This window comes from Canis lupus, chromosome 25, assembly GCF_048164855.1.
Source record: "Canis lupus baileyi chromosome 25, mCanLup2.hap1, whole genome shotgun sequence".
NCBI classification, from domain to species: domain Eukaryota; kingdom Metazoa; phylum Chordata; class Mammalia; order Carnivora; family Canidae; genus Canis; species Canis lupus.
Window position 1 is genome coordinate 26474234 of NC_132862.1, and position 144179 is coordinate 26618412.

The 144179-nt window shown below is 42.0% G+C and overlaps 2 protein-coding genes, 1 long non-coding RNA gene and 2 pseudogenes across 9 annotated transcripts; 4 read left to right on the forward strand and 1 right to left on the reverse strand.

The window, feature by feature from the left end:
- The first annotated feature begins 9083 nt into the window (after positions 1–9083).
- LOC140617396 (cationic amino acid transporter 3 pseudogene) lies at positions 9084–78163 on the forward strand (annotated as a pseudogene).
- Positions 9094–36419, forward strand: LOC140617397 (cationic amino acid transporter 3 pseudogene; annotated as a pseudogene).
- LOC140617400 (cationic amino acid transporter 3-like) lies at positions 9096–23625 on the forward strand. Its single transcript, XM_072798756.1, has 4 exons — positions 9096–9185; positions 9761–9808; positions 21448–22415; positions 22733–23625. Exons 3-4 carry the CDS (start codon positions 21453–21455, stop codon positions 22742–22744), a joined length of 975 nt encoding a protein of 324 aa, XP_072654857.1. The 5' UTR covers positions 9096–9185; positions 9761–9808; positions 21448–21452; the 3' UTR covers positions 22745–23625.
- Positions 78164–110536: 32373 nt separating the features above from the next.
- Positions 110537–128672, forward strand: LOC140617401 (uncharacterized). The gene is made up of 3 exons (XR_012017633.1): positions 110537–112548; positions 122462–122545; positions 127427–128672. It is a non-coding gene; the product is annotated as an uncharacterized lncRNA (long non-coding RNA).
- PYROXD1 (pyridine nucleotide-disulphide oxidoreductase domain 1) lies at positions 111397–139071 on the reverse strand. Of its 7 annotated transcripts, none has more exons than XM_072798751.1 (13): positions 138890–139065; positions 134334–134394; positions 134148–134228; positions 128463–128582; positions 125706–125834; positions 122902–122975; positions 119904–120064; positions 117888–117988; positions 116737–116872; positions 115733–115845; positions 114851–114973; positions 112999–113136; positions 111397–112109 (listed from the first exon to the last, which is right to left on the reverse strand). In XM_072798751.1, exons 2-13 carry the CDS (start codon positions 134361–134363, stop codon positions 111864–111866), a joined length of 1452 nt encoding a protein of 483 aa, XP_072654852.1. In that variant the 5' UTR covers positions 134364–134394; positions 138890–139065; the 3' UTR covers positions 111397–111863. The 7 variants fall into 7 exon arrangements, with proteins under 7 accessions (XP_072654852.1, XP_072654856.1, XP_072654853.1 ...); XM_072798755.1 differs by having other exon boundaries at positions 134354–134428; XM_072798752.1 differs by having other exon boundaries at positions 115733–115842; positions 138890–139023.
- Between the last annotated feature and the right edge of the window lie 5108 nt (positions 139072–144179).

Consider the following 144179-nt stretch of genomic DNA (forward strand, 5'->3'; position numbering starts at 1 on the left):
AAGGCAGCAGGTGTAGTGACATTCCTGGAGAACATGGGTCTAATACCAACCAGGCATCATGAGTCTAGGCTTCTGTGCATTTGCCCCAGTGCTCAGCCCATCAGCCTCAGCAGGAAGATGGATAGGCAGGAGCCAGGAGGCAGGAGACAGACAGATGCTGACAGGAACCCCTTATCTCTAGCTCTGGAAGCCCCTCCCCCACCAGGCTGCCCTGGGCCTCCCCTTCTAGTGCTCAGGGCTCATTAGGAACTGCCTGTCTTTGGGGAGACACCCAGGGGGCCAGGGTGCATTGGGTGGACAGGGGGAAGTGGAGGTGGGAGGGACCCCAGATAAATGGGGGAGGAGGAGGGATTGGATGCCTGGGATTTGAGCTGGGGTCCCCTGATCACTGAGGTGCTGGGCAGTCTTGGCAGGAACACTATCCTGGGGGCAGATACTGAGGTGGTGGGGTAAGAGAGTGGGGGTGGGGTGGGAAGGGATACTGAAAGGGATTGAGTCCCACTGATTTAGGTGCTTGTCTTGGGAGACCTGGTAAAATAGGAGCCAATGACTTTACTGAGAGCTTCCTGTGTGCAAGGAAGGGTTACAGGTGCCATAAGGGGATAAAAGAGGGACATACATTTTTTGTTCCCCTTAACTGTGTTTGAAGATGCGTACACTTATTCTCTGGACTCATTGCACCATGTGTGCCTGTCTGAGGGTTGCAAGGAGTCACTGGGCAATACTTGCCCAGGATCCAGAGGCTATGATCCCAGGCTTTCTGTTCTGCACACCCCTCCATCCTTTGGCATAGCACCTCCAGTGTGCCTCCTACTTTTCCTCCCTCCTCTTCTCACAGAATGTTCCAGACACATAGATACCTGTGAAAGGGAACCACAAATACCCTCTTAGAATTTCCAGTGGACCTCAGTTAACAGACTGAATGGGGCCAAGCCTGAGGGCCTGACTGGCCAGCATAGCAAGCAGGAAGGACCCGTATATGGAGACCTGAACAGTATTTGGTGAGGATCAGAGGCTGCAGTCCCAGCCTATGGGGCGTTCTAATGGGACAACATTTTGGATGGGAGAGCACAGAAACATCCACACAAAGGGCTGCTTGCCTGCTCTCCTTTGTGCCCTCCATGCCTGACCACACACCGAACCACAGGGCAGTGCTGGGAGGCAGAGAAGGGAAGAGACAGACACAGTGATAGGGACGGAAAGACCCAGTAAATTCGACCCCAGATCAACAGAGTGGAGCAAGAAGACAGAGCCAGTACATTAGAGCACCCTGGAGAGTCTATGAGATGCAGAAAAAGTCACCAGAGACAAACATCAGGCAGTGGAAAAGAGAGACAGAGAGACAGAGACAGAAGAGAGGAAAAGAGGAGCCTACAGAGGGCAGAGCAAGAGATCCAAGACAGACACAGAGACACACCCAGAGGCCAGAGATAGCAGAGACACAGACTCAGAGACACAGTTGGACTCAGGCTCAGGTGGTGACCTGCCACTTGCTTCCCAGTGGCGGTGTCACCTGTCCCTGCAGGAGCCTGGCTCCTGCGGCCTCCTCTGTGGGGATGGCCCTCACAGCCTGCAGGGCTGCCCTGAGCATCCTCACCAGGGGCCCTGTGTGTCCTTCGGGGCGGATCTCCTGCCCTTGGGGAGCTTGCAGTCCCCTCCCTGCCTACTGATATGCAGTCACCTGGTGACACTCACCCAGCACAGACCACAAGTGCAAACGGCTAGGGTGAATTCAGAATCAGGGCCAGTTAGTTCATCAAGGAAGCCTGCCTGGAGGAGGGGAGTCATGAGTGAGAGGAGAAGGAGGAACCCAGCAGGGCAGAGAATGGAGGAGAAGAGGAGGAGAACCTCTCTCTGTGCTTCTGAAGCAGGAAGAGCAAACCCTCACCAGGCAGGAGACAGCTGGGCTGGCCTGGAGTAAACAGCTGGATTGGGGACCCGGCATGAAGGGGACAGGGGCGGGGGGCAGATGTTCACAGTCAGGCAGGGTGTCCGAGGTTGCTAGGGTTGGGAGTGAGGCCCACGGAGGGAGCCCTGGGATGTGCCGGGCTGTGATGCGCACGTGCACAGGTGTCTGCAGAGGTGTGTGCCCCAGTTAGTGTGTCTTCTGTGCATGTGTGTATTGGGGGGAGGGGGAGAGGTCACATTCAGGTGACTTTGTGTCAAGTGACTCTGTGCCCCAGGCTCCTGCCTTCCATCCGTGTGGGTGATGGCACGTTGGACTGTCTGAGCACCTTTGTTCATTTGTGTGTCTCCATGTGGTCATGTGTGAACAGTGTCTTGGTCTTCGGGTATTTTATTTGGCTGCATGTGGTGGAGGGCTGCGTGCATCTGTGGGCCATAGACACACACCTAGTCCTGCAGGCACAGGCTGCTCCTAGGAGCAGGTTCATTTACACACACACACACACACACACACACACACACACTCACACACACTACAGCACCCACAGGCCTGCCCCACACAGAAGGACACACATTCACTGGCTCATGACTTCCGTCATCCCCCCGCTTCCGAGCCCTGGGGCCCTGCCTTCCATCAGCTCCAAAAGCTGCCAGCGTTTGGGATGATGTGTTGGGGCACACACCCTGACCTCAGAGCCAATCACCAAATAATAGCTCCTTTTGCGTTGGCAGGTGTGTGCGTGTGTGTATGTGTGTGTGTCCCCTCCTTCGATCCTTCTCCAGTCCTGCCACCTCACCCCCTTCTCTCATTCCTCGTGGCTGCTCTCACACTCCCCCTCTGAACACTGCCCCTATCCCTGGGTCCCTCCATGTGCCTCAGTCCCTCATCTCCTCCACGGTCGCTCCCTCCCTCCTGCTTCTATCCTTTCCCCTGGAATTTATCTTTCCTCCCCCTTCCCCCTCTAGGCTCCTGTCCTGACACCCTAGACTCTGAAGCCTGGTTCCTCCCCATTACTGCCCTTCTGTTCTACCCACACACACCTTGGCCTCCCCCTGCAGGTCCTCCTGCCCTCCTGTGCTCTCTGCTGTTCCTACTGTGCCTGCTGCCACCCAGTCTCCCCCCAAGCCTTCCCTGTATTTCTGCTCCTCTTCTTGCTCATATCCTTCCTTTATCCACTGGGGTGCAGGTGTGCACCCTGGGCTTTGCCCCACCCCTTACATGGGGGCTCTCCTGCCCCCCAGAGCTCCAATGTCACCTGTGTCTCCCTGCCCTCCCTGTCCTGAAGCTGCAGGCATGGCCTCTGGTTCACAGATCTGCCCAGACTTCCCTGGTGGGGATGGAGGTGGGGAAGCAGGAGGCCTGGGGCTGAGTTTGATCCCTGCCCTGTTCTTCCTGGTGTAGCCTCCTCACCTGGACTCACTCACCTGGAATAGGTGGGGAAAACCTGTCAAGGCCGCAGGAAATCCTTCCAGGGGCTGTAGGGGCTGTAGTGAGCATCAGCCCTGTGGTGGGCATGCCACAGGCTAGCACACAGTGTGAGCTCAGTAAACGTGAGCTCTTAGTATCTGCCCTTCCTCACTCTGCTCCCCTGACCCTTAGCCTGGTGTCAAAAAAATGTTTAGAAGAGAGAAGAGTGAGAATAACAGACTGTATGAGCAAAAAGCAACTACCAGGAATTCAGCCTAGGGAAGGCTGTAAGCTCTGAACACAGGAAATGCCTGCAAGTGTAGAGAAGGGAGGAAGAGGACTGAACCACAGGACACAGGAAACCATGTGAATGAGCAGGTCACACACAGGGAGGAAGGAGGCATGCCCACGGTCCACCCTGCATCCATCCTGTGATCATCACACTGGCCCCCTGTCCCTGCGCTCATGGGCCTGTGTGTGCTGGGAGCTGCCCTGGTCTGGGGTCCAGCTCCCCCAGCCCTCTCCCTTCCACACAGGACCTGGATTCCTGTAGCCTCAGACCCACATCCTCCCTCCCCTCGCTGCGTGGCAGGTGCAAACACACACACACACACACACACACACACACACACACACACACCAGAGGTGTCCTGGGATTTCTAAGATTTCTAAAGGAAAGCACTACCCCCTGGAGATGGATTCTCTCCAGATGCTGCTGCCCTGATAGTGATCCTCACAGGGCAGGGGAGGCTCAGAATCCTGCCCCTGATTGGCTTTGTCTCTCACTTCCCTCCTTTCTCCTGGGAACAGAAGCAGTGAGTCCCACACTCTACCCTCTCTATGTGCTGGGCACCCAGGGGACACCCAGAGGGAGGATCAGGGGCCCTGCCCTGGGGGAGCTTCCTGCCAGCTGGGAAGAGGAAGCTGACAGCCAGGGCAGAGAGACACAGGGCTCAGCAAGTGTGTGTGAGAAGAGTGGGTCAAGGGCAAGTAGACCAGGACCCATGACTCAGATGATGGGAGCCTGGCAATGAGCAAAGGAGGGAAGATGGAGGAAGATAGCGAAGTCTAGAAAGTGTCCAAGGAGACAAGGAGGATGATGCTCAGTTAGTAGCAAGGGGCAGGAACATGGAGAAGAGGGGGTCAGAGAAGTCAGAGCTCTCGGGAAGTGCATGGCCTTGGGGGAGGGAGTATGCGAGTGTGTGTGTGTGTGTGTGTGTGTATTGAAGGGTCAGGTATTCCCCACCGGTTCCAGGTGAGTGAGTTCAGGTGAGATGTGTGTGAGGGAGGCAGAGGGACAGAGGAAGGTCTGCTGGATGCAGGGCCACAGTGGAACCTGTGCCAGGGCTATAGCTCCATGGTGACCGGGGGCTGGGCAGGCAGGTCTCGGGAAGGGAGTCTGACTTCTGGCCTTGATCTGTCCTCCTGGGGTGTGAGGATGGTGAGCCTGGACCCCACAGGCTGGGGAGCCATGGTTGGGGGGACACAGTGGCTGGGGTTTGGACAGGTGGGGAAGAGGCCCTTGAGGTCAGGAGACAGAAAAATGGAGAGGGAGCTAGGGGTGGGGTGGGGAGGGGTCATGGGAAGCCTGAAGGCTCTGAGAACCTTCTCCTGGCTCTCCCCTCCACCCACCCCTTCTGTGGATGGAGTTCTGTGTTTGAAGTTCAAAGACCTTCCATAAATGATGTGGTTCAGCCTCTCCTGTGCAGAGGGTAAGATATTCCTGCCCCACTTCCCAGCTGAGGCCTCAACCTGCAAAGCTCTCCTGGGCAGCACATGCTGAGAAGGGCCCCAGGAGGCAGGTCTTTTGCCCTCTAGGGACTCCCTTGCCCCTTCTACACCTGGCCCCAAACCTGGCTGCTTCCCAGGGCAGAGCCTGCCGGAGGAGGCCCCACATGCAGTCTTATGATTCTCTGCTCTGTCCTCACCTGCTCTATGACTTGAGGTGAGTTAATTAACCTCTCTGTGACTCAGTTTTATTATCTATAAAATAGCATAGTACTAGTGCATGCTTCTATAGCCTGTTGTTAAGGATAAAATGAAATTTATGCAAAACAACTGTAAGTTTTTAAAGATTTTAGGTTCTGGTTCAGTGTGTTTCCTAAAGATATGTGTCCAAGGCAGACTGGGAGGGTAAAGGGTTCAACTTGTAGAAGAAATGTATTTACCCAGCTCCTGACTTTAATTTCATGCAAGCCCTGGACATTCTGAATTTTACTATACTTATAAGTGCCCATGGAGGTGGGGTAGACCTGGAGAGCTTTGCTCCCTGGTCTTTCTCTGCAGGACTTCTCTGGAAGGTTCCCTCTGCACCCTCCCTCCTGCTGCTACAGAGACTCCCTGGGCTCCAACTATAACCACACAGCTGGCCTCTGGGACCTTCACATGTGGCTGACAGAGCCGGGGGTGAGGAGAACAATTCTCCTTTAGGTTGCTTGGGTTAATGTTCTCAGGGTCTCCCCTGGCCCTGAGAGGAGCTGAGGGAGCTGGTCTCTGCAGAGCCCCGAGAAAGCCTAGGTAAGAGGCGGGGGCCAGCTTGCCGTGCTGTCTTAGATCTTCACACACTTGGCTGGTGGCTTCATCCCTGGTCCCTTGAAACCGAGATTCAAACCTGGCCTGTACACTGACCTCAAGGTCTCTATTTTCTGCCTCGGTTTCTCCTTAAGTGGGTTTCATATGTGTATTTGTGGGAGCCCTTAGTGAGGAGCTGCTTGAAGGCATTGATCCTGACTGCTCAGAATGAGTCCATACTGCTGACCCCAAAGTAACGAACAGTCACTGCCATGTCATTTTGCTCACACAGTTCATGGTGCTTCCTTAGCTCTCAATGCAGACACGGTCCCAGGCCTTCATCTCCCCCCTCTCCTCCATGGGATTCCTAACCAGGCTGTCCCAGCACCTTCTCTAGAAGTGGTCAGCATCACTTGCCTGCCTGCCTCAATTTCTCCTAGCCCTCTCAGCTATCTGGGCCCATCCAGCAACAGCAGGTCCTGAGAGGGGCCCGAGCTCAGCAGGAGCCAGGTGAGAGGGCAGAGGCTCCTGGAGCCACTCTGCAGCCCCCTCCCTGGCCTGGCTCCCCCTCCTGCTGCACACCTGCCTCCTTCTCTCTCCCTGTCTGCTCCCCAATGTCCTCCCTGCAGCCCTGGCTTCTTCCTTCCATCTTGGCCTCCTTCACCTTCAGCATTGTCTGGCAGTTTTGTCTGTCTATTGGTCTAAACATGTTGTGGTCTGAGATTTCCCAGGACTGGGTCTGCCCTCAGCTTCTCCCTCTGGCTGTCCCCCTGCCTGTGTCCCTCCCTCAGGGTCAGAGGGTCTCCCTTCCTCTCACATCTGTGTGAGTCTCACCCTGGGAGCCTGTCAGTGTCTCCCCCTGCATGTCCTGCTGTCTCCTGTGCTGTCTCCCCACCCCTCGTCCCTCTGTGCCTTCCTCTCCAGCACTTTCTGCTTCTCTCACCTCTGTCTCTCTCAGCCTCTTCCCCTGTCTCTGGCTCACAGCCCCACCTCCTCCCTCCTTTCCTCCTCCCACCCTCCAAGATTCAGATACTTTAGGAGAAATCATCAAGATGGGCCATAATCCACTGAGAGGGATACTTGACGGGATGAGCGCTGGGTGTTATTCTGTATGTTGGTAAATTGAACACCAATAAAAATTATTTTATTAAAAAAAAAGATGGGCCATAATCAACAGGTTCCCCCATGTTGTACCCCCTGAGGGACTTATGGCCCCACTTTTGCATCTTCTGTATTAGCCCCCGCCCTGGGCCAATTATTTACCTTGTAACTATCTAAGGCCCTGGTCTGTCCCCCAGCCTCCCACCCTCTTCACAGCAGGCAGTGAGTAGCATGGGGAAAAAGCAGAAAGGATTGCTCTATGGACCAGATGCAAGATACACAGACCTTCCCCTGCACCTGCCCTTCTTTCGCTCAAGCAGAGTCACATCTGGGACTATCCAGCTTGAGGCAGGGAAGACAGCCTAAGACCCTGGGAACAGGCACAGATCACACACCCAGCTGCCCCTCCCCTACTGTCCTGTCATCACAGCCCTCCTGCCAATCCTGCCAGGCTCCTTCGCCTCTGGGAATCCTGGCTCTGTGGTCTGGGCTGGGTCACTTACCCCCTCCCCAGCACAGTGCCCACCCGGAACACAGAAGGTGCTCAGTCAGTGCCTCTGGCCCCTGCCTCCTGGAGATGTGTTAGGGTGGGGGCAGTGGGATCTGTAGGTTTCCTCAGGTGGAGGTTCTTCCTGAGATCTGAGATCTGGGGAACTTCTTTCTGCTCCAAGTTCAATGCTATCTCTTTGTATAGTTAGTATCGATTCTGTATCTTTAGGGATCTGCTGCTACTCTTCTCTCCCCGCCCTCTACCTCCACTTCCACCCCAGATTTATGGCACTTAATTAGGGTCTAATGGAATCTCAGCACTATCAAGTAGAGGCAGTGGTGCCCCCTTTCCTTAAGACACAAGGCTTCTTAAGTCCATCACTTGCACACTCAGCCCTGGGTCTCTGAGTAGGTCCCACCTTCTCTATCTCTGAGGAGTCTTTTCTCTGTTTGCAGATTAACATTCTGGGAAGGAGGAGGCACCTTTCTTTGGTCACTCTTTCAGCATCTTGGAAGACATACACTTTAAATGTTTAGAGCAGGAAGCTCTGTAGTCAGGGATTATAACTTTACTTCCTCCACACAATGCTCAACACACAATCAATTAGAATATGCTATGAACACTGAGTGGAACCTGTGTGACTGTCTCAGGACATCCCTCATGGTGAAGCCTAAGACAGTTTCCTTTTTGTTTTATTCCTAGAATGATAGGAAAAAATGGTGACGGTGCTGGGTTACATGTAAGTGGTAGAGAAACCATAGGAGATTCTGGGAGAGGCAGCAAGAGGATGTTGTGCTCTCTCCTTGTTTAAAGAACTCTTGAGGGGCACCTAGGTGACTTAGTCAGTTAAATGTCAGACTCATGATTTTTGCTCAGGTCATGATCTCAGGGTTATAAAATTGAGCCCCTTATTGGGCTCTGTGCTGAGGATGGGGCCTGCTTGAGATTCTCTCTCTCCCCCTCTCCCCTTCTCCCGGCTCATACTTTTCCCTTGAGGGAAAGAAGGAAAGAAAGAAGAAAGAGAGAGAGAAAGAGAGAAAGGAAAGAAAGAAAGAAAGAAAGAAAGAAAGAAAGAAAGAAAGAAGAAAGAAAGAAAGAAGAAAGAAAGAAAGAAAGAAGAAAGAAAGAAAGAAAGAAAGAAAGAAAGAAAGAAAGAAAGAAAGAAAGAAAGAAAGAAAGAAAGAAAGAAAGAAAGAAAGAAAGAGGAGGGAGGGAGGGAGGGAGGAAGGAAAAGGAAAGAGGAAGGGAGGGAGGGAGGGAAAAAGGAAGGAAGAAAGAAACTCTTGACCGGGCTCTTCAGGAGATCTGGGACTGACCTCCAAATAATCACAGGCTGGGCTCCACCTGGCCCCCCACAATCTCCTCTAGCCAACCAGGACCTCTTCCAAACCCAGGACCCTGGAGAGCTTGTTTACTTATAAATTCACATCTTGCTGCCAACAAAGTCTCCAACAAAGTCCCATTTAAGCTCTCAGTCAACCGCCTCACCTACACAAGGCCCCGCTAGTCTTCCATTGCCCACCTCTAGCCTTCCTTCAGGATTTTGGCTAAGCCACCTCCTTCACACTTTCCCACTGTTCCCAAAGCCTTGGCCTCCCTTGAAGCCACGCCTCCCAGAGGCTCCACCTCCCCGAGTGCCCCTCCTGCTGCTGCCTTCTGCTAAGCTCCTCTCAAGTCCTGACAGCTTGGCCAAGTCTTTCCCTGTCCCCGGGTTTGGCTGGCACTTTATTCTCAGGTCTCTCTCCTCTGAGGCAAAAATGAAGCCCATCGGTAAGTAATTTCTTCTGTTTATAGAGTTGGAAAAAAAACTGAGACAGAGCCAGAGAGGAAGAAGGCTGGGCTTGGAGTGTCACTGGCTTAATTAATGAATTAATTAATTAATTAATGAAGCCAATGTCTTGTGGGGGATTGAACAGAGGGTATCTCATGGCACCAGAGCTATACTTTGGATCAGGGGGTGTAGACGAGACGCCTTGTGAGTTTAGGAAGGGAGGTAGGTTTGCTAGAATCTGAAGGATTGGGAGGCTTACACTCTGTTCTTCTCCAGACCAAAAAGGGTCTCAGCTCTGATGAGCAAAATCTGAGTTAGGGAAGATTATTCCTTGGCGCTTCCCCACCATCTTCCCACCTGTTTGCCCTGCCTTCCTTCCCAGCTTTTCCTTTCTGACCTGGTGCACAGCTTGCTTTCTTCGTCTCTGTCTCTCCCACAGGGCCCAGCACACCATGTGCTTACACATGTTCTTTGAATGAATGAAGAGTCTTCCACCTGGCTCTGCTGCATCCTTCATGTTTTGCCCCACTTTCTCACTGAAGAGTCTGAAAATCTCTGTATCATATTTTCTTAGGGAGGACATTGGTGTGGACTTTGATGAACAGCGGTCAAGTGTAATAAGGTAGGCCCCTATCACCAGGCAGGATTTAAGGGGCTTCTCCCTCTAGGCTCAAGGAGACAGATATCTATTTTTACAGCTGCTGAAAGTATCTCCTTACCTTTCTTATCTAATTGAAAAAAGTTGTGGTGGGGATGGATTATGGGCCAAGTCAAGCTGTAGGAGGAAAGATTACCAAATTCCCCTGGGGTGTGGCTGCCTAGTGGTCTTTAAAATACTAGGTCTTCAAGAGGGAGTTTGCTGTTATCAGAAAACTTGTTTACAACTCTAATTTTAAAGGCTTTTAGAGGGATGCCTAAGTGGCTCAGTGGTTGAGCTCCTGCCTCAGGCTCAGTGTGTGATCCTAGTCCTAGGATTGAGTCCCACATCGGGCTCCCTGCATGGCGCCTGCATCTCCCTCTGCCTGTGTCTCTGCCTCTCTCTCTGTGTGTCTCTCACTCTCTCACAAATAAATAGACAAAATATTTTAAAAATAATAATAAAGGCCTTTATAATCTTAAACTGTTCTCCTCCCTTCCCACCACCGTGTACACTGTGGGCAGTACTCCAACACCAGAAGCCCAGACAACACTTATCCACATACGACACCTTTTTTATTGAATATATGTGGCAAATGTTCATCTCTAGGTTATCTTTCTCTTGCCCTGTAGCGGTCTTTGGCCAACTTCTCTCCATTATCAATTGATATGTGCTTCCAAAAGGCAAGTTCACTTTTAACCTTAGTTTATGTGAAATCACGTGGACAGGCCAATTTCTGTCACCACATATATCCAAAATTGATAACTATGGTTTTTGGATTATATTCTTTTGGTTTATTCTCATTCTTTTTTTTTCTTTTATCATCACAGAAATTACAAAGCAGAGTGGGGAGTAGAAAGAACAAATCTAAAAGCAGAAGCAGCAGCTTAGGCTTTTCTCATTTGCCAGGCTATCTGGTTTTGGTGTGAAAGAAATGTTAAAAATTTCCAGAAGTGAATTCTGATTGAAACTAAACATGTCAACCTGTCAAATCATGAATGAGGAACACTTCATTTATCTTTGTCTTCTCTGCAGTTATCCCAGAGGGACTAAGAATAGCCACCTTGTTCACAACCACTTGAGTATGATACTAGATAATATAGAGTCTATACAGCCTCTAGAGAAAGTCTGATTGTTTACCCAAATAATAGTGTAATGATACTAGTGTAGTGTTTGCATGTTCCATATGTATTGTGGGGAGGGAGCAAAATGTTTTCTTCTACGTCTACATAGATTTTTGCCTGCGTTTGGATGGATGGATTTGGCCTACATACAGTTGATCTGGTCTATGTTTGTCTGCATCTAAATGCATTTTAGTGACTTGAAATTCAACCTCTGCCAGACTGGGATGGGACTTGAGAGGTGTAGTACTGGGGGTGATAGGGTAGGTAGAGGAGTTGGAGGAGGTGGCTGTGTTCTCTCTTTCTAATGAGAAGACAGTTTGGGGGCTACCATGCCTTCAAGTCCAAGTCTTGGTTGCACTTCATAAAAAGACTTACAATTGCTAGATTCTCATGGATCTTTCCCCAATCTAATATTCTACCCTAACCTGTCTTTGGGTCCTTAATTTCACTAAGTTCCAGAAATATGCCCTTTATCTCCATGGCAGCTCTTGATTATCCAGAGTAATGGTGGGAATAACCAAGATAGTGAACAATACTAAAGTGACTTTCTTTTAAATTTTAAGTGATCTAGCCCTGCCTAGAGGTAATCTAGAAATAAATCTAAACAGCTGCAGTGAAAGCAGTCTGTCATGTCACTCCCCCATGGAGGCTGTATGCCATCTCTTCTTTGGCATTTAGAGAGGGAGGTAAATGCAAGAATGAAGCTTGTTCAGCCCTTAGTGTGTTGTTAGACACACCAGGCATCTACCGAGAGCTCTGCAAAACTTGTCTCCATGCCTTGTTTTCAAACTCTGGAGGAGGTCTCTATTTAGTGTGAGAACTCAATATGTTGTTCACAGAACATGAAATTTAGTAGGCAACATGTGAAACTCTCAGTATTTCTAAGGTTTCTAACACATCCAGAGTAACAGCCAAAGTCCTCACAGTGACTCTTAGACCCTACATGAAGGATCTGGCTTCCTGCTTTCTCTCTGACCTCTTCCTTTGAACTTCCCCCTCACTCACTGTGTCCTGGCCCCACAGGTCTCCAAGTTATTCCTCAAAAATAGCCAAATACTGTTTCACACCCAATAGGATGGCTGCAATTGAAAAACAGAGGATAATGAATGTTGGTGAGGATGTGGAGAAATTGGGACAATTGTGCATTGATGGTGGGAATGTAAAACAAGGCAGCCACTGTGGAAAACTATATGGTGATATCTTAAAAAATTATATATAGCTACCATATGATCCAGCAATCCCACTTCTGGGTATATATTCCAAGGCATTAAAAGCAGGGTCTACAAAAGATATTTGTATATCCATGTTCATAACAACATTAGTCACAACAGCTAATAGGTGAAACAACCAGCATGGTCATCAGTGTATGGATGGATCAACAAGATATGGGATATATACACAATGGAATATTATTCAGCCTTGAAGAGGAAAGACATTCTAACACATCCTACAACTTGATGAACCTTGAAGACATTATACTAAGTGAAATAAGCTGGTCACAAAAGGAAACTATTATGATTCCACTTACATGAGGTACTTAAGTAGTCAAATTCATAGGGACAGGAAGTAGAATGGGGTTGCCAGGGGCTGCAAGGAGGGAAAAATGAGGAGCTACTATTTAATGGGTATAGTTTCAGCTGAGGAAGATGAACAAGTTCTGGAGATGGATGCTGGTGATGGCTGCATAACAATGTGAAGGTGAGGCCTTCTTGGACCACCCATTTTATTATACTTTTATTTTATTTTATCTTATTTTATTATTTTAAAGATTTTGTTTATTCTTGAGAGACACAGAGAGGAAGGCAGAGACATAGGTAGAAGGAGGCTCCTTGTAAGGAACCTGATGTGGGACTTGATCCCCAGACCCCAGGATCACGGCCTGAGTGGAAGGCAGATGCTCAACCACAGCCACCCAGGCATCCCGTGGATCACCCATTTTAAAATCACAACACCGCTCAGCACATCCTCACCTTTTTTGCTTTCCTTTTCTCTGCAGCATTGATTCCAAATCCAACATAATGTAGATTTTCGTTAAATATTTGTTAGTTTTTGCTTCCCACTGTAGGAATGTAAGCAACTTGAGTGGAGGGATGGATATTTGTTTTCATTTGCTTTACCCATAATGCTTAATATTTGGAGACCAAATGAAGAATGCTGGAGGGGAGGTGGGTGAGAGGATGGGGTAACTGGGTGAAGGGCATTAAGAAGGACATGGGATATAATGAGCACTGGGTGTTATAAGCAACTGATGAATAATTGAACTCTACATCTGAAACTAATGATACACTACATGTTAATTAATTGAATTAAAAAATATTTTGGGGAGCAGTATATTTCTTGAATGAATAAATGAATGACCATGATTGAAAACAGCTTCTAGAGAAGGAACAAAGAGAAAGAGAAATTGGGAAGATTCCATTCTTCATTTGGTTTTGTTAACTAATTTCTTCTATCCTTGGATATGAGATTCGACCCAGTATTCAGGTGGCCTTTGCTCCGTTTACCTTTTCATATGTATTCTGACCTGTTTCCACTTTGGAAGTGTTGGTGTACACATGCACCACACTTACTATTATTTTAAGCTGTTGCCCTGAACACAAAACCCCTACTGTTGTACTCCTGACCGCCCCCAACCAGAGTTGCAGGGCTGATTGAATTAGGACTTCAGAAGTTCTGAAGAAGCAAAGCTTAACTAAAAACTTTATACTTGTATGCTTGGGAGCCACTAGTTTGATTGGGTCTAGAGTTTTCATTGTCTGGAAATTTTAAGAAGGACAAAAGAATTTATATAATTTGAAATCATGAAAGAGCTGTGTGTGGATACAAAGGGATTGCTGTAATCTCTAGAGATGTTGCATTTAAGGTTCACCTTGAGAACTTAAAATAGCTTTTAACAGCTTCATTAGCCTTTCTTTCATATCTATAGCAAACTGCTAGCAAAGCAACCAGCATCCAAACTATCTTTGAAACAATTCAGGAGGAGCAACAAGGCCGACTTCCTGATTGGCAGGAGTGTTAACACCCAACTACAGGAACCAATGGAACTTATTGCCTTGGAAAAATATTTTGAAAAGAAAAGGTCCAAAATGAGGGTACCCTTCTCCAGATAGAGGAATGAACACAATGACCACCAGTGCCAAGGAGAGTAGGTTGAGCTGGCTGGGAAAGCAAGACTATCTGCAATTTAGTGGGTGGATTTTTGGATTTGACAGAAGATCTTCTGGTAGACTTGGTTTGGAACTTTGTTTTAGAGTTTGGAAGGATCTCAGGGAAACAGAGGCAAGAGAGGGAGAAAAGTGGTGCCACAAGCATCAGGGAATTCATACAAGCTGGCTACATGTCCCCAGGCCCCCTCTGTATTTCTTTTAGCACCTCGCCTAAGTAGCACCTCCTTTGGAAGAGACTGTTTCCTAATTAACCTGATATTCATAGACCTAGGGTCCACATTGGGAAATGTTTTAAGGAAACAGTCTTAAAATAAATGATAGGGCATGTTCTAATCTCCTGTTTTTATCTGGGATTGGCCCTTTCTTTCTTCCAAAGGAAAAAAAAAAAAACTAGGAATCTCAAGATATAGAAGTCATTCAATACATCTATATATTCATTTTCTCTGTCCTAAATGCCACTTATGGTTGCTTGGTACAATTATGAGCCTATCTCTGTCCTGAGTAGTGAGGGTTAGTGTGGAAGTATGGAAATCAGAAGGAGGGGGTACATGAAGTCTGGTCCTGCTCTCTGGAAGCTTTTAGATTATGAAAGAATTTAAATGATAAACACAGGACACCAGCAGACAGAAAGGGAAAATTATTTCAGCTTAACACCAGGAAGACTTATAAGTCCAGAAAGGTAGGGGAAGAAGGTTAGAGACAGGGATCAGTCAGAAAGGCTTAGGAAAGTCTTCCTAGATCATGTGAAAAGGTTGTAGAATAGGATTGAGAAAAAGCTAGAGGGTCAAGACTGGACAGAAAGGAGTAAGGAGAGCGTCCCTGGCAGGGCAGGTAACTTATCCAGGCCACAGACTCATCCCAGGAAGGGTGAATCAGGATGTGAGAAGCTGAGTTAGGAAGGAGGTGATGGGCCTGAAGGCAGGGGGAGTTTTGGGGGCAGGGCTCTGATAGCTGGGTCAGAGATCTGGACTGAAGGGAAACCGTTGGAAGAATCACATATTACTGCACAGAAAGAGGGCATTTCTGAACATGGTGTTTGAGGATGATGTTTCTCTGTATGGTTACAAGCTGATTTTGGGATAGCCTCTGTCAGGATTCCCAATTATGTATTAGGTCTCTCTTCTTTAAGTTTGCTTGTTCATTGTTTGTTCTGCTTGCTTCTGTTGGAGTCATAAAATATGATTATTTAATCCAAAGATATTTAGTTCTTTAAGTTGCTTCTCTGGTATCTTCACACTTTGTGGGCTCATTGTCCCACATCTTCAGTAAAAGTGGGAAAAGCTCAGGACCACCCTGAAAGCAACAGAGGAAATAGAAATTATCAAGCATTACCCATCTCTGACCCTGCCATTCATATGGTCCTCCTCTGAGATTCCTGCTTGGGGTCCATGGATAGAGTTCAGAAGAGTGAATGACATTTTCTTTGGTTGGTCACCTCAGAGGGGCCTGTGATTCAATAAATGTGAAGAACCACTGGTGTGTCTTTGTTGGGAGGTAGGTGGCTGTGGACAGTTTCCCAAAGAGAGAAACATGGTACAAGCATCCTTAGTGCCAACATTAGGAGACTCCAAGGACAGTTGAAGGAGCTGGAGGAGAAAGAGGAATTGGGAAAAGGGAAATGGGTTCAGAGGGATCTAGTAGGGGGATGCCCCGTCTTCCCTGTAATTCACCCTCTTTCTAGCACATATTCTTTCTTTGTATTCTCCATGTTCTGGTGGTCACAGGATTCCGGTTCCCCTTCTATTTAAATCTACTGAATGTCTGCCATTTATCAGGCCCTTTACCAGGTCCTCTCACAACATTATCTCCTGCAATTCCTGTGTGGAACCTGCCATGCACAGAGTGGGGTCAGTCCCTCTCCCAGTCATGGTGTGTTAGCATCATCACTTCCTGTCAGACCCATTTCAATGCATTTTATTTTCCCCTTTCATCCTTTTTTTTTTTTTTAAGATTTTCTTTATTTATTCATGAGAGACAGAAAGAAGGCAGAGACATAGGCTGAGAGAGAAGCAGCTCCCCACAGGGAGCCCGATGTGAGACTCAATCCTGGAACCCCAGGATCACACCCTGAACCGAAGGCAGACACTCAACCACTGAGCCACCCAGGCGTCCCTCATCCTTATTTTTATTCTCATTTCCCCTCCTCCCTGGAGGTGCTTGCTTTAGTGTATTTAACAAATGCTCCTCCAGTCCATGCTCTACATATGTATTTAGATAAATTAATCAACAAATACAGTGCTGACTCCGTCAGGTACAGATGTAAGTGCAGAGAATACAACCGGGAGAAAAACAGTTTTAAAAATCTGGCTTTTGGGGATCCCTGGGTGGCGCAGCGGTTTAGCGCCTGCCTTTGGCCCAGGGCGCGATCCTGGAGACCCGGGATCGAATCCCATGTCGGGCTCCCGGTGCATGGGGCCTGCTTCTCCCTCTGCCTGTCTCTCTCTCTCTCTCGCTCTATCATAAATAAATAAATAAAAATTAAAAAAAATCTGGCTTTCACGGAGCTTACATTCTATTGGAGTGAGACAAAGTGAGCAAATAAGTAAAACATGTAGTGATCAGTACTACAGAAAAGAGGTCTGTTGTGGATGCTTAGGAGGGGACTGCAGTTGTATGTGGGGTAATTTAGGAAGGCTGTGCTACAAACGTGCTATTTCACCAAAGGTAGTGAAGGAAGCTGCCATGTGGATATCTGGGCTAGAATTAGTGCTGTTACAGGGGACAGCCAGTACCAAGGCCCTGAGGTAGGATCTGGACTGGTATATTAGAAGGTCTAAAAGCTTAGAAGACCAGTGGCTACAGAGAGATGAGTGGGAAGAGAAAGAAAAGGTTGAGAGGTAGCTGAGTCAGTGACTAATACTGTAGAACTCTGTAAGCTATTGCAAATGAAAACTTTGGCTTCTACTCTGACTAAAAAAGGAAACTAGAGGAAGGTTTCCATGAGAGAAATGATGTGACCTTTTTAACAGATGCATGTGGATGCTTGACAAATACATAGCATTTTTTGGATATTTTTAAATTGTATATAAATGGCATTTTATGTATACCTCACCTGCTTTTACTTTTGCTCCCTAATGTTGTTTCTGAGATATACCCAAGTTGGTATCTGTAAATCTGTTGTATTATTTCTGACTGCTGTGTCATATTTTATTGTGCACACAGCACATTTTACTTATGTATTTCTCTAGGAACAGACATTGGCACAATCCCCACTTCCTGTCACAAACAGTCCTGTGATGAACGTGTTCACATGGGCTCCTTATGGACTCAGAAAATTGTTTCCTAGGGGTGTACACCTGGCACCCTGTGGGGTGGGAAGGTATGTGCATTCTTAATTCCAATGGGATTGTGCTTCAAGATGGTGACCCAGCGATACTCCCCCCAGCAGTACATGATGGTTTGTGTCTTCTCACTGAATTCTCATGCTGACCCAGTGAGGGAGGTCAGGTGAGGGCCCTTGTGGCTAAGGAGACTGAGGCTTAGAGAGAGTGAGGAAATTCCCCAAGTTCATGTGGTCACACAGAAGAGCCAGGGCTCACATGCAGCATTTCTGACATAGTATTCACTGTTCTTAACACTGTAGTACCCAGCACTGCTTTTCCCAGAAATAAGATGAGGCATCCATAGGCCAATTTATCATCATCATCATCATCATCATCATCATCATTATCATTGAACTTGACCTTATATTTTTCAGTTTTTGGTCTAATTCAGTGAGCCTAGGACCTCCCACATGTTTAGCACCAGCATGGATGAGGATGTCTAATTAGAGACTTAGAATCCTTAGAGTTTCAAGACAAATTATACAGAAAATGAGGGCTAGCACACAGGTTGTAGTTTTAGTGAATGATTTTGTAACTAAACACTTATAGACTAATTGTTTTTCAATTTGGGGATTTGGATATTAAGTCCATATTGTTTGCTAAGCACTGAGTTAAGTAATTTCCAGGCAGGCATAATTTCACTTAATCGTCACAACTACAGTAGGAGGAATTTACTTTTATTCCCATTTGACTATTGTGGAAACTAAAGCCCCAAGAAGTGAACTAATTTGTACAGAGTCAACAGCTGTGAGGTTTAATTGTTATTTGAACCTGAACCATCTACCTGCAGAACCTTACTCTTTACTAATAAATTGTGCTGCCCTTCTGTGAATTTTACAATTTCTTCTCTTTGAACTTCAGGACAGTTTCTACTCAGGTGAGATGATTTAGAGCAGTCATGGGAAGTCCAGGGCTAGTGGACAAGAATATCCAGGGGAAGAGGATCTGAAGTTTGAGTATGTCCCCAGGTGTCTTCACTAGGCCTCCTTTTGTCCCTGAAGTGAGAACCTCTTCTTAAGACATCCTACCTGGATTATGGCACTTGAGCATGATGCCTTCAAAATAGTAGGAATTCTCTAACTGAATGGTTGGTTGCCTATAACCCCAGGAAGCCTCATATTTTTAAACAAGCTTCTTCAAAGGTAAACAATTCTTTATCATCCTATGTGGCTCATAACTGACACACAGTTATGGATAATGTGTGAATAATGGGCAGTCAAGGTTTTATTGCAATTGGTTTTCCCTCCACACTTTTCTTTTGCTTGCCCTCTACAAGGAAGGTGATAGCATTTATATCTTTACTTGATCCAGGTATATAAAGCTTGTCTGGCTAAAAGTATGTATCTCAAAGTCAGGTAGATAGGATTATGTGCTCTCTCAGGTTACTCTTCACAGTGTGGTCATTTGGTTAACAACTACTTACTTACAGTCTGAAGGAGGAGACAGGCAAGATGGCTGGGATTTGGATACATTAGGATAAATGGCACATGGGGGAAGCCCAGGTGCTATGAGAGCACATAGGAAGGGCAGCATAATGGTCTGGGGAGGCTTCCTGAGGAAGCACTCTTGAGCTGGGAACTGAAAGAGAAGTGGAGATTAGCTAAGTGAAGGGGTCAAGAAGGCATTAGAGGCAAGGGAACAGAATGAGTGTAGAATTTAGCAGCTGGAGCAGGAACTGGGCAGGGGATGAGGCTGGAGGAATGAGCACAGTTCACATGATGAAGGAAGGAAAGACTATGAGGGAAGGGCAGTGGGAACCACAGAAGGGTCTGAAGCCTGGGGTAGGGGGAGGGAGCACCTCAGTCACATATATAGTGTAGAAGGTTTCCATGAGCTAAGAACTGTGCCTTCTTATATATCTTGGGTGTTTGTTGGTAAATCATAACATTGGAACTGGTGAGTGGCAAATAAGGAGTCTAGATGGATTTGTAGACATCTTATGGGGCTGACCCATAAACCAATAGTTCCTTTTAAGGAGACAGAACATGAAAGACTCCTAACTCTGGGAAATGAACTAGGGGTGGTGGAAGGGGAGGTGGGCGGGGAGTGGGAATGAATGGGTGATGGGCACTGAGGGGGGCACTTGACGGGATGAGCACTGGGTGTTATTCTGTATGTTGGCAAATTGAACACCAATAAAAAATAAATTTATTATAAAAAAATAAAAATTAAAAAAGAGTCCCTTTTAATTATCTATGGAGAAGACCTCTCAATTTCAACTTGATCTTTCAGTCTTTTAAAACCTCAGATAACGGGATCCCTGGGTGGCGCAGCGGTTTAGCGCCTGCCTTTGGCCCAGGGCGCGATCCTGGAGACCCGGGATCGAATCCCACATCGGGCTCTCGGTGCATGGAGCCTGCTTCTCCCTCTGCCTATGTCTCTGCCTCTCTCTCTCTCTGTGACTATCATAAATAAATGAAAATTTAAAAAAAATAAATAAAACCTCAGATAACATTCTTGTGATTCTCTCAAAACCAAAGCCTAAGCACAGAGGAGAGTTGGGGTTCTCTGTTCTCCATTTCTGGGGCTTTGCAGTGAATTATTCATCCAAAGCCTTTCTCAAATGGAGGGGACAATTTGAATAGCAGCAGGTGGGGGAGGGAGTAGGAAGAAAAACATGCAGGGTCTCCAGGCCCCTGGCAGCTGACATCACAGATGGCGCAGGGTGTGTAGAGAGCACAGTGTGGCCAGTGAGGAGACTGTTTGCAGAAGTGAGCTCACCTTTTCTCCTGGAACTCAGAGAGGGAAGAGACAGAAGGAAGAATTGTTTAGGTTGTGAGCTACTGAATGAGGTGACTCATTTATTTTCTCTCTACACATCACACTCTTATAACTGTGTACATAAAAACTATAACAAACTTTGCCTGGTTGCTTAGGGTGAGATGTATTGAATGCCAGAATTCACAAAACTGTCTTCCTGGCTTCTTTCCCTTCTCAGTCCCGGATCCTGGGGTGGCTGATGCTCCCATTTCTGCAGTATTTCCTTCCCAGGCAGCCTGGTCCTCTCCTTCTTGCAGGTGGTTATGAAGGCCCTGCCCCTTTAGCCCTTCTCCTTTCTGTTCACATCAGAGCCTAGGTGGATAAAGGGAAGGGGTGGACTATACACTCTTGACCATCAGTAGAGCTGAATGCATGAGGCAGAATGAGGAGAAAGGGGGGGAAAGTGCCATTTGACCTTGGATAGCTGATATAGAGGCTAAGGGTTTTTCAGTTTATTTTTTTAAGATTTTATTTATTTGTTCATGAGAGACAGAGAGAGTGAGGCAGAGACACAGGCAGAGGGAGAAGCAGACTCTCTGCAGAAGCCCAAAGTGGGACTCAATCCTGGACCCCAGGATCACGCCCTGAGTCAAAGGCAGACACTCAAACTCTGAGCCACCCAGGCATCCCGAGGCTAAGAGTTTTAAGATTGAAGGATCAACATTTGTATGTTAAAGCTAGATGATATTTTAAAATGAATTCATAATTGCAAAGAGGCATCCAGCTGATTAATTAATGTGTCATAACTCACACTCAAGCACCATGCATATTCCTGTATGTGAACTCCTGCACTATACATTAATTTCATGTTAAGTCTTAAACTTTAATTAGTACATGAAGCTACAGGAATTAGATGAATGCAATGGGATGATACACGTGTGGTGTGTAAAAATGGTAAATGTTGGAAAGTATTTGGACCTTTTTTCTGGGGGAAAAGCAGTGTTGATATTTCAATGAAGTCTTTGGTGTCCTCTTATATGCTATTTGGGTTGCAACAGGTGACATGGCACTTCTGAGTTTGGTTGGTGAGCCGAATAATGGGCTCAGTAAATATTGATTTGCTACCATGTCTTAGGCATTATGGAGAGGCAGCATAAGAAAAATATGAAGCAGCAGCTTTAAAGCCTGAACAACAGAACTCACCATCCTCAACCCAACTGAGCTTAACTCAGCCTCACTGAACCCGATCTGAGTCTCTCCGAACCCTGCACTTGCTACAACTCTGATCCTACAATCCTCTTCAATTCCAGCTAGGATGCCGTGTCAGACACTTCGCAGATTGGGTCAAAAGCTGGTACAGAAACGTAAACTGGAGAAGCCAGAGGCTACAAATAAGCAATCCAGAAGCCTGAACACTGTTGAATTAATGGTCCTGGGTTTGGACTACATACTGGATATAAGTGTGTATTTCCTGGCTGGTGAGGTAGCTAGAGATATAGCAGGACCGTCTACTGTGATCTGCTTTTTGGTGGCCGGCCTAGCTTCAGTGTTGGCTGGACTGTGCTATGCAGAGATTAGTGCCCGGGTTCCACACTCTGGCTTTTCATATCTCTACACTTATGTCACTGTAGGCGAACTTGGGGCTTTTGTCACTGGCTGGAACCTCATCCTCTCCTTTGTTGCCTATACAGCCCTCATGATCCAGGCCTGGACTTTGGCTTTGGACAATCTGTTTGGGAACCAAATCTCTCAGGCCCTGACTGAGAGCATTTCATTGCATGTTTCCCGTGTTTTTGCAAAAATTCTAGGCTTCTTTGCCATGGGCCTGGTGTTTTTGCTAATAGAATTGCTGACTCTGAACATTAGGCAGCTTTTTTTGGTTTCTAAAGTGGTCACAGTGGTGAACCTTTTGGTTGTCAGTTTTTTCATCATCTCTGGCTTCATGAAGGGGGACCTGCACAACTGGAAGCTCACAGAAGAGGACTACATAAAGGCTGGACTCAATGAGACATCTAGCCTGGGTTCTCTGGGCTCCGGAGGATTCATGCCTTTTGGCTTCCGGGGGATTCTCCGTGGATCAGCTACCTGCTTCTATGTATTTATAGGTTTTGGATATATTGTTGACATAGTAAAAAGAACCCAGAATCCCAAGCGTTCCATCTCCATGGGTATTGTGATTTCATTGCTCATCTGTTTTTTGGTGTATTTTGGTGTCTCTGTGGCACTGACTCTTATGGTGCCTTACTACCAGCTCCGACCTGGAAGCACCTTGCCTGAGGTATTTGCTCATATAGGATGGGCCCCTGCTTACTATGCTGTAGCTTTTGGATTCCTCTGTAGTCTTTCTGCAAGCTTCTTGGGCTATATGTTCCCCATAAGTCAGGCTATATATGTGATGGCACAGGATGGCCTCCTCTTTCCTGTCCTTGCCAGAATCAGGACTGGCACATGTGCCCCCATCATGGGTACCATGATCTTTGGCATCACTGTAGCAATCATGACATTCTTCTTTGGACTCACTGATCTTGTGGACCTCATGTCACTTGGGGCCCTGCTAGATTACTCCCTGGTGGCTTTTTATGTTCTCATCCTCAGATATCAGCCTGAGATGGAGAGTGGAGGAAATGAAGCACAGGTGCAGGAGGAGAATGGATCTGCAACAGAGAAGCTCACTCTACACCGAATAATTTTTCCAGACAGCTCCACCCCCACTCCACTCTCTGGCTAGGTTGTCTCTGTTTGCTCCTCACTGCTTGCTCTACTGCTGACTCTGCTCTGCCTGGTCCTGGTGCTGACCCAGTGGCCAGGTCTGCTTTCTGGAGACCCAGTGTGGATCACAGTGGTTGTGCTGCTCCTGGTGCTCATCACTGGGATCACTGGGGTCATCTGGAGACAGCCACAAAGCTCCTCTCCCCTCCACTTTAAGGTACCTGGTCTGCCTCTCCTCCCACTCCTGAGCATCTTTGTGAATGTTTGTCTTATGATGCAGATGACAGCTGTCACCTGGGCCCTACTTGGTGTTTGGATGCTGATTGGGTTTGCTCTCTACATTGCCTGCGGGATCCAGTATAGCCTGATCTCTAACCATACTTAAGTTAGGGCCAAAATTGTAGACCTGAACTCAGCAGTACCAGTACATATTTGGTTGGACATTATCATACCTGAATGCAATCTGATTCCCCTGCAAAACAATGGGGAGAACTCTTGAGCTGATGGAATGTGGGGCTTCCCATGGATAATTGGTAGGAAAATACTAATACAGCTCTGCTTGTGTTGTGGAGTGAAGGATTTTTTTTTTTTGGTTGCTTTTCTTTTTTTACTAGTCTGCTTTTCAATTGTGTCTGTAGCTTCTTGCTGCCTTTAAAACAATTATTATTAAAAGAAACTAGACAAAGTGTTTTTGTTTTCCTTGGGTAAATACACAAGAGGGGAAATACTGGGTCATATAGTTATTCTATTTTGAATTTGTTAAGGAACAAGCATACTCCTTTCCATAGTTGGTACACAAATTTACATTTCTATCAACAGTAATATTCCATTGTGTGTGTGTGTGTGTGTGTGTGTGTGTGTATATATATATATATATATATATATATATATATGTATATCTTCTTTATCTATTCATCTTTCGATGGACACTGAAATGATGAATACCCACCAATTGCTTCAATGTGGATAGAACTGGGGGGCATTATGCTGAGTGAAATAAGTCAATTGGAGAAGGACAAACATTATATGGTTTCATTCATACAGGGACTATAAAACATAGTGAAAGGGATTATAGGGGAAAGAAGAGCAAATGAGTGGGAAATATCAGAGAGGATGACAGAACATGAGAGACTCCTAACTCTGGGAAACGAACAAGGGGTAGTGGAAGGCGAGGTGGGCAGGGGGATGGGGTGACTGGGTGATGGGCACTGAGGGGGACGTTTGACAGGATGAGCACTGGGTGTTATACTATATGTTGGCAAATCGAACTCCAGTAAAAAATATACAAAAAAAAAGGAAAGTTTATCATTGTGACATTGTTCAAATTAGGACATCAAGGAAGAGTCTTTCATGATATTCTTATTAAAAATATGATCTTGATTGTAAAAAAAGTTTTCACTAACAGTGCATCAGCATTCCTTTTTCTTCAGGTGTTCACCAACACTCATTCTTTCTTGTCTTTAATTCAATCATTCTAATTGATGTAAAATGATATCTCATCATGGTTTTAATTTGCATTTCCCTGATGTTTAGGAATGCTGACCATCTTTTCATGTGTCTGTTGGCCAGCTGTATGTCTTCTTAGGAACAATATTTATTCAGGTCCTGTGCTCATTTTTAATTGGATTATTTGGGGGTTTTGGTGTTGAGTTGTATAAGTTCTTTATGTATTTTAGATATTAACCCCTTTATCAGACATATCATTTGCAAGTATTTTATATCATTCAGTAGGTTGCCTTTTTGTTTTGTTGGTTTCCTTTTCTGTGCAAAACCTTTAGTCACATGAGTTAGAAAAGATGTGTCAACTCCTATGTTTATTGCAGCATTATTCACAATAGCCAGGAAATGGAAGCAGCCCAAGTGTTCATCAATAGATTAATTGAAAAAAATAGATGAATGGATAAAAAAGATGTGATACACATACAAACACAACCCTTCCCACACACACACTGGAATATTACTGAGACATAAATAAGAATGACATTTTGCTATTTGTAATGAAAAGATTGGACCAAGAAGTTATAATACTAATTTTAAAAAGTCAATCTAAGAAAGGCAAATATCCTATGTTTTCACTTATATATGAGACTTAGGAAATTTTTTAAAATGAGCAAACAAGAAAAAAAAAAGAGACCATGAAAACCACCTCTGACTCCCAAATATAGGGAATAAATGAGTGACTGTGAAAGATGAGGTGGGTGTGAGGATGAGTGAAATAGAGAAAGGAAATAAAGAGTGCACTTATCATGATTAGCACCGAGAAATGTGTGAAATCGTTGAGTCATTATATTTTACTGCTGAGAATAATTGTATGTTAATTATACTGCAATAAAAAAATGAAAGAAATTAGAAAAAGGCAAAAAAAAAAAGATGAAATATGAGCCCTGCCTTTAAGAAGCTTATATTCTAACACAATGGGTAAAGCATAGCTGTAACACAAAGTGGACAGTGTTTTCATAAGTAATATACAAATAAAGTGTCTTGGGAATTCAGAGTGGAGGATGATTATTTATGGCTGGCACAGTGGTGAGGGTTGATTGGTGAAATCAGAGAAGATTTTGTAGAGGATTGGCATTTGAGTTGGCTCTCTCCAGGGACAGATAGGATTTTCCACATATAGGTGGCAGGAAGCAACTGTAAGCAGTGAGAATACCAGGAGGAAAAGCACAGGAAAACGAAGCAGTATTCAGAGCACACTGAGCAGGCTGTGTAGTTTGAACCTTGGCTATGTGAAGGGGCAATAGCATGCACAGGTGTCTTGCAGCCAGAGCTTTCCTCTGAGCACAAAGCACTCTGGCTTTGAACCTACAGCCCATGCTGAAAATCCCTAAGGCTGGTTCTTCGACTTGGCGACATCAGCATTCTTGGATTTTCAAGTTTCTCTACTGTTGTTGTCTGCTTTGGTCCACCTGCTCAGAAAGTGCACATCTGAGAGCCATGTGTTATGGATCCTGATCTTGTTTCCACCGTTAAGCAGCAATGTGAGCTTGGACAAGCCACTCAGTGCCTTCCATGATCTTCTTTTTTATCTATAACATGTGAAGTTAGAACCAAGCATTTGTAAAATTCTGTGTACTTAAAAAAAATCCTATGATTTCCTCTGGCTCTTCTGACCTGTTATTCTCTCAACTGTGTCCCTTTACTGCATGTGATCTGAACCTGCATCCTGCCCATTTATCACTAGAACTCATTGTTGGAGCTTTAGAGGTACAATAAATAAGATCCTATTTTTCCCTTCTATGTTTGGAATAAACTGATAATCAAGGACATAGAGACAGATAATCAAACTATCAGCTTTAGATCTGCAGCTTAAATTGGCTTGCTAACCCTACATCACTCAGACAGACTGACTTACTCCTCATAACAACTGACTTACTCCTCATAACAAGTAGTACTGAGCAACCTCTGCCTCCCAATACAGGAGCCTACTTTTATGAGAATTTCTCCTGTATGATCAAGTTGGAATGCATGTGTCTTTTGGGCAGGTTGGCTCTGGATAAAAAACAAAAAACTGGAAAAGGCTAAGCTGGGTATGCTCAGTTCTATTTATACAACTCACTAATCAAAGTTACAGTGAAGAGGGATGGAGAAAGGCCAGGATTAGTACTCTGCTCAGTGATGCTCAAACTTCAGCAGGGGTCACCTCACCTGAAGGGCTTGTGAAAACAGATTGCTGGGACTCCATCACCAACATTCAGAATTCAGTAGGTCTGGGTGGAGCCCAGAACTTGTACTTCTAACAAGTTCACAGGTGATGCTGATGCTGCTGGTCCAGGGGCCACACTTTAAAGACTCAAAGCTCCATCTGAAGGCCTTGATGATGTAAAAATGAAGTGAGGGAAACAAAGGTGCACTTTCATTGTCTGGAAATTTTAAGGAGGAGGAGAGTATTTATACACTTTGGGATCAGGATGGAGCTGTGCTTTGATACAAAGGGATTGATAAAATTTCTAGGGATGTTACATTTCAAGTCCACTTCTGTGAAATGTTGAGAACTTAAAAATAATCATTAAACAGTCTCATTAGCCTTCCTCTCCAGTATTTATCAGACTTTTAGTGAAGCAACTGGTATCTAAACTATCTTTGAAGCTACACAGGAGGAGCCGCAAGGCCAACTTCTTTATTGGCAGGAGTGTTAACACCCAACCACAGGAACCAGTGTTAACACCCAACCAGGAACCAAAGCTTAACTGCCTTGGAAAAATGTTTTGAAAGGAAAGGTCCAGAGTGAGGGCACTACCCATCTCAGAGACAGAAAAGTGAACACCATGACCTCCAGGACAAAAGAGAGTGAGTGGAGCTATCTAGGAAAGCAAGACTACCTGCAATTTCATGGGTGGATTGTTGGATTTGACAAGAATTCTTTTTTGGGAACTTGGGATGAAACTTTTGTTTGGAGTTAGGAAGGAGCTCAGAGACTGAGAGAAACACAGGGAGGAGAAGGGAGGGAAGGGGGAACCAGGGCCATTATGGAATCCATACAAACTGGCTTCATGTACCCTGGCCCCTCTCTGCATTTCTTGAAGCACCTCTCCTGGGCCAAGGACATCCTTTGGGAGAAACTATTTCCTACTTAAACTGAGATTCACAGACCCAGGCCTCTCATTAGGAAATATCCTCAGAACACTCTTGAAATAGATGCTGATGTATGTTCTAGTCTCCTGTTTATTACACCTCTATCTGGCCCTTTCACTATTTTTAGAAATAAATAAATAAATGTTCTAAAAAGTCTTCTAGGAATCTCAGGATATAGTGGTCAGTAAATACAGCTCTATTTTAATTGCCTCTGTTCTAAATGTCACCTATGGCTGCTTGGTACAATTACAAGCAGACCCTTGTCCCAAGTAATGAGGGTTGAAACTGTAAATATAGAAGTCAGAAAGAGGAGGGCATACATGGATCCTGATGCTTCCATATGGATGCTCTTAGACTGTAAAGGAACTTAAGGGACACACCCAGGATACCACCAGATTAAATGGGAAAATTAGTTTCAGCTGACCATCAGGATGGGCTATAAGAGCTGGAAGGAAGGGGAGGAAGGTCAGAGATGGAGATCAGTCAGGAATGGATTAAGAAAGGTTCCTCAATGTAGTGGAAAGACTGTAGAATAGAATTGAGAGGAGGTATAGGATCAAGACTGGACAGAAGGAGTAAGGAAGGCCTCCCTGAAACTGTAGACAACTTACCCAAGCCAAAGGCCCATCCCAGAAAAAGTATGTCATCATGTGAAGAGCTGAAGTGAGGAAGGAGGTGATGGACCTGAGGGTAGGCGGAGTATTAAGGTGGAGCTCTGGTAGCTGGATCAGAGTTTCTGGACTGAATAGAAACCATTGAAATAATGCAAGAGTATTGCTCAGAGAAAGGGAATTTATGGACATGGTGTTTGAGGATGATCTTTCTCTTGAGGATGTATGGTTATAAGCTGGATTGGTAGACTCTCTCAGGATTCCCAATCATGGGTTTGCTTTCTCTACTGTAGAGTGGCTTGTTCATGGTTTGTTTTTCCTGCTTCTATTGGAGTCATAAAATGTGATTCTTTAATTCCCAGATATTTTGTTCTTTGGATTGCTTCTCTGGGATCTTCATACTGTGTCTGGGGGCCCACTTTCCCTCGTCATCAGTAAAAGTGGGAAGAGCACAAGGACCACCCTGAACAACATAGCTGGGGGAAACAGAAATTATCAAAAACACTAGCCCTCTCTGACCCTGCCATTCAGATGGTCATCCTTGGGAATCCTGCTCAGGATCCATGAATGGACTTCAGAAGAATGAATGACATTTTTTTGAGGTGACCAACCTGAAAGGTGTCTATGATTCAACAAATGTGAAGAACCACTATTGTGACTTTGTTGAGGGTAGATGGCTGGGGGCAGTCCCCCAAAGAGAGAAACATGGTACGAGCATCCTTAGTGCTAACTACAGAAGCCTCCAAGGGCAGTGGAAAGAGCTGAAGGAGAAAGAATTGGGAAAAGGGAAATGGATTCAGAGGGAGCTAGTAGGAGAGGTGTCTCATCTTCCCTGTTCTCACCCTCTTTCTAGCAGATCCTCCTTCTTTGTATTCTGAATATCCTGAAGATTACAGGATTCTGATTCCCCTTCAATTTAAATCTATTGAGTGCCTGTAATTTTTTTATAATAAATTTATTTTTTATTGGTGTTCACTTTGCCAACATACAGAACAACACCCAGTGCTCATCCCCTCAAGTGCCCCCCTCAGTGCCCGTCACCCATTCACCCCCACCCCCTGCCCTCCTCCCCTTCCACCACCCCTAGTTCATTTCCCAGAGTTAGGAGTCTCTATGTTCTGTCTCCCTTTCTGATATTTCCCACACATTTCTTCTCCCTTCCCTTCTATTCCCTTTCACTATTATTTATATTCCCAAAATGAATGAGAACATACACTGTTTGTCCTTCTCCTATTGACTTACTTCACTCAGCATAATACCCTCCAGTTCCATCCACGTTGAAGCAAATGGTGGGTATTTGTCGTTTCTAATGGCTGAGTAATATTCCATTGTATACATAAACCACATCTTCTTTATCCATTCATCTTTCGATGGACATCAAGGCTCCTTCCACAGTTGAGTGCCTGTAATTTATTGGGCTCTGTACTAGGTCCTCTTACAACATTATCTCTTGCCATTCCCATGTCTAATCTGCTGTGGAGTCAATCCCTCCCTCAGTAATGACATGTTCAGGCCCCTTTCAATGCATTTTATTTTCCCCATTCATTCTTTTTTTTAAAGATTTTATTTATTTATGCATGAGAGACAGACAGAGAGAGAGAGAGAGAAAGAGAGAGAGAGAGAGAGAGGCAGAGACACAGGAAGAGGGAGAAGCAGGCTCCATGCAGGGGGCCGGATGTGGGACTCAATCTTAGGTCTCCAGGATCACGCCCTGGGCTGAAGGCGGCGCTAAACCGCTGAGCCACCCGGGCTGCCCTTCCCCGTTCATTCTTACCTCTATTCTCATTTCCCCTCTTCACTGGAAGCACTTGCTGTAGTCTATATAACAAATGCTTTCCAACCCATGCTTTACATGTGTATTTAGATATAGTCAATCATTTACCAAATATAGTCCTGCTTGTGTTAGGCACAGATATAGATGTGGGGAATACATCCAGGAGCAAAACAACTTTAAAAATGTCCTGCTTTCGTGTAGCTTACACTTTTATGGAGTGAGACAAATTATGAAAAAAATAAATGAGTAAAACATATACTACCTTAAGTAGTGACAAGTACTATGGAAAAATGAAGGGTAGGGAGATGCCATCTGTCTGTGGTTAGGAACAGGCCACGGTTGTATGTGGGGTGATTCAGGAAGGCAGTGTTACAAACTTGCTATTTCACCAAATGCAGTGAATATCCAGGCTAGAAGTGGTGCAGTAATAGTGGACGGCAACAAAGGCCCTGAAGTAGGGTCTTACCTGGTATGTTAGGAGGCCAGTGACTAGAGAAAAATGAGTGGGAAGAGAGAAAAACAGAAGGTGAAAGTAGCTGGGTCAGTGACAAATACTGTAGGACTTTGTAGGTCATTATAAATGCAGACTCTGGATTCTATTCTGAATAAAAAGAGAAACCAGTGGAAGGTTTTGAGCACAAGAATAATATGACATTTGACAATTTTAATAGGTATATTTGTCTTCTTGACAAATATCCAGCAGTTGTTGGTTGTTTTTATGCTGACATAAATGGCTTTGTGCTATAAACATCATCCAGCTTTTACTTTTGCTACCTAATGCTGTTTCTGAGATCTACCCAAGTTGCTGTCTATAAATCTACTTTATTATCTCTGACTTCTGTGTAATATTTCATTGTGCACACATGGCACATTTTACTTACTATATATTCCTCTAGGAACAGACACTGGCACAGGTCCTACTTCCTGCCACAAATAGTCCTGTGATGAACATGCTTAATGGGCTCCTTATGGACTAAGGAGAGTTTCCCAGAGGTGTGCACCTGGGAGAGGGGTTGTGGGATGGGAGGGTATATGTGCATCCTTAATTCCACTAGAATTGTGCTTCAGGATGGTGACCCAGTGATGCTCCGCCAGTGGTGTGTGATGGTTTGCATCTTCTCCCTGAATTATCATGCTGATCCAATGAGGAAGGTCAGGTGAGGTCCCTTGTGGATGAGGAGACTGAGGCTTAGAGAGAGTGAGGAAATTCCCGGAGTCCATGTGATCTGTGGAAGGGCCAAGTCTCATAGCCAGCCTTTCCTCCATAATGGTCATTGCTCTTACCTCCATAGTACCCAGCACTACCCCCTCCAGAAATAAAATGAGGCATCCACAGGCAAAGAGGCTATTATTACCATTATTATAAATATTGCATTTTTTGATGTCTGGCCTAACTCAGTAAGCCTAGGACCCCCCAAGTGTTTAGCACCATGGGATGACACGAGAGGGACAAGCACAGGTCAGATGATGAAGGAAGGAAGGAGATGAAGGAAGAGCAGTAGGAACCACAGAAGGGTTTGAAGCCTGGGGGTGGGTGGAGGATATCTCATCAAACTTGTTATGTAGAAAAGGTCCATGAGATAAGAACCGATCCTCCTTATCTATCTCATGTGCTTCTTGGTTAATCATAATACTGGAGCTGGTGAGTGGCAAAAAGGAGTCTAGATGGATTTGTGGACAGAAAATCTGTCCCATAACCCAAAGATGTCTTTTAACAATGTATAGAGAAGAGTTTTCAATTATTTTCTTGTGTTTTTTTTTTATTTTTTATTTTTTATTTAAATTCTACTCAGTTAAAATATATGGTAATATTGATTTCAGGAGTCGAATTTAGTGATTGATTATTTACATTTAATACCCACTTGTCATCAAGTACAGTCCTTAATACCCATTACCCTTTTAGCCCATCCCTGTCCATCTCCTTCAATCAAACCTTCAGTGTGTTCTATATTAGACTTTTCAAATTTGACTTGATTTTTTTGCCTTTAGAAACCTCTACAAACATTTCCTAAAATTCTCTCAAAATCGAACTCTGAGTAGGGAAGAGAGTGGGGACTGCATCACTTAGTTTTCTCTGTTCTCCAGAGTCCTTTTTGGGGCATTGCTGTGAATTGTCCATCCAAAGCCTTGATCTCCTTGTGGAGCTGATTATTTAAATAGCAGCAGGGTAGGAGAAGGTAGGAGGAACCACATGGAAGGTATGTTCATTAAAAAAAATAATATATATATATATGTATATATACATATATATATATATTCAGACAATGGTTTGAATGAATTAAAAATAATTCTTTTTGAAAAATTAGCATGGAGTTATAATTGAGTATTTTGACACAAGCTCACAGAGCAGAGCAGGGTCTCCAGGCCCCTGACAGCTGACATCACAGATGGCACAGAGTGTGTATAGAGCACAGTGTGGCCAGTGAGGAGACTGTCTGCAGAAGCGAGCTCACCTTCTCTCCTGGAGCCCAGAGAGGGAGGAGACTCTCCCTCCCTAGGTTGTGGGCTACTGAGCTAGGTGACTTATTTTTCTCCTTACCCATCACATCCTCATAACTGTGGATATGAAAACTGTGAATTTTGCCTGATTGCTTTGGGTGAGGTGTATTGAATGTCAGAATTCACAAAATCACCTTCCTGGCTCCTCTCCCTCCTCAGTACTGGACTCTGGAGTGGGGCTGCTGCCCCCATTTCTGCAGTATTTCCTTCCCAGGCAGCCTGGTCCTCTCCTCCTTGCAGGTGGTTATGAAGGCCCTGCCCCTTTCTCCCTCCTACTCTCTGTTCACAGCACCCTTGTGGTCCTACGTGGGTAAAGGGAAGGGGTGGTCTGTACATTCTTGGCCATCAGTACAGCTGAATGGATAATGCAAAGTGAGGAGAAAAGGGAGCCAAAGTCCATCTGACCTTGGCTAGCTGATGTAGGGGCTAAGGGTTTATGAATGGGGAACCAAATTTGTATTTTAACCTCAGATGATATTTTTAGAATGGGTCTATAATTGCAACGAGGCCATCCAATCTGTGGATTTTATGTCATAACTCATGCTCAAGCACTGCACATACATCCCATGTGAGAACTACTGTATGATACCTCTATGCCCTGTTGTGTCTCAGAGCTTAATTAGTACATAAGGCTACATGAGTTAGATGAACCTAAGTGGGAATGTATCATGTGATATGTTATAAAGCAGAATGTTGGGAGCCATTGGCCCTTTTTCTGGGGGGAAAGCAGGGTTGCTTTTTCTATGATGTCTTTTGGTGTTCTGTGATATTTGTGCTGCAGTAAGTGACATGGGACTTCTGAGCTTTAGCTGGTTGGTTGAACACCATTGTTCAATAAATATGTATTGTTTACTTAGGCACTATGGAGGGATAGCACATAACAGGAAAAATTTGAAGCCATAGCTTTGAAGCCTGAGCAATGGGCCTTCGCAGCCCCAACCCAACTCAGCTTAACTCAGCCTCATCGAACCTGATCCCAGACTCTTCACTCCTGGACTTGCTCCAGCTCTCTGATCCTAGAATCCTCTTCAATTCCAGCTAGAATGCTGTGTCAGGTACTTCGCAGAATTGGCCAAAAGCTGGTACACAGACGTATACTGGAAGAAGACGTGAATGGGTTGGCCCCTGCCAGAAGACTGAGCACTCTGGATTTAGTGGCACTGGGTGTGGGCTGCACAGTGGGGGTAGGTGTGTATGTCCTGGCTGGTGAAGTGGTTCGAGATCAAACAGGACCATCCATACTGATCTGCATGTTGGTAGCCAGCCTATCTTCTATGTTGGCTGGTCTGTGCTATGCAGAGTTTGGTGTCCGGGTTCCTCATGCTGGCTCTGCATATCTCTACACCTATATCACTGTAGGTGAACTCTGGGCTTTCATCACTGGCTGGAACCTTATTGTGTTCTTTGCTGCTCATACAGTTACTGTGGCCCAGGCCTGGACCTTAGCTTTTGACAATTTGCTCGGAAACCACATTTCTCAGACCCGGCATGAGAGTATTTCACCGAATGTTCCCCAAGTCCTTGGAGAAATTTTAGGCTTCATTGTTGTGGGCCTTGTGTTGTTGCTCATGGAATTGCTGACTCTGAGGAATAGGTGGATTTTCCTACTTTCCAAAGTGGTCACATTAGTGAAACTTTTGGTTCTCAGTTTTGTCATCATCTCTGGCTTCATGAAGGGGGACCTACACAACTGGAAGCTCACAGAAGAGGACTACAAAAAGGCCGGACTCAATGACACCTCGAGCTTGGGCCCTCTGGGCTCCGGAGGATTCGTGCCATTTGGCTTCCAGGGGATTCTCTGTGGATCACCTACCTGTTTCTATGCATTTATAGGTTTCAGCATTATTATTTCCAGAGTTGAAGAAGCCCAGAATCCTGAGCGTTCCATCCCCATGGGCATTGTGATTTCGCTGCTCATCTGCATTTTGGTGTATTTTGGTGTCTCTGCATCACTTACACTTATGGTGCCTTACTACCAGCTCCGACCTGGGAGCACCTTGCCTGAGGCATTTCTCCACATTGGCTGGGCCCCTGCTTACTATGCTGTAACTTTTGCATTCCTCTGTAGTCTTTCTGTCAGCCTCTTTGGCTTTATGCTTCCCATACGTAATCTGATATACATGATGGCACAGGATGGCCTCCTCTTTCCTGTACTTGCCAGCATCCAAACTGGCACATACACCCCCAATGTGGCCACTGTGATCTTTGGCATTATTGCAGCAATCATGGCATTCTTCTTTGAACTCACTGATTTTCTGGACCTCATGTCAGTTGGGGCTCTACTAGCTTACTCCCTGGTGGCTCTTTGTGTTCTTATCCTCAGATATCAGCCTGAGATGAGGTATGAGAGAAATGGAGTGCAGGTGCAGGATGAGAATGAACCTGCAGCAGAGAAGCTGACTCTACGGGGACTGTTTTTTCCAGGCAGCCCCACCCCTACTCCACTGTCTGGCCAGGTTGTCTCTGCTTGCTCCTCACTGCTTGCTCTACTTCTGACTCTGCTCTGCCTGGTGCTGGCCTCGTGGCCAGGTCTGCTTTCTGGAGACCCATGGTGGATCACAGTGGTTGTGCTGCTCCTGGTGCTCATCACTGGGATCACTGGAGTCATCTGGAGACAACCACAGAGCTCCTCTCCCCTTCACTTTAAGGTACCTGGTCTGCCTCTCCTCCCACTCCTGAGCATCTTTCTGAATGTTTGTCTTATGATGCAGGTGACAGCTGTCACCTGGGCCCTACTTGGTATTTGGATGCTGATTGGATTTGCTATCTACTTCAGCTATGGGATCCAGCACAGCCTGGTCCCTTAACCCCACTTCGCTTAGGGCCCAAACTGTAGACCTTGAACTCAGCAGTGCCAGTACATATGTGGTTTGATATTATCATACCTGAATGCTGTCTGGTCCCCCTGCACAGTAATGGAGAGTACTTTTGAGCATATGAAAAGCCAGGCCTCCCATGGGTAGTTGGTAGAAGAACACTAATACAGCTCTGTATTTATTGTGAAATGAAGGATGTGTTTATATTCTTTCTCCTTTTTTTTTTTGATATACTTTTCAATTGTGCCTGTACTGCATATTGAATTTTATAAGGTTATTATTAAAAGAAACTTGACAAAATATTTTTGTTTTCTTTGGGTTCATATTCAGTAGTGGAAATACTGCATAATATGGTAGTTTTATTTTTAATTTTCTGAAGAACTTCCAGAATGATCTCCATAATGGCAGCAACAATTTACATTCACGCTGACAGTTCATAAGGGCTCCTTTTTCTCCACATCCTTGCCAACACTTGCTATTTCTTGCCTTTTTAATTTTACCTATTCTGTGTAAAGTGATACCTCAGTATAGTTCTAGTATACATTCCCCAGTGATTAGTGATGCTGAGCATTTTCCATGTGCCTGTTATCCATCTGGTATGTCTTCTTTGGAAAATGTTTATTCAGGCCCTCTGTCCATTTTCTATTGGATTAGTTGTCGTTTTTTGGTGTTGATCTGTATAAGTTCTTGGATGTTAACATGTTATTGGATATATCATGTGTCCTGTGGGTAAGTTGATTCTGGATAAAAAGAGAAACCCAACAAAAAAGTGAACATGGCTGAGCTGAGCACGTTCAGTGCTCTCTTCAATTCACTAATCAAAGTCACAGTAATAGAAGGGGTAGAGAGAAGCCAGGAATAGTACTCTGTTCAGTGATGCCTAAACTTCAGCAAGTGTCACCTTACCTGGAGGGCTTGTGAAAACAAAAGACTGCTGTGACTAATCCCCAGGCTTGGGAATTCAGTAGGTCTGGGAGAGACCTAGAACTTGTCCTAACAAGTTCCCAGGTAATGCTGATGCTCCTGGTCCAGGGACCACATTTTGAAAACCAAAGCTATAGCTGAAGACCTTCCACATGTAAAGATGAAGGGAGGGAAACAATGGTATACTTTGAACATTTACCATCATTTAATTAAACATTTAGATTAAAATATGATTGTTAATCCTTTCACAGTGGGGAAATCAGTGAATCGTTTTACAATGTATATGTATACCAAATCACCACAATGTACTCATAAAATATCTTAAAATTTTATGTCAATTATACCACAATAAAGCTGAAATTTTAAAAATGAAATACCACAGTTATCTATGTATCTTTATTTTCTTTATGATTGTAAATGATAGGTAAAGAAGGTATCTTGTTTACTGCTGAGAGCATCCAGCTGGGGGACAGGCACATAATGAGCATTTAATAAGTTCATCTTAAATTTAATTGAGCCTTACACACTTTGGTACAGAGAAGTCTCCTTCCTTTTAGGCTAGCACTGTGCTATTCCTTTAAAGCTATCTTCTGGGAGACTTCCTTGACAAACAGCATTTCTCTCCATCCAGAACTATATCTGGAAGTGCCCCTAGACTTGTACTAAGCATCTAGAACTGTACCCAGGCATTTCTAATTTTGCCTTTGTGTGGCTGGCCTTGAGTTCTTGTCACTATCCTGTCTGTTCCATCAGAGTGGAACCTTTCTCAAAGCAAGGAATAGGTTCTTGCCTTCCTCTAGATCCAACATTAAGAACAGTGTTGTTCATTCAAAGAGCAACAGGAAAAATATAACCATGGGGCAGGATACCTGACATGACTCCACCTGCTCCTGCTCCATCTGTTCCCATGGAATATGAGGAGGCACTGGAAGCAATGAAATTGATAGAAGCTGTAACCAGCTCTACCTGACTCCAGGGAATCCCTGAAGATGAGACTGGCTCCAGTGTGGGCCAAGAGGCATCTTTCTTCATGCAGAGTTTTATGGTTCACATAGAAGGGCCAGTGTTTTTCTATTGTATTGATATTTGAGGTCTGCCCTGAGAAGGAGGTACTTTCTTACTTGTGGAATTTCTCATGTTCCCAACAGGAAGTAGGTGACTCCAGACCTGCTAGAGGTAGGATTACTTATATATTTACTTGCTTATTTAAGATTCTTCTTTGAGGTACTGGTGCTAAAACTTTGTGAGAGCATCTAAGATATCTCAGTGAGAGAGAATGTACACCCCCAATGAGGAATAAAATGGACTGACACAGGAGGAATTAATAACAGGATAGGGATTGAGTCATCATCACTTTGGAGGGGAAGGTATTAGTAGAAACTGAAAGAGAGGTTTTGGTCAAGAGTTACTTCCTGGAGGAGGATGCTAATGGGGCAATTTGGTAAATAAAAGAGGGATAGATGAGTTGAAAAGGAAATAGGACAGTAATTCTAGGCTACATGGACCTTTAAGAGTAATGAAGGAATGAGAGTCTTGTGAGGGATATGTTTTCACATTTGAAAAGAATTTATAAGCCAGGTTTGTATTGTCTATTGTGCCATGGAGCAAAATTTCTGAATCAGGAAGGGATGAGATATGATTCTCACAGCCACCTAGAGAATAGACAGAAGTATGTGGACAGATAGACTCTTTCTGGGAGACAGTTGTAGCAACTGCTACAGTCATGTAGATCCTGCTCTTCTAATGTGGTCCATGAACCAACAGCATGGGTGTCACCTGGGAGCTTGCTAGAAATGCAGCATCTTAGGCCCCAACCCAGACCTACTGAATCAGAAGCTGCATTTTCAAAAGGCTCCCAAGTGATTTATATGCTCATTTACGTTTGAAAAGCACTGGCCCAAGATGATTGATGATATCTGGGCTCAGATGAGCACTATAGAAGGTCTGACAACTTCAGAATTGGGAGCACAGAGGAGGGTCCTAGGCTGGGGAAATTGAATTTGGGGAAGAGAAAGAAGTGTGGGCCCTGGCTGCCTTCCTGTCTCCAGGCTTCCCACACCAGTCACTATGGCAGGGTTTGGCATTCTGCCCACTTTGGAACAATGCCTGTTGTGCCCTCGCGGGAGTCTATTTGGTCTTCAGGGGCTCTCCTGGGGCAAACATTGCATGAATCGGGACTGCTGCCCATTCTCTTACCCCTTCTTCATATGATGGCCTGAAAGGGACTGGGGTGGTCATTTTAGTCATGCCCACCTCAGGTTTGTGCTGAGGAGACTATGGAGGTTGTAGGGATGAAATAGGAGTTCTTCACTACCTGTCCTGGAAATTAATATACTTTCATCTTTCAAAAGCTTTAAGGAGACATCAGATGACTGCATGAGGAATTATATCCTGGTAGGGACAAAAGTAATGCTTTTTAAGGGATTTTTTTATTATTCTTAGTGAATTAATAATAAGGTACATGAGACCTATAATTCCAGAGACGTAATGAGAGGCAATGGAACAATGTTACCAAGTGGGCATTTGAGAATTTTCCTAGGCTTTTAAGGGCTTGTTTACTTTATCTCTAATCAGAATGCGTGATTAAAGACAGGCCAATATTGAAGGAAAACAGATTGAGATTGAATATAAGGAAGAATATTCTGAGATTAGCAAGGTGAGGGTGCAGGCTATCTGGCCATATGCATGGCTGTCTCACTTGGGTTTGGAATGTTTCAGATGAGCTCCTGCCCAGAAACAGCAAAATGTACAAAATGAACTCTCAAAATACTTTTTTTTTTATCCCAAGAAATCTCCAGTCAACTTGTCAAGTGAAAGAGTGGGGTGGATGTGTGGTATATATAAAGTGGTAAGGAATGGGGATAATGAATGACAAAAGAGAAAGAACATTAGTGCATTGAAATCTGTCAAAAATTGTGATCAGGTTTTAGATTTAGGAGAATAAGTTGCATGTTAGGGCTCAAATAAGAGTTTTAGGTTTCCACATTCTTCCTCTCACCATGTATTTGTATTACCTCATTGATGAGATTTTAAAACCTCCTAAGGGAATCAGAACATCTGTTATGTATTACTTCTTTATATCTCCAGAACCCACAGAGTGATGATGATAATAGCTACTATTACTGAGTAGTCTACCCAAGCACTTTGCATAATCACCTATTTGATACAAAATCTGTAGGAGTTGAGTATTACTATGTTCACTTTACAAAAGATGAAACTAAAGCTAAGGAGGTGCAAAGTACAGTGAAGTAATTTGTGCAAAATGAGTAATGAAGCTAGGACTTGTACCAAGCTTGAGCAAAGCTCCTGCTGCTAACCCTTGAGCTATACTGTGCATGGAGTAGTAGCTCAGTAAGGGGTAGGTGATACTGAGACCTGATGGCATAGAGGCAATTAAAATACAGGGGATAATTCCAAATAATGAATAATGAAAAATCAATTTCTATTTGTGGCATGTAGTCAGAGACACACTTCGTGACACATGCAGCTCATACCCAGATACTCTCTCCTTCACCTTCACTGTGCACCACCCTGCAGTCAGGAACTTGGAAAGGGCAAGAGGCTATCTAGTATATTGATAATTGAAAGTCCTGTGTGTGTGCCAGGTATATGGACATATGTTATTGAATTTGAGCGGGAATAAGCACCAAGGAACGGGGTACATTTTTCTCGGTAGGCCTAGTATGTTTAGCTATAGTATGTGTGCCTCTGTGTGGTGTGCATGTGTGTGTGCACATGTGCACAATTCCTGAAGGAGTTCAACCAGCTATAAGGAACTAGCTGCCTTCCCTCCTGTTGCTTCCAAGTCTGGCTTGGAAGGTTCAGGAACTGAAAGCGCAATGTGCGCAAGGAACGAGAGAAGAGACAGACACAAACTACTGTGGGGATCAGGGGACCAATGCAAAGCCTTCAAAAGTTCCAAGCTCATAGAGGCTGCTGCTTTTATTAGGTGCATTGATGAACACTGCGTGTTGAAAGAGAGATCTCTACATTAGATAAGTCGGGTAATACAAAGAGGCAGGCTGGAAATAACTTCTAACAAACATCCCTCCCACAGAGAGTGCATAAGGAAGTTTCAAGAATGATGAACAGTCCAGTCTGGTGTTCCAGTTGGTTGCATCCTGCGTTCAGGATTTACTTTTCTTTCCTAGGTACAAACCTCTCTTTTTCAGGCCATGGGGTGCATTTCTCGGGATTACATATTAAAAGCCTCTTTTCTTGGATCTATTTATGATACAGTAGGCCTGTTTCCCACACCTTCCCTGGCCCTGGTTTGTGTGTTTGTACCAAATCCTGATAGTAACATTTCATCTACTTTCAAGGGAACCTCAATGAGTTTCCGGGAAGTTTATGGCTAAGATTCTGGGCTGCTTTGGAGCCCCTATACGTCAGCTACTATCTGGAGAGGTTTGCAGAGAAAGAGAAACAGCAGCCACAAGTCAATCCCCTCTTGACTTTTCTTTCTAGCCTAATACACAGTCGTCCTTGAATGTTCACCACGCATGTAACCACTTCTCCTTTCCTAGAACCCCCTCATATAAGGTACTAAGAGAAGTTATTTTATTTACATCTTTGCTTCCAAGTGAGACTATTTCAGCCATCCCAAAAAGAGGAGAATTAAAAATTATATTAATTAAGGAACCTAGAGTTGAGATTGTGAGAAATTGGTCACTTGTGAAACTAAATGCATAGAAAGCAATGAGCTTTGGCAGAAGCAAGGATGGTAAAAGGAGTTGAATGTCTCTGTTACTTCTTTAGAAAACCTGAAGCCAAGCTCCTGGAAGCAGGAGACAGGATGACCTATATACATGGTTTGAAGGCAAATACAGCACAGGAACCACCCCTCCTCCACCTTCCAATGCCAGTGCTGGGGAGACTGTTTTATGAGGGATTTCTATAACAAACTTTACTTTACCTCTGACGTTTCACAGCATTTCTTGTCCAGAGAAAGTGGAAATATAGATATATATTGGTACATTGTCTCTACAGATCGGATAGAGGAAAGTTGACTATGGAGATGGAAGAAGGAGAGGTTTCTCCCTTTTACTCTCTCATGATGGACAGTTCAACATCAAATAATGCCCAAAGTCAAGAAGTCCTTCCCAGTTAGCTACATCTTTTCCTTTGGAGTTCCATCCTTTCAATCTCTGACTACTGAAACCCTACACAATCATCATAGTCCAATTTAAATGGTACTTCTTGTATACACCTTTCTGGATAATTCCACATCAGAAGCAATTTATTCCCTTTGATCTTCTTTAGCCCTTTGTGTCAATCTACCATGGCTGTCTCCACACACTGTCTTCAGTTGTAGTCACTCTGTGTCTGTCTTCCCCATGTCCTTTACTCAACTGTAAGCTTTTGGAGTGGGGAGACTGTGCACTGTATATTTTTATATTCTCTCCAAAGGGCTTAACACAGAGCTAAAGAATTGTTAAATAACTTTCATGTGTGGTATATAGTTGTAGGAAGAGAGGCTATGGGTAGAGATGTAGAAATAGAGGCTCATGAATATTAAGGATATTGTTAATATAGGTCTGGACATGATACTTTCAGGTATAGATCAAATTACAAGGAAATTTTTATTCATCCGGTGGATTTATTCCCATATATTTAATCATCATTCTATTATTCAAATATAGAACTTTTCATACTGGGAAATAGACAATAAGAAAAAAAAAGAGTTCAAATAATTACAGAGTATGATGAGCACCAGAAGGAAATAAACAGAGTCTTGTGATAAAGAATGACAGGGAATTTTCTTTAGATAGGGAGGATAGGAAAGGCTTTTATGGTCACTGTCATATATTTACCCTACTATGATTATGACTTAATTCAATTTCTAATATGAAGAGCAATAATAATAAAATCAGTAACAGAATGAGGAAAACAGCCTTCCCATCAGGGGGCATGTTTGTCAACCCAACCTTAGGTTTGGTTCTATCTTTGGTCCAAGTTCCTAACCTCCCCACTGGCTTGGGAAGAGGATAAATCAGGGCCCTCCCTTGCCCCAGAACAGACCCTGCCCCTTCTTCTCCAGCTTAGGATTCAAGAAACAAAGCAGGAGTTAAAAGCTTTAATCTTGCTAGAGACTTGGAGACAGATCAAGGCAGAGGCCTCTGAAGTAAAGCCCCAGGATATGAGGAGCTGGGGAAGAGATGGAGACAGAAGTTCACAGAGAGACTAACTGCTGTCACAGAGACTCCCTCTCACCTCCCACTTCAGTCTCAGTTGGCTCTGGGCTCTATATTTCCTGGGGGAGCTGCTCAGGGTTTGGGGCTTTTGTAGGGGAGATATCCCCTGAGTGACTTTAGAGCCCCCCACCCGCCATCCGCATCATTCTTGGATCCCTGCTCTAAAGCTGAAGACAACCCAAGCTGTGAGGAGCAGGCAGTCTGCCAGTATCCCAGCTGCCTCAGCCAGCTCTGTCATTACCAGGGCCTTCTTTTGACTACTTTCCTGCCTCCTTCTTCTAGCACAAGTTGGTAGCATTAGTTTTCGTCTCTTGCAGAGCAAGGGTCACATTAGAAAAGGCTTGGGAGAGTGTAACAGGAATCTAAGACTGGTAACTGGAACTATTACACCCATAACCCTTTCCTGAGCCCTGCCTCCTGTTGGTATAACATGTTTTGGTCCATAGTTCAAGGCAAATGGTTCACCTTCTCACAAGGGCCTTGGCCTCGGTGGAGTTGGGACAATGTTCTACACATTCACTCCCTCTACTCTTGCTTCTTCAGTCTTTTGATTCTCTGCCTGCAACCTCCCCCTCTCTCCCTTCCTCCCTCCTTGTCACTCCTCTCCACCTCATGCCTGCTCAGCTCTTCCTGCCTTCTATCTGTGTCATACTGCTTCTCTTTTTCCTCTCAACCTTCTTCATCTATAATTCCAATTTTGAAAAGATGGGGAAATGAGTTTTAAGGGCAGTATCTGTGAGTGTGCCTTGGACACAGCAAGAGGCATGGTGGTCAGACATCAGGAAAAACCTGATAGGCACTAACAAAGTGTCCTAAGTGCCTCCTGACCCATCTTCCCTATTAGATGGGGCTGAGGTGCAAAGCACAGATTTAAATAAAATTGGTTAGGGATCCCTGGGTGGCTCAGCGGTTTGGCGCCTGCCTTTGGCCCAGGGCGCGATCCTGGAGTCCTGGGATCGAGTCCCGCATCGGGCTCCCGGCATGGAGCCTGCTTCTCCCTCTCCCTGTGTCTCTGCCTCTCTCTCTCTCTCTGTATGTGTGTGTGTGTGTCTATCATGAATAAATAAATAAATCTTTAAGAAAATAAAAATAAAATAAAATAAAATTGGTTAGGTTAAGGGTCAAGAAGCCCTCTTTGCCTGATGTCTAGCCTTAACAATATCCTAAGTATGAGAAATCACTGGCAAGTGGGAGAAGATCCATCTGGGGACTGGGTGTCCTCAAGTTCATCCTCTCTTCAGTCATAAGAAAAGTGGAGCCGTCCACTACTTCCACAAGTTCACAGTTAACCTCATGAGTTAACTTGGCTTTTAAGAAGCAATTTTATTATACCAGCCACATAGAACTATAGAACTGTTAAAGGTGATAGTTAAATTAATGATTACCTAGGAGTCCAACTTATTGTTATGTTGTTCAAGAAATCATATGTCCCTAGGCTCCCATTATTATCCCAACTGAGTGACAAGCATGAAGATTGTGTACACGTGAGCTATTGTAGCAATTTCTCTGAAATTTACCTCAGGTTGTCCAGCTTAGGCAAACAGCAAATGTTCAAAAACAGTTCATTGGAACTACAATTTAACATCCACGAAGGTGTTACTGAAGCATAATTTTTCTCTCTAAAATCATCCTCATTTCCAAAGAGAGCCAAATTCAGACTACCTCGTTTGAAAAATAGGTCCAGTTTTAACAAAGCTGGCCTAATTATTTACATAAGCTCAGCAAGAATCGTGATTGACCTTATAAATTCTTTCAAACCTGCTTTGCTGGAACCCTTCAGAAGGAATCTCTAGATTGAACCTCTTAAGGCTAGAAGCCAAGCCTGCCATCAGACTTAACTGCAATACTTGTAGATTTGGGTGAATTCCCCTTCCCCAGGTCCCCCCAATATCCTGAGGTTTCCTATACCTGCCAGCAAGTGACATTCTTTCCTCACCTCATAAGACTTCTGGGAACTGTGTAAGCCAACATTTCCAAGGGGCTTTATTGACTCTAAAAAATAACCTTAGCCCCTTAAAGCTATCTGGTCCTATCTGAATCTATGTATGTCTCTCTCAAACATGACATTCCAGTCAAATCCTTGGTAAAGTAACCAGTGTTTCCAATGGTGTCCTTTTACAAGAACAAATTCTTATTGAACTTCTGCAAACAACTGTAATTGTCATAAAAGTAAGAATACTCACAAGAGTTTCTGAACTCTGGAGGGTTCAGGTGGAGAGAAATGTTAAAGGTTTCAATTTGTTCACAAAGGAATATTTTATCATGTTTCTGTACGCCATAGATATCTTAAGAGAAAGTCTCTTTAAATCTGACAGAGCCCGCATAGAAAACTGGCAATGTTTCAGAGTCACAAAAATCATAAGCATCTTCCTCAATTCATTCATCCCCATGTTACTAATTCTTGTTCTGTTTGAATGCAGCTTTTGCATTAGTTGCAGAAAACTTTACCTGGTTTAGTTTTATGATTTTAAAGATATAAAAAATTCTGTATTTGTCAAAAGTCCTTTCCGTGAATCTCCTTCAAGAGGAAATTCATTTTGCAAAAGTGTTAGAATAATAAATGTAAGAAACAGAAGACTCAAAAATGGACATGATCCAAGATCTGATGACAGTTCACTATAATGCAGTTGATGAGGAAATCTGGTTATTTCCGTGACATTCAACATTTCATAATTAGAATGTCAAGCGAGGACAGCCCCAGTGGCGCAACAGTTTAGCGCCGCCTGCAGCCTGGGGTGTGATTCTGGAGGCCTCGGGATCGAGTCCCACGTCGGGCTCCCTGCATGGGGCCTGCTTCTCCCTCTGCCTGTGTCTCTGCCTCTCTCTCTCTGTGTGTGTGTCAATGAATAAATAAATAAAATCTTTTAAAAAATAGAATGTCAAGTGATAAACCTATACCAGGACATACCAAAATCCAATTTCAGTTGCCCATTGCTCCAAAGCCAATACTCAAGAGAGAAATTTCGATCGGAAAGGAGTATGAGCTTTATTCAGGAGCCTGGCCACCTGGGAAGAAGGGGGACTCTTGCCCAAAGGCCAACTCTGAGTTTTCTGTCTGACCCTTGGGTTATTAAAGGAGCTGAGGGCAGTTAATCAGTAAAGGGAATACAGTGGTCCATAACATTTATTGATTACATGCACTTGATGGTATCAGCTACAAATATTATCTCAGCACTGGGAGGTTGTACAGGGGGGTCTGGTTCTCAGGTGCATGTGAGGCTGGCAGGTGGGGGTGTTATGCAACTGTCTCTGGGTTCTTTTTCATGAGTGCAAAAGGGCTCTGCTGTTTTCTGGGAGAGGATGTATGATCTACAAGGATACAGAGAAAGGTTAGTTAATCAATCATGGGGGCTCAGGATGCTGGCTAAAGCTTGAAGAATAGGAGGATGATTGTCTCTGACAGGGCTCCACCCGCGGTAGTTAGCACTTCATGTCCTTTTGATGCAAGGGCTCAGTGCTCCATTGTGAACACTTGGGCCGTGGTCAGCTATATTAAACGTTACTATGGAAAACTCAAACTGCAAATAGGTAAGAGACATGATGGACCAGGAAGGGTGGGGGCAGGGTTGAAGCAGAGGATTCATCTGGAGCCAGCCAAGCCAGATTCAAGTTTCCTGAGGTGTGCACAACTGAAGGCCTGAGGCTGAAGGAGGCTGGGTTTCTGTTTCAGCGACAGTAGGACCAGAAGAGTGTTGGGGAGACACTCACCACAGGGGCTGGGTAATGGAATGGAGTAGATTTCCACAGGTGGACATATTGATGATGGAAAGTTTACCTGTCTTCTAACCCCCACGAAATTACTAGGTAAATTTTATTAAGTTCTCCCTACAGCTGAAAGAATTGAGGTTCAGAGATGTTATATCAAGTGCCCAGGGTAACACAGCATAATAAAAGGAAGACAGGACTTGAAGTCAGGTCCCTGGCTCCTGAGCTCTTGCTCTTCCCACCTCACCACTGTGCAGAGGTCATTTTTTTGTAATGTGTCTGACTCACTTCAGGCCTGGGGGTGGGGGGTGAGGTGGGGGTGTGGCAGGTAGGTGCTCAAAAGTGTATGTTGTATAAAAAAATGAGTTATCTCTGCAGGTTGTACTTCCATAGCGTGGGCCACAGTCCTAGAGACTCAGGAGGCAGGGAGGGGAGAGAGCAGAGGAGCTCCAGTGTGGGCCTAGAAACATGAAATAGGTGTTCTGTGGGTTTCCCTGCTTTCCCCTGGACTTTCTACCCTCTAGACTCTAGAGGTCTGGGCTCTGGGTCCTCAGAAGGAAGGAATAGAGTGGTATGTGTGCACAGGTGTGTTTGATGAGTGTATGAGAGTACGTAAATCTGGGTGTGCAGGACTGCATGTAAATGTGAGAGTTTGTGAGGGTGTGTCTTTGTGTTGCACACATGTGAGAATGTTTGTGACATATGGGTGTGTATATGTCTGTATTTTGAGGGTATGTGTCTGTGTGTATATATGAGTGTGAGCATCTGTGTGTATCTGCCTGTGTGCATGTATGTGCTGTCACAGGGGAGCCTGAAGATTCAGAACTGAAGATGTCTTTGATTTGATTTGTGCCCATTTCCCCCAGGTTTGAGGCTATGATAGGGTGGGGGGAGGGGGAGCCAGAAGAGGGAGGCTGTGAGTCCTGGGGGTGGGGGATGGGAGCCTGAGCAGGGGGTGCCTCTGCCCTGCCAGGCACAGGGGGAGGGCATCAGGGTCCCAGGTCTGAGGCTGGGTGCAGACTGGGGCCTGAGTCCTGCACTCAGGGCTGCATAGGAAGGGCTCAGAGGCCCAGCTCTGACCAGGGAGGGCCATAAAGAGAGGGGGCCAGGGTGAGAAGGAGGCCAGAAAGTGGGGGTCCAGGCCTGCTCTCTCCCTGCCCCTACAGCCAGGATCTGGGGATGAGGGCACCGGGCTGCAAGTCCTAACTCTAGGCTCCCCTCATTTAGCCTGAGGGCCTCAGGGTCCCCAGAAGGCCTCATGTGCCACCTTCTGAGGCTGCGATGACCTGAATCACAGTGAAGATTTCTGTCTCTAGTCAGAACTTCCCAGACAGGTCCAGAGCAAGTCCTTATTTCCTGAAGCTTCCGTCAAGCCATGTATGCATCCTAACTGAATTTCACACAAGCTGAGGCTGTCAGACCTCTTATGCTGGAAAGTTCTTATTGAGTCTAACTCATATCCTCTTTTTGCACATTATTCCCTATAAGTCCAGGCTGAGTTTGTGAAATTGGAGCCCAGCTCCCCCACCTCCCAAGCACTGGAGTAGTTTCTTCTGGATAGGGAAGTGGGTCAGAGTGTAGGGACTCTGACAGGATGTGGGGTAAAGCCTGGCGGGTCACAGGTGGGTCAGACCTTTCCTGGGCAGGAGGGTGGTGATCAGCAGGGCAGATCCAGAGCAGGGAGCTCAGAGACCTCCAGCTTTCCCTCTGTTTCCCGTGTCTCCACAGCCAGTGCCAGGGAACAACACAGAGGCTGTGGTGGGAGGGACCGGATTAGAGCAGGGAAAGTGCTTCCCTGTGTGCAGCTTCCAGGAGCCCCTGGACACACAGGGCACAGAGCAAATGAGGGATGGAGAGAAGCTCCTCTGGCAGCTCAGGAGGCAGGAGCAGAGGGCAGGGCTGGGGGAGTCTGAGGAGCAGAGGGTGTGGGTGCCGAGGCCGGGTGTGCACAGCAGGCGTGTGCGGCCCGCGGGTCTGTGCTGCGGGGTTCACAGTCCTTGTGCCCAGTTCTGTGTGTGAGCAGGTATCACCCGGGGCAGGGGTGGCTGTGACATCAGGTTATGGAAGCCCAGGGCTGCGAGCTGCCTTCCCACTGGGCCTACAGGGTGTGCTTTGCTTTTAGGAGCAGCTGTGGGCGCCCAGGGAAGACCCCTGGGTTGGGAATGGAGCCCGCGTGGGCTCCAGGGCTGGCTCTAGTGACCAGCGGGGCCCCTGGAGGCATCACCTCTGGGAGCTGCGCTGCCACCTGCTGTCCAAGCATAAAGGAAAAGCCAGGTGGCCCTTGTGTGCCAGCAGCCCCAGGGCTGGGGCCAGGAAGGGAAGGGGCTGCCGCGGGGGTCAGGGACGCCGGTGGGGAGGGCGGCAGGAGGGCTTCCCTGAACTCGGAACTGCCTGGGTTCTCGCTGGAGCCCCGACTCCCCAGGCTGGGCGGCCCCCCCTCTCTCAGCGCCCAGGGCCCAGGGCGGGCTGTGCGGGGAGCGCCCTTCTCTGCCGCCCTCTGGTGGCCGCGGAGCGCGTCGCAGGCCGCTGCGGAGAAGGTTCCGATCGCGCCCCCAGGGTCTCGTCCCTCGCCCCCTGGTGGAAGTTCCGTGTATGAGAAGAAGCCTTCTGTGATCCTCCAACCTCCTTTCCCCCTGGCTTCTGGAAGCACTCACCACCTCCTTAAGGCTGCGATAGCCTTCCTGAGATTTAATCCTGTTTGCCCTTGCCTGAGGTTTGCTCTTGGGGATGTGTGGTGGAGACAAGGGGCTGAAATAAAGATATTGAGCAGAGAGAGCAATTTGTCTTCCTCCTTGGGTCCCATCTGCAATTTTAGCTTCCAAGAGTCTTTAGGAAGTTTCAAAGAAAGATGGCAGGGCTAGTGACATTCCTGGAGAACATGGGTCTGGAGCCGACCAGGCATGATGAGTCTGGGATTCTGTGCATTTGCCCCTGAGCTCAGCCCATCAGCCTCAGCAAGGAGGTGGATGGGCAGGAGCCAGGAGGCTGGAGACAGGGATACTGGAGGAGATGGCAGATGGACAGATGCTGACAGGACTCCTTATCTCTAGCTCTGGGATCCGCTCTTTGGGGATCACCTTTACAATGTGCAGTGCAGCTATCCACATACTTACCAGAGGCACATTTTTGTCCTTTAGGGTGGATCTAATTTTGGAAAATTGCCAAGGTTTTCCTGAGGCTGCTGAGGACCCAAGAGGGAAGGTGTCCTGCACCCCAGAAGCTCCCTGAGAGCTGGGAAGAGCAGGCTGACAGCCAGAGAAGAGGCACAGGGCTCTAGGTACTCCTTCAGCAACTATGTGTGAGTGGAGGGAGTCAAGGACAACTGGACCAGGAAGACACAGAGGTCTAGAAGGTTTCCAAGGAGACAAGGAGATTGATACTCAGTAGCAAGGAGCAGGAACATGGAGAAAAGAGGATCAGAGAAGTCAGAGCTCTCAGAAAGTGCATGACCTTGGGGGAGGGAATGTGAGCCTTGGAAAGAGATGAGTAGGAAATATGTGTGTGTGTGTGTGTGTGTGTGTGTGTGTGTGTGTGTCTCCTTCTAGTATTTACCAACCCTAGCTCTAAGGAAATCCTTTCCAAATCTATCCTAAATTGCTTTTGCTGTAACTAAGCCCATCTCTCTAGTGGAGGTAGTTTCTAAAGTCTGGGATCTAGTTCAGTGTGTCCCATCAGATGTATGTCCATGGGGAAGGTGGTGGGTAAAGGGTAGAACTTAGAGAAGAAATGTGATTACCCAGTTCCTGGCTTTAATTACATGGAAGCACTGGCCATTCAGAACTTTATTATACTTCTAACTGTTCATTGGGTTTTGGATGGATCTGGTGGATTTACTCCCAGGTCTTTCTGCAGGACTTCTCTGGAAGGTTCCCTCTGCACCCTCCCTCCTGCTGCTACAGAGACTCCCTGGGCTCCAGCTGTAACCACACAGCTGGCCTCTGGGACCTTCACATGTGGCTGACAGAGCCGGGGGCGGGGAGAACAGTTCTCCTTTAGGTTGCTTGGGTTAATGTTCTCAGGGTCTCCCCTGGCCCTGAGGGGAGCTGGTCTCTGCAGAGCCCCAAGTAAGCCTGAGGGAAGAGGCGGGGGCCAGCTTGCTGTGCTGTCTTAGGTCTTCACATACTTGTCTGGGTGCTTCATCCCTGGTCCCTTATAACCTAGATTCAAGAGTGTACATTGGCCTCAAGGTCTCTATTCTCTGCCTCAGTTTCTCTTAAGCAGGTTTCATATGTGTATTACGGGGGACCTTTTAGTGAGGAGCTGCTTGAAAGCATGGATGGTGACTGCTCAGAGGTTGTCTACACTGAATCCAAAATAATGGACAGCAGTAGGTTATTTTGCTCCCACTGTGCAGGGGGCTTCCTTAGCTCTCAATGCAGACAGCCCCAGGCCTTCCCTCCCCTCCCTCTCCTCCATGGGATTCCTAACCAGGCTGTCCCACACCTTCACCAGAGCTGGTCAGCCTCCCTTGCCTGCCTGCCTCAGTTTCTCTTTCTCCTTATCCCCCACACCCCAGCACTGGGTGTGCCAGGCCGCATGAACTCAGACATTAGGGCTGAGCTCAGGCCTCCTTTGATGGAGGCATTCTGGGGGGGGAGGGCAGGGGAGGCCTGTCCATATCCACGTAGGGCTCCTGGAACCCCCAGGTGGGCACAGGAGGGAGCCTGGGGCAGCCCTGGCAGCAGCCTGGCCCTGTCAGCTCTCTGGGCCCATCCAGTAGCAGCAGGTCCTGAGAGGGGCCCGGGCTCAGCAGGAGCCAGGAGGGAGGGCAGAGGCTCCTGGAGCCACTCTGCAGCCCCCTCCCTGGCCTGGCTCCCCCTCCTGCTGCACACCTGCCTCCTTCTCTCTCCCTGTCTGCTCCCTCACCTCCTCCCTGCAGCCCTGGCTTCTTCCTTCCATCTTGGCCTCCTTCACCTTCACCTCTGTCAGCAGATATGTCTGTCTCAGGGCCTGTCTGTCTGACTCCAGATGTTCTGTGGTCTGAGGTTTCCCAGGACTGGGTCTGCCCTCAGCTCCTCCCTCTGGCTGTCCCCCTGCCTGTGTCCCTCCCTCAGGGTCTGGGGGTCTCTCTTCCCCTCACATCTGTGTGAGTCTCACCCTGGGAGCCTGTCAGTGTCTCCCCCTGCATGTCCTGCTGTCTGTCTCCTGTGCTGCCTCCTTCATTCCTGGTCCCTCTCTGCCTTCCCTTCCATCTCTCTTCCTTGCTTCTCTTATCTCTGTCTCTTTTGGCCTCTTCTCCTGTCTCTGTCCCACACCATTGCCTCCTCTCCTCTTCCTTCCTCCCACTCCTCTAGGTTCAGACATTTCATGTGACATCAGCTAGGGGAGAGGATTCTAACTGCCAGTTTCTGTACTCCTCCAGGAGACCCTTATGCCACAACCTTGCATCCTTTCCATTCCCTCAGCTCAGAACCAGTTGTCTTCCTTACCTGGTGATAGTCTAGGGCCCTGGCCTGTCCCCAGCCTCCCACCCTCTCCCCAGCAGACAGTAAGTAGCACAGGGAGAAGGGGAAGGGATTGCTCTGGGGACCAGATGCAGGACACAGACCCTCCCCTGCACCTGCCCTTCTTTCCCTCAAGCAGAGTCACATCTGGAACAATCCCAGCTTGAGGCAGGGAAGACCGCCTAGGACCCTGGGAACAGGCACAGATCACACACCCAGCTGCCCCTCCCCTACTGTCCTGTCATCACAGCCCTCCTGCCAATCCTGCCAGGCCCCTTTGCCTCTAGGAATCCTGGCTCTGTGGTCTGGGCTGGGCCAATCCTGGCTCTGTGGTCAGGGCCCCTGGTCCCTGCATCCTGGAGATGTGTTAGGGTGGGGGCAGTGGAATCTGTAGGTTTTCCTCAGGTGGAGGTTCTTCCTGAGATCTGAGATCTGGGGAACTTCTTTTTGTTCCAAGATCAATGCTATCTCTTTGTATAGTTAATAAAGATTCTGTCTTTTTAGGGATCTACTGCTACCCTTCTCTCCCCTTCCTCTGCTTCCACCCCAGTCTTAAAGCACACAATTTAGGGTTTAGTAGAATCTCAACCACAGTATCAAGTAGAGGCAGTGGTGCCCCCTTTCCTTGAGACCCATGGCTTCTTGGGCCCATCACATGTGCATTCAGCTCTGGGTGTCTAAGTAGAAACTACCTTCTCCATCTCTGAGAAGTCTTTCCTCTCTTTCAAAATTAATGTTCCAGAAAGGAGCAGGCACCTTCTTTTGGTCACTGTTTCAGGGTCTTGAGAGCCCTACATTTGAATATCTAGAGCAGGATGTTCTCTAGGCAGGGATTATATCTCTTTCATTATTTCCACTAGCACAATGTTCAATGCATATTTAGTTAGGGTATGCTCCGAACGCTGAATGACTGTCTCAGGAAATCCATCCTGGTGAAGTTTAAGATCTCTTTTGGTTTCATTCCTGGAGTGATAGGAAACATGGGTGAGGAGGCTGGGATGGATGGTACTGGTAGAGAAACCTGTCTGAGATTCTCGGAGGGGCAACTGGGGTGAGGAGGATTCTCCTGTCCTTGTTTACAGGACTGCTAAGTGGGCTCTTCAGCTGGATCTGGGACTGGCCTCCCAATCTCCACAGGCTGGGCTCTACCTGGCTCCCTATTTTCTCCTTCTGCCAACGAGGACCTCCTCCATACCCAGGACTCTGGCAAAGCTTGTTTACTCCGAAGATCACATCTTAAATCCAATGTCTCCAGGAAATCCCCATTTAAACCTTCAGTCCACCTCCTCACCCAGCAGGGGCCCACTCGTCTTCCATTCCCACTTCTAGCCTTCCTCCAGGATTCCAACTAAGACACTTCCTTCACCCTTTTCTACCCTTCCCTTGTACCTGCCTCCCAATGTCCCAAACTTCTGAAGATTCTGTCTTGCCAGGGCCCTGCCTTCTAAGGGCCCCGCCTCCCAAAGGGCTCCGCCTCTCAAAGGGCTGGCCTTTGAAGAGCCCCAATTACTTGAGTGCCCAGCTAAGCTTCAGTCCAAGTCCAACACTCTTTGCAAGCTCCCTACCTATCCCTAACTTTCTTCTTAAGTCTTTCTCCTCTGAGACAAGAAAAGCCCATGGGTAAGTCATTTCTTGTGTTTATAGAGTTGGCAAGAACTAAGACAGAGCCGGAGAGGAAAAAGGCTTGGCTGCTACTTGGTGAAGCCCTTGGGGTTTGAGCAGATGGTATTACTTAGAACCAGAGCTAGACTTTAGATTGGGGGGATGCAGAGCAGAAGCCTTGTGAATGAATTTAGGAAGGGCAGATAAACTTATCTGTGGGAGTTAGAGTGATTTGGAGGCCTACACTCCGTTCTCCTCCAGACCAGAAAAGTTCTCAACTCTGCTGGTGAAAATATGATTTAGGGGAGGTTATTCCTTGGTTCTTCTCCTCCAGTATCCTCCCACCTGTTTTCCCTGCCCTCCTTCCTGGCCTTTCCTTTATGACCTGGTGGACAGTTTGCTTTCTTCATCTCTGTCTCTCCCACAGGGCCCAGCACACAGTGTGCTTAGACATGTTCTTTGAAGGAATGAGGGTTCCCCCACCTGGCTCTGCTGCCTCCTTCATGTTTTGCCCCACTGTCTCACTGGAGATTCTGAGTTTCTGTATCATAACTTCTTAGGGAGGACATCGTTGTAGACTTTGCCAAACAGCAGATCCAGTTTAATAAGATGGTCCCCCATCACCAGAAAGGAATTTGAGGTCATCTTCCTCCATGCTTAAGGAGCTAGCTATCTACTTTTACAGCTGCAAAGCTATTGCATATCTTTATTATCTAATTTAAAATACTTGTGTTGGGGATTGATTTTTAGGCCAGGTCAGGCTGTAAGAGGAAGATTACCAAGTTCCCCTAGGGTGTGGCTGCCTAGTGGTCTTTAAAACACTATCTATAAGAAGGCTTCTCAAAAAAAAAAAAAAAAAAAAAAAAAAAAGAAGGCTTCTCTGAGGTTACAAGTATATTATAAATGAGCCAGTGCGATAAATAAATAAATGAAAAAAACCCTTGAGTTTTGATGGCTCTGTTCTTTCTCTTATAATCTATCAATTTTATGTATATAATAGGCATATGTATTGATCTAGAAAGTCTTGGAAGAGAAGCTGGAAATAGGACTGGCTTCCTGGGTCTTCTAGAAGCAGTTTGCTGTTACCACAAAACGTATTTGCAACTCTTTAAATTCAAAGGTCCTTAGGGTCTTAAACTGTTCTTCCCCCACCCTTCTTCCCACTGCCATGTACACTATGGGCAGTATCCCAAAACCAGAAGCCCACACAACACTTATCCATATACAACACCTGTTTTGTTGATCAGATGTGGCAAATGTTGATGTCTAGGTTGTCTTTCTCTTGCCCTCTAGCAGTCATTGGGCAACTTCTCTCCACTATCAATTGATACCTGTTATGTACTTCCAGAAGGCAGATTTGTTTTAACCTAGTTTAAACAAAATCTGTAGAAAGGTCAATTTCCTTCAGCAAGTGTATTCCAAATTGATACATATGATTTATGCATTATGTTCTTTTGGTATATCTTCATCCCCTTTTTATTATCACAGAAATTATAAAGGGGATTAGAAAGATCTAGGGAAGAGGGATAAAGCATCTCCCTGAAAAGGTGGTGGCAGAGGTTATAGATTATGTTGCCTGATCTGGGGTGAGGCAGACAGGTTTTGGTGGAGAAGTCAAATGGATCTATATTTGATTAGGAACTCAGGACTTTCTGGATATTTATTTATTCTGTTTAGTTTACATTTTTATTGTGAATATAGTCTTTTACTAATAAATTTCTGTGTATTTCTCAAAAAAAAAAAAGAACTCAGGACTTTAAGGCACAATACAACTTTCATATGACTCAAATGATCTTGTGACTTTTCTATAATAAAACAAAGCAAAATGAATTTACTTTCCAAGGAAGCAGATGGCAGTGTGTAGCAGCTACCTAGGCCTAGGAGAGGACCAAGTACATTGTGATGAGAGAGGACAGAGAGACAGAGATAGCTGAGTCCCAGAGGACAGAAGGACACATTTAAAGATATTAAAGAAGATAACCAGAGAGATAGTCAGCCTTTCCTAAGCCACACTGTGTGCAGTGTGTTACTGAGCGTATTCATTGGGAGGAGGTACATGGAAGAAGGAGCCATGGATTCTGACCACTCACAACTGCTAGTCTAAACGAGGAGACAGAGTACATTGATGGATGCGACCACTGGATGGATTTCTAGATTCTGTGCTTACAAGGAAAGGAAGGGTTTTAGAGGGAAAAAAAAAAAAACAAAGCTGTTTAAGTAAAAATTCTTAGAGATAGTGGGTATGGATCAGTGCTCATTTTAGATAAAGGCCATCCTACATCATAGTTGTAATTTGGAAAATAAGGTAGGCAGGCAGATGGATTTTCTTCTACTGCTTTATCCTGAGGAGATATATATGTATATATGAGAGAGAGAGAGAGAGAGAGAGAGAGAGAGAGCCAGGCAAGTGGGGGAGAGGGGAGAGGCTGAGGGAAAAAGAGAGAATCTTAAGTTCCATGACTAGTGTGGAGCCTGACTCAGGGCTCCATCTCATGACCCTGAGATTGTGACATGAGCCAAAACCAAGAGTCAGATGCTTAACTAAGCCATCCAGGCACCCATCTCCTGAGGACTTTTCTTAGGTGTTCTGTAGTGACAGGATTCAGGGTTGGGTAGAGTAGAGAATCATATAGGGAAGTAGAGGAGAAACCACTCTTCAGGGCAGCCTGGGTGGCTCAGCGGTTTAGTGCCGCCTTCAGCCCAGGGCCTGATCCTGGAGACCTGGGATCGAGTCCCACATTGGGCTTCCTGCATGGAGCCTGCTTCTCCCTCTGCCTGTGTCTCTGACTCTCTGTCTCTCTCTCTGTGTCTCTCGTGAATAAAAAAATAAAATCTTTAAAAAAAAAAAACCACTCTTCCCTATTGACATCAACGTATCATATCACTTTCTAATTCCTTAACTGCAAACCTTTCCTGGCTTTTTCAAGCTCTCTTTCTGATTCCTGTTTGGAATATCTTATTCTGATTCTTTCTAGTAGTCCGTCTAGTTTCCAAAGACCTCTAAAAGCAGAAGCTCAGGCTTTTCTGATTTGTCAAGTTGATCGTCTTGTTTTGTGTGATAGAAATGTTAAGAATTTCCAAAACTAGAATCTGACTGAAACTAAACCTATTAATGTGTCAAATCATGAACAAGGATCGTTGCATTTAACTCTCTTTCTGCAGTTATCCCAGAGGGACTGAGAAAATCCCACCTTGTTCACAAATGTCCCAGGATGATACTAGATAGTATGGTGTCTACATAGTCTTTAGAGAAGCTCTGGCTATCTGCTTGTTTACCCAAATAATGGTGCAATTTTACTAGTGTAGTGTGTGCATGTTGCTGGGACTCTATAGATATTGTGGGAAGGAAGCAAAATAGTTTTGGTCTCCATCTACATGATTTTAGTCTGTATTTGACTATTTAAATTTGGTCTACATGCCGTTGGTCTGGGGTGTGTTAGTCTGCGTTAGGATGAGTTTTATATATTGACATGGAACTCAGCCTCTGCCAGACTAGGATGGGATTTGAGAGGCATAGCGCCAGGGGTGGTAGGGTAGATAAGTGAGTAGAAAGTGGTGACTGTGTTTCCTCTCGATCTAACGAGCAAACAGTTCGGGGACTGCCATGCCTTCAAGTTCAAGTCTTAGTTGCACCTAGTAATAGCTACTTACAGAATTAGGGTTTTTAGCTTCATGGAGAAACCACAAAGAAGGTTCTGCCTTAAGGAGTTTTTACTTCAGAAGGGAGACAAAAGTTTGTTCCAAGTCACATGCAAACAGAATACAGTACAAAGTAAGATCATAGGCGGAGGTTACCTGGTAAAGTGATCTATTTGGTGAGGTTGTTCTCAGAAGACTTCTGGGAGATAAGTTCGGATATTTATTTTCTTTAGTATCAGCTGAATTTGGTTACTTCAGCTTTCTTTCCAACCTTTCAGGAAAGCTATCTGATTTTTACTTCTCTCTCTCTCCAGGGGAGAAGTTACACATTTATTACTTCTGCAGCAGTTTCTCTTTTTCTTTCCTTCATGGACCAAGACTGAGAATTATTGTTATTATTATTAATATTATATCTTAATATCTAGGTCTGTATCAATATCTCTAGCATACATTTACCTGGATCTGTGTAGCTGGGCAAACTGGATTTATTGGTTCAAGGCGTGGTGGAATTTGTGTTTTTGATAGGGAGCATGGAAGGAAGGCGTAAAAGGGGCCCAAGCTGAAAATGTAGCTTGAGCTTATATTTCCTAGGAATAGTTCCAGGATACAATAGTTCCAGGAACAATTCCAGGATAAGGTTGCTCTTTCATGCAACCTTCTCAGGTTAACCCACAGTGCACAGAAGATACTCACTAGTCTCACCAACACTGGAATATGAGGTCCTTAACTACTCTTAACTTCCATTAACTAGGAAGCCATCTGGGATCTTGACATGCCCTTGCATTGGCTGTTAATTTCTGATTGAGGAATACCATCCCTGGTTCATAGTTTATGTATCTTTTACTTAGTTTGGCATCTGCAGAGGTGTTCATGAAATGCCCTTAATTCTAAGTTCCACCTAGGATAATTCTCTATTTGCCACCATTCTTTTGCACTGTGTGTAAATGAGTACATGATGATTTTAGGGTAATAGTGGTGATGTTGATAATTTAGGGGAAATTTGAAAGTGTTGCTTTTGGTTGAGTTCTTATGCACAAAGAATCACTACAGTGCCTGAATTTTCTAATTTAGAATTTGCCTTTGTATTCATTTATGCTTAGTTGAAATCTGATTTTTTTTATAGACTGAATCCAGTCTTTCTCACTTAGAAACTTTTATGCATTCTACTTGAGGGACCATCCAATTTCTCACTTCAGATACAACCCAAAGCACACCGAACCCATCTATGTAGGTATCTACAGACAGTAAGAAAAAATGGTAACATTTTTTTTTCCTCTGGGAGCTTATCATATAAGGACATTTCTCTTTTTTTTAAGAGTTTGTTAAAAAAAAGAGTTTGTTTATGAAAGAGAGAGAGAGAGAAAGCATGAGTTGGGAAAGGGGTAGAGGGAGAGGAAGAGAGTCTCAAGCAGACCTCGTGCTGAGTGGGGAGCCAACTTGGGGCTCAATTCCATTATCCCAAGATCTGTAGCCAAAATTAAGAGTCAACTGAGTCACACAGGTGCCCATATTAAGAACATTTCATGGACACTTCCTCATCTCCTGAAACAAGTGAAATCCTATTCTATCCACCATCAATCAATTGACTATTGTACATTCTTGCCTTCTGTAGGCTAGCCTTAAATGTAGTCATGTTGCCTGATGCCAAAACATGAAGTAACTTATTTTCCAAATAAAGTAAAGCAGTGGAAATAATAAAACTCTGTGTTGTGTGTATGTTCAGTAGTTGCACATCAAGAGGATGACACTGGAACAATCATAAATATCACAGATAATGCGTTTTGTCTAGCTGACTTACTTCCTTTGTACTTCTGCTTTGTTGTGGTGGAAGAGACTTGAACCTCAGTTCTTGTATCAGATCTCTAACCTCACCAAAGAGGGCTGTAGAGTCTGGTGTACTTCCTTGGCTGTGGCCAGTCAACTCTTTCAACCTCAGGCCTTAGCTGGGGTAGGAACAAAGGAAAGGCAAGCTGAAAGCATTGTTAAGCAGAAGCTCTGCTCCTGGGGTCCACCTCACCACCTACTATACCTACCCACTTACCTAAAAGGGCAAAGCTCTAGGCCAATGAGTTATACCACTGGACATTAATGAGGGGAGAGTAGGGAGCAAGGAGAGCATACTGGAGAGATCAGATATCTCTATGTAGGTGTGGCCTTAGATGCTTGGGGAAGGAGAGTCAAACAAACTTAGTTGTTTATTGTTTGCTTCCTATTGCAGGAATTTAAGTAACTGGAGTGGAGGGATGTTTGTGTTTTTCCTTGCTTATCTTCAGTGCTGAATAAATGGGCAACAGTATATTTGTTGAATGAATAAATGAATGACCATGATTGGACACAGACTTTGAGAGAAGGCACAAACAGGAAGAGAAAATGGGAAGAATCTATTTCTCATTTGCTTTTAACTAATTCTTTTCTACTCTTGTGTATGAGACTTGGCCCCATTGTTCATGGTAGTTTCTATTCTGTGTACCTTTTCATATGTAGGCTGACTTGTTTCCACTTTGGAAGTATTGGTGTACACATACTCCACTTACTATACTTAAAGTTCTTGGCTTGAACTCAAAGCCCTATTCTTGTATTCCTGACTGCCCTCTACCGGAGTCCAGGGCTGCTGACTTAGAAGTCCAGAAACTCTGGAGAAGCCCAGCTATCCAAAAACTTCATCCCTGATTGTTTGGGAGGCAATGGTTTGATTGGCTCCAGAGTTTTCACTGTTTAGAAATTTTAGAAGAAAGAGAGAATTTGTATACTCTGGGATCAGGAGGATCTATGCTTGGATACAAAGGGATTGTTTTAATCTATGGACATGTTATGTTTATAGTCTACTTCTCTGAAACTTTAAGAACTTGAAGATCATTATTGAACAGCCTTATTAGCCTTCTTCTCAAGTCTTTATTAAACTTCTAGCAAAGCAACTGGTATCCAAACTATCTTTGAAGCTCTTCAGGAGGAGCTACAAGGCCAAATTCCTGATGGACGGGAGTGTTAACTCCCTACCATGGAAACTGTGAAATTTACTGCCTTGGAAAAATGCTTTGAAAGCTAAGGTCAAGAGTGAGGGCAGTACTCCTCTGAGACAGAGGAGTGAACACAATGACCTCCAGGACAAAAGAGAGTGGGGCGAGGGCTTGCTGGGAGAACAAGACAGCCTGTAATTTGGTGGGTAGAGTGTTGGGTTTGACAGGAGTTTTTCTTGGAGACTAGGGATAGAACTTTTGTTTGGAGTTTGAAAGGACCTCAGAGACTGGGAGAAACATAGGGAAGAGGAAGAAAGCTAGGGGGAGCTGAGAGCATTATGGAATTCATACATGCTGGCTTCATGTTCCCAGGCCCTTCTCTGCATTTCTTGAAGTACATCCCCTGAGGAAGCACCTCCTTTGGGAGAGACTGTTTCCTAATGGAACTGAGATTCACAGGCCCAGGGCCCTCATTAGGAAATGTTCTTGGGAATGCTCTTGAAATACATGATGGTGAATGTTCTCATCTCCTGTTTACATCTGTCTGGTCCTTTCATAAATAAATAAATAAATACATAAATAAATACATAAATAAATAAATAACCAACCAACCAACCAACGGATCCTTCTAGGACTTTCAAGACATATTAGTGTATTAATACATATATATCCATTTTCTCTGTCCTAAATGGGTTGCTTGCTACTGTTATGAGTAGATCCTTGTCCATGGTAGTGAGGCTTGGAGATGGGAGTGTGGAATGCAGAAGGAAGAGGAGGTATATGGATCCTGACCCTGACCTCTGGAAGCTTTTAGACTATAAAGGAATTTAAGTGACACACCCAGGACACCAACAGACAGGGAAAAATTTTCAACTGAGCATCAATTATGTGCTGTAATTGCTAGAGATGCAGAGCAGTCAGGATGCCTTAGGAAAATCTTCCTAGGTACAGGATGGGGAAAGTTTGTAGAAGAGGGCTGAAGAGAGGGTCAGGACTGGACAGAAGGAGTGAGGACGGCATCCCTGGCAGGGCAGGTAACTTACTCAGGACACGGGCTCATCCTAGGAAAGGTAAGTCAGGATGTGAGGAGTTGAGTAAGGAAAGAGGTAATGGGGCTGAAGGTAGGGGGAGATAGGACAGGGCTTTGACAGCTGGGTCAGAAGGTCTGGACTGATTATACGCCATTGGAATAATTGCAGATTATTGCACAAGAACAGGCATTTCTGAACATGTCATTTGATGATGATGTTTCTCTGTGTTGTTTTAAGCTGGATTTGTGGTAGGCTCTCTGAAGATTTGCAATCATGGGTTTACTTTCTCTTCTATAAGTTTGTTTGTTCTGCTTGCTTTTATTTTGTCATAAAATATGGTTATTTAATTCCCAGACGTTTTGTTCTTTGGGTTGTTTCTCTGGGATCTTCATACTGTATCTTTGGCCCACTTTCCCTCATCTTCAGTAAAAGTGAGAAGAGCTCAAGGACCACATTGCACAACACAGTGGTAAACAGAAATTATTAAAAACATTACCAGTCTCTCTGACCCACCATTCAGATTGTCCTCCTTTGGGATCCTGCTCAAGGTCCAAGGATGGACTTCAGAAGAGTGTATGATATTTTTTTTAGGTAACTAACCTCAGAGGAGTCTGTGGTTCAACAAGTGTGAAGAATCACTGTTCTTTGTTGAAAAGTAGGTTGCTGGGGACAGTTCCCAGAGAAGGAAAGATGGTACAAGCATCCTTAGTGCCATCCACAGGAGCCTCCAAAGAGAGTTGAAGGAGCTGAAGGAGAAAGAGTAATTGGGAAAAGGGAAATGGGTTCAGAGGGAATTAGCAGGAGGGGTGCCCCATCTTCCCTTATTCTTCACCATCTTTCTAGCAGGTGTTCCTTCTTTGCATCCTCCATATCCTGGTGATTACAGGATTCTGGTTCTCCTTCAATTTAAATCTACTGAGTGCTTGTCATTTATCAGACTCTGTACCAGATCCTCTCACAACATTATCTCCTGAAATTCCTGTGTGGAACCTGCCATGCACAGAATGGGGTCAGTCCCTCCCTCAACCATGGCATGTTCACACCATCACTTCCTGTCAGGCCCCTTTTCCATTCATTTTATTTTCCCCTTTCACCCTTATCTCTATTCTCATTTCTCCTCCTCAGTGGGGGCACTTTCTTTAGTGTATGTAACAAGTGCTCTTCTAGTCTATGCTCTGTATGTGTAGTTAGATATATTCAACCATTCATCAAATACAGTGCCAACTCTGTCAGGCACAGTTGTAGATGCAGGGAGTCCAGCCAGAAGCAAAACCATTTTTAAAAGTCCTGCTTTCATGGAGCTTATATTCTAATGGAGTGAGAAAAATCATGAAGAAATAAATAAGTAAAACATTCAGTACCTTAAATAGTGACAAATGCTAAGAGAAAAAAAAGAAGGGATAGGTAGGTTGTGGGTGATTAGGAGCAGATTGCAGTTGTCTATGTGGGGATTCAGGAAGGCCATGCCAACAATCCTGCTATTTCACCAAATGCAGTTCCGAGAGCAACACCATGTGGATATCTGGGCTAGAAGGGATGCAGGTATAGGGGACAACAAGTACAAAGGCCTTGAGGTAGGTTCTCGCATGGTATGTTAGGAGGCCTGCCTGGTTAGGAGGCCAGTAGCTAGAGAAACAAGTGGGAAGAGAGAGAAACAGAAGGCTGAGAGGTAGCTGGGTCAGTGGCAAATACTGTAGGACTTTGTAGGTCAATGTAAATGCAGACTTTGGCTTTACTCTGAATGGAAAGGAAAACCAGTGGAAGATTGTGAGCAGAGGAAGGTCGTGACATTTTAAGCAGATATATTTGCATCCTTGACAAATATACAATGTTTTTTGGCTGTCTTTTAAATGAACATAAAAAGCATTATGCTAGGAGTACCTGGGTGTCTCAGTCCATTAAGCATATGCCTTCAAATTAGGTTATGATCCCAGGGCCCTGGGATTGAGCCCTAAGTGTCCACTGGGGTCCCTGCTTAGTGGGGAGTCTACTTCTCCCTCTGCCCCTCCCCACTCTCATGCTCTCTCATAAATAAATAAATAAATAAATAAATAAATAAATAAATAAATAAATAAAGTCTAAAAAATAAAGGCATTGTGCTGTATACCTCATTCTGCTTTTACTTTTGCCACCTAACATTGTTTTTAAGATCTACCCAAGTTGCTGCCTATAAATCTACTTTATTCTTTCTGACTCTGTGTAATATTTCATTGTTCACACAAAGCACATTTTACCTAAATATTCCCCTAGCAACAGATGCTGGCACAACTCCCACTTCCTGTCACCACAAATAGTCCTGTGATTAACATGCTCACATGGGCTCCTTATGGACTTTAGGAGAGAGTTTCCTGGGGGGTGCACACCTGGGAGAGAGATTGTGGAGTGGGAAGGGGTGTGTGTTCTTAATTCCACTGGGGTTGTACTTCAGATAATGTTCCTAGTGTTGCTCCCACCAGCAGTGTGTGATGGTTTGTATCTCCTCACTGAATTCTCATGCTGATCCAGTGAGGACCCTTGTGGATGAGGAGACTGAGGCTTAGAGAGAGTGAGCAAATTCCCTGAGTTCATGTGGTCACAGGGAAGGGCCAGGGATGACATCCAGTATTTCTGACATAATGATCATTGCTTTTTCCTCTATAGTACCCAGCACTGCCTCTTCCATAAATAAGATGAGGCAACCAGAGGCAAAAAAACTAATTATTATTATTATTATTATTATTATTATTATATTCCTGGTCTAACCCAGTGAGCCTAGGATCCCCACATGTTTAGCACCAGCATATTATGAGGGTGTGTAGTTAGAGTCCTTGGAGTTTAAGGGCAAATTATATAGAATAAAACTAATTTCATTGTCTCATGAGGGCTAGCTAACAGGCTTGAGGTTTTAGTGGACGATTTTGAAACTAGATGTTTATAAAGACTACGTATCAACGTTTGAGGATTTTATTTTATTTTATTAAAGATTTTATTTATTTAATCATGAGAGACAGAGAGAGAGAGAGAGAGAGAGAGGCAGAGACACAGGCAGAGGGAGAAGCATGCTCCATGCAGGGAGCCTGATGTGGGACTTGATCCTGGGACTCCAGGATCATGCCCTGAGCTGAAGGCAGATGCTTAACCGCTGAGCCACCCGGGCATCCCACATGTGGGCATTTTAGATCAGATTTCAATATTAAATATTAGGTAGATTATATTAAGTGCAAAAAAAGAGATGATATTAAGTCCATATTTTTAGGCACTGAGCTACGTACTTACAGGCATCATTTCACTTACTCCTAACAACTACACTAGGAGGGATTTACTTTTACTCCCACTTGACTATTGTGGAATCTAAAGTTCTGAGAGGTTAACTAACTTGTCCAGAGTCACCAGCTATAGGTTGAGTTGAGATTTGAACCTGAATCATCTACCTGCAGAGCAGTAGTTAGTTACTCCTAACTACTCAGCTGTGCTGCCTCTCTGTGAAGGAAGCTTTTAGAAACTCTTTCCTTTGAATTTGAGGACAATGTCTTATCAGTTGGGTGGTTTAGAGCAGCCATGCAAAGTACAAGGTTAATAGACAAGAATCTCCAGAGGGAGAGGATAGGAAGTTTGAAAATGTTCCCCAGGTATCTTTATTATGCCTGACTCTGTTCCCCGAAGTGGGAACCTCTGCATTAGGACATCCTACCTGGATTATAGGGCCTGAGCGTGATGCCTTCAAACAGTAGAAATTCTCTAACTGGGCATGAATGATTGATTGCCTATAACCCAAGACATCCTGATATTTTTAAAACAGGTGTCCTCAAAGGCAAACAATTCTTTATCACCTTTGTGTGGCTTATAGCTGCCATGAGTGATGTATGTTCAAGGTTTCATCACAGTTGGTTTTTTCCCTTCACATTTTTCATTTTTCTTGCCTTCTAAAGGAAGGAAATACCATCTATATATTTACCTGATCCAGGTTTATAAAGGTTTCCTGGCTACAAAGTATGTATCTCAAATTCAAGTAGATAGAAATTCTGGATTATGTGCTCTTTCGGGTTTCTCTTCTCAGTTTTGGTCATTTTTCAACAAATATTTTTGAGCACCTAACTCACAGTCTGATGGAGGAGACAGGCAGCTGACCTGCAGTTTGAATACATTAGGATAAATGGCACATGGGGGAAGTGCAGGTGCTATGAGAGCACATAGGAAGGACAGCCTAAGGGTCAGGGGAGGCTTCCTGAGGAAGCACTCTTGAACTGGGAACTGAAAGAGAAGTGGGGACAGGGTAGGTAAGTAAAGTGGTCAAGAGGGCAGTAGAGGCGAGGGAACAGGGTGAGTGCTGAATTTCACAGCTGGAGCAGGAACTGAGCAGAAAGTGAGGCTGGAAGAATGAGCACAGGTCAGATGATGAAGGAAGGAAGGACTATGAAGGAAAAGCAGTGGGAACCACGGAAGGGTCTGAAGCCTGGGGGTCGGTGGGGGACACTTCAATCACATTTATAGTGTAGAAAGATTCCATGAGTTAAGAACTGACCCTCCTTATCTATTTCACGTTTGTTGGTAAATCATAATACGAGAACTGGTGAATGGCAAATAAAGAGTCTAGATGGATTTGGATTTGTAGACAGAAGGGCTGACCCATAACCCAAGTCTTCCTTTTGATCATCTATAGAAAATATTTTTCAGTGTTTTTTTTTTCAGTTTTGACTTTATTTCTGTCTTTAGAAACCTCTGACAGCATTTCCTAAAATTATCTCAAACCAAAGCCTAAGCAGGGAGGTAAGTGGGGGTTACATGACTTTGTTTTCTCTGTTTTCCACTACTCATTTCTGGGGGATCACTGTGATTTGTTCTTCTAGAGCCTTTCTTCCCTGAGGAGGGAACCATTTCAGTAGTAGCAGGGGAGTAGGGAGAAGGTGGAACCTCATGCCAGTTCCTTCACTAGGAAAACATTTGGCATATTGAAAGCATGGTTTGAACGAGTTAAAAATAACTCCACATGAAAAACTAATAGGGAGTTACAAGTGCATGTTTTAATATAGGCTCACAGAGCAGGGAAGATTCTCCAGGCCTGTGGTAGCTGACATCACAGATGGCACAGGGTGTGTATAGAGCGTAGTGTGGCCAGTAAGGAGACTGTCTGTGGAAGTGAGCTCACCTTCTCTCCTGTAGCCCAGAGAGGGAGGAGACAGAAGGTATTGTTTAGGTTGTGAGCTACTGAGCTAGATCACTTATTTCTTTCTCCCTATGGTTCACATACTCATAACTGTAAACATAACTATAGTGAATTTTTGTCTGGGTGCTTTGGGTGAGGTGTTTTGAATGTCAGAATTCAAAAAACCACCTTCTTGGCACCTCTGTCTTTTCATCCATAGACCCTGGGTCAGCAGCTACCCCTATTTCTCCAGGGTTTCCTTCCCAGGCAGCCTGGTCTTCTCCTTCTTGCAGGTGGTTATGAAGACCCTGTCCCCTTTTCCCTCCTCCTCTATGTTCACAGCACCCCCATGGGTCTAGGTGTGTAAAGGGAAGGGGTGGTCTGTACATTCTTGGCCATCAGTACAGCTGAATGGCTGAGGCAAAATGCAGAGAAAGGGGGACAAATTTCCATATGACCTTGGCTAACTGATATTATGGCTAAGAGTTTTAAGACCAAGATACCAATATTTGTATTTTACCCTCAGATGATATTTTTAAAAAGATTCTGCAATTGCAACCATGCCTGTTAGCCCATGAATTAGTGTGTCATTACTCATGCTCAAGCACACCACTGTGCATGTGAATTCTTGCACAATACATTCATGTCCTGTTGTATCTTACAGCTTAATTGGTACATGAAGGTATGTATAGGAGTTGGACGAACTCGGAAGAGTAGGGTCCCCAAATCACCTGTCTCCACCAAATTACCTAGATAACCTTCAAATCATCCTGAAAAATCTACGAATTCGGCCTGAGATTTAAAGAGAGACCAGCTGGAACGCTACAGTGAGAAGAGTTCGCGCTTCTATCAAGGTAGGAAGACTGGGAAAAAAGAAATAAAGAAACAAAAGGCATCCAAGGAGGAGGGGCCCTGCGAGGAGCAGGGGTAAGGCCGGGGCGAGTGTCCCCAGGACAGGAGAGCCCCGTCCCGGAGAAGCAGGAGCTGCACCAACCTTCCCGGGCGGAAAGGGGCTCGCAGGGAGTTGGAGCAGGACCCAGGAGGGCGGGGATGCCCTCGGGCTCCGGGGACACTAACAGACACCTGCGCCCCGGGAGAGTGCGCCGAGCTCCCTAAGGGCTGCAGCGCGCACGGCGGGACCCGGAGCAGCTCGGGGGGCTCGGGGGCGGCTCCGCGGAGGGGGCTGCGGGGCGGGAGCAGCTGGGGGGGGGGGCTCGGGCGGCGGCTCTGCAGAGGGGGCTGCGGGGAGGGAGAGCAAATCCAACAGCGCAGGCCCCGGAGCACAGGGCGCCGGGACACAGCACAGGATCCGGCCTCCCCCGGGACAGGCAGAGGCCGGGAGGGCCCAGGACAGCGAGGACGCTCCTGCCCCAGCTGAGCAGATCAGCGGCCCCGCCCCGGAGCCTCCAGGCCCTGCAGACGGAGAGCTCAGGAGTTCCTGCGGGGGCTGACTCCAGGGCTCCAGAGCTGGCCCCGCCACTGGGGCTGTTCCTCCTGGGTCCTCACGGGGTAAACAACCCCCACTGAGCCCAGCACCAGGCAGGGGGCAGAGCAGCTCCCCAAAGTGCTAACACCTGAAAATCAGCACAACAGGCCCCTGCCCCAGAAGACCAGCTAGACGGACAAGTTCCAGGGGAAGTCAAGGGACTTAAAGTATACAGAATCAGAAGATACTCCCCCGTGGTTTGTTTTGTTTTGTTTTGTTTTTTTGCTTTTTGATTTCTGTTTGCTTCCCCCACCCTTTTTTCCCTTTCATTCTTTTTCTTTCTCTTTTTCTTTTTTCTTTTTTTCTTCCTTTTTTCTTTCTTCTTTTTCTCTTTTCTTTCCTTCTTTTTCTTTTTCTCCTTTTCCCAATACAACTTGTTTTTGGCCATTCTGCACTGAGCAAAATGACTAGAAGGAAAACCTCACCTCAAAAGAAAGAATCAGAAACAGTCCTCTCTCCCACAGAGTTACAAAATCTGGATTACAATTCAATGTCAGAAAGCCAATTCAGAAGCACTATTATACAGCTACTGGTGGCTCTAGAAAAAAAGCATAAAGGACTCAAGAGACTTCATGACTGCAGAATTTAGATCTAATCAGGCTGAAATTAAAAATCAATTGAATGAGATGCAATCCAAACTAGAAGTCCTAACGACGAGGGTTAACGAGGTGGAAGAACGAGTGAGTGACATAGAAGACAAGTTGATGGCAAAGAGGGAAACTGAGGAAAAAAGAGAAACAATTGAAAGACCATGAAGATAGATTAAGGGAAATAAACGACAGCCTGAGGAAGAAAAACGTACGTTTAATTGGGGTTCCCGAGGGCGCCGAAAGGGCCAGAGGGCCAGAATATGTATTTGAACAAATCATAGCTGAAAACTTTCCTAATCTGGGAAGGGAAACAGGCATTCAGATCCAGGAAATAGAGAGATCCCCCCCTAAAATCAATAAAAACCGTTCAACACCTCGACATCTAATAATGAAGCTTGCAAATTCCAAAGATAAAGAGAAGATCCTTAAAACAGCAAGAGACAACAAATCCCTGACTTTTATGGGGAGGAGTATTAGGGTAACAGCAGATCTCTCCACAGAGACCTGGCAGGCCAGAAAGGGCTGGCAGGATATATTCAGGGTCCTAAATGAGAAGAACATGCAACCAAGAATACTTTATCCAGCAAGGCTCTCATTCAAAATGGAAGGAGAGATAAAGAGCTTCCAAGACAGGCAGGAACTGAAAGAATATGTGACCTCCAAACCAGCTCTGCAAGAAATTTTAAGGGGGACTCTTAAAATTCCCCTTTAAGAAGAAGTTCAGTGGAACAATCCACAAAAACAAGGACTGAATAGATATCATGATGACACTAAACTCATATCTCTCAATAGTAACTCTGAACGTGAACGGGCTTAATGACCCCATCAAAAGGCGCAGGGTTTCAGACTGGATAAAAAAGCAGGACCCATCTATTTGCTGTCTACAAGAGACTCATATTAGACATAAGGACACCTACAGCATGAAAATAAAAGGTTGGAGAACCATTTACCATTCAAATGGTCCTCAAAAGAAAGCAGGGGTAGCCATCCTTATATCAGATAAACTAAAATTTACCCCGAAGACTGTAGTGAGAGATGAAGACGGACACTATATCATACTTAAAGGATCTATCCAACAAGAGGACTTAACAATCTTCAATATATATGCCCTGAATGTGGGAGCTGCCAAATATTTAAACCAATTAATAACCAAAGTGAAGAAATACTTAGATAATAATGCACTTATACTTGGTGACTTCAATCTAGCTCTTTCTACCCTCGATAGGTCTTCTAAGCACAACATCTCCAAAGAAACGAGAGCTTTAAATAATACACTGGACCAGATGGATTTCACAGATATCTACAGAACTTTACATCCAAACTCAACTGAATACACATATTTCTCAAGTGCAGAGGGAACTTTCTCCAGAATAGACCACATAGTGGGTCACAAATCAGGTCTGAACTGATACCAAAAGATTGGGATCGTCCCCTGCATATTCTCAGATCATAATGCCTTGAAATTAGAACTCAATCACACCAAGAAGTTTGGAAGGACCTCAAACACGTGGAGGTTAAGGACCATCCTGCTAAAAGATGAAAGGGTCAGCCAGGAAATTAAGGAAGAATTAAAAAAATTCATGGAAACTAATGAGAATGAAGATACAACCGTTCAAAATCTTTGGGATGCAGCAAAAGCAGTCCTAAGGGGGAAATACATCGCAATACAAGCATCCATTCAAAAACTGGAAAGAACTCAAATACAAAAGCTAACCTTACACATAAAGGAGCTAGAGAAAAAACAGCAGATTGACCCCACGCCCAGCAGAAAAAGAGAGTTACTTAAAATTCGAGCAGAACTCAACGAAATCGAGACCAGAAGAAATGTGGAACAGATCAACAGAACCAGGAGTTGGTTCTTTGAAAGAATTAATAAGATAGATAAACCATTAGCCAGCCTTATTATTTTTTTTAAATATTTTTTTCTTTATTTATTTATGATAGTCACACACAGAGAGAGAGAGAGAGAGAGAGAGAGGCAGAGGGAGAAGCAGGCTCCATGCACCGGGAGCCCGACGTGGGATTCGATCCCGGGTCTCCAGGATCGCGCCCTGGGCCAAAGGCAGGCGCCAAACCGCTGCGCCACCCAGGGATCCCAGCCAGCCTTATTAAAAGGAAGAGAGAAGACTCAAATAAATAAAATCATGAATGACGGGATCCCTGGGTGGCGCAGTGGTTTGGCGCCTGCCTTTAGCCCAGGGTGTGATCCTGGAGACCCGGGATCGAATCCCACATCGGGCTCCCGGTGCATGGAGCCTGCTTCTCCCTCTGCCTGTGTATCTGCGCCTCTCTCTCTCTCTGTGACTATCATAAATAAATAAAAATTTAAAAAAATAAAAAAATTAAAAAAATAAAATCATGAATGAGAAAGGAGAGATCACTACCAACACCAAGGAAATACAAACGATTTTAAAAACATATTATGAACAGCTATACGCCTATAAATTAGGCAATCTAGAAGAAATGGACACATTCCTGGAAAGCCACAAACTACCAAAACTGGAACAGGAAGAAATAGAAAACCTGAACAGGCCAATAACGAGGGTGGAAATTGAAGCAGTCATCAAAAACCTCCCAAGACACAAGAGTCCAAGGCCAGATGGCTTCCCAGGGGAATTCTATCAAACGTTTAAAGAAGAAATCATACCTATTCTACTAAAGCTGTTGGGAAAGATAGAAAGAGATGGAGTACCTCCAAATTCGTTCTATGAGGCCGGCATCACCTTAATTCCAAAACCAGAGAAAAACCCCACCAAAAAGGAGAATTACAGACCAATATCCCTGATGAACATGGATGCAAAAATTCTCAACAAGATACTAGCCAATAGGATCCAACAGTACATTAAGAAAATTATTCACCTTGACCAAGTAGGATTTATCCCCGGGACACAAGGCTGGTTCAACACTCGTAAAACAATCAATGTGATTCATCATATCAGCAAGAGAAAAACCAAGAACCATATGATCCTCTCATTAGATGCAGAGAAAGCATTTGACAAAATACAGCATCCGTTCCTGATCAAAACTCTTCAGAGTGTAGGGATAGAGGGAACTTTCCTGGACATCTTAAAAGCCATCTATGAAAAGCCCACAGCAAATATCATTCTCAATGGGGAAGCACTGGGAGCCTTTCCCCTAAGATCAGGAACAAGACAGGGATGTCCACTCTCACCACTGCTATTCAAAATAGTATTGGAAGTCCTAGCCTCAGCAAACAGGCAACAAAAAGACATTAAAGGCATTCAAATTGGCAAAGAAGAAGTCAAACTCTCCCTCTTCGCCGATGACATGATACTCTATGTAGAAAACCCAAAAGCCTCCACCCCAAGATTGCTAGAACTCATACAGCAATTTGGTAGCGTGCCAGGATACAAAATCAATGCCCAGAAATCAATGGCATTTCTATACACTAACAATGAGACTGAAGAAAGAGAAATTAAGGAGTCAATCCCATTTACAATTGCACCCAAAAGCATAAGATACCTAGGAATAAACCTAACCAAAGTGGTAAAGGATCTATACCCTAAAAACTATAGAACACTTCTGAAAGAAACTGAGGAAGACACAAAGAGATGGAAAAATCTTCCATGCTCATGGATTGGCAGAATTAATATTGTGAAAATGTCAATGTTACCCAGGGCAATTTACACGTTTTATGCAATCCCTATCAAAATACCATGGACTTTCTTCAGAGAGTTAGAACAAATTATTTTAAGATTTGTGTAGAATCAGAAAAGACCCCGAATAGCCAGGGGAATTTTAAAAAAGAAAACCATGGCTGGGGGCATCACAATGCCAGATTTCAGGCTGTACTACAAAGCTGTGGTAATCAAGACAGTGTGGTACTGGCACAAAAACAGACACATAGATCAATTGAACAGAATAGAGAATCCAGAAATGGACCCTGAACTTTATGGTCAACTAATATTCGATAAAGGAGGAAAGACTATCCATTGGAAGAAAGACAGTCTCTTCAATAAATGGTGCTGGGAAAATTGGACATCCACATGCAGAAGAATGAAACTAGACCACTCTCTTACACCATACACAGAGATAAACTCAAAATGGATGAAAGATCTAAATGTGAGACAAGAATCTATCAAAATCCTAGAGGAGAACACAGGCAACACCCTTTCTGAACTCGGCCACAGTAACTTCTTGCAAGATACATCCACGAAGGCAAAAGAAACAAAAGCAAAAATGAACCATTGGGACTTCAAGATAAGAAGCTTTTGCACAGCAAAGGATACAGTCAACAAAACTCAAAGACAACCTTCAGAATGGGAGAAGATATTTGCAAATGACCTATCAGATAAAGGGCTAGTTTCCAAGATCTATAAAGAACTTCTTAAACTGAACACCAAAGAAACAAACAATCCAATCATGAAATGGGCAAAAGACATGAAGAGAAATCTCACAGAGGAAGACATAGACATGGCTAACATGCACATGAGAAAATGCTCTGCATCACTTGCCATCAGGGAAATACAAATCAAAACCACAATGAGATACCACCTCACACCAGTGAGAATGGGGAAAATTAACAAGGCAGGAAACCAAAAATGTTGGAGAGGATGCGGAGAAAGGGGAGCCCTCTGACACTGTTGGCGGGAATGTGAACTGGTGCAGCCACTCTGGAAAACTGTGTGGAGGTTCCTCAAAGAGTTAAAAATAGACCTGCCCTACGACCCAGCAATTGCACTGCTGGGGATTTACCCCAAAGATACAGATGCAATGAAACGGCGGGACACCTGCACCCCAATGTTTCTAGCAGCAATGTCCACAATAGCCAAACTGTGGAAGGAGCCTCGGTGTCCATCGAAAGATGAATGGATAAAGAAGATGTGGTTTATGTATACAATGGAATATTACTCAGCCGTTAGAAATGACAAATACCCACCATTTGCTTCAACGTGGATGGAACTGGAGGGTATTATGCTGAGTGAAGTAAGTCAATTGGAGAAGGACAAACAGTGTATGTTCTCATTCATTGGGGAATATAAATAATAGTGAAAGGGAATATAAGGGAAGGGAGAAGAAATGTGTGGGAAATATCAGAAAGGGAGACAGAACATGAAGACTCCTGATTCTGGGAAATGAACTAGGGGTGGTGGGAGGGGAAGAGGGCGGGGGGTGGGGCACTGAGGGGGACACTTGACAGGATGAGCACTGGGTGTTATTCTGTATGTTGGTAAATTGAACACCAATAAAAAATTAATTTATTTAGAAAAAGCAGTTGGACGAACTCAAATAGGATTATGTCATGTAGCATGCAAAACAGGAGAATGTAGGAAAGCATCTGACACTTTTCTGGGGGAAAGCCAGTTAATTTCTCTATGATGTCTCTTGGTGTCAGTTTCTGTGATATTTGGGCTGCAACATATGGCTTGTGACTTCTGAGCATTGGTTGAACACAACTGTTCAGTAAATATTTATTGTTTACTTAGGCATTATGGAGAGACAGCACGGGCCAGATGGAATATGAAGCAGCAGATGTGAAGCCTGAGCAGTGGAACTCAGCAACCCCAACCCAACTCCGCTTAACTCAGCCTCACTGAACCTGATCTGAGACTCTCCACTCCTGCACTTGCTACAGCTCCCTGACCCTGGAATCCTCTTCAATTCTAGCTAGAATGCTGTGTCAGGCCCTTCGCAGATTTGGTCAAAAACTAGTACGCAGACTTACACTGAAGAAAGAGAGGGCTGAGACTGCCCCCGCTGGAAGACTGACCACACTGGATTTAGTGGCCCTTGGTGTGTGCTGCACAATCGGTGTAGTTGTGTATGTCATAGCTAGTGAGGTGGCTCGAGATCAAGCAGGACCATCCATTGTGATCTGCTTTTTGGTGGCCGGCCTATCTTCTATGTTGACTGGGCTGTGCTATGCAGAGTTTGGTGTCCGGGTTCCTCATGCTGGCTCTGCATATCTCTACACCTATATCACTATAGGTGAACTCTGGGCTTTCATCATTGGCTGGATCTTCATCTTCTCCAATGTTGCTGGTACAGCTACTGTGTTCTTTGCCTGGCTCTTAACTTTTGACAACCTCTTTGGGAACCAGATCTCTCAGACCCTGCGTGAAAGCATCTTACTGTATATTCCTCAGGTGCTTGCAGAGATTCTAGGCTTCTTTGTTGTGGGCCTTTTGTTTTTACTTGTCAGATTGCTGACCTTGAGGGCTAGGGAGTTGGTAATATTTACCAACATGGTCACATTGGTGAACCTTTTGGTTCTCGGTTTTTTCATCCTCTCTGGTTTCATTAAGGGGGACCTGCACAACTGGAAGCTCACAGAAGAGGACTACATAAAAGCTGGACTCAATGACACCTCTAGCTTGGGCCCTCTGGGCTCTGGAGGATTCGTGCCTTTTGGCTTCCAGGGGATTCTCCTTGGATCAGCTAACTGTTTCTATGCTTTTATAGGTTTTGACAACATTGTTACCAGAGTTAAAGAAGCACAGAATCCCCAGCGTTCTATCCCCATGGGCATTGTGATTTCATTGCTCATCTGCATTTTGGTATATTTTGGTGTCTCTGCATCACTTACACTTATGGTGCCTTACTACCAGCTCCGACCTGGGAGCACCTTGCCTGAGGCATTTTTCCATATTGGCTGGGCCCCTGCCTACTATGCTGTAGCTTTTGGATTCCTATGTAATCTTTCTGCCAGTCTCTTGGGCTATATGTTTCCCATAAGCCAGCTGATATACACGATGGCACAGGATGGCCTCCTCTTCCCTGTCTTTTCCAGGATCCAAACTGGCACATATGTTCCCATCATGGCCACTGTGATCTTTGGCATTATTGCAGCGATCATGGCATTCTTTTTGGGACTCACTGATCTTCTACACCTCAAGTCAATTGGGACCCTGCTAGCTTACTCCCTAGTGGCTTTTTGTGTTCTTATAGTCAGGTATCAGCCTGAGAGGAAGAATGGGGGAAGTGAAGATCAGATGAAGGAAGAGCATGATGGAAATGGAGCACAGATGCAGGAGGAGAATGGACCTACAGCAGAGAAGCTGACTCTACACCAATTATTTTTTCCAGGCAGCTCCACCCCCACTGCACTCTCTGGATGGGTTGTCTCTGTTTGCTCCTCACTGCTTGCTCTACTGCTGACTCTGCTCTGCCTGGTGCTGACCCAGTGGCCAGGTCTGCTTTCTCAAGACCCAGTGTGGATCACAGTGGTTGTGCTGCTCCTGGTGCTCATCACTGGGATCACTGGGGTCATCTGGAGACAACCACAGAGCTCCTCTCCCCTTCACTTTAAGGTACCTGGTCTGCCTCTCCTCCCACTCCTGAGCATCTTTCTGAATGTTTACCTTATGATACAGATGAGAGCTAGCACCTGGGCCCTACTTGGTGTCTGGATGCTGATTGGATTTGTTATCTACTTCACATATGGGATCCATCACAGCCTGGTTGCATAGCCCCGCTGAGATTAGGGCCCAAACTGTAGACCTTGAACTCAGCAGTGTTGGGACATCTTTGGTTTGACATCATTACTCCTGAAGCACTCTGGTCCCCCTGCACATTAATGGAAAGTACTCTTCAGCAAATGGAAAGCTAAGGCTCTCATGGCATGTTGATGCAGGAACACTAATAGAGCTCTGTATTTATTGTGGAGTGAAGGATGTATTTTAATTTCTTTTTTTTTTTCTGTCTGCTTTCAATTCTGTCTGTAGCTGCTTACTGGCTTTAAAACATTATTATTCAAATAAATTAGAAAAATTAATTTTGTTTTCTTTGGATAAATATCTAGTAGTGAAAATACTGGATCATATGGTAATCTTATTTTTAATATTTTGAGAAAACTTGATACTCTTTTCACAGTGGCTGCACCAATTTACATTCCCAACAATTGTACACACACAAGGGTTCCTTTTTTATCTTTTTAATTTTAGACATTCTGTCAGGTAATAAGTGATATCTCATTATAGTTTTAATTTACATTTTCCTGAAATTTAGTGATGCTGAGCATCTTTTCATGTATCTGTCGGCCATCTATTTGTCTTTGGAAAAATGTCTATTTAGGTCTTCTGCCTATTTTTAAATTGGATTTTTCTCAAGTGTTGTGTAAGTTCTTTATATCTTTTGGATATTTACCCCTTATTGGATATATTATTTGCCAATATCTTCTCCCATTCTATAGGTTCCCTTTGTGTTTTGTTGATGGTTTCCTTTGCTGTGCTAAAGTACTTACACAAATTCAAAAACATATATGCACTTTATATTTATTGTAGAATTATTTACAATTAGAGATAGAAGCAACCCAAGTGTCTATTGACAGATGAATTGACCACACCAGACTCCTAAACACAAGGAACAAACTGGTGGTTGCCAAAGTGGAGGTGGGTAAGGGGATGGGTGAAACAGATTAAGAAAGTAAGAGTAAACTTATCCCAATGAACTCTGAGAAACACGTGGAATTGTTGAATCATCATATTGTACACATCATATTGTACACATTAACACTATGTTAATTATATCTCAATGAAAAATAAAGACAAAAAAGAGAAAAAGAAAAAAAAAGATGAAATATGGCCTCTATCATTAAGGAGTTTATATTCTAATGCAATGGGTAAAGCATAGAGTAGCAGAAAGTAGAAAGTGCTTTCATAAGTAATATACAGGGATCCCTGGGTGGCGCAGCGGTTTGGGGTCTGCCTTTGGCCCAGGGCGATCCTGGAGATCCGGGATCGAATCCCACGTCAGGCTCCCGGTGCATGGAGCCTGCTTCTCTCTCTCTCTCTCTCTCTGTGTGTGTGTGTGTGTGTGTGTGACTATCATAAATAAATAAAAAATTTTTTAAAAAGTAATATACAAATAAAGTGTCTTGGGAATTCAAAGTGGAGGATGATCATTTGCTGCTGGCACAGTGGTAAGAGTTGGCTGGTGAAATCAGAGAAGACTTTGTAAAGGAACAGCATTTGAGTTGGCAATCTCCATAGATAGATAGGATTTTGCCACATGTGGGCAGGAGGGAGAGATTATAGGCAGAGAGAAAATCACTACAAAAAGCACAGGAAAAAGAAGCAGTGTTCAGAACATACCTAGCAGGCTGTGTAGACTGAGAAATGGCTGTGTGAGGGGACAACAGAACATGCACATGTAGATTGGAGCAGAACTTTCCTTTGGACACAAAGCACTTTGGCCTTGAATCCACTACCAGTGCTGAAAACCTAGGGTTGTTTCTCCTTCTTAGCCATATTTGCATTTTTGGATTTTCAAGTTTCTCTGCTGTTGTCTACTTTGGTCCACCTGCTCAGAAAGTGCACAGCTGAGAGTCAGGTTCTGGTCTGGTTTCCACTGTTAACTAGGATTGTGAACTTGAGCAAGCCCCTCAGTTCCTTCCATACTTTGCTTACTTACCTGTAACATGAGAAGTCAGAATTGATTTCTAAAGTTCCATTTACTTGAAAAATTCTGGGAATTCCTCTGGTTCTTCTGTCCTGTTATTCTCTCAACTAGGTCTCTCTACTGTAAGTGATCTGAACCTACATTGTGTCCATTTTTCCCTACAACCCATTGTCAGAGCTGTAGAGGTACAGTAAATAGCACCCATTTCTCCCTCCTATGTTTGGAACAAATTGATATAACCCAGACGTTGAGACAGATGACTAAACCATCAGCTTTAGATATGCAGCCTAATTGGCTTGCTAATCCCACATCACTAAATGAGACACTTAATCCTCATCACAAGTAGTGCTGACCACCCCTGCCCCCCATCACAGGAGAGTCTGCTTTTATTAGATTTTCTCATAAAATTAGATTTAAAAAGGAATCCAACAAAAAACTAGAAGGGGCTGAGCTGGGCATGTCTCTTCAATTCACTAATCAAAGTCACAGTAAGGGGTGGGTGGAAAGAGGCCAGGAATAGTACTCTATCCAGTGGTGCTCAAACTTTAGCAAGTGCCACGTCACCTGGAGGACTTGTGAGACCACAGATTGCTGGTCCTCAGCATTTGGAATTCAGTAGGTCTGGGTGGGGCCCAGAACTTGTCCTTCTAACAAGTTGCCAGGTGATGCTAATACCTGGTCATGCTCCCTAAGAGTCCAGGGATCCCACTTTGAAAACCAAAGCTCTAGCTAAAGCCCCTCCACATGTAAAGATGAAGTGAGGGAAACAAAAGGTACCTTTTGTACACTTACTTTCATTTAATGAAACATTTAGATAAAGATATCATCGTTAATCCTTTTACAGTGGGGAAATCATAATGAATCATTTCACAATGTATATGTATGTCAAATCACCACAATGTACACTTCAAATACCTTAAAATTTTATATGTCAAGTGTACCTCAATAAAGCTGAAATTTAAAAAATAAAATACCACAGTTACCTCTGCATCTTTGTTTTCTTTATTTTGTTCCCTGATTGTAGACATTAGGTAAGGAATGTATCTTGTTCACTCTCCCAGAGCATCCAGCTGGGAGCCAGGTACATAATGAACATTTAATAAATTCATATTTAGTTGAATTGAGCCTTACACATTTTTTTTGGTACAGAAAATTCTCCTTCTAGCACAGTGCTACTCTTTTAAAATTACCTTTTGGGAGACTTTCTTGACAAACAGCATTTCTCTCCACCCAGAACACAGAGTACTGGGTCCTGTCCCCAGGTTCTAGAATTCATCAGGTCTGGTTGGGGCCCAGAGCTTGTACTTCTAACAAATTCCCAGGTGATGCCAATACTGCTGGTATCTAGAACTATATCTAAGTCTGTACCCAGCATCTAGCACTATACCCAAGCACTTCTAGTTTTACCTTTGTGTGGCTACACCTGAATTCTGGTGTGTTCCCAGACAAGAATCTTGCTCAGGGCAAAGAGTACATTCTCCTCATCCTCTAGACTCCACAGTAAGAACAGCATTGTTATTCAATGAGCAACAGGGAAAATACAGCCCTGGGGCAGGAGAATGCCTGAAATGACCTCCCCTGGTTCAGCTCCATCTATTCCTATGGGATTTGGGGAGGGGCCAGAAGTATTGAAATTGATAGAAGGCCCAGCCTGTTCTGATTCCAGGGAATCCTTGAATATGAGACTGACTCCAGTGTGGGCAAAACAGGCATTCTTCTTCTTCTTGTTCTTTTTTTTTTTTTAATTTCTCTCTTTAAGACTTTATTTATATATTTATATGAGAGAGAGAGTGCACACTCCTGTGCCCAGAAGCTGGTGGGGGAGGGTCAGAGGGGGAATGAGGGAGGAAGAATCCCAAGCAGACTCCAAAAAAATTCTGGTAATTCCTCTGGTTCCCAGTGAGGAGCCCAATACAGGGCTAAATCTTATGACCCTGAGATCACGACCTGAGCCCAAAACCAAGAGTCAGATGATTAATGAACTGAGCCACCAAGGCACCTTAACCAGCATTTTTCTTGATACACTCAGAGTCTTATGCTTTGGTATAGAGCTGCCAGTGTTTTTCTATTTTGTTTATGTAGTCCCCTCTAGGGCAGGCCCCTAGAAGGGAAAGGATAGGAAGCTACTTTTTTACTTTTGGAATTTCTCATCTTCTCAACAGGGAGTGTGTGACTCCAGGGAAGCCTGCTAGAGGTAAGATTACCCATAATGTTCTGACTCCCTTAGACACTCTTTGAGTGACTGGGGCAAAAATTTTGTGAAAGCATCTAAGATTATTTAGGGAGAGAGAATTTATACCCCAAATAGGGAGGAAAATGGATGGACATAGTAGTAATTAATAACTGGATATAGACAGAGGCATTATTTCTTTGGAAGGGAAGATAGGAGTAGGAAGTGAGAAAGAGGTATGGGTTGAGAGACACTTCCTGGAGGATGCCTATGGAGCAATTTGGGAAATACAAGAGGGACAGGTGAGTTGGAAATTAAATGAGACAGTAATTTTAGGTTACAGGGACGTTTAAGAGTCATGAAAGACAAGACTCTTGTGAGGGATATGTTTTCACATTTGAAGGGAATTTATAATCCAGGTTTGTATTGTGTATTGTGCCATGAAGTAAGATTCCTAAATCAGGAATATGATTCTCACAGCCATCTGAAGGATAGACAGAAGGATGTGGACAGATAGACTGTTTCTGGGAGACACTTGTAGCAACTGTTACAGTTATGTAGATCCTGCTCTTCAAAGTGTGGTCCATGGATCAGCAGTGTGAGTATCACTTTGGGAGCTTGTTGGAAATGCAGCATCTCATGCTCCAACTTAGACCTGTTGATATAGAATCTGCATTTTTAACAGTCTCCCAAATGATTTGTTTGGTCTTTCAAGTTTAAGAAGCACCAGCCTTAGGTGATCCATGATAGGTGTCTGACCTCAGATAAGCACTATGGAAGGTCTGACAACTTTGGAATTTGGAGCACAAGAGGGGGAGCCCAGGCTGGAAATCTAAATTTGGGAAGAGGGAAAAGTGTGGGCTATGGTTGCCCTCTTGTCTCCAAGCTTCTCATGCCAGTCACTATGCCAGGGTTTGACATCAGCCCACTTTGGGAAAATGCCTGTTGTGCTCACACTGGAGTCTGATTTATCCCCAGGGGCTCTCTTGCTACAAGTATTGCATGGATCATGACTGCTGCCCATTCTCTTACCCCTTCTTCATATGATTGCTTGAAAGGAACTGGGGAGGTCATGTTAGTCATGTTCCACCTCAGGGTTGTACTGTCCCTTAATCAAATGAATGATAATACTAATTGAGGAGACTATAGAAGTTGGGGGGATTGAAATAGGAGTACTTAACTATCTGTCCTGGAAATTAGGATACTTTCATCTTTCAAAAGCTTTAAGGAGAGACCAGATAAGTGCATAAGGGGTTATACTCTAGTAGGGACTAAATTAATGCTCTTAAGGGCTCTTTTGATGATTTTCAATGGGTTAATAACTAAATATATGAATCCTGTAATTCCACAGATCTAGAGTGATAAGCAATGAAATAATATTACCAGGTGAGAATTTTGAAATTTTTGAGAATTTTCTTAAGGTTTTGAGGGTTTGGGTACTTCATTCCCAATCAAAATGACTGATGAAGAGAGGCAATACTGAAAGAAAACATATAGACATTAAACATAAGGAGGAATTTTCTGAGATTAGAGGGTGACAAGGGAGATGGGAGCGTGTGGGATCTCTGGCTATGTGCATGGCTGTCTCACTTGCGTTTGGAATGCCTCAGATGGGCTGCTGCCCAGAAACAAGGTAATATACAAAATGAACTCTCAAAAAAATATTTTCTATTCCAATAATTCTCCAGTCAACTCCTGAAAGGAAAGATTGGGGTGGATGTGTGGTGGATATAAGGTGGTAAGGCATGGGGATGGTGAATGATAGAAGAAAAACACCAATCTTCTTAGAGCATTGAAATCTGCTAATACTTTTAAAACAGGGCTTGGATTTAGGAGAATAAGTTATATGTTTGCACTCAAATAAGAGTTTTATGTTTCCATGTCTTTCCTCTCTCCATATATTTATCTTGTCTCTTTGATAAGATTTTAAAAAATTTTTTATAAACCCTTATAAGGGAAAGAACATCTCTTTTATGTATTATTTCTTTTATCTACAATGTCCCTAAAATGATGATGATAATTTTAGCTATTTGTTGAGTACTATGCCATATACTTTGTTCCACTTTACAGAATCACCTATTTAATACAAAATTTCTATAAAGTGAGTATTATTATGCTTACATTACAAAAGTTGAAACTAAGGCTCAGAGAGGTTACCTCATTTGTACGAAGTAAGTGGTGAAGCTAGGATTTGTACCAAGTTTGAGTAAAGTCTATACTCTGCTGGAGTAATTGCTTGGTAAGGGATAGATGACCACTGGAACTTGATGGCATAGAGGTAACCAAAAGACAGTGGATAATTACAAATAGTAAGTAATGAAAAAAGAATCTCTATTTGTTTGTGCATGTAGTCAGAGACACACTTAGTGACACGTGCAGCTCATACTCAGACACTCATTCCTTCACCTTCACTGTGCCCCAGTCCTCAGTCAGGAGTTTGGAAAGGGGCAAGTTGGCCAAAAGCATCACATTCAAAGTCATGCATGTGTACCTACCATATGGAAATGTGTTAGAATTTGAGTGAAAATATGCACAGAGGAGTTGGGTATGTTTATCTCGGTAGGTCTATAAACATGAGCATATTTGTTTTATGAGAATGATTGTGTGTGTGTGTGTGTGTGTGTGTGTGTGTACACAAATCCTGAAGTAGTTCAATCAATAACAAGGAACTAGCTGCCTTCCACCCTCGCCCTGGTTGGTGTGTTTATACCAAACCATGATATTTATGTTTCATTCCCTCTCAAAGGACCATCAATGAGTTTCTTTCTGGGAAATTTATGGCTAAGATGCTGGGCTATAACCACCTCCCTTTCCCCTAGAGCCCCCCCCTCATGGAAGGTACTACGAGAAGCCATTTTTTCACTTCTTTGCTCCCAAGTGGGACTTTACTCGAGCTACCCCAGAAAGAAGAGAATTAAAAATTAGAGTAATTAAGGAATCTGGAGTTGAGATTGTGAAATACTAGTCATTTGTGGAACTAATTTCATAAAAAAAGCAAAGAGCTTTGCAAAAAGCAAGATTGGTAAGAAGAGTTGAATGTTTCAGTTTTATTCTTTATTGTTTACTTCTTTAGAAAATCTGAAGCAAAACTTCTGGAAGCAAGAGGCAGGATGACCTGCACAGGGTTTGATGGCAGACGCAGCACAGGAACCACCTCCTTCACCTTCCAATGCCAGTACATGGAAAACCATTTTATGAGGGATTTTATGTTAAACCTTACATCTGACATTTCATAGTATCTCTTGTACAGAGAAGGAGGAAATATACATATTTATTAACATATAGTGTCAGAAGATCTAGGAAAATTGAAAATGGAGATGGATGGAGGAGGGGTTTCTCCCTTTCCCCAGGCAAGCAAATCACCTAATTCAATTAGTATAGTATATGCTTTTCTGTACTTTGTACTGTTCGCAGTAATGGGGTTAAGAAATATATATATTTTTAAAGATTTTTTTTATCTATTCATGAGAGAGAGAGGCAGAGACACAGGCAGAGGGAGAAGCAGGCTCCATGCAGGGAGCCTGATGTGGGACTCAATCCCGGGTCTCCAGGATCACGCCCTGGTTGAAGGTGGTGCTAAACCACTGAGCCACCGGGCTGCCCAAGAAATCTTTTCATTGATAAAAAGAACTCAGTGGAGGGAGAGAGGAGATGAGAGACATACAAAGAGAGGCATGAAAGGGTACTCTGCCCCATTTGAACTATATGCCCTTCAATCAGATCAGGTGCAAACGAAGTGGAGATAAGTGGACCCTGAGCTAGGACCCAGATTCTGGTTCCTGTCTTCTGTATTCAAAGCCTTCAGTTTCTGCTGTTTTATCTTGACTTTCACTGCTCCTTGCATTTCACTCTTTCATGATGAACAGAAGTCCAATGTAAAATGATGCCCAAAGTCAAGAAATCCTTCCCATTAGCCATGCCTATCCTTGGACTTCCATCCTCTCAGTGTCTGACTACTGAAATGGTATACAATCATCACAGTCCAGTATAAATATTACCTCCTGTCCATACCTTCCTGGATAATCCACATTAGAAGCAATTTATTTCCTTTGATCTCCTCTACTCCTTTGTATCAGTATCACCAGAGCTGTCTCTCTGAACACTGTCTTTAGGTGTGGTTACCCTGTGTCTTCCCTTTCTCCCTCAATCACCTGTATGCTTCTAGAGTGGGGAATCTGTGCCCAGTATATTTTTATATTCTCTCCATAGTGCTTAACACAGAGCTAGAGAATTGTTAAATAATTTTCATGCATGGTATATAATTGTAGAGGAAGAGGCCATGAGTAGAGATTATGAACATCCAGTAAGGATATTATTGTTAGCATAGGTCTGGGCATGATACGTTCAGGTATAGTTCATATTAGTAGGAAATTTTTATCCTACCAGTATATTTATTCCTATTTGATATATTTATTCATCATCCATTCTTTCTCTTATTCAAATATAGAGCTTTTCCTCCTGGGAAATAGACAATAAGCATAAAAACAAATGTTCAAATAATTATAGTGTGTGATAAACACCCAAAGGAAATAAACATGGTCTTGTGATAAAGAATAACACGGAATTTTCTTTAGATCAGGAGATTATGAAAGGCCTTTATGGTTGCTGTCATATATTTACCTGACTATGATTATAAGTTAATTCAATTTCTAAACTGTCTTTGCAACCTGAGCTGTGAGCTCAAGAATAATGGTTCCCCTTCTCACAAAGGCCCTGATGCCGAGGGACACCCACTGTTGCAAAGGTCTACACAGGAGACCATAAGTTCCTCTAATTGAAGTTGTAGCTCTCACTCTCTTCAGCCTCCCTCCGCCCCACTGAGACTAGCTTCTCAGCAAGTGGTGACCTGCACATGGATACAGGCTGTACTTCTGCATCAGGTGGAACCCTACCCTTCTGCTCTGTAGTCCAGATTGGTGCCCAGAGGACTCACTGCTTTGCTTTGAGAAATACTGGCTGTAGAAGGAAGAGCTATACTTCCTTCTAACTGCTCAGGGCATACACAAGACATATATCTGATCCTCAGAGATGGGCAGGCACTTTGGAGTAGTGGCATCTACATATCCCTTGAAGTCAAACAACCAAGTTCTCTTTTTTTCCCCCTAGGTATTTATTTAAATTCCGTTTAGTTAATATACAGTATAGTATTATTTTTCAAATGTACAATATAGTGACTAAACACTTCCAAATATTAACCCAGTGCTCATCATAACAAGTACATTCCTTAATCCCCATCATTATTTAACCTATCCCCCAAGTCACCTCCCTTTTGGTAACAATCAGTTCATATAGTTAAGAATCTGTTTCTAAGTTTGCCTCTTCATTTTTCTCTTTGGTCATTTGTTTTGTTTCTTAGGTTTTATATATGAGTGAAATTATATGGTATTTGTCTTTCTTTGAGTGATTTATTTTGCTTAGTGTAATAATCTGTAGCTCCATCTATGTTGTTGCAAACAGCAATATTTCATTCTTTTTAATGGCTGAATAATATGCAGTTATATAAATATACACACACATTTTCTTTATCCGTTGATGGAGACTTGAGCTGTTTCCATAATTTTGTTATTGTAGATAATGCTGGTATAAATATAGGGGTTCATGTATTCTTTTGAATTAGTGTTTTTTTATTCTTTGGGTAAATACCTAGTAGTTCAATTCCTGGATCATAGGGTAGTTCTATTTTTAACTCTTTAAGGAACCTCCATACTGTTTTCCATAGTGGCTGCACAGTTTCCATTCTTACCAACAGTGCACCGAGGGTTCCCCTTCTCCATATCCTTGACAACACCTGTTATTTCTTGTGTTGTTGATTTCAGCCATTCTGATAGGTATGATGTAATACCTCATTGTAGTTTTGATTTGCATTTCCCTGATGATAAGTGATGTTGAGCATCTCTTCCTGTGTCTGTTGGCCATTCATATGTCTTCTTTGGAAAAATGTCCAATCATTCCTTCTGCCCATTTTTTAGTTGTATTATTCACTTTTGAGTATTGTGTTTTATAAGTTCTTTATATATATTTTGAATACTAACCTTTTGTTGGATAAGTAATTTACAAGCATCATCTCACATTCCATAGGTTGCCTTTTAGTTTTGTTGACTCTGCTTTGCAGAAGCTTTTTATTTTGATGTACCTGCAATAGTTTATTTTTGCTTTTGTTTCCCTTGCATCAGGAGATATCTTTCTAGATAGAAAGAAGTTGCTATGGCTGATGCCAAAGAAATTACTGCCTGTGTTCCCTTTTAGGATTTTTATGGTTTTAGGTCTCACGTTTAGGTCTTTAAACCATTTTGAAATTTTTTTAAAGCTTTTATGTATTTATTCATGAGAGACACAGAGAGAGGCAGAGACATAGGCAGAGGGAGAGCAGACTCCTCACAGGGACTCACTCCCCAAACTGGGATCATGCCCTGAACCAAAGGCAGACGCTCAACCACTGAGCCACCCAGGCATTCCAGAATTTGTTTTTGTACATGGCGTAAGAAAGTATATATGGTGTAAGAAAGTGGTCCAATTTCATTCTTTTGTGTGTTGCTGTCCAGTTTTCATGCTTTCCAATTGGATGTTCTTTCCTTCTTTGTCAAACATGAACTGATCATATCATTGTGGATTCATTTCTGGGTTCTATATTCTGTTCTATTGATCTATGTGTCTATTTTTTGTGCCAGGACCATGCTGTTTTGATTACCACAGCTTTGTAATATAACTTGAAGTCCAGAATTGTGACGTGTCCAGCTTTCCTTTTCTTTTTCAAGGATACTTTGGCTATTTGGGGTCATTTGGGGTTTTATACAATTTTAGCATCCTTTGTTCTAGCTCTGTGAAAAATGGTGTTGATATTTTGATAGGGATTACATTAAATGTGTAGATTGCTTCGGGTAGTATAGACATTTTAACAACATTTATTCTTCTAATTCATGAGCATAGAATATCTTTCCATTTCTTTGTGTTACTTCCAATTTCTTCCATCAGTATTTCTTAGTTTTCAAAGTTCATTCTTTTACCCGTTGGTTAGATTTATTCCAAGGTATCTGATTGTCTTTGGTGCAGGCAAACAGAATTGATTCCTTAATTTCTCTTTCTGCTGCTTCATTATTGACATATGAAAATGCAACAGATTTCTGCACATTGATTTTTATATCTTACAACTTTACTGAATTCATTTATCACTTCTCACAGTTTTTTGATGCTTTCAGATTTTCTATATAGAGTATCATGTTATCTACAAATAGAGGTTTAACTTTTTCCATGCTGATTTGGATGCTTTTTATTTCTTTTTGTTGTCTGATTGCTGAGTCTATATTGCTAAGTACTATGTTGAATAAAAGTGGTGAGTGAACATCCCTGTCTTGTTCCTGATTGTAGAGGAAAAGCTCTCAGTTTTTCCCCATTGAGGATGATATTAGCCGTGAGTTTTTCATCTATGGACTTTACTATGTTGAGGTATGTTCCTTCCAGACTTATTTTGTTGAGGGTTTTTATCATGAATGGATGTTGACTTTGTCAAATGCTTTTTCTTCATCTATTGACATGATTGTATGGTTATCCTTTCTTTTATTAATGTGATGTACCATGTTGATTGATTTGTGAATTTTGAACCACCCTGACACCTCAAAGTAAATGCCACTTGATCGTGGTGAATGATTCTTTTAATGTATTGTTGTATTTTGTTTGCTTGTATTTTGTTGATTTTTGCACCTATCTTTGTTCATCAAAGATATTGACCTGTAGTCTTCTTGTTTTTGTCATGTCTTATCTGTTTTTGGTATCAAGGTAATGCTAGCTTCCTTTTCTATTTTTTGGAATAGTTTGAGAAGATAGCTACCACTGTTCTTTAAATGTTTGGTAGAATTCGCCTGTGAAGCCATCTGGTTCTAGACTTTTGTTGGTTGGCAGTATTTTGATTACTAATTCAATTTCTTTGCTGATCTGTTCAAATTTTCTGGGTTTTTTTCTATTTCAGTTTTGGTAACTTATATGTTTCTAATAATTTATCCATTACCTCTAGGTTATCCAATTTTTTGGCATATAGTTTTCAACAATGTTCTCTTAGAAATTTTTTTTTGTATTTCTGTAGCATTGGACATTTTTCCTCTCTCACTTACGATTTTATTTATTTGAGTTCTTTCTGTTTTCTTTTTGATAAATCTGGCTAGAAGTTTATCGATTTTATTAATTGTTTCAAAAAGCCAGCTCCTGGTTTCATTGATCTGTTTTATTGTTTTTTAGTTTCTATATCACTTATTTCTGCTCTGATCTTTATTATTTCCTTCTTTCTGCTAGCTTTAGGTTTTGACAAATAGCCAAACTCCTGACCATGCTGCCGCACTTGCTGTGCCTGAAGCAGGAGGTATGTCATTTAACATCTACACTAGGGGCCAGTACCTGAGATGAGCTGAAGTGAATTTCAGATCTGGCAAGGGCCTTCATGGTATGGGTGCAGGGAAGTGATTTGGAAAATAATGAACACTGCCTGGAAGAGGAAAAGTAAGGGTGAAGCCAGAACATATATGGAGGCAGGGGAATGAATAAATTGACTCTTGAATGCAGGAAGCCCAGATTTATATCCAGAGCAGAGTTCATAATCTGTAAGCTGTACTAATACTGTAGTTCTAGCTGAAGGTTGTTTCTGGAGTCTCTCAGTGGGCAGCATTACTGTGTCCTTTCTGAGGCAGACAGGATGGGGGCATGCGGCTCAGGGCAGACCAGAGCACATTCTGGTGCCAGAGCTGACATGAATGTGGGTGAATATGGGCAGATTTTCCCAAGGAGCTTCATTCAAAAGATGGAAGAGAGAGGATGGGAGACACAGGAAGAGGGTCCAGTTATCACTCTGGGTTCACTGGATTAGGGGATGAGAGAAACGGGGAGGCTTCAGTCAGAATCATGGTCTTCATTAACTGCTTTGCTTTCATACTTTATCCCTTGTCAACCACAATCTAAGTGATTAAAAAATAAAAGTAGACTTCCCTGGTCCTCCATTCCACATCATATGAGTTTATCCTGTCCTGTCTCCCTGGAGCAGCCACTCCTGTGACCTATCTCTTTCAGGGGAATGCCTTTTAGCGTCAAGTCCCTTCCAGAATAGGCTCTGCCACAGCAAAGCAGCGTGTGTTCTGGGGATTTCTCACTCACACCTGAACTCCTGTTGCTTTCTTACAGAAAAGCTGTCTGTCTCCCTCCCCATTCCTCTCCTGTCTTCCTCTTTTCCCTCCTCACCAGACCTGTTTCTTTCTATAACCACTTAGTGGAATTGAGGATAATGTTTTATACATTTCACTCTCTCTACTCTAGCTTCTTCAGTCTTTTGATTCTCCCTCTGTGAACTCTCCCTTCCTCCCTCCCATCCTTGTTACTCCTCTCCAAACACAGCCTAGTGAGTTCTTGCTTTCTTTGTGCATCATTTCACTTCTCTTTTTTCTCTCAACCTTCTTCATTTATGATTCCAACTTTGAAGAGATGGGAAGAGGGATTTTAAGAGAAGCATCTGGGAGAGAGTGGGCTTTGGACCCAGCAAGAGGCATGGTAGTCAGACATCAGAAAGAACCTGAAAGCACTGATCAAGTGGCCAAAGTGCCACTTGACCTATCTTCCCTAATAGATAGGGCTGAGATGCAAGTGACAGAGACTTCAATAAAATTGGTTAGTTCAAGGGGTAAAGGAAAAGGGAACTCTTTGGTCCTACAGAACATTCTTTTTCCCATTCTTCTCAATTTCTTTTTTTTTTAAGATTTTATTTATTTATTCATGAGACACAGAGAGAGAGAGAGAGAGAGTGAGAGAGAGAGAGAGAGAGAGAGAGGCAGAGACACAGGCAGAGAGAGAAGCAGGCTCCATGCAGGGAGCCTGACGTGGGACTCGATCCCTGGTCTCCAGGATCAGGCTTTGGGCTGAAGGCAACGCTAAACCGCTGAGCCACCAGGCTGCCCTCTTCTCAATTTCTTAATTCAGACTTTGTTTGATGGCTTATAATCCTTAGGGATTATAAGGAAGATAGTATGGACCATGGTTTATAATCCTTAGGGATCCTTAGGAAGATAGTATGAACCAAGGGTATGGCCTCAATACCCAGCTTTTATCCCAGCTTCAGTAAAGGTTACCTTCTTTGTTTCATATTGTTCCTTAGGTAGTCTCATCCTCTGGCTTCACTTCCTGGGTAATCAGCTCATGTTTGGAGGTTGGGTGGCCATACATACAAGTGTTTGTTTTTGGTGAGTAGCTCCCTGTTTTGATTTTTGCATTTGCGTAATTCTGAGTAGACCAGAATCATCATAATAGTGATGATGATGATAATAATGGCAGCAGCTATTTTTGAGCACTTAAGACTGTGCACATATCATTGCACAATATATGCAACATCAAATAAATATATACAGATATTGAAAAAAATCTCTCCCTTATCTCATTCTACAAGAATTCTGTGGCACAGGTGATAATTATTTTCATTTTATAGATAAGAAATGGAAGCTTAGAGGCATGAACTCTTTGCTCAAGAAATTGTCTACCTGACTCTGAAGCCTTGCTTTTTCCCCACACTGCACAATACTATACAACTATCTTTTGGAGATCTAACACTATCCTTAGTATTGCTAATTGGTCTAAAAGCAGCATCAGGAAAGTTCGAAATGTATTTTCTGACTCTTGGGATTAGAAAACTGGAAGATTCTGAAGGAGACTGTGGTATATGTTTTCCTCAGTAATGATAGGAAGATACATAAGACACTTTTGGCCAAATACAAGGATTCTCTTGGCTGTCCTGAGAACAATATATGGGTTCTGATAGGAACTGTAGTCTAGTGAAGAGAATGTCCTTAGTCAATTTAGAAATGGGGATACCGGGACACCTGGCTGGCTAAAGGCAAACAACTCTCCCTAAATCAGTAAAAGGTAGACAGAAAGAAGGAAGAGGACCTTTAGGGTGGAAAAAAGGGAGCAAGGAACCCAGAAGAGAAGAAAACAAAGTATGTGGCAGGGTGATGTGGAAGTGCTAGGATAAGTGATGGAGAGGGGTAAGGTAGGGATTATAAGAGAGATTCTTTGAATGGAAATGAATTTAAATTGCACTGTAAAGTATTATCTTTAGTCAAAAGAAAAACCTTAAACATGGAAGTAGGAAGGCCCATGTGAAATGTGTCAAGTTACCCTCTCTGCAGGACATCAAAGGAAAAAGCATAAGCCATCTTTTTGGAAGGGCTGGGTTGCGAATATGGCTTGTATAAGTGAAACAATTTATATATAAGCACCTATTAATGGCACATAGTAGGAATATAATAAGTATCACCCTCTTTCTTTCTTAGAAGTGAGGGATGGAGGAAAGGACAGTTTTAGAGGTCCACGTTGACCTGAGCATTTGTGAAAAAACTCTGTGCCTATGGATGATTTTGCCTCTTACTATCTTCCTATCTGCACAGTCAACAAATAATTTCTGATATCAAAGTTCACCTCATTCTACTGAAATTAAAAAATTTGATTAGTTATTCAATGCTTTATTCCTTAGTGTTTACTGAGCACCAGCTATGTGCCAGACTCAGGAGCACCATCTATTTATGATACAGGGTTTAACTATTATGCACAGAGAGTGGAATAGAAATTCAATAGGGAGTGCTGGTCTCAAATGAGAACAGATATATGAGAGTGTTTTGAAAATTGTGAAGTATGTCATAGCTGTAAGGGCTATTGATAAACAGATTTCAGGACTTGAGATCCTGTATTCCACTAGGGAGAAAAAGGGGTCCTGGAGGGTGGAACCTATTCAAAGCAGGCCATTCCTATTGGGAACAGTGCTCTATTCCAGGGAGCTATGCAGGCCATAGGATTATAGTGGGGACTGGTAGAAGATTGAGATGGGAGCAGCACATCTACCCCTACCCTACCCCACAGCCTCAGGCCTATCTGCTATGCATCTCTTCTATCTGTTTGCTTTCTACTTTCTCTCAAACAGAAGATTTGCTCTTTAGCAAGCCATCTGTCCTATCCTCCAAAGCATTCCTAAGGTTCTTTCATTTCAGGATGTCTTCCAGAATTAGGGGAGAACTGGTGATTTTCTTGGGCTCACTAAAATCTGAGCTGGACTGGGCTATTTAGACTCCTGCCTCCAGCCTCATACTACATCCCTCCCCCACTCCATTTTTCAGACTCTGCCCTCCTCTCTCATTTTGCACACATTTTGGCCTCTATTCTCAGTTACACTTCTGATTTCTGTGAGATATTATTTAATATTTCAGTCTTCTGATCTTCCCTTTTTGATTCATTGGGGTCATCTTCCCTTCATTTATTATATCATTGTGACCATATTATGAGACCTTAACATGCAGTAAGACCATCTGTGTAATTTCTTTTTGTATAACTTAGCCCAGAAGTATGTGTAGATAGATGATGAAGAAAAGCTTAATTACTATTCTCTTGTGTCAGGTGACTTCTTAGATCTCAATATCCCATATCCCACCTCCATGATCTTCTACCCATTACTGCTTCTCCCTCCCCAGGTTTCCTACTCTGTTTTTTATAACTGTAGCTTCAACTCTTTTTATGCTTCATTCTGAACATAAAACTCAAAATTTTTTAAGGGGGAGGAGGCATATCAGAATTCTGAGAAAGGAGGAATTGTGATAGGGAAAGCTTCAGGGAATTGGTAGGATTTTAAGGAAAATTTTAAGGGTAGACAAAATATTCTACATAAATGGAATGGCACAAAGTCATGGGAGCAGGAAAGCAAAAAAATATATTCTAGGGATACTAAACAGCTTTCTCTTCGCTTCTTAAGCTCAAGGGTGATATATATTCACATTTGCTTTCTCAACATGACAAAAATACAGTAGCTAGATGTTAAATTCATATCTGTCAAATAAACAAATGAGTGAATGATCTATTTATCTGGCACAGAACATTCATGTGCAGATCTTTTAAGAGCTATGAGTAGTACTGTAGGCTGTAGTGGAGGAGATGAAGTGAAATGCAAAGAGGTTTAAATGAGATTATTCTTGAGGCAGTAGGAAGTAAATTTTGAGAATAGGCAGAGGCTGGTAGACCAGTTAGGATACTTAATGTGGAAGATGAGATGAGAGGGGATCCCTGTGTGGCTCAGTGGTTTAGCGCCTGCCTTCGGCCCAGGGCGTGATCCTGGAGTCCCAGGATCGAGTCCCACATCGGGCTCCCCTGGGGGAGCTTGCTTCTCCCTCTGCCTGTGTCTCTGCCTCTCTCTCTCTCTCTCTCTCTCTCTCTCTCTGTGTGTGTGTGTGTGTGTGTCTCATGAATAAATGAATGAAATTTAAAAAAAAAAGAAGATGGCAAGAGGAGAGATACCACAAGACTAAGACAATGGAATGGGAATAGACACGAAAGGGTGGAGGTCCATCATTGTGAAAGCATGATGAACAGACCCCAGTCACCAAGGGATTTTGATGGGCTAGTGGTGGTGGTGGGGTGGGTAAGACGGGAAAGGAGGGAAAAAGAAAGAAGAGTCAAAGAAGAAGCTGGAAATTCTCATATCTTGTGATTAGTAGAATAGTGGTGCCTCCGAAAGAAAAAGAACAAGTTAGAAGAGGCTGATTTTGGAGGGAATATGAACTACATTTTAGATTAAATTGGTGGTAGAGCCTCCCACCCTCAGGAAAATTCATCATATATTAAAGTGGAAGAGTAGAGAAAATGTGGTCATGTCTGGAAGGACAGATGCAGAATTCACCCATATATAAATAATCACTGAAGCTATGAAAATGGATGACATAATTAAGAAATAAGGAATCCACAGGAAAAACTAGAAGGTTGGAAGTCTCTTTGAAAGGAGAGAGTACATTATAGGGCTACTTCTAATGTATTCTGGTGTTGTCTGTTTTTTTTTTTGTTTTGTTTTGTTTTGTTTTTTTTTTGTGGTTTAGATTTTATTTCATCATCATAAACTGAACTCTGCAATCCAGCTAGACCTGGGGAAAGGAACCACGGAGCCCGCAGAACTGCAGTGAGAGTGTGGAGACTGGGCTATTTCAAGCAGGTGGGGGTGGAAGGGCACTCTCCTGAGCTAAAGGAACGGTCTGGAAGTTCAGATAAAACAGGAGTTAGATTCATCAGATCTGTCCACAGTCGGCGATGGTGATCTTCTTGCTGGTCTTGCCATTCCTGGATCCCAAGCGCTCCATGGCTTCAATGTATACTTGTCTTGTTCTTGAGAGATGAGGTTAAGTAACTCTCCAGAAACAGAAGATCCTATGCTTTCCCTAAGAGATTTTTTTCTCCACTGAATTTTGGATCTTGACCAGGATAGCAATAAGCTGGATGTTCCCAGGACATTTTTATCCCACCTGGCTAAAACAGAGTCTATCCTAAATACATGTGTCTGTTTTCTTAATTTTCAACTCCCTAGAGAAGTAAATCCTTGGGCAATTCTGTTCAGGCTAGCTTGAAGTGCTTATGCTTTAATGCAAAACTCTTTTACATCCATTTATTAAAAGACTAAGCAACTTAGACTGGGAAGTGGGTGGGTGAAGTAGACAGAGATTTGCTCCTGAGCCCCAGATGCTTCAGCTGAGTTTTTCACAATACCCCACTTTTTTTTGTTTTGTTTTGATCCAGAGATCTCAAAGCTCTAAACAAGCCTTGATCCTCTCTGACCCCGTGAGTCATTTTCTACTTCCATTTTCCTCAATGGGGGTAGGGATGGTGGGATGCCATGTTTGGAGATGGGTGCTTGGTGGGTGAGTGGGGGAGGTGTGGGAACAGTAGTGCCAATCGAGGTGCCCCTTCTCAAACACACCGTGGGGCTAGGGGCAGGCTTCAAGGTGGTTTTATGTAGTTTAGTTTCAGTTTATCCTTCAGAGGTTGCTTTATGACTGAAGAGATTCATATAAAAAATCTGAGCTGGAGAAACTGAGAACAAATGAAGCCATAAAAGATGTCGATAAAAATCCCTGACAACTCAGAATAGTCTTTGGAGACTCTCTGAAGAATCTCAGGGCAATCTAGAAGGCTAACTAAGTCTCATAGCCCCCAGTGGGGAGCAGGGCTGGACAAAGGCAGCACCAAAATTAGAAGGGAGCACCGAGAGAATTCCCTTCTCTCCTTCTCTCAAAGGGTTCTGGTGATCAAACATCCAGGTTGAAGACTGAATGAAGACTGAGAGGGAAAAGGGGAATGGATAATGGGAAATATTGATATTTTGTAAGTGCCCTTTTCATTAGGGAGTGTTTGAGAACCTGGGGGCAGGATAAGTGATAAGGAATCATAATTGGAGAACATGAAGAATGGAAGCTCAGGAACATGAAAATAGGGGCTACTACTCATAAGGGTGGTATGAAGAATGGGTCTAGATAGGGGTGAAGGCACCTGGCCTCAGAGGACGGCCACCAGATGGTGAGCAGATCTGCACTGGGGGCTTACAAAGCTAAGGATCTGTATTTGGAAGCAGAACAGGAGTTCTGGATGGGGGAACTGTGTGGGAATAGGGAAAAGGGATCAGAGGGGTAGTGAGGTTGGATGGTGATATGGGACAGTACCTCAACTGAGGCAAGTGGTTAGAAAGCCCCTCCCCACCCCAAACCAGCAATTCTTCTGTTGCTTTGTTCCAAATGAATTGGTGTATTGGCCATAAAGAAATCTTATGAGCTGATGTGACTTAAAGGTCAAAGAGAGGGAAGTGATGAGGGGAATGTGAGGGGAAGCTAGAAAGACAGCCGGTTTCCATAGTGATGGCCCAAATCTTCATTTCTGTTCTCCTGATTTCTGCAGCAGGTCAGGAGTAGCTGTAAGGGAGAACTGCTACCTTTTCATCTCCTTAAAAGAATCAAGATCTGGGTTGGGCCAGAGAGGTTGGTGAGAGCCTCCCATCAGGGGTCTTGGGTCGGAGTAGAGTCTCTAGTTCTATGATTAGGTTATCTCTTCTGATATCTCTAATTACATTTAAGAAGTATGTGGATGGAAAGATGCCGCAGAAGCAAGAGACTGTTCTTACCAGTGGAGTGGTCTGGGGTTTCAGGGAGTCCTTCAAGAAGTGCCTTCCTGATCTGCATAAAGCCTGATGGGCCTCTCCTCTGACACTAGCAACTAAGTTTGGGTAGCTACCGTCCAATGTTCCTTCCTGAAATTGCCCTTGCAGCAGTAGAGACCTATTTCTGAGTCTCTCCAGCTCTTCAGGGAGCCTCACAACAGTCTGGCTGCTGTTGGGCCCTGGGCATTTAATCATGGGAAAAGAAGTTGATGACAGTAGGTGGGTGGGAAAGGCCACCGAAGAAGCTGTTGCTTCTATGGCTCAAGTTTCATATGTGTAACACCTGGATATTGTAAAACTCCTGGCTGCACAACATTGCTCACTTTCCCTTGGAGATAATGAGATAACTTGAGTGACTTACTGAAAGACACTTAGCATGTCAAGGATTCAAACCTGCCTTCTTTACCAGAATACCTTGACTTTTGTTCCCATCATACCCCCTTTATAATCAGCTCTGAGTTGAAGTGGGTGCCCAAGTCCCCAGTATAATGAGATCATGTCTTAGGCACAGAAGCTTCCGTGTGCTCCCCATCCTTCCACTTGCCTGACTTGTTTAGGGACTTCAGAGTAAGGCAGCTGTCAAAGCTGGCTCCTTCATCCTCAGGAATTTGGATTTCAAACATTGTTCAGATGTTTGCTAAAAAAACATCTGTCTCCTGCTTGTCCGTCCTGTACTCAGTTTTTCTTAGTCACCATATCCTTAGCACCTAACTTAGCTCCTGACTTACAGGATCCCTGAGAAGGTACCTCCTTCAGTAGTAGCACCAACTGTGAGGCAATAAGGCAATGCCTCTTGTGCAGAAATTTCCTCATACCTTCTCTACTCCCTACGACCCTGCCCCCATTCTGGTTCTACTGGTATCCTGGTGGCCCAGAGTTCTCTCTCTCTCCTATGTCCCCCAATGCCTGTTTCTTTTCTGCTGGTATACTGTAGCGCCTGCACCTTTTCCTGTGTCTCCTGTACTGTCTCCCTACAATATCCTCAGCCCTGCTTAGGCTCCTTTTCTCTCTCCACCCCTCTTCCATCATCAAATATTGATGGAGTCCCTATTATGTACCATGTCTTCTGGTTGGTTCTAAGGGCACAAAGGCTCTAAGTGATTTGAGGAAGCAGGAAGTACTCCAGCAATTTTGATATAGTGTAACAAGTGAAGCCCCTAGGCTTTCTTCCAGCATCCTCTTTTGTCAGTTACAAGTTGGATTGACTCACATCCCTTAGTAGTACATTCCAATGCTTCACAATTCCTACAGATGGTAAATTCTTCCCAATGCCCAGCCTCAGTTATTCTGTAGGTAAGATCATTCCCTGGGCTTCCAATTACTCACTTATACATTTTTTTTTAATGAGCATCATAATACCAATGCCTACTTTTCCCATCCCCATACAGATCTTTATAAAGACTGGTTGAAATAAGGGCAGTATAAGTTCTCTAGATAAGTTTTGTGAATGTTAGTGATTCCCTCTTAACTTCTCAGTAGAAAGATAGCCTTTTCTCCCTACAAATAGTACAACTCAAAGATAATTTTAAATAATTATGAGGTGTATCTTTTCTATTTACTCACTTGCAAATGGCAATTCTTTGACCTTTGTTGCCAGTGAGACCCATGTCTCTTTAAAAAATTTCCTTGAAGAAATCAAATTCTTTTCAATGTAATAATAGGCATTGAAGGCAGACTTTAAAAAGGAAGTCCACTATCATTACCTTGATCTGAGGACATATATAATAGAAGAAATCCTCCCCAGTCACAACGGAATTCCTTGCATTTCATTGGAGACCAGGGTATTGCTATGATGGCTGGGGAAGAGCCCAAGGAATACATGGGTGCTATAAAACTTGATCCCAGATGATGGACTTCCAAAAAGAAATTAAGAGCCAGTCTAGGCTGCCCTGAGTCAGAAAATATCATCAAGCTCTGCTCCTATTACTGACTTAAGAGCAGCTGCTGGATTCACCATCACCTACAGAGGGTGGAGGCAGACATCAGGGGCAGAAGCTGATCAGGGGCAGAGAGCTTCCCTGGATCCTAGGATGGGAAGCCAACTTCTTCTCAGCTCATTGGAGCCCTTGCTGTCTGGGCTTATCCTTATGGATAGGTTGCAATGGGGTATCACTCTGGTGCTTTCCCATTGGATGGATCGGTGTAACCTGTTTCAGGCAACTGCCTGACTTCTACAAGATTTCCTTTCTCCTCTATCTACCTCCAGACTGACCCAAAGAAATGTTTTTGATTTTCCAATATCCGTTCTCAGCACTCCCTCTCCCCCAACACACACCCCATAATCCTGTCAGGAATTTCTTCCATTTGACTAGCTTGAGGCTCATCCTTTATTTACAGGCAAGTCTACTTCATAGCCTACGCCTGGTAAAAATGTTTGCACATTGCACCGGTGTTTTGTTGTGTAGCCCCTTCTCTTAGCCAAAGCTATATGCTTCGCCCCCCACCCCCCACCCCGCCCCAACACACACACTTTTGGTCTGTGTCTTCCATGCCTCTGACTTTAGGCAGAGTCGTTTCTTTGCTTCTCTGGCCTCTTTTAATAGCCACCACAATTTTCTTCTTGGGAATGTTTCCAATTTTAATGGCTGGTAGGTTCTTTTCACAGTTGTTTTCATTCTCTACTAGTTCAGCTCATCCCTTTTCTCCCCCCCATCCCCTTCCCTTGCGGAAACAAACAAACAAAAAGCACCCATGTATCCCGTAGGACTCTGAGCCTGGGCATTTTTAGGGCTCTCCTTTCCTCATCGTTGGCCTGGTTCTTTCATGCTAGCTGCAGAGCAAGGGGATCCACATATGGCACCCACAGAGTGGACCCTGGTGAGTCAAGCCGAGTGCTTGAGCTCAAAGGCACAACAGAAATCCATCTGTAATGCGGCTGTTTTTCTTTCAAATCCTTAAGAACATAGTGACCTATGGTATGGTAGAAAAGTGAAATGTGGGGTAGAGGGTTGGGGCTGAGAGGTGGTTCCAAATTTTATTTCTTACTTCGGGAGGCCCATTTTTTCAGCATTTCCTCAGCCTAGAGTGGGCTTGGATCTTAGTCATATTTAGATAGTAGCACCAGCTTGCTTGTTATGGCCTCTGCCTCCACTGTGATTTTTTGTTGTGGTGGTGGAATATACATGACCATGCTAACCATTTTTAGATATCCAGTTCACTGGCATGGAGTACATTCACACTGTTGTGCAACTGTCCTCACCATCCATCTCCAGAATGTTCTTATCTTCCTAAATTCAAACTCTGTCCCTCTAAAACAGTAACTCCCCATTCCTCCGTTGCCCCCAGCCCTGGCATACTATCACTATAATTTTACTTTGTTTCTTAAAGCACCTTTCTGACAGAGGCTCCATTTCTTCCATGAAATACCAGCAACTCAGACTGAATTTTAAGACCCTTCTCTACTGGCACTGACAGACTTACTCCAACGAGCTCCTATCATTTCTTGTCCCAGAATCCTGCTCTGAGAGGTGAATCTGGGCTTATGCCCTTTTGTGGATATCCTTCTTTCCCACCTGATCCTCCACATGTGTTGACCGTCTTTCCCTCAGTTCAGTGGGCCCTTACCTTCATATTGTTCATAATGCCCTTGTTTTAAGACAACTGCCTGGATGTCCTAAGATGGCTCAGGCTCCATGATAGGACTCCTCTTTGCAATCTCCATAGTTTTCTGCCTGGTTGCTTTTACCGTGTCTTGGTTCCTTCTGAGACTGGAGGCCACCTCAAGGCAGGAGGTGAAATCCATTCTGGGTTCATATACTCTGTTCTAGGTCTTCAACACTCACAACGTGGTCTGGGTTCTAGGGCATCAGCCTCACTCCAGAGCTTGCTAAAAATGCAGAATCTCAGGTTCCATCCCAGACCTACTGAGTCAGAATCCTCATTTTTAACAAGATCCAAAGATTGCTGACATGCACATAAAGTGAGAGAAGCACTACTGGAGGAGGGGTGATGAATAATTTATATTGTAGCAGCTGGAGGTGAAGCTGCAAGGGCGGGCTCAGCTGCTGGCTTGTGACCACTAACTGCGGGTACTGCCCTGCTGGCTGGACACCCAGCGGGCCTGCTGCCTGCAGCTCTGGGAGCACAGGACTCCCCACACCTGCTGGGAGGAGCAGCTAGCGCTGCCGCTGCTGCTGGAGGCCCTGCGGGAGCTGAGCCAGGAGGCAGAGCCAGCCCCCAAGGCTGAAGGGTCTCCACGCAGCTGGAGATCCAGCAGCATAGGCTCCTGGCCTTCTTGGAGTACCTGCTCACCGGCCACCTGCCTCTCACCTACCACGTGCTGGTCACCCACCACGACTCCTTCCGGCAGCAGCGGCAGCTCACGCTGGCCATGCACACCTTTATGCTCCACTGGACTCACAAGGTGAGAGGCGACCCTGGGAGGGGGGGAGTGTCAGCAGGAGTCCAGTCTCCCCAACATCTGCTGGCAGAGGCACAGGAGGTCTAAGTAGCGCTTGGATGTGAACCCTTGTCTTTCTGCTTGTGACTGTGTTAACGGTTGTCTTAGGCTCGTCAAGTGTAAATCACAGGTAGCCCTTCCTCCCAGGCCTTCATCCCTGTTGCCCTGCTTCAGGTCAACAGGTTCCAGGGCCAAGTGTCATTATGGCATCTCTCACTGCATCAACTTCCAGCATTTTTTTTTTAAGATTTTATTTATTTATTCATGAGAGACACAGAGAGGCAGAGACACAGGCAGAGGGAGAAGCAGGCTCCATGCAGGGAGCCCAATGTAGGACTCGATCCCTGGTCTCCTGGATCGCGTCCTGGGCTGAAGGCAGCGCTAAACCACTGAGCCACCGGGGCTGCCCTCAACTTCCAGAGTTGACTGGATAGGAGTCCCTACCTCCCTCTCCCTTTCATGTCTGTCCCACTTATAGCAGATTATTGGAGAAAACAAAAATCGGGAAGTATTTTTCTTTGGTTAAAAATGCTTTCTTTGGTTAGACAGGAGCAGTCTTCCCTGCCAAGCCTCCAAACAACCTCCCTTGTTTTTGTTTCTTTGTTTTGCTTTTTAAAATTAATTAATTTACTTTAGAGAACAAGTGAGGGAGTAGGCAGAAAGGCAGACAATCAATCCCAGACTCGACTTGAATCCAAACCTTAAGACTACATTTTACAATAGGACATTCTAAATGAGCTTGTTTTTAATAGCTGTTTAATTCTTGAAATCTTAAAATCAAAGTATCTTAAGCAGAGTAAGCATGGCAGATAAAGCGAAGACAAAAAGACTATCACAACCATTAAGAAGGATAGGACCCACATGGTTGGGCGGATACGTAAATCAAAAATTCTTAAGATTGACAGAATGGTAGAAAAGTAGAAGTGTGTGTATGTGTGTGTGCGTGTGTTTTAATATTTATTTATTTATTCATGAGAGACACACAGAGAGAAGCAGAGACACAGGCAGAGGGAGAAGCAGGCTTCCCCAGAGGAGCCTGATGTAGGACTCGATCCCAGGACCCGGGATCATGACCTGAGCCAAAGGCAGACACTCAACCACTGAGCCAGCCACCCAGGGGTCCCAATGTAGAAGATATATTTAGAGTATAAAGCATTGCCAGATGATTTTATATATATTGTTTTTGCATATTTTAAAATTTTCAAGTAATCATGCAATCTCAAAATTTCTCATACTACAGGTTGAGATAACATGAAAGTGGGCTGTATTTTGTATTGAGGCTTTGGAGATATATCCAGAATAATTTCAGTGGTGGTGATGGAAAATGTGAGACAACAGAAGCTTTACTAGATGGTGTCATACTGTCAAAATATAAGCAAGTAAGCCACATACCTTTTTACACCTTGTCATTTAAATATAAGCACAATATGAAACTCTATGAAATTACTTTGAGTACTTGCTTAGTAAGTAAATACAGTTGGTAGAGTATCAAGTACAAACCTGTAAAAGTAAATGTCAGTATATGAACCCTCAGAATCTGCCTAAATTCAAGAAGAGATTCTCTCTCTCCCTGATAATCCTCCAAAATTATTTTTATTAGAGTTTTTTATTTAAGTAAAACAAATATATTGAGATGGTTTATTTTAATTGAAGAATAACTGACATACAATATTGTATTGGTTTCAGTATTGGTTTCAATATTGTATTGGTTACTGTATTGTACAACAGTAAATCAGTATTTATATACATCACCATAATAAGCCAAGTGACCCTCTATCACTCTACAGATCTGTTACAATATGATGGCTCTAATCCCTCTACTGCATATTACATCCCCCAATCATCTTTATTTTATAACTGGATGATTGTATTTCTAATCCCCTTCAGCTATTTCATCCATCCCCCTTTTTTTGAAAGTTTTGATATAAATTGACAGTGAGTCCAAGCCTTTTCTCTCTTGGCACTGACATACAGCTATGCTTTACTAATTTGGGAAGATATGGCAGGCATTTTGAGAGCTGAGCTCAGTAACAGGTACCATGTCACCAGCTCATGTGTTGATGAAATAGTTGAAATCAGGGTCATGTTTCTCCTTAAGAAATAAATTTAAGGGGATCCCTGGGTGGCTCAGCAGTTTGGCGCCTGCCTTTGGCCCGGGCACAATCCTGGGGTCCCGTGATTGAGTCCTGCGTCGGGCTCCCGGCGTGGAGCCTGCTTCTCCCTCTGCCTGTGTCTCTCTCTCTCTGTCTATCATTAATAGATAAATAAAATCTTCATTAAAAAAAGAAATAAATTTAAGGGCACCTGATGGCTTATTTGGTTAAGTGTCTGCCTTTGGCTCAGGTCATGATCCCAGGGTCCTGTGATCGAGGTCCGGGTTGGGCTTCCCGCTCAATGGGGAGTCTGCCTCTTTCCTACTCCCTGCTCAAGGTCTCTTTCTCTTTCTCTCTCAAATAAAATCTTAAAAAAAAATTTCCATCTGTTTAGGGTGGTTTTAGTTAGACCAATAGGTCCCTGACGGCTTTTCAGTATTAGTCATCTTTATACTCTTACTGCCCATCCTAAAAAGAACTAAAAAATTTTGAACTGATAAGCAATTATTGGACAGTGACAGAAATTGTAATTTCTTTTTTGTAGTTGGTACAACAATCTAGGTAAAGAAATAAGAAAATGAAGATTTCCTTTGATATCGAATAGACTCCAAAGAAGCATATTTTGGGGTTTTGAGTCAAACTGATGCTGTAAAATACAAGAAAATGCTTTGGTATCAGGAATATTTTCTTAATAGATGAAAAATATTGAGTCTCAAAGTGAATCTCAGACAACTTCTAAAAGCAATGTCTATTAGGTACATAGGGAAAAAATTGTATGTGGTAGGCAGAAGAATAGTCCCCCCAAAGCTGTCTATATCCAAATTCCTAGAAACTGTAAGTTACCTTCCATGGCAAAAGAGAATTACGACTGCAAATGGAATTAAGGTTTCTAATCAGCTGACCTTAAAATCAGGATATAACCCGGGTTGTTTGGGTGGGTCCAGTTTATATAAGGGTCCTTAAATGTGGAAGGAAGCAGGAGAGGTCAGAATGATACTTCTTGGCTTTGAGGATGGAGGAAAGGGGAAGATGAGACAAGGAATTCAGGCAGTCTCTAGAAACTGGAAAGGACAAGGAAACAGATCTCCCCTTGAGCCTCCAGAAGAAATCCATCCCTGCTGATACCTATTTTAAGCCAGGGAGACCCATGTCAGATTTCTGACCTATAGAAATTTAAGATAATAAATTTGTGTTGTGTTAAACCACTAAGCTTGTGGTGATGTTATGACAGCAATAGAAAATTAATCTGCAACTCTGTTTTTTGAAATAGGGATTCTTAAAACTTATTAGGTCATTTAATGATTTGTATCTCTAAATGTGTTTACAGTTATCACTGCATATTGATCGCTCAACATTTTGATGATGTATGGAATTCAGAAGCATGCGACAGAATGCGTGATAATTATAAAGACTTTTGTGAGTTTACTTTTCTTCTAATTGAAGTATAATTGACACATATTATATTAGTTTCAGGTATACAACATAGTGATTCCATAAGTCTGTTCACTGTGGTGTGCCCACTATAGGTGTAGCTACCATCTATCACCATGTAGTGCTGTTACAGTACTGTTGACTATATATCCCTGTGCTGTGCCTTTCATCCCCGTTACTTTATTCCATAACTTTTTTCCTGTATTCCCACTCTGCTTCATCATTTTACCCTTCCCCCATCACTCTCCCTTCTGGCAAATATCAGTTTGTTTTCTGTATTTATGGGTCAGTTTCTGCTTTCTCTTTGTTTATTCCTTTGTTTTTTTTTTTTTTTTTAGGTTCTACATACATGTGAAATCCTATGGTGTTTGTCTTTAACTTATTTCACTTAGCATAATACCTTCTAGACCCATTCATATTGTTGTAAATGGCAAGATCTGTTTTCTTTATGGCTAACATTCCATTGTGTATATACCACATCTTCTGTATCTATTCATCTATCAGTGGACACTTGGGTTGCTTCCATATCTTGGCTATAAACATAGGGTTGCATACATCTTTTCAAATTAGTGTTTTTTATTTCTTTAGGTTAATACCCCATTGCGGAATTACTGGATCATATGGTAATTAGATTTTTAATTTTTTGAGGAACATTCATACTGTTTTCCAAAGTTGGCTGTACTAATTACATTCCTACCAATGCTGCATAAAGGTTCCCTTTTCTATCCATTCTCATCAACACTTGTTGTTTCTTGTCTTTTTGATTTTATCTTTCTAACAGGTGTGAAATGATATCTCATTGTGGTTTTCATTTGCATTTCCCGATGTTTAGTGATGGTAAGCATCTTTTCATGCATCTGTTGGGTATTTGTTTGTCTTCTTTGGAAAAATGTCTACTTAGGTACTTTGACCATTTTTTAACTGGATTATTTGGATTTTTTTTTGTGTGTGTGTGTGTCGAGTTATATAAGTTCTTTATATATTTTGATACTAACCCTGTATTGGATATGTGATTTGCAAATATCTTCTCCCATTCAGTAGGTTATCTTTTAGTTTTGTTGATGATTTTCTTCACTGTGCAAAAGCTTTTTATTTTGGTGTGATCCTAATAATTTATTTTTGCTTTTGTTTCTCTTGTGTTAGGAGACATATTGAAAAAAATGTTGCTATGGACAATGTCAAAGAAATTACTGTCTATGTTCTTTTCTGGCATTGTGTGGTTTCAGGTCTCACCTTTAGGCCTTTAATCCATTCAGAGTTTGGGCTTGTGCGTGGTGTAAGAAAGTGGTCTAGTTTCATTCTTTTGCATGTAGCTGCCCAGTCTTCCAGTACCATTTATTGAAGAGACTTCTTTATTACATTTTCTTGCATTGTTTGTCATAGATTACTTGACCATATATGTGTGTGGGTTTATTTCTGGGCCCTCTATTCTGTTCCACTGATCTGTGTCTATTTTGTGCCAGTAATATAGTGTTTTATTACACTAGCACATCTTGAAATCTGGGATTTGGGATTTCAAATCCAACTTTGTTCTTTCTCACAATTTCTTTGGCTCTTTGAGGTCTTTTCTGGTTCCACAAAAATGTTAGGATTATTTGCCCTAGAACATTCTATGAAAAATGTTGTTGGTATTTTGATAGATATTACATTGTATCTGTAGATTGCTTTGTGTAGTAGGCATTTTACCAGTATTCTTCCAATCCATGAGCATTGACTATCTTTCCATTTTCTTGTGTAATCTTCAATTTCTTTCATCAGAGTTTTACAGTTTTCAGAGCATAGGTTCTTTTGTCTCCTTGGTTAAGTTTATTCCTGGGTATTTTGTTATGTTTGGCAAAACTGTAAATGAAATTGTTTTTAATTTATTTTTCTGCTACTTCATTATTAGTGTATAGAAACATAGCTGACTTTTGTGTATTAACTTTGTATCCTATAATTTTACTGACTTCATTTATTCTAATACTTTTTGGTGGAGTCTTTAGGGTTTTCTTTGTATAGTATCATATCACCTACCAATACTGGCATTTTAACTTCTTCCTTAGCAATATGGGTTTCTTTTATTTCTTTTTCTTGTCTGATTGCTGCGGCTAAGACTTACAGTACTATGTTGAATAAAAGTGGATGACAGTGGATATGCTTATCTTGCTCCTGATTCAAGAGCAAAAGCTCCCAGGTTTTCACCACTGGGTATAAGCTGTGAATTCTTCAGGTATGGCCTTTATTATGTTGAGGTATGTTCCCTCTAAACTCTTTGGTTTTTATCATGAACAGATATTGAATTTTGTCAAATGCTTTTTCTGAATCTATTGAGATCATATGGTTTTTACCCTCCCTATTATAAACGTGTGAGTGATTTGCAAATATTGAACTATTCACGTATCTGCAGAATCAATTCCACTTGATTGTGGTGAATAATCCTTTTAATGTATTGTTGAAAGTGATTTGCTAATATTTTGTTGAGGATTTTTGCATCTATGTGCATCAGGGATATTGGCTTGTAGTTTTCTTTTTGTCTGGTTTTGCTCTCAGGGTAAGTCTGGCTTCATGGAATGTATTTGGAAGCCTTACTTCCTTTTCCGTTTTTTTTTTTTTTTTTTTTTTTGCTAAAGTTTGAGGAGAATAGGTATTAACTCTTTTTTGAGTGTTTGGTAGCATGTGCCTATGAATCCATCTGGTCTCGGACCTTTGTTTATTGGTAGTTTTTGATTATCACTTTCGTTTTGATACTAGCAATTGGTCTATTCAGACTTCTTTTTCTCCCTTAATCAGTTTTGGAAAATTATGTTTCTAGGAATTTGTCCATTCTAGGTTGTCCAGTTTGTTGGCATATGATTTTTCATTAATACTCTTAAAATCCTTTGTATTTCTGTGATGCCAGTTGTTACTTCTTTTTAATTTCTGATTTTATTTGGTTCCTCTCTCATTTTTTTCTTGGTGAGTCTGGGTAAAGGTTTATCAATTTCATTCATCTTTTCAAAGATCCAGTTCTTGGTTTCCTTGATCATCTTTTTTCTTTAGTCTCTATTTTATTTACTCCAGATTTGGTCTTCATTATATCCTTCTTCCTACATTGGGTTTTGTTCTTTTTCTAGTTTCTTTGGGTATAAGGTTAGATTGTTTGAGATTTTTCTTGTTGCTTGAGGTAGGTTTATATTGCCATAAATTTACCTGTTATAGAACTGCTTCTACTGTGTCCCAAGGATTTTGGACCATTGTGTTTTCATTTTCATTTGTCTCCATATATATATATTTTTTCTTTGTTGACCCATTGGTTTTATAGTAGCATGTTGTTTAGCCTCCATGTATTTGTGTTTTTTCCAGTTTTTTTCTTGTGATTGATTTCTAGTTTCATATTGTTGTGGTTGGAAAAGGTACATAATATGATCAGTCTTAAATTTATTGAGACTTCTTTTGTCTCTTAATGTGATCTCTTCTAGAGAATGCTCCATGTGTGCTTGAAAAGAATGTAGATTCTGCTACTTTTGGATGGAATATTCTGTATATCTGTGTTGATGTCCATTTTGTCAAATGTGTCATTCAGTTTCCTTTATGACTTTCTGCCTGGTTCATGTATCCACTGATGTAAGTAAGGTATTAAAGTTCCCTATCATTATTGTATTGCCATCAATTTCTCCCTTTATCTGGTTATGTTTACTTTATATATTTTTTCCTTAGCATTTTTAAAAGTTTTTATTTAAGTAATCTCAGCACCCAATGTGGTGCTCAAATTCATGACCCTGAGATCAAGACTCACATATTCTTCCTACTGAGCCAGTCCGGCACCTCTGCTTTATGTATTTAGGTGCTCCTGTGTTGGGTGCATAGATGTTCACAATTGTTATATCCTGTTATTGGATTGGTACTTTTATCATTGTTCTTCTTTGATTCTTGTTACAGTCTTTGTTTTAAAGTTTTTTTTGTTTTGTTTTGATGTATGTACTGTTACATACATCCAGTTTTCTTTTTGCTTCCATTTGTTTTTCTATCCATTCACTTTCAGTCTGTAATGTGTCTTTAGGCCTGAAGTAAGTCTCTTACTGGCAGCATATACATGGTCTTGTTTTTTAAATCCATTCTACAACCCCTATGTCTTTTGAGTGGAACATTTTAGACCATTTACATTTAAAGTAAATATTGACAGCTACATACTTACTGCCATGTTGTTAACTGTTTTCTGGTTGTTTTTATAGTTCTTCACCATTCCTTCCCTTGCTCTTTTTCCATCTGCTGAAAAATCAGCTGATATAGCCTTATGGAGTTTCTCTCGTACAGAACTTTTTGCTTCATTTTCGCTGTTTTTACAATTATTCTTTTTCAGCCTTTGACATTTTTAATTATATGTTGTGGTGTGGACCTTCTTGAGTTCATCTTATTAAGGAGTTGGGCTCTATATGCTTCATGAATCTGAATGTCTATCTCCTTCTGTATGTTAAGGAAGTTTCCAGCTGTAATTCTTCAAATAAATTTTCTGCCACCTTCTCTCTTTATTCTTCTGGGAGCCCTATCATATGAATGTTTGTTCATTTGATGTTGTCCAACCGATCCCTTATCTTCATTTTTTTTTAAGATTTTATTTATTTATTCATGAGAGACACAGAGGCAGAGATGCACAGGCAAAGGGAGAAGCAGGCTCCCTGCAGGGAGCCCAATGTGGGACTCGATCCCAGGACCCTGGGATCATGCCCTGAGCCGAAGGCAGATGTTCAACTGCTGAGCCACCCAGTTGTCCCCGATCTTCATTTTTTTTTTTTTTAATTCTTTTATTTTTGGGTGGCGCCTGGCTGGCTCAGTTGATGGAGCATGTAACTCTTGATCTCAGGGTTATGAGTTCAAGCCTCATGTTGGGCACAACATGGGACTTTAAGAAAAATAAAAATTTAAGAAAAATAAATAAAAATTGAAATAAAATAATCTTTATTTTTACTGTTCAGCTTGGGTCCTTTCCATTACCCCATCTTTCAGATCATTCTTCTGTATCCATTAATCTTGTGATTTCAGCTGTATTCTTCAACTCTGGTTCTTTATATTTTCCAGGTCTTTGTGAAGTTCTTACTGAGTTCTACTCTTCTCTCCAGCCCATTGCCCATCTTTACAATCATTCAAAATTTTTCATTTAAAGAATGAAGAAAAGAAATGCCTTCATTTAAAGGCAAGTTGCATATCTCCATTTCATTAATTTCTTTTTATGTAGTTTTGTCTTGTTCTTTTCTTTGGGGCACATTCCTGTCTCCCCATTTTGCTTAACACTGTATTTCTATGAATTAGGCAGTTCAGCTACTTCTCCTAAACTTGAAGGAATGGTCTTGGTGTGTGGTTGTCCCCTATGTAAACTGTATATACCTGGTAACTTTTACTAGCTGGGTGGAGTTATGGCTGGCATGGGTTGGGGATTGTAGGGTACCCCATGCTGGGGCTGCCCTGGTGAAATGGTTGGAGATTAGGTGGGTATGGGGCCAGGGGTGGGTCCTGAGGTTTTTTGCAGAGGGTGCCTTGGCAGGAGAGCTGGAGGTTAACTGTGTTCAAGCTGGGGGCTCTCCACACAGGGGATGCTCTGGCTGGTGGGACAGCTAATGCTGAACTGCGTGCCAGCTAGTGTGATTCCTGGGCTCTATGCATAGTGGGTACCCTGAAGCTGAAGTAGATGCAAGCAGTGGGTGGTCCCAGGATTCTCTGCAGAGGGTACCCTTGCAGGATGGCTGGAATTCAAGTGAATATAAGCTGGGGTATTCAGGAATGTGTGGAAGGAAGGTACCCTGGTGGGGGCAGCCATAGCCAAGGTGGGTTGTTGGCTGGGTGGGTCCCTGGGTACTTTGTGTTGGGCACAATTGGGAAGAACAGTTATAGCTGAAATGGGCATGGGCTGGGATTGCCCCAGGGCTCTCTGCATAGATGGTGCCCTCAAAGGACAGCTAGAGTGGGTATAAGCCAGGGTTTCCTGGTAGGGCAGCTGGAGCTGAGAAAAGGCGTCAGCTGGGGGTGCCCTAGAAAGCCATCTGAAGCCAAAGCGGTGCAGGTTTGGAGTGTTCTGAGAGGCTTTGTGCCTGCCTCAGTGTGGTGAGAGAGCTGAAGCTGCAGTGAGCACTGACCACGAGCTGTCCTCATGTGCCCCAGGGTGGGGCTACCCTGGTGGGACAGTGAGAGCTGGTGTGGTTTGGGGGCCTACAGGGATCGTCGCGTTGGTAGGCTGGTTAGGGCGCGGACCCACTCTTCTCTATGCTGTCAAGGTGGTGGGGGAACATAAACTGTGGCACTCACTGGGCCCTCCGACCCAGAGCTTGTTGCAGCAGCTCCCCTGCCAATTAGCAGGGTTCAAGAGCTATTTCCTTTATATTTTGGTTGTTCTTTTAAGCCATAGCTTTTATTTTCTGTGGCCCAGGGTAGACGAATCTGCTCTGGGTACCTCATTACTATCCTCCCCCTGCAGTTTGCAGCATCAGGGGTGGGGGCACCCTTTGTTACCATGGCTCAGTCTCTCCTGCTATTTTCTGTGTGATCTATCTTGTACAGAAGCTGTTCAGTCAGCCCTCAGTATCTCTTCAGGAGGAACTGCCTGTAAATAGGTGTAGATTTGGTGTGCCCAGAGGGGAGGTCAGGATCTTCCTGTGTCACCATCTTGGACTCGAACACTCCCTAGTTGTTTATAAATCTTTATAGGCTAATATATACACAGCTAGGACTACACGGGGCAATATTAGATCCCAAAGTGGATTTAACAAGCTGTGAAGAGCATTTTCTAGATTGAAAATTAACTCAAAGTTTTAAAATAAGGTAAGTAAAAGTGATATGTATATGCATCTATTTTATATTGCTATCCTAAGGGCATGTTAGGGAAGGGGTTTAAATTCCTCTGAATGGAAATGCTATTTATTTATATAAGAAAAGGCTAATTTAGAATACTTCATAGTCACTGATAGGGAAGAGAAATTTAATGCAAAAGATTATAGTCATTTTTGAACCATATAATGGGTAACTACTCATAAGACAGTAATTTAGCAGTGTTTTGGTGCTGCATTTTAACTTTTTTCATCCTGTGTTGTGGTATCCGAAGAGCTGGACTAACCAGTTTCCCCTCAGAGTTCTGATGCCGTGGTGGGTGAGGAAGGTCAGTATAATTTTAACTTCGCAGCTAGAGAAACTTGTATATAAGTTTATTATACTGCATTTTACTGACCACATTAAGAAGAATCTGATACATATATATAAATCAGGGTGATAGAATCAATAATTAGGAATATCTGACCAGGACATTCTTGTCTCTAAATCAGAGTACTGAGGAAGCCACAGGTTTCAAAATATTGCTCAATGAGTATAAATCAGGTAAATATGAAGAATAGACTGATTCTCTTATAAGTCTCTCTCAGTCATGTCAGGCAGACACTCTGCCTCCTAGAGTACCCAAAGGCCTTCTGCTAACCAGCTTATTCCCTTTACATCACTATGAATTCAACAATGTCTTACAGAGACCATAATCTTTGTTTTCTGTAGAGGTATTAAGTAACAGAATTTAGCCTACCTTTTTAAAATATAGACTAGGGTTTCCAACTTTTATTTTAATTTGTCTAATTTGTGATGCACCCTGCCCTCACAGCATTGGTTGTGATGAACACTGGTTGAGAAGTTGGCCTGTGTAGCAGAGGTCAAGAAACCAGTGACTCTCACACTAAATACTCTCAAGCCTGTGAGAGCATGCCATCCATATACCGCTGTGTTTCTGACAGCATTCTCTTTTGGGATAGGGCTCATATTTGAGTGAAGATAAAAAAAAAAAACACACCACTAGACACTTAACTAATGAGCAGATATGGAAGGACCAATGGGATTATAATCGAACTCCTGAGTTTTGACCAGAATGTGTGTTTTTAGTTGTAGACTGAATCATCTCAGACTTATCATTCTGAGAAGGCTGATAAAGAGAGGGAAGAAAAAATTCAGGTAACTTTTAGATGTCTACAAACATGCTTCAGCAATCTAAGAAGTTGATGATGTATGAGATGAGTTTCTATATTTTCCAAGAAAAGTTAATTTTTGTGATTACAGGCTTAAGACAAGTTCAATATGTATGAAATATTAATAAAATTATCTCTGAAGTATTAGACTTGAAAATTTTAGATCATGATTTATAAAAACAGTATGAAATGAGAAGAATACCTAAGTTCACATAACTCTTTATTTTTTTTTTAATATAACCAACTTTTGATAGCAGTGTTATCAGACATAGGCCTATTACAGAAAAGGAGTGATTTCAGCTCATAACAGCTGTAGAAATGTACACAAAGTATTAATACAAATGATATTAGCAAATAAGATATTGCTATATCTCTCTGTAAAACTATAAACCTCTTGAAACCATATCCCTCTCTGACATACCAGACCAAGTTGTTGGCTAAGTAGATAACAACCTAGCTAAATCTGCTCCAAAGCTAAGTCAGAAAGATTAAATCCCTACGTTTACATAAGTAGTCAGTTTTGTGTTGTAAAGATCAAATAATTTACGTATCTTTTTCCAATATTCTATTTTAATACTTCCTCCTGAAATCATTATTAAATTAGTGCAGTCATTTACCTTATTGTGACTTTTGCTATTTGGAATTTTATGTCGTTCTAGAAATGCCTTTTTTAATCAAAATAATCTTCTAAATCAATATTTGGATCTAGTAGGTCTCCATATGATGAAAGATCCGTCTGATTTAAAATTAAGTGTTCAAACGTTTCTTCTAAGTCCGTTTCACCAATTAAGACAGCTCCCATCATTTGCCCATTCTGCATGACAACTTTGACATATTCTTGTCCTTTGGTACATCTCAGCATTAATTCATGATCTGAACCTAAACCTTGGGCATTGTATTTTCCCAGCAACACAACCTAAATGTAGGAATAAAAACATAAAGGAAACACTGTATGTAGTTATACTGTGTTATGCTAGAGTGGCCAGCAAGAAAATCTATTCATGAAAATTGGGGAGTGTCTCAAAGAAAACATTTGAATGGCACTGCATTAATGTATGGATGACACCACCACACAATCTCCATGAACATTAAAAACATCTAGTGAATTAACTATGTAGGATCTGGACTACATCAGCTTAGAATCATGAAGAAAAAACTTGCCTCAGAGTAAAGAGGAGTAAATAGTACGTATGGCAAAGCAGGTGGTTCATAAATAATAAACAAACATATATTTCTTTATTTTTAGAGAACAGGGTAGAGGACCAGAGTCCCAAGCAAACTCCATGCTAAGCACACAGCCGGATGTGGGGCGCAATCTCATATCTCTGAGATCAGGACCTGAGCTGAAACCAAGAGTAAGTCACTTAACTGAGTGAACCACCTGGGCACTCCACACCTGATTCATTCTTGAGTGCTATAGGTACAATAGCTTTTGGTTCTTCTCACAAAGCAAGACTGAATCTCAGAATGTACCAGCAGAGAATAAGCCTGGAAGAGACATCTAATTTTCTCATTTGAGGGGATCCCTGGGTGGCTCAGCGGTTTAGTGCCTGCCTTCGGCCCAGGGCATGATCCTGGAGACCCGGGATCGAGTCCCATATCGGGCTCCCTGGATGGAGCCTGCTTCTCCCTCTGCCTGTGTCTCTGCCTCCCTCTCTCTCTGTCTCATGAATGAATGAATGAATGAATGAATGAATAAATAAATAAAATCTTTTAAAAAAATAATTTTCTCATTTGAGTAAGTATTTACATGGTTTTAGTTACAAGACTTAATAAAAAGACACTAATTTGCTTATCTTGCTTACCTTATAGTTAAAAAATTTTGTTACATGAGCAAAAAGTTCAAAGCTGAAGTCCAGGTCAATAGATTCTCCTAAACTAGCTGCAGCCATGCATTTCGCTGCATACCATCCCATCTGTCTGGCCTGGGTCCACAACCTCATCTGGAAAAAAAAACATGAGATAAAATTTTTCATTGACCTTGTTTTAAAAATGCTAGCACCTTATTAACGAACCCTGACAGTCCTCGAGACTGGCTAGGTCTAGCAAGTTTGATGACTAGTTGGGATTTTCTTTGCCATAGAAGCAGTCATCAATCCACACTAACTGAACGATTTTGCTGTTTCATAATTCTATCCAAATTACTGCCTTTAAAATTAAAGGATGCTACCAAATCTGTATGTTTCAATAAACTATTACAAATAACTAAAACACTTCAGGAGGTATATCAGGTAAGAATACTACTAATTAACCAGTCTCCTTTTTCAGAATAAATTCATCAATGGCATTAAGTAGAGATGACGAATTATCACTGGAAATTCATTTCTAATCCTTCGGTAAGCAATATATTAGTTGGCATCCAGCCCTAGGAAATCTTACCATATTTTAGCAACCAGTCAAACAAACAAGAATTTGTTTTAAATTCTTCCATTATTAATTTCTTCTTTACTGTATGTTTATTTCTACAAAGTTTTAGGAATACCTGATAGGACACTGGCCTTGAAACTCAAGAGATTTAAATATCAAATCTTCTATATATTTAACTTTTCATTTTTATTTAATTAATAGCCTTAATCTCTTTACCTGAAATGTATATTACCTATTCCATGACTATTGAGAGACTTAAATAAGCTAGCCTATGCCCTGGTAACTAAATTTGTCTTAAAATAAGCTGGCACTTTAGAAACAAGCTGAAAGCACTCTTCCTATGATTGTTATCTCTGCTGTATGTAAAAACAAAGAACTGAAGCTGCCTCTTAAAATACATCTAGCTCTTCTGCTACTTCACACTCCGTAGTTAATCTGAGGAACTAAAACCCCCACCTGTGGAGCTGGTCTCTCACCGAGTGTTGTGTAGCGCTTTTATCTGTAATGTCTACCTGTGTGTCTACTCCTAAGACCACCTCACCTATGGTCATAGTCTGAGTATTGTCCTCAAGGACTTCTGCTCTGCCATGGCGAGGCCAGCAGCACTGAGGGCAGGAGGAAGTGGCCACCCAGTTGGACGGAGCTGTTCAGCTGAGGAAGGGTGTTCACTCTAGGAAGTTTTTTCAGTCATAATTCCCACAGGACCAGAACTGGGTCCTCAGGATCCCATAAGGTCATCATCTATACAGTCAGTTATTCATCTAAAGCTTCACCATTCGGTCTGGTAGCCACTAAACACATGGAGCTATTGAAACTTACATGTAAATAAAATTCAGTTTCTCAGTCATACTCAGCACATTTTAAGTGCTCAATAGAGATACGTAACTAGTGGCTACCTAACTAGACAGTGGTGATCAAAGTATTTAAAGATGAAAAACAAAGTAATAGCCCATAATTCTTTTTAAATCACAAGACCTCCCAGTCTGTTCCATCACTATAATATCTTACCAAAGGGGAAAAATTATTATTTTTTTTTTTAAATGTCACAAAAAACTCTATGATAGTTTCCTACTTCAAGTAGCAAAGTGGGGGCACCTGGATGGCTCAGTGGTTGAGTGTCTGCCTTCAGCTCAGCATGTGATCCTGGAGTTCTGGGATCAAGTCCCAAATTGGGCTCCCTGCATGGAGCCTGCTTCTCCCTCTGCCTATGTCTCTGCCTCTCTCTGTCTCTCATGAATAAATAAAGTCTTAAAGAAAAATAAAAAGGTATGATCATGGATGCTGGCTCACCTGCTGCCAGAATGGGCTGGGTGGCCAGGACGCAGTACAGATATCACCCGCAGCATAGACATCAGAGACAGACGTGTGCATCTGAGCATCCACTTTCAGGCCACCATCTTCTCCTAGATCAAACTAAACAATGTTCCTGATAAGCATATGTGGGAAGAAAAATGAAAGATGTCGTCTTCATTCTCAAGTAAAATAACAAGTCAAATTTTTACACCTTGGTATGCTGATGTGTAGGGAGAAAGTAAAAAACAGTTGCAAAGTTAAGACCTCTCAGCTGAATCTTCAGGGAACCAAAATCCTACTAGGACAGACCAAGTAAAAAATTCTTACATTTGCATCAAGAACACTCAGTAACCATGTGACTACCCCACTCATAATAATAATAATCCTCAATTAGGTAAGCTTCAAGTGCTAGATAGTTTCTCTAAAGGAATCATTTGTAAGAAGTCGTAGGTGTCTGTCTCATCGACCTTTAGACAAATGAGTTGTGCATTATGTCCCATTAATGAGGACCCTTATGCTGGGATGTTAACCGCTTAAGGACTGTAGGCAATACGAAATACTGCAAATCAGAAAGGGAGACAGAACGTAAAGACTGCTAACTCTGGGAAACGAACTAGGGGTGTTGGAAGGGGAGGAGGGCGGGGGGTGGGAGTGAATGGGTGACGGGCACTGGGGGTTATTCTGTATGTTAGTAAATTGAACACCAATAAAAAAAAAAAAAAAAGAAATACTGCAAATCAAAACATGAATGTAAACTAAATTGTTTTCAGCTTCCTTAAAACAGTTTTACACTAAAACAATGAATGGTTATTTAGGCTTGAGAATTAGATATCTCATACTACTTTAAAAATATTCATAGGACAAAAAATTTCACCTTACATTGTTGCCACAGAGAAAAGGTTCTGTATTTGGTGTAACTCCTGTAGCACTGACAATGAAATCACAGCCGTATGTCTTTTCATTAGTCAATTCCACATATACGGGCCATGCTTCTTTAAAAGAAACAAAAAAACCCAACTTTATTTTCAAATGAAATCACCACCAGCTATCATTAGCATTATGTGTAATGTCTAGAACAAAGAGTGAAAGAAAAAGGCAGGAGAGGACTTTAAAACATACACCTTGATAATTCTTATAAAGTACACATTTGCTTAAGCAATTATAAAGCAATCCACACTGCCTCCATATTTTGGGTATACTTAACACAATTATGGCATTCTAAACATTTTCCTTCAAATTCAAAGAACTTCTAACAAAATGAATTTAAAACTGGTAATCACTTTATAAATTATTTCTTTAAAAGTATTAACTATTTACTTCACTGAGAGTTTAGTCCAAATAGGTTACTTACTTTTCAATCTTTTCCTACATTCATATTCAAACTGTTAACACTACTTTTTTCCATGGAAAAATTCAAAGAATTCAAAAACAGTGGACTATCTCATATGCTAGTTCAGCTGAGTGTATTTCTTCAAATGGTGGTAATTCTCAAAGGAAGTGTGGAATAGGGATTAGATCGTCTCTAACTCCCAAATTTATAGGTTTTTACTCTGTTTGATTTGGGGGAAGTCACTTCACCTCTGAGATCATAAAGGATTTTTTTTTAGTTTGTATTTGTTTTGATCTGCAAGATATTCTGATTGACTCACAGAAGTATGGTGGTCATTTGCACCACGAAGTCCTATGTAAAATGTAAAACTAAACACAAATTATCAGGAAACTTGAAGACTAAGCAATAAAAATGAAATGACTTATATTAAGTAATGGTTTCATTTTTACTTTTTATGTTTAAATTTCATATGGAAATTAAAAGTTTTTAATACAGTGAGATTAAGTTTTCTTTTTAAATTAGTGGTTATTATAGTTTTTATTTTATTACTTACCTTTATCAGTTGTGACTGACTGATTACAACGGTCTCTGGGAAAAGGTAAGGACTTTTTCTTAGAAATTCTAAATTCTTCTTGAAGGTAAATCTTCTTTACTTCACACATAGTTTCAATGTGGACCTTATGAGAAAACTAAAAGAAATACTGTCACCATAACAATTCCCCCAAAAACGAAATGGGTTACTGATGATAAAAAAAATTACAATACCTGTAGAAACATAAAGAAAAAGAATCTTACAATATAAATGGAAACACACTAGATGTCCCAAAATAAACCTCGATTTCTGTGCGTGAAGGGAGTGAGCAGAAATCCATTCAGAACTCAAAAGAACTAGTTCCATTGGGAAGTGACACCAAGTGCACAATTTTTAATATAAGCCTCAGTGATAATTATAAATACAGTTTTTAAAAATTAACAACTGCTAGAGACAATAAACCCATGCCCAATTACTGTTATATCCCAGAACCTTAGTAAAGTGCCAAGTATGTAGTTTACTGAACCAAACTGCTGAAGTTCTCAGGTTAAAAATACTATTAATCTCTCAGGATCTGAAGGTGCAGGAAGAAATGATTTTGTATAATTTCTATCACAAAAGTCAGATTTATCATGAAGCCAGCTCCCCTCCAAACTACTCAAGGCTGAAAAGAAATGATACACAGTAATAAGGACTCCATGTATGCTCCCTACATGTAGCATCTCCAATGCTCCTTACAGTATTTAAATATCATAGTCTCTTAACTATTTAAAAACAGAAACATCTAATAAATAAAATGAGTAATAGCAAGTCATCTGCTTATCCAATTAGGGTGTTAAATATATATTTTATTTAGAATTTGTCTAATAACCTTTCAAATATTATATATCAAGTGACCTTTAAGAAAAGATTAATTTAATATAGGATAGCTATGCTCACTGTAGTCTAGGCCTGGAAATCTCTAGCTGGGGAATTAAAAGGAAGGGCAAGAGTTAGATGAATGAGATACTCACTTATCTTTAATAAGGAATTGGGCCAAGTGCCACTGGTTCTGTCTGTCCTAGAGCTTTGGACCTAGCAGTTGTCTGACTTACTTGTAATCAGTCTTTATGAATGGTTCAAGAATTTGAAATTGTATCTTAGGCATATTTAATTAGTATATGAATACATACCTCTTTTGTACCTTTAAGATTCAAGCCTTCATGCCAATCAGGTCCCAAAGCACTGCCCAAATTACCAGCACCAGATTTGGTTTGTGCTTCCTTTTTCCTTCCTAAAAAGATAAACTCAATTAAAAATTCAAATGATCTAAGAATTGCCAGGCAGAAAAGTATACTTGTGTTCTCAAGCTTTTAGGCAATATTAGGATTCTCATACATACATACAGCATGATTAAACTAAGTTACCCGAATTGATCATTATTTTAATGTTTTGTGATATAGAGCTATGAAATGAATTATCTTTCAATCAAGTGTTGAGTATAAACACAATGTGTTTGGGGGATGTTATGTACACGGTAAATATGAAGGGTAGGATCTATGTGATAAGAGGTTGATGATATCCAAAATATATAAAGAACTACAACTTGGTAACAAAAATACAACCAAAATAAAAATGGGCAGAGGACCTGAACAGACAGCTGTTTCCAAAGACATACAGCTGGTTAACAGGGACATGAAATGATCCTTAACATCACTAACCATCAGAGAAGTACAAATCAAAACCACAATGAGTTATCACCCTACACTCGTAGAATGGCTAGAATCAAAAAGATAAGAACAAATAAGTCTTGGTGAGGGTGTGGAGAAACAAGATCCCTCATGCACTGTTGATGGGAATGCAAACTGGTACAGCCATTGTTTAAAAAAAAAAAAGTGTGGAGGTTCCTCAAAAAATTAAAAATAGAATTACAAATAAATGAATAGATACACAGAATTACCATATGATCCAGGAAATGAAACACTAATTCAAAAAGATGTACCCCTATGTTAACTGCAGCAATATTTGGAAACAAACTATGGAAGCAATCCAAGTGTCCATCAACTGATGAATGGATAAAGAAGATGTGGGGTATATATACAATGGAATATTTTTCGGTCATTAAAAAGGAATGAGATCTTGCCATGTACAACATGGATGGAGCTAGATTATGCTAAATGAAGTCAGACAGAGAAGACAAGCTCCATATGATTTCACTCAGGTGGAATTTAAGAAACAAAAAACAAACTAAGAACCAGCCTCCCATACAGAAAACTGGTGGTTGCCAGTGGAGAGGTGGGTGGGTGGAAGGGTGAAATAAAGGGGATTAGGAATACGCTTATCATGAGGAGCACTGAATAATGTACAAAATTGCTGAACCATTTTATTGTACACCTGAAACTAACATTTTATGTTAACTAAACTTAAGTAAAATTGTTTTAAATAAATGCATGCAAATTAAACTAGAAAAAATATTTTAAAACAACGAAATAAAGCAGAAACAGGCTCAGGTATAGAGAACTGGTGGTTGCCACAAGGGAGGCACTGGTGCGCAGGCAAAACAGGTGAACCAGAGTAAGAAGTACGAACTTCCAGTTATGAATAAATCACACGGCTGTAAAGTGCAGTGCAGGAAATACAGCCAATACTGTAATAACTTTGCACCGTGATGGAGGGTAAGTAAGCCTACTGAGGTGACCATATCATAATGTATAAAAATACTGAATCACTATTCTTGAACACCTGAAACTAATAAATTGTAGTTATAATTCAATAAAATATCAGCCAGTTTTTAAACATTTTGTCAACTTTTAGCACCCTCAAAATTTATATTCTTTTTGAACTGTATAAACCAAAAGTTTAAAAAAAAAGATCTTATAATAAAAAAACTAGGTTTGTATCAATGCTTTTTTTAACTCACTGCATTTTTTTGTAAAATTACTTGAGGTGCTATCCAGCTGTACCATCTGTCTGCAAAGATGCAGATGGGCTGGTTCATTTATTTCATTTATATTTCCAGTTTTAATTATATATATTTGTCATTAAAAAAAATGCTGGAAAATCTGTCATATAAGATACAGAAATAAATATTACCTATATTTCTATTCCCAACTATAATACTTTGCTCAATATTCTTATAGCCTTTTTCTATATAGCTAAGAAACTAGATAGTTTCATCTGTGAATCAATGAATTAGATGCTAGATTTACCTTCAGTTGTATATCTGGTTCTTTTATGTGCCATTCTAGCCTCTGGTTTTTCAGCAATGAGCTTTGAAGTCAAGAATTCAGCTGCTCCTGCATCGAAGAAAGTATTCCCAATAGCTTTATCTTTAATGGCCCAAATGACTTCACAGCCTTCAATTTCATACCTAAACGGAATATTAAAATTATTCGGACCAATTTCGAAAGTCTGAGAAGAAATCTCTGTATTTGCAAATAATAATTATCTCTGAAGACAAAAGAAAGTAATTTAAGGCGAATTGAGCAAGAATGATTATAACTAGGAATGTCCTCTTTCAGGATAAAAAGAATTAAAGTAGAATAAAGAAATTTAACCAGTTCATTGAAAGAACATAAAAATAACAAACATATGTAACTGAGTATCAGATAAAATTTCATTGCAATGACCATCACTTCTAGAGTTCCAGTTTCCCCAACACAATTATATGGATATTCCCCAGGGTTCCATGAGTGAGCAGTGCTTTGTTGATATGGTTATAGTGTAATCAATAATGGGTGGATGGATGGCATACAGTTACAATACTGAGAATACCTCACTTTTGTAACAAGTTGTATATTCAACTTGTTGTATACTCAAAGCACGACATTATAGAAGGAGATATAAAAAGGAGAGAATAAGAGTCATTAACTAAAATTTTAACTTTGTTATAAAGGAACCATTACCCTGCAATCCTTTCCCTTTGCCCCAGAAATTTCCAGCCATCCAGCCAAAGAAAGATCGGTTCACAGAAAAATCAAGAAAGAAAGGAATGGCCTTGGTGTACATAGGCCATCAGAACTCATGAGATGGCCAGAGTTCCTGCACATCTGCTTTATCTCTAGTTTTGGTCATGGAGAATGTGGTTTGCCTAGTATTTATTTCACCAAGTCCCTGAAGTCCATTAGATTTTTCTGCTATTAATACTTGTTTTGGTATAACTGATGAACTGGGACAATCCCAGACAAACAGGATACATTGTCATTTTAAATATACTAAGATTTTACTTGAACCTGTAGTGGTACTAAGAGTATCATATGTTAAGAACTTTTAATGCTGACTTCTGGTCAAAGTATTGTCTTCATGTCACAGACACTATAACATAACACGTGGACTTTTCAAGGCTAATCGATAAGCAGATGATACAAAAAAGAAGGTCTAGTACATCTGACTTCAGGTCACCTGATAATCCTGCTTTCTGACAATATGGTAAAGGATCTCCCTGCCACATCTAATGAGCCTTTATTTTTCCTGCTCCCCTATGGCAGAAATAAGTATTTACAGTTACTCAATTTCAGATTCTTTGGAGAATATTCTATTTTATGGTGCTTAGGTCATACAGGATTACTGATGAGCAGAAAACAAAATATACAAATATTCAGTAATATTTTAATTTACAGACAGGCACATCATTATTATGAAATACTTTCTTTACCTTTTATAAATTAGAAATTCTACCATTTTCTAAAAATTTTAAAATAATGTAATAGTATAACACATTATCAGTATAGCTTAAAATACCAATGCTTGACTTATAGGCCACAGTAGTAAGTAACAAATCCCGTACATGCCCTACCTCACAGGACACCTTGTGTACTCCCCTTAGTCTATGAACTATGCCCTCAGAAAGGCATAATCACAGAGATATCACGCAAAACAGAAATAATTTCATTTTTAAAACCAGTCTTAAAAAAATAAAGTGAGGTACAGTTTTGTGAAATTATTTTTTAAAAAAGTCTGTTTGAAATGGAAAGGATTAACCTACACTAGTAAAGAAGAAAACTACACTGAAGAAAGTCAGCATTAGCCTCAGGGGAACATGAGGGCTACTGAAAAACACAACGTGTTTGTGTATGTCATTTTTCGTCATGAGATGACAAACACTTGATCATCACTGGACCTAAGCTGAGACAATAGCACTATATATGGCTTTTCTTTAGGAATTTTATTTAATTATATAGTCTATCTCCAACCTAAAGAAAATGAGGAACAGAAAGTTGTAAGACTTTGAACATTTCTGAATGTAGGAAAATTTGCCAATATAAATAGTAATAGTATTAAGTTATACTTCTGGTCATCACTGATGGGAGAAAGTTTGTCATGTGCCTCCCTCCTTTTGGCCCTGTTTGGGTTTGACTTAGTTTTCTTCTCTGCAGTTCCCCATACAATGCCACATACTTCACAGTTACTAGGAATGTACTAGACATTCCTAGTATTCAGGCAATTTAGGACTCGTTTACAAGCTTCCACTGGGATTCACCATCCTGTCAAAAAAAGGAGCAAAAACCTAGTCCGAGAATTAGAATGGACAGGGCTTTGGCAAATTCATCATTTTGATACAAATTTGTCCTCTTTGTAGTTGGACTCAACTTTCTAGTCTGAAAATATCTAGACTATTCCAGGTCAGCCATCCATCAGAAGATAAAATCACAAAGAGAATCAATGCTCTATATATCATAGCAGGATATTTATTCCTCAATGTTCTCTAATCTTGAAATATCATCTTAAAATAGTATTTTATATTAATTTATGTGTTCACATTTTCTAGCTTTCAAAAACCCAAGAGCTGGAATACCACATATCTTGAAATAGGAGTCATGGGCCAGATGGGTAACCATATGAGTGAAGCAGGGTGAGTATAAATAAAAAGTGGTGGGGGCTGTGGCTAGAAATCTCTAAAAGTGAGCACATTTGAATTGTTTTTCAGTACACTACATGCTTACCATCTATGGGTCGTATCTATGCAGTCACCTGTGTGTGACCCCTTGAGACATAAAACATTCCCTGAAGTCATGTTTTACAATGATACTTCTGCAACTATAAATTCCATGTAAAACTAAAAAGATAAAGTTGATATTTTCCTTGAAAATATATGAAAAACAATTACATTTATCTTTGAATTTCGGAATACCGAGATGTTTTCCAGTCTCCCAATAATTACATGAATCATCGAACAGTGTTTAAATAGTATTTTAAAATAATACTTACACTAGTTCAAGTGCAATGCCACCATTCCCTATAATCATTATTCTTTTAGCTTTAGTAAGCTGTTTCTGAAATTCCTGTTTTAAAAACAAAATGAGACAATGTTTCACAAATAGTGGGCAAACCTTGAAGCAAGAGGCTTTGCTGATATTTTTTAAATGTAAGAATTTTATCCAATTTACAAAGGAACAGAATAAATCTCACTTTCCAACTCTGCAGGACACATCTTCCCAATATTACAGGTGCTGTTTCAGCCAAGCTGCCTTCAGAGCGATGCCTCTGACTTTTCTTGCCTCTTAGGTCATTACATTTAGAATAGTTCCAAATTTCAGCAAGAAGCATGATCTCTAGTCCGTCACATTCCCAACTACTTGATCAGATCAATTTACTAACAGGACTGATTTGTATCCTGCATACAGGATTATTCTTTTTCATCTAGTTCTTCAGTTGACACTTTCTGTGGAGTCACTCAACACTAAAAACTTGCAGGAAGAGTCCCTGCTCTAGGAGTTAGTAACTTGGGCAAGTTGCCTTGGATTCTTCAACTATAAATGGAAAAAAAAGCGACTCAATCTCATTAGGTCTCTGTAAGCATTAAGATAATATAAATAGGGCGGCCTGGGTGGCTCAGCGGTTTAGCGCCACCTTCCACCCAGGGCATGATCCTGGGGACCTGGTATCGAGTCCCACATGGGGCTCCCCAGAGGGAGCCTGCCTATGTCTTTGCCTCTCTGTGTCTCTCATGAATACATAAAATCTTTTTTAAAAAATTAAGATAATATAAATAAAGCTATTAGAAGAGGGCACAATAATGTCTAACATTTATCAGAAAAAAAATGTTATGTTCTTATAAGACAATTAATTGATGTCTCTCCCACCCTGCTCTTCTGCCCTCTAAAAAAAGATCACAATGTGCTTAGGGAAGCCATGGTCATTTTTATGGCACTTCCAAAAGTACAGAATAGTCCCACTGTTTCACGGTGACACCTGAATAGCTAAATTCCTCTTCCTACAATGTCAAGTTACCATTTCTATTAAATTCATCCAAAAACTTACTGTAATAGTCAGTAACCACTGCAACTGACTTGTTTAAAATTCTAAAAAAACAAACAAACAAACAAAAAAAAAAGGCTGAAGTTAATTTTAGCTTGTACTACACTGAGCAAAGTAAATAATTTAAGATCCATTAAAAAAACTGGATGTGGAGATGAATGGCATGAGTTTAAGCTGTACTTCTGATTAACTTTTACTATACGTAAATAACCTCTCCATCAGAGTTTTCTATTTGTAAAGTGGGAGTAATACTGTTACGGGATTATCATAAGCAGCCAGTGAGTTCATGTATGTGGAGGAACACAGTTATGAACTCAATCTCTGGTAACAGGAACTTGAAATGTCTACAAGAAGATAATAAAGTCTTTCTAGTTGTCTCAATATCCCTATTTAATTAAGAACAAGCTGAAAGAAAACATCAGTTTTCAAGAATATAAAACATTATTTTTATTTTTTATTTTTTTATTTTTTTTCATTTATTTATGACAGTCACAGAGAGAGAGAGAGAGAGAGAGAGAGGCAGAGAGACAGGCAGAGGGAGAAGCAGGCTCCATGCACCAGGGGCCTGATGTGGGATTCGATCCCGGGTCTCCAGGATCGCGCCCTGGGCCAAAGGCAGGCGCCAAACCGCTGCGCCACCCAGGGATCCCTAAAACATTATTAATAAATGTAAATTATCACCCTGTGAACAGAACAACGAGCTTGAGTTGTAAGATAGAATTTTTTTTTTTTTAAAGATTTTACTTATTTATTCATGAGAGACACAGAGAGACAGACAGAGAGGGGCAGAGACACAGGCATAGGGAGAAGCAGGCTCCATGCAGGGAGCCCAATGCAGGACTTGATCCCGGGACCCTGGGATCATGCCCTGAGTCAAAGGCAGACACTCAACACTGAACCACCCAGGCGTCCCAGTCCTGGTAAGATGGAATATTATGACTGGTGGGGGCAGCCCGGGTGGCTCAGCGGTTTGGCGCGACCTTCGGCCTGGGGCCTGATCCCGGAGACTCGGGATCGAGTCCCACATTGGGCTCCCTGCATGGAGCCTGCTTCTCCCTCTGCCTGTGTCTCTGCCTCTCTCTCTCTCTCTCTCTGTCTCTCATGAATAAATAAATGAAATCTTTAAACAAACAAACAAAAAGAATATTATGACTGGCAACCAGAAAGAGCTTCTTGGCAAGAAGGGTCAATGAAGCCAGAAGCCCTGAAATCCGTTACCAGAAGCTGTGGAAGGTTCCACAGAGTTTTACCTTTTTGGGATAATTTATTATGGTTCCTAAGCAGAACAATAACCAAATGAATTTTTCCGTTCTGGGATTTTGTCATGATTCTGTACCTCAAATCTTCTGAATGTTAACTTCTTTGCTAAGGGGTAAGTTCAGTAAGTTTGGGATATGCTTTATGTTTTTGGAAAAAGACCATTATTTAGGTTGCAAATCACATATTCCCAAAGTACAATAATAAACATATGCATAATGTAAGTTAGACCTTTAGCTTAATTTTTATATCTGGGACACATCGGACAATGGAAAGAACACAGAGCATCAGCATGAACTAAAAAACAGGGAAAATTATCAGCTACAACCTATCTGAAATTGGCAATAATAAAACATTGTAACTATTTTCTGGTTTATGGATCATTAAAAAACTCTTACAAGATTTAGGAATTAACACTGTGAGTACTTTGATTCAAATACAGAAAAATCTAAGAAATATTCATGTTCCTTTCCTATGACCCAACCCCAGAATGTTACCTGAGCACTGTCTGTATCACGGATTCCTAATACATAAGGATTTCCTTCACATATCAACTTTGGTTTAGCTCCAGCACACAGACAGAGTTTCTCATACACATGCTGACTGCCATCTCCTGTTAAAATGCACTGTAAAAACACAGAGCAAGGAAGGGGAAGGGAGAAACATTTATCCATGGGTAGGTACAATTTCATTTCAAATAAAAAATTCAAGAAAGCAAAACACACATTAATGTTGCCTCTTGGTGGCACTCAATACTGTGTTATAGCAATTGCAAACTTAAGAATGCAGTCTCCCATCCAGTCAGTGATCTGCCATCATTTTGGGGTCATGAACCATTCTGGGAATCTGGTGAAAACTATCTTTCTCCCTGAAAGGTACATTCACACCAGAATTTTGCATAAAACTTAATCTCATGATATTCGGCGAGGTATGTTGACCTCATGTTAGAAACTAAACATTTAGAATTTTTTTAATTGAACATTCTGATGTTATACCCAGGGCAGGCCTTAATGTACATTTCTGATCTCAGTGGAAATTACTGTAGGAAGATCTAGTAATTCTAATGGTTTTAAGCCTTAAAACTGGTATGGGTACAGGGGAGTACAATGTGGCAGAAAAGGTTACAATGTATGTCTTCTTAATCTAAAAACATCAGAAGTGCTCAAAAAGAAAAAAAAAAAAAAAAGAAAGAAAGAAAGAAAGAAAGAAACCAGTATAGTCTTCTTAGGTACAAATAACAATCAATTTACCAGCAAATAAATGCTCTTTGGGGATATTTTCATATTAAGTGAAAAATATATTAACCTTAAATCTGAGCATGTACTAGCTTTAAAGTTATTTATATTAATTTTTGATTGAGTCTGAATTTGAACCTAAAATATATATTTGAAATCCATTGTTTTTGTTCTGTAGTATCAAAAACCTACATATAAGTAGTAGCCCTTTGTAAGTGTATATATATATATATACTTACATACATATACATACATATACATACATACACACACACACACACACACACAGACTATGAGATACCAGACTTTTTCAGAGTGGTTTAGAGATTAACATTTGCCCTGTGTGTGATTTATAAAACATGGCAAATCGTAACTATAGCACTTGATAGCTACTGAGACTTTGTTACCCATTGTAATTCTCCAACTGCATAGCAAATACATAAAGCTAATATTTCAACACAATATAATGGGTATACAAATTCTGTACAAGTCTTCCTGCAGATAATATAGTTAGAATTTTATCCGACAAACAGCAGTTATACACATTGAGCAAATTTAAAAAATAATTTGCACTTAGCTACTGTAAAAACAAACACATAAACTCTTCATTGGCTACTGTTAAATTTTTGGAAGTAGACATGAAGATAAAACACAATCTGTAATTCATTAAAGAATATAAAGGATAAGAGAATACAAACATGATCTCATTTAGGACACGTTCAACAGTAATGGGAAGCACTCTGATTTATTCACATGCCCAAATATAAATTCCTTCACAATTTATTAGTATACCTTTGAGCACACGTCTATTTGCAAATTAACAGACACAGATGTTATATGGGATATATACTACTGTAAATATTAGGATTCATTCTGGTTTTGGGATTCAGATTTCTTATTTTTTTCTCCTAAAATTCAGTACTTTTTCTTATTTATTTATTTTTTTTGTTTTGAATGTCTCATATGTGTGTTTTCTCCCTAAGGAAGAACTCACGAATTAGAGCTGCTTTAGAGAAACAACTGCAAACTCTACTGCCCATCTTGCCTGAAGCTCATCTGAGGATACTGCTGATCACCTGGCAACACCCTTTCCAGAGCCTGCTGTCTGCATTCCCATGTGCAGTGGGTTACTGGGTCCTGCTGAGTTTATAGCGGAAATGTCACTCATATCTGGGCTGTTCTTTCCCATTACACTGTCCCTGTCTTAGTTCAGGCCTTCTACCATCCTGGATCACTGCAGCCACCTTCTGATCTGGTTGCTGGCCACAAGCCACTCACACCACCTTATCCTTAATACTGCTATCAGATCTGCCTTCCTAGGACAGTATATCATCACTCTGCCTCCACTGATGATAAATGAATTTCCTGGCATGATGCAAACAGCTCTTTGCAGCCCTGTTTGGCCTCATCTGCCCATCTCCTTTCCTTGTCCCCACCTAGAGTCCTCTGACAGCGTCACTCATCCATATGCCCCCTTCCTTTGCTTTCAGCCTTTGAATAAGCAACCTCCTTTTCTTTCCTACAATGCCCCTAATTAAGAACTCTTACTTCACTCACCTTTTAAACCTGTTCAAACATTACTCCCTCTGTGAAGTCCTCCCAAATCCCTCATATCAGCCCTTTGATAAGAGTTCAGTGACTGTGCTTTGCATGTCCCTAGCATCATATGCGTGCACGCGTATATTCCCCACAACACTGGGAGCTCCCAGGGCAGGTTCACTGTAATGTTCCCGTCCCAGCACTTAACATGGTGCCCAGAACAAAGTATACACCATACAAACATTAATGCTTATGTAAAATGTAAAACCGAAAATGCTAAATCAAACTAATTATATAATCCCAATAAACTCAACAAGATGTGTAAGTTTTCCCAGTAATAATACAAATCAATGTTACTAAACTTTATATGCTAGGGCCCTTGGCCATGGTGGGCGTACAGATGGGGTCAAAAGAAAGCAGGCGAAAACTCATCAAGATTGAACAGTGGATAGTCATTAAGGAAAAAAAAAATCCTCTTACATGTTCTTTACTTTTCAGTTGCTTTACTTCGGATTGTATAACCTTAACGTTGGGAAAGCGATTTTCTAACATGGTTTTCGGTTGCTCTTCAACATCAAACTCCTCTAATACTTTAGAAACCTGTATTAAATCCGAAAGGTAAAAATGTATGTTTTTAATGTTTCCTTTTAAAAAATTTAAATAATAAAAATACCGTCACTTCTTTTTATACACTACTTACTTCATGTACTTACTTTCATAAAAGAAAGTCGGCCAGTCACATCACATACAGCATAAAGAGGGCCAACTCCACATTTTAAGACCTGAACTCAAGTATTAGTCCTAGCACTCAGGCAGGGCAGCCAGGTCACTGCACCTTAGTCTCCTAGCCTGCAAAATGAGGGCTGACTCTACTTACTTCTGCATACTTTCACCACACAGCTTGTTGATTTCCTTATCCTTACAGTTTTCTCTGTCCACTCATTAGCTAACTTTATTGTGATCTGGCCTTCAGACTCTTTCTTATTGTCCACACCTAGTAGCTTCCTCTTGGACTCACTCTTCTTCCAGTGCAGCTGTGACTCCACTGCAGATCATATCATGTTTTGCCCAAACTCTACTTCCTTGCTCTCTTATCTTTAACCATTACCCTGCAAAGCTGCAACCACAGATCCAACTACTGCTTTCTCCAGTCCTATACCTGGTCTGTGGTGGAAGGACCACACCTTGCAGATATCATGTGACCTCAGCTGCCCCTTAAATACTACTTGGAAATCCTGCTACACAGCCCTAGTAGTTTGCAAAACTTTTAGTCTCAAGACTCCTTTACAACACTCCTACAGATAACTGAGGACTCCAAAGAACTATTGTCCATGTGAGTTAAACCCAGTGATATTTGCTATATTACATAAGAAAACTGAGAAAAATTTAAAATATTTAATTCAATTAGAATAAAAAATCCAAAACATGTTAAACATTTTATAATATCCTTTTAATAAAAAATAACAATTTTTCCAAATGAAATTAAGAAGAATGGTACTGTTTTATGTTTTTTCAAATTTCTTTAATGTCTGACCTTAATAAAAGATCTGCTTCTGCACTCAAATTATTGCAGTATGTTAATTTGACTGAAGTATATGGAGACGGTTCAGCCTCACACAGATATGCAGCCTTTTCAGGCAACTGTTAATTCTTTGATGTTACACTAAAACCCAACAAGCATGGTTTCTTAAAGATTAGTTGCAATGTAGAATTTGAAACCATATCAAAATAATCTTTCATACTCTGTTACCGTGAAGTCCACTGGTCTATCTTGCACTTTGAATGGATCTTGTAACATCACATTCATAATGTGGACAATAGTGGTTTCCTAAGTTAATGGAAATCTTCCCAACATTAACACATTTCAAATCACTACAATATCATAAAAATCATTATTATCACCAACAATCTCACCAGAGAAGTCTTTAAGTACTATGAGACTCACAGTGAAGACATAAGTTTTCCAAAATTCTAATTCTGACTTGAAAGCTCTAATTGGCAACAAATACTGTCACTTGTTTTCCTTGAAGGGATAGGCTCACTTCACTCATTTTCCAAATATGAATTACTTTGTCAGTTGTTCTTTCAAGTAAAGTTGGTGTTCATAAAAGAGGAATTAGTTCCTCTTGCAACTTGGCAACTGCACAACTGCTTTTCCTTGAGACACTACCACTCCTGTGCATAGAACAAGTGCCTATGCCTACATCCCATTCCATCATACATGGTATTAAAAAGATGTGCAGTTAAGAGTCAGGATTTAATAAAATTAGCATTTTTTTTTTACTGACTTTAATTCATTTAACTGAGTTTGTAGCAGAGAAGAACACAGGGACCCCTAGTACACTTTAGCCATGGTTGTTCTTATACAATCGGTGTTTAAGGGTCAATATAGTGAGAAGAGTAACATCTTCCATCCCTCAGTAATTTTTCCAAATGTTCATTGTTCTGTTTCCCAAACACATTCTATCCTCCTCTGCATTCCCAGCAAATAATTTTACTCCGAGGTTCAAGGAGACTAAAAACTCTTACTACTTCTTTCCACCATCTATACATTTCTCCCCTTAGTCTGCCTTCCTTGACCGGTTTTTACCTTTTCAAGGTGAATCCAGCAATCTGTGCTCTATATCCCACTGTCTCTCACCTCCTCAGAACTCTTTCCTTATTCTGTATTCCTTATTTTCCTTTATGTATGGCCTTTCCTACTGATTTCTTAGTATCAACAGGTAAACAAGCTAAAGTATCTTTCATCTTAAAAGAATAAAACTCAACTTAATGCTAATCCTCATGTCCTCTATTTGCTGCCACCCGTCTTTTCTACCTTTCCAATTAAATTTCAAAAAAGAAAAGTTATGGTGACTTCATGTTAGAGTTACCTTCACTAACTTCTGAAAACAGTATAAACTGCCTCAAAGTCACCAAGATTTTACTAGATATAGGCACTTTTTTGAGTCATTGTCTGACCTTACTATTCCTGTAGATCTGACACCACTGACCTCTTTTTTTTTTTTTTTTAAATCAACATGAGACAGATTAAGGGGGCACCTTAATCTTTTTTTTTTTTTTTTTTTTTTTTTTAGATTTTATTTATTTATTCATGAGAGGCACAGAGAGAAAGAGAGGCAGAGACACAGGCAGAGGGAGAAGCAGGCTCCATGAAGGGAGCCCAACGTGGGACTCGATCCTGGATCTCCAGGATTGCAACCCGGGCCGAAGGCGGCACTAAATCGCTGAGCCACCAGGGCTGTCCCTGACCACTTCTCTTAATTAAATTTTTGCCTTCCATGTCTTCAGAGATACTCCTCTTTCATAGTTCTCCTCAATCTAGACTAATAAGAGTGGCTGTTTTCAGGTCTTCCTTTCTCTGTGACCTTCCTTTAAATGTCAGTGTTCCACAGGACCCTGCTGCTGGGCTCTTTCATTGTATAAATTGCATCCCATGCCTATGGCTCAGCTGACACTGAGACAATGATGAATACTAAGTTATCATCTCCAGTGTTCTCACCTACTGAAAATCCTCCAAAAGTTTGGCATCATCTAAATCTGGAGAAAATAGAATTCTGTACATAGCATACAAGCCCATAATGGTCAGGTCCCTGCCTACTGGTTCCACCTCACACTTTTACTCTAGCAGCACTGAATTAGTACCTCTTACAGCATATTGCACAGCCACATACTTTCATGCACCTGGCACTTGCCTGCCTCCATTTACCTCTTACAGACATGGGGAAACCTACTACTCTTTCAGTCTCAGTTTCAATGTACTCTTGTAAAGCCTTTCTGGATCCCCAAAGGCAGGCTTTGGCACTCATTCATAATACATTTATAAAAATGATTATGCACATATTGCAATATGACCTCAGCTGTTTTTGTTTTTTGCCACAATCAGGACAATTCCCATATTGTATGATAACTATGTCTCACAGATCTGTTGCCCCCAATAGAAAGGAATCATTCTGAGAAAGGTCTACTCATTAACCATGAGGGCCATGAAGGCAAAGGACCTGTATTCAAAACCTATCTATATACACCTCAGACATTGACCCAACCTCACTATGACTCATTTACCTCATCTATAAGTAGGGTAATAAAAGAACTTACTTCATAGAGTTACTTAAGGATTAAACTAATACATTTAAAACATTTATATATATTTTTTAATTTTTTTTTTTATTTATTTATGATAGTCAGAGAGAAGGAGAGGCAGAGACACAGGCAGAGGGAGAAGCAGGCTCCATGCACCGGGAGCCCGATGTGGGAATCGATCCTGGGTCTCCAGGATCGCGCCCTAGGCCAAAGGCAGGCGCCAAACCGCTGCGCCACCCAGGGATCCCTTCTTGCATTTAAAACATTTAGAAGAGTGTTTGGTGCATAGTAAATGTTCTAGAAGTAATGTGAGTTATTATTAGTAATCTTTTTTCTCCTTTAGAAGTTACACATGCCATGAAAGCAAACAGTACCTAATATAAAATAAAATGTGCCTCTTTATCATTCTCTGAATCTCACACTACCCCACCACTACTGCTGTCCCTTGATTCCAGAGATAATCAGTAGTGACTTTTTGTTGTATGTTCTATACTTTCTATCTCTATATTCTGGGTGCCTAGCACACTGGTTGATACATTGTATAAATGCTCAAAAAATGAGAAAAAGGATGCAATTTCCTACTCCTGAATATTAAGACTAGCTGATATTTGCATGTTTGTTATTCCAATGCACTTTCACATGTTAGTATATCTTAAACTCTCAACCTTGTTAAGTAAGCAAGGAAGGTATTATCCTAATATTATAAGTGAAGCAACTGAGATAGAGATTAGCCACGGCTAACCAAGCAGCCAGAAAATAAGTTAGGCCTAAAACCTAAGATTTTTTTCTCCTTCTACTGTACAAAATTTACAAAATTAGCAAAAATTGAACTCAAGTCTTATAACTACGTAAGAGTTACACCAAATTCATTCTGGAAAACACTTGTAAGGCCCAGCAATACATTCTGATCCTTTAAATGAATATATATGCTTTCTCTTTTAAGAGATTGATAGCCATAATTTATTCTATTGTTTTCTCAATCCTGCCGTAAGTCCTTTGGCTGTACCTGGGTAGTAAGATCTCTTACATACCTCCAAGCAGGTTATAAAGGATCAACATACTGTATTAAATTACCTTTGGTCTTAGGGGTTTACAACATGAGAAAGTTTTATTATCAGAATATAAGGGAAAACTTATATTAAAGACTATGGTAGGATTCTTCCCTGAATTATGGGAACAAAAGATTTACTTACGTAATTTTTTTGCATAGGCATTATAACACTTCAGTATATGCATAATTTATAAATATGTAAATATACATATATTAGGACATCAGTCGAAACTTTTTTGATGTGAGGTACACCATATCAAAAATGTTTAGAGATCACTATTCTATATCATGACCCAAATGATTTCAGACTCCTAAGGTAATGATATGATGCATGTAATGTAAATTCATGGAACTACTAGGTGTTTTGAGATGCTTATTACACATCTGAAACATTATCTGCAAGTGTAAACTTGCCTAGGAAGCACTTTTCTGATTTGCGAAGGCACACATTTATACACATACACTATATACATATGTATATATACAACTGCACATAAATCGGATATCCAAATGTATTTGTACTCATAGTTTACATTTGCATAGCATTTTTCCTCAAAAGAGCTTTATTTAAAATTTCCTGAAAAGTAATTCTGAGTGGGAGGAAAAGATGGGAAGAAAAAAAAGGACTACAAATTCAAATCATTTGAGTACTTTTTGTATTCAATTTAATTCTAAACTGAGCTTTGATTTTAAAATGACTATCAAAAGAACATTTGTCCTTTTAAACATCTGAAAACTGTAATTACACTACTATCAAAGTCACTGAAACTTAAAAACATTAATACTGAGATGCCTGGGGTGGCTCAGTGGTTGAGTGTCTGCCTTTGTCTCAGGTCCTGATCCCAGAGTCCTGGGATCGAGTCCTGCATCAGGCTCATTGCGGGAGCCTGTTTCTCCTTTTGCTTATGTCTCTGCCTCTCTCTCTCTCTCTCTCTCTCTCTCTCTTTCTCATGAATAAATAAATATTTTTAAAATAAAATAAATAAAAACTAAAAACCCGAATACTAAGAAAGTTATAAATAGATTCTTACCTGCTTGAAATTTGTAACCGCTTTAATAACAGGGCGAGCTGTTATCAGGAGGATATCTTCTGATGGAAACTGAATAGCCAACTTATAAAAAAAAAAAAGTTGGGAGAAAATATATGGTAAATAAGATTAAGTGTTAATATATATATATACCATGGGGGATAATGCAACTTTAATAATGTTACTAACCTGGGAAACTATAAACTCACTTTTCAACATCTAATGGTCTTCATTACTCTGGGGCTTGTTCCTATTTATGGGGTGATGGTGAGTAATGCTCAACTCTGATATTGACAAAACGAAGGATATATTTATACTAAACACAACAAAGATCTGCTGAACAAGAAACATGATGCAAAGAGGTATTCCTTATTTACTTAAACTACTTTACATACCAATTTAAAGTCATGCAGAGAAAGAGAGGAAAATATTTTCCTAATTAACAGTTAAACCAACTTCTATTTATTTTAAAATAATATTTTCACTTCCTTGCACAAGTATAATATTACAGCAAATCCTTACTAGTAATAAAAACTCAGACTCTTAGCCTGACTTTTCCCAAATGCTTTGGCATCACTATTCTGCCTCTTCCAAATGTCGAACCAGTATACACCCTAGGAAAACAGAACCATTTTAGTATTAGCTTCAACAGAATTGGGCAGCCCAGGTGGCTCAACGGTTTAGTGCCGCCTTCAGCCCGGGGTGTGATCCTGGAGACCCAGGATCGAGTCCCACGTTGGGCTCCCTGCATGGAGCCTGCTTCTCCCTCTGCCTGTGTCTCTGCTCCTCCCTCCCTTTCTCTTGAATAAATAAAATCTTAAAAAAAAAAAAAAAAAAGAACAGAATTTAGAGGCTTAACTTGCCATTTTTCATCATTTTCTTCTGGCTACCACCTCTCTCTTTCCCACTTTAAACTTCTTGAAAGAATCTTCTTAAATTATACTCCGGTTCCTCAACTCCACCAAGTGGAGAAATAGTTCACTGCAGAAATAGTTCTTTACCTTCTATACCACTGTTAACTGAGCATGTTCAACCAAAAAACTATTAGAATAAAATAAATTCAGTAAAATTTCAGGATACAAAATTGATACGCAGAAGTGGTCAAATTTCTATACACTAATAATGATCTATCAGGAAGAGAAATTAAGAAAACAATCCCATTTACAACTGCATCAACAACTGCATCCCATTTGCAACTGCATCAACTAGGAGTAAATTTAAACAAAGAAGTGAAAGACCTATATTCTGAAAAGAAATTTAGGAAGACAAAAATAAATGGGATGATCTACCATGCTCATGGATTAGAAGACTTATGACTTAGTGTTGTTAAAATGTCCATACTACCCAAAGCAATCTACAGATTCAATGCAATTCCCATCAAAATACCAATGGCATTTTTCACAGAACTGGAAAAAGAATCCTAAAATTTGTATGAAACTGCAGAAAATCCCAAATAGCAAGGCAATCTTGAGAAAGCAGAACGAAACTAGAAGTATTATGCTCCCTGATTGCAAACCATACTACAAAGCTGTATTAACCAAAGTAGTATGGTACTGGCACAAAAATGGACACACAGATCAATGGAATGGAACACATAGCTCAGAAAGAAGCCCATAGATGGTCAATTAATCTCTGATAAAGGAGGCAAGAATGTACAATAGGGGAAAAAGTCTCTTCATAAATAATATTGTGAAAACTGGACAGCTTACATGCCAAAGAATAAAACTGGACCACTACCTTACATCATATATGGACATACATTCAAAAGGGGTTAACGACCTGAATATAAGACTTGAAACCCTAACACTAAAAGAAAACACAGGTAATAAGCTCTTTGACACCAGTCTTCGCAATATTTTTTGAACTATTTTCCTCAGGCAAGGTAAAACAAAAAGCTAAAAAGCTAACACAAGCAAATGAAATTAAATCAAATTAAAAAACTTTTGCAAAGAGAAGGAAACCATCAACAAAACAAAAAGACAACCTAATGAATGGGAGAGGATATCATACATCTAATTGAGGTTAATAAAATATTACACAATATTTAACTTCTTTTTAAATGGGGAGAACCTGAATAGACATTTTCCCAAAGAAGACATGCAGATGGTCAACACCCTTGAAAACATGCTCAACATCACTAATCAGGGAAACGCAAATCAAAACCACAGTGAGACATCACCTCATATCTGTCCCACTGGCTATTATCAAAGAGATAAGAAATAACAAGAGTTGGTGAGGATATGCAGAAAAGGGAACCATTGTATACTGCTATCGGGAATGTAAATTGGTGCAGCTCCTATGGAAAACAGTATGGAGGCGCCTCAAAAAATTAAAAACAGAACTACCATATGACCCAGCAATTCTACTTCTGGATATTTACCTGAAGAAAACAAAAACAGCAATTCAAAGAGATACAGGCACTCCTATGCTCACTGCAGCATTATCTACAATAGCCACGCTAGGGAAGCAACCTAAGCATCCACCGATAGACGAATGGATTAAAAAGATGTGGTATGAAATATTATTATTCAACTATAAGATAAATGAAATCTTGTCATTTGTGACAACATGAATGACCCAGGGAGTATTATGTTGAGTGAAATAAGTCAGAGAAGATAAATACCATATAATTTCACTTATTTGTGGAAACTAAAAAACCAAACAAAACAGATTCATAGATACGAGAAACAGACTGTTGATTACCAGACTGGAAAGAGGTTGGGGGTGGGGGAGGCAGGCAAATTAGGTTAAAGGGATTAAGAAGAACAAACTTCCAGTTATAAAATAAGCCATAGGGATGTAATGTACAGCATACAGAACATAATCAACAATATTGTAATAACTTTCTATAGTGGTAGAGAGTAACTAGACCTACTGAGGTGATCATTTCATAATGTATGAAAATATCCAATCACTATGAGAGACAGACACCTATAGGATATTGTACGTCAATACTTCCATAAAGAAAAAAAAGAGCATCTTCAATTCACCTATACATCCTTAAATTCCACCAATTCTTCTTAATATCACTTTATTTGAACTTTGTATAATAACTTGATAATATTACCACTCTCTTTACCTTTCTTTTCTTTGTATTTCTATGATTTATTTCCCTACTTTGTTTTCATTGCTACACCTGGCCCTCTAAATTTCTTCATACTACTAAATTCGCCTTCCAATTGGCCTAACAGTCTCATTTTAACCAGCTGCCCCTGCCCTAAACACACTGGAGCTAATCACCTCTCAAAATTTTTCATTTGACCACATTAGGCCACAGCTCCTACTTGCAAGTTCTTATTAAATTCTTAGCAAGACTTACATGATCTGGCCTCTGCCAACCTTTCTGGCTTCATCTCCGCTTACCTCCCCTCAACACCATGTACGTTGAACTTTGCTGCTCTCAGGTAGTGCCATGCTTTTCCACCTGACATTATATCCTAGCCTCCCTTCGGACCATCTGATTGTTCATGTCTACTTGGTGAACTTCTGCCCATTGTTCTATACTGAAACGAAAGGATCCCATCAATTCATGCCCTACCAACTCTTCAGGCACCCTAAATTGGAACGATTTATCCACATGTCTCTTCTACTAGACTGTGAGTCCTAAAAAGGAAGTAGCATGCTTTGTTTATAAATAACTAATCAGCTCTTAGTACAGTGTCTAGATCTTAAGCGTTTACTTGGTGGGGGGGGGGGGGGAAAAGGAAAATACAGACCTGGAGATTAAAAGTTTGCAAACAACTCGAATTTCTTGCACTACTTCTGTGACTTCAATAATTGCTTATATTTACTTATTTATATTTATATTTAATATTTACTTATATTAAAAGTTTGCAAACAACTCGAATTTCTTGCACTACTTCTGTGACTTCAATAATTGCTTATATTTACTTAAAATGTTGACTTAACAACGACAAAAAAAAAAAAAACTAGTCCTTTTTAGACTAAATATCTATCTATCTATATAGTCTGATTAGTCACTATAATCAGAAAAGCACTCCCCAGATACATTTAATCCCTTGCTGGTTGTTTTACAAAACATTACTAAAGATGAAATCTCTTTTAATTTTGGGAGTTCAAAGTATAGGAAACAACGTAAGGGTTTAATCAGTTATTGACGATGAACTAAGGACCTGGCGTTTACTTGGAAGCTGGATTCCATCAACTAACTAAGAAAAGAGGCTGAATTTTCTGACCAAGTACTTCTTAGTTTTTTTTTTTTTGTTTTTTTTTTTTTTTTTAATTTATTTATGATAGTCACACAGAGAGAGAGAGAGAGAGAGAGGCAGAGACATAGGCAGAAGGAGACGCAGGCTCCATGCACCGGGAGCCCGACGTGGGATTCGATCCCGGGTCTCCAGGATCACGCCCCGGGCCAAAGGCAGGCGCCAAACCGCTGCGCCACCCAGGGATCCCACTTCTTAGTTTTAAGGCCTCTTGCTGCTCTGGCATAACTAGGCCCAGAGTCTGATTCCGTCGGCTTCGGGGTCCCCTTCCGAAACACCTGCTCCCCGCTCCTCCCTGCGGCTGAGCGAAGCGAGAGGTACTAAGAACTTCGTCCAAGGGCCACCTCACAGTCTCTAATACCTGGAGAGCAAGAAGGAGTGGGGGGGGGGGGGGGGGAGAGGAAGCGGCTAACAGCGGCTCACAGGGATCCAGAGGAAGGACGTTGGGAGAGACGGGAAGGTGCCCTGAGCGCCACCGCCCCCAGGCCGGGGAAGCGGCGGAACTGCGCGCCCGCTTACCTGCTCAGCACAGGTGACACCCGCGATGCCTCCGCCGACCACCACGAACCTCCCTGCCGTCGAGGGAGGGCGCGCGGCCTCCATGCTCTCAAACTCCTTGGTGGTTTCCTAACAACCAGAACGCGAGCCCCGGGAGCGAGTGCTTTGGGAGCGGAAGTCAAGCTGGGCGGCCACTTCCGGTGCCCGCGTAGGAGCCTGGGAAGCTCAGCTACGGGTGCCCGGCGGCTCACACTTAGTGTCCTTGCGTTTGCGCTTCGGGCTGATTGAGGATCCCGAGGATGTCCCTTTGACTTCAGGGCTTTGTTGTACCGTCTCTACCCCTGGATGTGGTTTTTTCCACGCAGGTTGGATAAAGAGAAGACACGAAACAAAAGGAAAGGGAATGGGTCTCCACGAGGAGCTCGGCGGATTGTCTGAGCGCAGCCCAGAGTTCCCACCGGCGGAGCGTTCTGGGATCCCACGAGCTGCCCCGAGCTGTCGCTGCTCGTTCTTGCGAGGAATTGGGCGTGGGCTGAGCCTGTAGACTCGGAGGCACGGGCAGTACCGGCCTCGCTGCCTTTCGCCCAGCAGTGCGGGATTTTGTGTTTTGGAAGCGCATTCTTCGTGATGCATTCAAGCAAAGCAGTACTGCTGAATTGTTCTCCAAGAAGTTCTTTCCATCTGCAATTTTGACCCCAGCTAAAATTCCCAGTAGTAGAGTTGTTCACCATTTTGTCAAAATGAATGAACATTCTTCCCAAATTTCTGGTAAATAGCATGTGTGAAGCCTGAATGAAATATTCCCAATCTTAATTTTACCGCTAATATGTTTTTGTGGTATTCATTCTTCTTGGAGGAATGGCTATTTTCTTTTTACTTTTTTTTTTTTTTACTATATTCACGTTATTACAGTATTTACTATTTTGATTTTTTTTTTGCTATTTACTATTGTCTCCTGTAATATTTTCCTTAAGTGTTGTACTATAATATTAAGAAGGTACAATTTCTCTAAGTGGCTCACTCTAAAACTAGTAATTACAATGCCCCCCCCCTTAATTCTTTAAACTCTGGAAATAATCATTCTATATAAATAGAAAAATCTACCATGTAATTACAGCTATTTACTGATATCCCTAGTAATTATTGTGTTTTGATTTAATAAATCAAATAGTAGGGAGTACAACAGTGATTCTAATTCGTATTACTAGCTTAGACAAGAAAACAAAACATTCTAGGAGGAAATAGTACTTTAAACCCATTGAAATCTAGTCCTATTTACTTCTGTAGCCTCTTATTTTCACATGGTCTCACTCACAATGTGCTCCATCTACACTGAAATACACTGGCAGCATCCAGATTACAGCATGCTCTTTCTTTTCTGAACATTTGCACCTAACTTTTTCTATAATGCTCTTCCTCCAACTGATTTTCCATAGTGCAATTCTCACTGACCTTTGGTTTCAGCCAGCCATCGCCTTCCTTAAGGAGCTTTACTGGGGGGATCCCTGGGTGGCTCAGTGGTTTAGAACCTGCCTTCAGCCCAGGGCATGATCCTAGAGTCCTGGGATCGAGTCCCACATTGGACTCCCTGCATGGAGCCTGCTTCTCCCTCTGCCTGTGTCTCTGCCTCTCTCTCTCTCTCTCATAAATAAAATCTTTTTTTTTTTTAAAGAAGCTTTATTGAATGTCCTTAAAACTGAGCTAAGTGTCCTCTCTGTATGTTTCAATAGCACCTTGTCGTCCCCTGAAGTTAGCCTTATATGGCCTTATTTTAAAACTACCTACTATCCCACCTGACTGTCCCCCCACCACCATAGCCTTCTTAATCTCTGGGTTTATTACTAGTCTCCCTTTATATCCCCAATCTTCAATTAGTAGTGAGTGCTCAGTGTAGATGTCCCAAATGAATTAGCAATTAGGTGGAACATGAGACTGCCCAGTCCCCTAAGGACCTTTAGATTCATTTTCCAGGGTCAAGATCCTCCCACATATTATGAAAGCTAGTTCTTCTTTAGGGAAGGCAAGGAGAAGAACATCTTGGAACCCAGAGGAAATGGAAAAAGGCCACTGGAATGGAATTATTGTTTACTTATCTTAATACTTAACTATTTTCCTTTTTTTTTTTTTTACTATTTTCCATTTTAGTGTATAAGGCAATTTAACAACAGCTACACTGAAGATAAGAGAAATTCATATTGTTTTATGATAAATAAGTAAAATACTTCCCACAGCTAGTTAATATTCTAAGGGAAAAGAAAGGAACAACACTTCGCATTATTACTTTTTGTTTATTGAAATTGTAGTTCCCATAAAATAAATGGAAGTATAAAGAAGGTAAAGCATATTCTCTTCCAAATGCAAAAAATGCTAAATTATGGTATCAAATGGATGTGGCTAATTTATTTTAGTTCTTTTAAAATATTGGCATTAGGGGATCCCTGGGTGGCGCAGCGGTTTAGCGCCTGCCTTTGGCCCAGGGCGCGATCCTGAAGACCCGGGATCGAATCCCACGTTGGGCTCCTGGTGCATGGAGCCTGCTTCTCCCTCTGCCTATGTCTCTGCCTCTCTCTCTCTCTCTGTGATTATCATAAATAAATAATAAAAAACATATTGGCATTAGAAATAGTTTTATCAAAGAATTTTATCTGTCTTTTTTTATTTATTTTTTATTGGTGTTCAATTTACTAACATACAGAATAACCCCCAGTGCCCGTCACCCATTCACTCCCACCCCCCGCCCTCCTCCCCTTCTACCACCCCTAGTTCGTTTCCCAGAGTTAGCAGTCTTTACGTTCTGTCTCCCTTTCTGATATTTCCCACACATTTCTTCTCCCTTCTCTTATATTCCCTTTCACTATTATTTATATTCCCCAAATGAATGAGAACATATATCTGTTTTAAGAAGAAAAAATATGTTCTTTCAAATAATACTGTAAATACTACATTATATTCTCTATTGATTTTGTTTTTAAATTCGTATTATGTTTTTTAAAGATTATTTATTTATTCATTAGAGACACACACACAGAGAGGCAGAGACACAGGCAGAGGGAGAAGCAGGCTCCATGCAGGGAGCCCGACATGGGGTTTGATCCCCAGCAGGGCTGCCCTCAATGCTCCATTTCAATTTTTTTTTCTATTTATGATAGTCACACACAGAGAGAGAGAGAGGCAGAGACCCAGGCAGAGGGAGAAGCAGGCTCCATGCACAGGAGCCCGACGTGGGATTCGATCCCGGGTCTCCAGGATTGCGCCCTGGGCCAAAGGCAGGCGCCAAACCGCTGCGCCACCCAGGGATCCCTCAATGCTCCATTTCAAAAGGAATATTAATGTCAATTATCAGATAGCTATATTATGGAATCATAATATAATGATCTTCCTATTTAAAAGTAATTTAGTAATGTGTCATAACATACAAACCTAATAATTTTGCAAAACTTAGATAAGTCTTTCAACAGTATTCTATTTTCCTTTTAAATCTCTAGGCCCTTTTGCTCTCTGTCCTATGATGATCCATTTTCTTTCACCTGCCCCTAAATGTATCTGTTTCTCAAAGTTCTATTCTCTGTGAAATTCTCTTCTCTTTCTTTACTGCCTTTATAATACATCCGCTTTTTGTTGGTTACTGAATATACATTCTTCACCTCTTCCTCACTAACAGTATCCCAATTTTGTTTAAATTGACAGTGTGCTACCTAAAAATATTTGTCTTTCCATACCTTTGGCGGCAGAGGTGGCCATGAGACATAGTTCTGGCCACTGAGTAAGTTCAAGTCAGCCAGGAATTTAGGAAACCTTTGTTCTCCTGACACAGGTACTGCTAGCTCCTCCTTTTCTCTTTCTCCTTCTTCCTGTCTGGAATGTGGATCTGAGATTAGGGGTAGAGCAACTATCTTGCAACCATGAGATCAGAAGTTTGAAGATGAAGATATGTTTGCTAATGATGCGCAGGGGAGAAATGGAAAAACCCCTCTCTAAGGCTTAATTAAGCCTCTTTTAAAACTCTGGATGGCCTACCTCCAGGTCTCTTGTTGCCTGAGATAATCTCTCTATATTTAAACCTTTATGAGTTTTCTATTCTTATTGCTGAACATAATCCTAATCTAGCACACTTTTATTTAGTTAACTGAAGACAAAAGCATTTGGTTCACTCTTGTTATATCTTGAAAAGCATGTCTTCAAGTTAGATTTATTCATACTACTCATCTCTGATTTCCCTTCAGTGTGGTATTTGAAAATGTACAGAATTGAAGGCAGTATTTTATATTATTTGCAAAGTGAGACAAATTGCTTTTAGCTCAAAGGAGTTCGATGATTTATTGTGGTATTTCTCGCTATGATTTATCTGCAACATTTTGCTGTAGGTATGACATGATTTATAATTTGGAGACTCTGCTGATGGTTTTATTTCCTATGCCATTCCTGACCACAGCTGATGTCAATTCATGTTAATCATTCCTACAAATCCAGTCCAAATTAATCCTTCTGTAAATTTACTTTGTGAAAAGGCATGTCATATTTTACTAGACACAGTTTTTCATTTCCTACCCTTCCTATATTGAGGTTGCTTAGCAGTGAGCAAGCAGTAGGTCACTGTGCAGACAAATTTATAATTAATAATTGTACATATCTATATGAATGTTCACATCTAGATCTATATTTGCATATATATTTATATATTTAAGATTTATTTATTTGAGAGAGAGAGAGAGAGAGAGAATGAGTGGGGGAGGACAGAGGGAGAGAATCTCTAGGCAGCCTCCCCATTGAGCATGGAGTGAGGTAGGGGGCTCAATCCCATGACCCATGAGATCATGACCTGAGCCCAAATCAAGAGTCAGATGCTTAACTGATTGAGCCACCCAGGCACCCCTATATATCTATAATTACGTCTAGATCTGATTGAGGTATCAGGTATGTACTTAAATACGTTTTCCAAGGCAATGGCTTTGTTTTCCTCCCAATCATCATGGATTCTATTTAATGTAGTAAATTTCTAAGTTTGAATATATTTCTTCAGTTTTGTAAAAGTTCGTATTAATCAAAATTAGGCAAATATGCTCAATAAGATCAATAAATTTCATTTTTGTAATGAAGAAAATAATAAAATGAATTAGCAGGTGAGCATGTGGGTTATGCAAATGCAAACCAACACAATCATTCTAATGTTATTTAAAAGATTAAAAATCATTACATTTTTTACTGATTTATTCATTCAACAAATATTTACTGAGCATCTGCTATGAGCCAGGCATTGGTTCCAGGCACTTGGAATATATCTGTGAATTAAACAAAACTTTCTGCCCTACCA

Coding starts and splice junctions, on each gene's coding strand:
- LOC140617400 (XM_072798756.1), top strand. CDS start 21,453: ATGCCGTGTCAGACACTTCGCAGATTGGGTCAAAAGCTGGTACAGAAA.
- PYROXD1 (XM_072798749.1), bottom strand. CDS start 138,973: ATGGAGGCCGCGCGCCCTCCCTCGACGGCAGGGAGGTTCGTGGTGGTC. Junction 128,583..134,147: donor CGGTTACAAATTTCAAGCAG/GTAAGAATCTAT, acceptor GATTTAATACAG/GTTTCTAAAGTATTAGAGGA. Junction 122,976..125,705: donor GTGATACAGACAGTGCTCAG/GTAACATTCTGG, acceptor TTTTTAAAACAG/GAATTTCAGAAACAGCTTAC.